At 46.1% G+C, this 144,179-nt stretch overlaps 3 protein-coding genes, 1 pseudogene and 2 gene segments (V, D, J or C); 4 read left to right on the top strand and 2 right to left on the bottom strand.

Annotated features, from left to right (window-relative positions):
* The first annotated feature begins 20,071 nt into the window (after positions 1–20,071).
* Positions 20,072–20,854, top strand: LOC144486935 (uncharacterized). The gene is made up of 2 exons (XM_078204950.1): positions 20,072–20,313; positions 20,398–20,854. The coding sequence occupies exons 1-2, from the start codon at positions 20,072–20,074 to the stop codon at positions 20,852–20,854; spliced, it is 699 nt and encodes a 232-aa protein (XP_078061076.1).
* A 2,900-nt stretch (positions 20,855–23,754) lies between these two features.
* Positions 23,755–47,733, bottom strand: LOC144486928 (Ig heavy chain C region, membrane-bound form-like). The segment is given in 7 exon segments: positions 23,755–24,236; positions 24,373–24,500; positions 28,191–28,520; positions 29,014–29,322; positions 30,240–30,551; positions 31,525–31,824; positions 47,525–47,733. Coding segments are annotated over 6 exon segments (1,299 nt in total).
* Positions 47,734–49,826: 2,093 nt separating this feature from the next.
* Positions 49,827–109,613, top strand: LOC144486934 (uncharacterized). The gene is made up of 6 exons (XM_078204949.1): positions 49,827–50,613; positions 55,629–55,692; positions 55,861–55,986; positions 108,576–108,787; positions 108,863–109,114; positions 109,199–109,613. The coding sequence occupies exons 1-6, from the start codon at positions 50,036–50,038 to the stop codon at positions 109,611–109,613; spliced, it is 1,647 nt and encodes a 548-aa protein (XP_078061075.1). The 5' UTR covers positions 49,827–50,035.
* LOC144486929 (uncharacterized) lies at positions 85,774–102,170 on the bottom strand. Of its 2 annotated transcripts, none has more exons than XM_078204947.1 (3): positions 101,237–102,170; positions 91,007–91,121; positions 85,774–87,393 (listed from the first exon to the last, which is right to left on the bottom strand). In XM_078204947.1, exon 3 carries the CDS (start codon positions 87,132–87,134, stop codon positions 86,742–86,744), a length of 393 nt encoding a protein of 130 aa, XP_078061073.1. In that variant the 5' UTR covers positions 87,135–87,393; positions 91,007–91,121; positions 101,237–102,170; the 3' UTR covers positions 85,774–86,741. The 2 variants fall into 2 exon arrangements, with proteins under 2 accessions (XP_078061073.1, XP_078061072.1); XM_078204946.1 differs by lacking the exon at positions 101,237–102,170 and adding an exon at positions 91,943–91,974 and having other exon boundaries at positions 85,931–87,393.
* Positions 109,614–117,046: 7,433 nt separating the features above from the next.
* Positions 117,047–121,636, top strand: LOC144486933 (T cell receptor alpha variable 10-like). The segment is given in 3 exon segments: positions 117,047–117,080; positions 117,242–117,528; positions 121,574–121,636. Coding segments are annotated over 3 exon segments (384 nt in total).
* A 331-nt stretch (positions 121,637–121,967) lies between these two features.
* LOC144486932 (T cell receptor alpha variable 38-1 pseudogene) lies at positions 121,968–122,505 on the top strand (annotated as a pseudogene).
* Positions 122,506–144,179: the final 21,674 nt, after the last annotated feature.

Genomic DNA, 144,179 nt, shown 5'->3' with positions numbered 1-144,179 from the left:
TTTCTCCTTTTACTGTTAATAGATGCTTTGCTTTTTTTATCCTTCTCTCTTACATTTTTAATCGTTAATAAACTTTCCGAATTCACCATTTAAAGCGTTATTTCTTGCCATTTGGTTAAGTCACTGGAACCTGGTGTGATTTACGATTAGGGAGGTTATTGGAAACAAGTGAACCCTATAAATCTTCATTTAAATAAATCAAAGTTTTTACAAATGGAATGCTATCCTTTATTACGAGGGAAATTGAACATCGGAAAGAGGATGTTATGCTTCAGTTATGATGTGGAGATGCTGACGTTGGACTGGGGTAAACACAGTAAGAAGTCTCACAACACCAGGTTAAAGTCCAACAAGTTTACTTGGCAGCAAAAGCCACGAGCTTTTGGAGTGCTGCTCCTTCATCAGGTGAGTGGGAGTTCTGTTCACAAACAGGGCATATAAAGACACAAACTCAATTTACAAAATAATGGTTGGAATGCGAGTCTTTACAGGTAATCAAGTCTTAAAGGTACAGACAATGTGAATGGAGAGAGGGCCAAGCACAGGTTAAAGAGGTGTGTATTGTCTCCAGCCAGGACAGTTAGTGAGATTTTGCAAGCCCAGGCAAGTCGTGGGGGTTACAGATAGTGTGACATAAACCCAAGATCTCGGTTGAGGCCATCCTCATGTGTGCGGAACTTGGCTATCAGTTTCTGCTCACGATTCTGCGTTGTCGTGTGTTGTGAAGGCCGCCTTGGAGAACGCTTACCCGAAGATCAGAGGCTGAATGCCCCTGACTGCTGAAGTGTTCCTCAAGTTAAGGGAACACTCCTGCCTGGTGATTGTCGAGCGGTGTTCATTCATTCGTTGTCGTAGCGTCTGCATGGTCTCCCTAATGTACCATGCCTTGGGACAGGAGCGGTGCCAGAGGACTGGAGGACAGCTGATATGGTACCACTCGTCAAGAAGGGAAGTAGGGAAAAAAACAACAAATTCCTGGCCAGTGAGTCTAACTTCAGCAATAGGGAAACGATTGGAAAAAGTTCTGGGGGACAGAATTAATTTCCACTTGGGGAGGTGAGGATTAATCAAGGATGGGCAGCATGGTTTTGGCAAAGAGAGATCATGCCTTACAAATCTGGTTGAATTTTTGAGGAGGTGACTCGGTGTGACTCGAGGGGAGTTAAGTTGATGTCGTCAACATGGACTTCATTAAGGCTTTTGACAAGGTCCCACATGGGAGGCTGACGGAGAAGGTAAAAGCCCATGGGATCCAGGGCAATTTGCCAAACTGGACCCAAAATTGTGTTTGTGACTGGATGCCTGTGTTTAGTGATGTTCTGCAGGGATTGGTGCTGCGTTGCTTGTAGTGTACGTTAATGACCTGGATATGAATATAGGAGGTATGATAAGTAAGTTTGCAGATGACACAAAAATTGTTGATGTGCTAAAAACCGAGGAGCAAAACCATAGATTACAGGACGATATCGACAGGGCGGCACAGAGGCACTGCTGCCTCACAGTGCCAGGGACCCAAGTTTGATTCCCGGCTTGCGTCACCCTCTGCGTGGAGTCTGCACGTTCTCCCCATGTCTGCGTGGGTTTCCTCCGGGTGCTCCGGTTTCCTCCCACAGTCCAAAAGATGTGTTGATTAGGTGCATTGGTCATGCTAAATTCTCCCTCAGTGTACCTAAACAGGCGCTGGAGTGTGGCGACTCAGGGATTTTCACAGTAACTTCACTGCAGTGTTAATGTAAGCCTACTTGTGACACTGGTAAATAAACCTTAAAACTTTAGTTAGATGGGCAGAACAGTGGCAAGTGGAATTCAACCCTGAAAAGTTTAGGTAATTTTTGGAGGACAAGCAAAGTAACGGAATGCACAATGAATGGTCAGATCTTAGGAAGTACAGAGGATCAGAGGGACCTTGGTGTGCATGTCCATAGATCTCTGAAGACAGTAGGACAGTTACATAAGGTGGTTCAGAAGGCACATGGGATACTTGCCTTTATTAACCAAGGCATTGAATATATGGCTGTAGAGATTCACATTCTAATCAGTATTCTGTAACTTAAGACTTCCCTGGATAGTCACATGAGCAGCCTGGGAATGGAGGGATACAAACGATTGGTCTAGTTGGCCCAAGGAGCGGCACAGGCTTGGAGGGCCGAAGGGCCTGTTTCCTGTGCTGTACTGTTCTTTGTTCTTTGATTTTGTGCCTCTGTATGCCCTGTTTCCACTCCATCTGACGAAGGAGCAGCGCTCCGAAAGCTTATGGTATTTGCTACCAAATAAACCTGTTGGACTTTAACCTGGTGTTGTGAGACTTCTTACTGTGTTCACCCCAGTCCAACACCGGCATCTCCACATCATGGCCCTGTTTGAGAGCAGATATCCACTCCATCTGACGAAGGAGCAGCACTCCGAAAGCTAATGGCATTTGCTACCAAATAAACCTGTTGGACTTTAACCTGGTGTTGTTAAAACTCTTACTGTGTTTACCCCAGTCCAACGCCGGCATCTCCACATCATTGAATATAAGGGCAGGGAGGTTATGATGGAGCTGTATAAAACACTGGATAGGCCACAGCTGGAGTACTGTGTGCAGTTCTGGTGGCCACACTATAGGAAGGATGTAATTGCACTGGAGAAGGTGCAGAGGAGATTCACCAGGGTGTTGGCTGGGCTGGAGTGTTTCAGCTATGAGGAGAGGCTGGATAGGCTGGTATTGTTTTTCTTGGAGCAGAGAAGGGTGAGGGGGACCTAATTGAGGTGTATAAAATTCTGAGGGGCACAGATAGGGGGCATAGGAAGGAACTTTTCTCTTTAGTCGAGGGGTCAATAATCAGGGGCCTGGATTTAATTTCAGGAGCAGGAGGTTTATAGGAGAAGTGAGGAGAAATCTTTTGACCCAGGGGGGGTGAGAATCTGGCACTCAGTGCCTGAAAGAGTAGTAGAGGTGGGAACCTTCACAACATTTAAGAAGAATTTAGTTAAGCTTTTGAAATGCCATGGCATACAAGGTTACGCACAAAGAGTGGAAAATGGGATTGGAATAGAACGGTCCTTGATGGCCTGTGCAAACATGATGGGCCGAAGGGCCTCTTTCCATGCTGCAAAACTCCACGTTAGCAGCAAGTTCAATATCATCATCAGTCACAACCCCCCTGTATCTTCACTAACAGAAACAATCCATTTAAAACATTTTTAGTCGAGGAATGTAGCTGTTAGGAATATTTCTGTTAGGCCGGCATCCTGCATGGAGATTTCCAGCTGTGTGTGTCCAGAACAGGAAGCAGTGAGCATGGATCTGTCAATCAGCCTCAATCAGCACCTTCAGGAGAATTGGAAGGGTGAATATTAGATACAGCAGAGTGAGAATGGAGGGAGAGTGAGTGGGATGGAGATTTACAGCTTTTGGAGAATGAGGGAGGAAAGAATGTTCCATAGAAACTAGAATTGTTCTGAATTTCTATCCTGTAATGACACTGATCACTTCTGTAAACTCCTTTTACAGGATATTGGAAGGGGAGGATTTACAGACAGAAATCTCAAACATAATGTCACATCAACATCTGACATCTTCACTCAATTCATCGGGATCTGAATATATCGATCTTTGATTCTCGAAGGAGAAATGTTTCCCTGTTCTGTCTGCTTCAAAAACTTTAATCATTTGTGTGACTGGAAAAGCACCAAGGCACTGATACACCCGACTGAGAGCATTCCAGTGCACTGAGAGTGGTAAGAGCTTTAACCAGTTACACTGTCTGAAAATACATCGCAGCATTCACAGCGGGGAGAGACTGTACCCGTGTTCTGTGTGAGATTTAACTGATTGTTTAACCTGGAGAGTCACAAGGACACCCGCACCATGGAGAAACCGTGGAAATGTGGGGACTGTGGGAAGGGATTCATATCCCCATCTCAGCTGGAAGCTCATCGGCGCAGTCACACTGGGGAGAGACCATTCACTTGCTGTGTCTGTGGCAAGGGATTCAGTCAGTTATCGAATCTGCGGACACACCAGCGAGTTCACACTGGGGAGAGGCCTTTCACCTGCTCTCACTGTGGGGAGGGATTCACTCGGTTATCCAGCCTGCAGACACATCAGCAAGTTCATTCTGGCGAGAGACCGTTCACCTGCTCTCAGTGTGGGAAGAGATTCACTCAGACATCCCACTTACGAAAACACCAGCGAGTTCACACTGGGGAGAGACCGTTCACCTGCTCTCAGTGTGGGGACGATTCACTCAGTCATCCGCCCTGCGGAGACACCAACGAGTTCACACTGGGGAGAAGCTGTTCAGTTGCTCTCAGTGTCTAAAGGGATTCACTCAATTATCTCACCTGCAGACACATCAGCAAGTTCACACTGGGGAGAGGCCGTTCACCTGCTCTCAGTGTGGAAAGGGGTTCACTCAGTCATCCACCCTGCGGAGACACCAGCGAGTTCACACTGGGCAGAGACCATTCACCTGCTCTCAGTGTGGGAAGAGTTTCAGAACTTCATCCGCCCTGCTGAGACACCAACCAATTCACAAGTGATTCCAGAGGTTGGATTCTGCTGACATTGTTTCTGCTTTCAATTACATCCAGGACTGCATTTTGTTCATTCTCACAGTTGGTCAATGGGGAGGGTCGGAGGGTTTCTTTCTGCTGGACTGGCCAGTCTCATGACTTTGCCTCCCGTGGGCTGAGTCTTGTTGCGAATACCTGGTTTCAAATTTCACACGGATCACACAGTGACAGGGTGTTAGGAAGTTAAGACATGTTCAGTCAGCATTTCTATTTGAAACACCGCCTAAATGCCAATCGAATTTCCTTTGCAATAGTTTGTTGTTTCCACTTCCTCCACGCTCGTAGGCAGCGAGTTCCAGAACATTACCATTCGCTGCATCAAAATATTCTTCCTCACATCCCCCCCCCCCTGCATCTCTGACCCAAAACCATAAATCTGTGTCCCCCTCGTCCTTGTCCCGTCAGCTAATGGGAACAGCTTTTCTTTGTCCAACTTATCTCAACCTGTCAGAATTTTGTCCACCTATATCAAATCTCCCCCTCAACCTCCTTTGCTCCATGGAGAACCCCAGCCTGACATTGACAATAAAGAACAAACTGGTGACAGTCTGGAATGTGTAGCTGGAAAACCCTCCCTAACAGCACTGTGGGTGTACTTACACCTCAGGCATTGTAGTAGTTCAGGAAGGCAGTGTTGGGGTTGACCATGGCTGAGGCAGCTACATACAGCCACATATTCTGTTATAATTGAAGGACTGCAGATTGAATGTGAGGCATTATGGAACTGGACTATCTTGACCACATTCCTGTGACTGCTCAGTTTCTGCAATCATGAACCATTAAAGCTGCTTAGCAGGGCCCCGATAGAGGACGTGGTGAGAATATTTACTCAGAATGAGTTAGAATTAAACTTATTCCAGAACACTGGCTGGTGTTCAGCAGCTGATATACCCGAATTTGTAAAAAGAGGGTCTGACCAATCAACAAACCACGGTAGGTAGTCGGTTAAGAAGTGAAGAAGCGTTCTCAGGCATTGTTTAAATTATTTTATCATAAATTTGTGATGAGAACTGTGAGGGACTTGTGACCCAATAGTCGGTGAGGTGAAGGTATACTCCAAGTAGCACTGGACTGAAAAGCAGACCTCTGAGAGTCGATTCTAATGGTTATAATCCTACCCAAGCATGGTCAGTGAAAAATCAGAGCTCAAGTGGGGACCGGACAGGTCTCTTACCTGCCATTTGGAAACTAAAAAGAAGAAACATATTGATAAAATAATTAGAGAATAGAGCCAACGTTTCAAGTCTGAATGACACTTCGTAAGAGCTCTTATGAAGGGACATCTAGACTCGAAATATTGGCTCTATTCTCTCTCCACAGATGCTATCAGACCCGCTGAGATTTTCCAGCATTTTCTGGGTTTTTTTTCAGATTCCAGCATCCACAGTATTTCACTTTTATGATAAAATGATTCGATCTGATTGGAATCCCCACGACCCTCCCGCATTGTTCTGACTCTACCAGCTGGGCTGTGGAATTAATTGGATAGATCTTCCAGAGAGCCAGCAGAGACATAATGGGCCAAATGATTTCTATTTATGCTGTATCATTCTCTAAAAGAGTGAATATTCAGTATCAGGGACAGAGAGAAGAACCAGTGACTGTGCGATTGAACCCAGCCAGAATCAGCACCATAAAGGGAGGAGTGAGAGGGAAACGGTGTAAAAGCTTTGAAACCATTACATGGTCCTGCAGCAGAACTTTGAGAAATGGAGCACAGCAATGTACCAATTCTCAATAATTCATTAATTTACCTCAAATGCTAACAATGTTATTTTTGAATTAACTGTATGTGGTTTCAATGGCGGTTATTACCCAGCATTCACTGCGGGTGTGAAAGTGCCCTATTCACTCCACAGGAGCCCAGTGCGCAGGCGCAGCGCTGTATCTGGGGCATGCGCAGTGCCACTTTGCTCGGAGCCCTGCGAGTGCTGGAGACGCTTATTTCAAGGGGTGAGAATCGGTAGGGCGGAGGGAGGAATGGAGCCGGGAGTCGGGGTGGGGAGGGAACAGAGGCTTCACAAACATCTGCTGCAGGCCGCAAGGCCTGAATTAGAGCCTTCTGGTCCCGGGTTTGCAGCTCCGGGGATTTTATCCGGGATCAGGCCCAGTGCCGTAGCCGCCATTTTTGTTTAGCGGGGAGCAGAGCGCATGCGCGGCCAGTGGGCGGAGCTTCAGGATTTGGGTGACCAGGAGAGACAATGTTTGAGTCATTGACTGACAGGCCGGGTTAATGGATACTGCCTTTCCCGGGGGAAGGTGCTGCAGGGGGAATGTGCGGCCATTGGAATAACAGAATAAAAACATGATCAAAATTAGGAGCAGGAGGAGGCATCTAGACCCATCGAGGCTGCTCCGCCATTCAGTAAACACATGACTTAACTCAATTTTCCTCCAGCCCCAACCTCTCTATCTCATCACTCCCTGGTCGGTAAAATGGTATATAACACAGTTTTGAATATACTCAATGAGCCGGCCTCTACTGTTCAATGAGGGAGAGAGTTTCACAGCTTACTGAACTTCTGAGAGAAGCAATTTATCCTCATCTCTGTCTTAGATCATTATTTTTAAATTGTTCTCGCAGTTCCAGATTCCCTGTTGAGGGGTAAACCCTTTCAGCGTTGACTCTGTCAAGCACCTTCAGAATCTCATATGTTTCAGTAAGATCACATCTCATTTATTTAAAATCCAATGAGCATAGATGCACCCTGCCTAACCTTTCCTCATAAAACAGACCCCTTCATGCCCAAAATCAGCGAGTGAACCTTGTCTGAATTGCTTCCAATGTAAGTATATTCCATCTTAAGTAATCTTATGCTAGAAAACAGGAGAGGAGAATGTTATGGATTTATATTCAGGACTGACAAATGACTGTTGGAGGTGACACAGTGGTTAGCACTTCTGTCTCATAGCGCCAGAGACCCGGTTCAATTCCAGCCTCGGGTGATTGTCTGTATGGAGTTTGCACATTCTCCCTCTGTCCATGTGGGTTTCCTCTGGGAGCTCTGGTTTCCTCCCACATTCCAAAGATGTGCAGGTTAGGTTGATCGATAGTGCTAAATTGTCCCTTTGTGTCCCAAGATGAGGGGGAAGGAAAGGGGAGGATTAGTGATGTACGTACATCAGGTTACAGGGATAGGGTCTGAGTAAAGGTGCTGTTAGAAACTTGGTGCAGACTCAATGGCCTAAAAGGCCTCCTTCTGCACTGCAGAAATTCTGTGATTTTGGAATCTCCTTGGTTCGAAGAAGAGGATTTTCAAGCAATCTCAAACCCCCAAAAAATGTGTATCTCTTAATTTCAAGCCACAATTAACACATGACTCTTGTAATCTCCTTTTGCAGGGAGTTAGAATATTTGAAGATTGCAATTCTTCTCTGATTCCAGTGCTTCTGACATCTTTCCAGCCGCAGGTTTCAAATTTGAAAACACTGAAATTGTTTCAGAGGTGAGTATTGTTGAACATTTACCTATAATTTTGAATTTTCCTGCTGTGCTCTGTTATCTGTACTCTGGTTCCACGTCTCTGGGGCTGGTGTGACTCCGTTACTGTGGATCTGAATCCATGTCCATCCATTGCTTTGTTTCACCTCTTCCCTCCCTGATCACCTCTCTGTCATTGTCAGTTCAGAGAAGGATCTGCAGGCTGATACCTGGGATGAAGGTGTTGTTTTGTGAGGAAAGTTTGGGACTGTACTGACTGGAGTTTAGAGGTGATCATAGTATTGACATCAGATTGTGAGGTAGTGATTAGTATCGATGAAGAGAGGATGTTTCCAATGTTGGGGATTCTAGAATTAGTGGGCAGATTGTCAAAATAAAGGGTCCCCCATTTCTGATGGCGAGGAGGAGAAATGTCTTCCCTCAGAGGGCCGTTAGTCTTTGCAATTCTCTTCCCCAGAGAGCAGTGGAAGCTGCATCATTAAATATACTCAAAACACAGAGATTTTTGATTGAAAAGGGAGTCAAGGGTGACAGGAAGAAAAGTGGAGTTCAGATCACAATCAGATCAGCCATGATCTTGATGGGGAGGTGATGGCCTTGTGGTATTATTGCTGGACTATTCATTCAGAAACTCAGCGAATGTTCTGGGGACCCGGGTTTGAATCCTGTCATAGAATCATAGAAATCCTACAGTACAGAAGGAGGCCATTCAGCCCATCGAGTCTGCACCGACAACAATCCCACCCCACAGCAGCTGGTGGAATTTGAATTCAATTAAAAATATCTGGAATTAAGAAATTACTGATGACCATGAAACCCTTGTCAATTGTCGGAAAAACCTATCTGGTTCACAAATGTCCTTTAGGGAATGAAATCTGCCATCCTTAACTGGTCTGGCCGACATGTGACTCCAAAGCCAGAACAATGTGGTTGACTTTCAACTGCCCTCCAAGGGCAACTAGGGATGGGTAATAATTGCTGGCCAGCCAGCAACATCCGTGTCCCATAAATGAATTTTAAAAATTCAATTGAACAGCTTGGTGAGCTGAAGTTCTAACTATTTCTTACGATCTGTCAGGAACATGAAATGGTGAGTGTCGATCAGCATTAATTAGCACCTTCAGGAGAATTGGGTGGGTGTATATTAAAGTTTATTTATTAGTCACAAGTAAGGTTTATATTAACACTGCAATGAAGTTACTGTGAAATTCCCCTAGTCATCTCACTCTGGCACCTGTTCGGGTCAATGCACCGAACCAACACGTCTTTCAGAATGTGGGAGGAAACCCACGCAGACACGGGGAGAATGTGCAAACTCCACACAGACAGTGACCCAAGCCGGAAATCGAACCCAGGTCCCTGGCGCTGTGAGGCAGCAGTGCCAACCACTGTGTCACCGTGCTGCAGAATGCTAAATGGAATGAGAGAGAGAGTGTATGTGTGAGGGGCGTGGGTGGAGATTTAAAGAATGTTCCAATTGTCTGTTTTGAATTTCTATCATGTGCTGACAGTGATGATTTTTGTAAACTCCTTTCAGTGGATATCGGAAGGAGAGGTTTGGAAAATGGAAATCTCAAAAGAGTCACTTGATTCATAAGGACGTGAAAATCATCAGCCTTTTTAACACCAGTGTGAGTGGAAAAGCACTGAGATTCTCACACCCGTATCAGAGTGTTCCAGTGCACTGATTGTGGAGAGACACAAGGACTCCGACACCATGGAGAAACCATGGAAATGTGGAGACTGTGGGAAGGGATTCAGAGCCCCATCTGAGGTGGAATCTCATCGACGCAGTCACACCGGGGAGAGACCGTTCATATGCTGCACTTGTGGGAAGGGATTCAATCATTCATCGAATCTGCTGAGACACCAGCGAATTCACACTGAGGAGAGGCTAGTCACCTGCTCACAGTGTGGGAAGGGATTTAGAGATTCATCCACGCTGCTGACACACCAAAAGGTTCACACTGGGGAGAAGCCATTCACCTGTTGTGTGTGTGGAAAAGGATTCAGAGATTCATACACTTTGCTGACACACCACCTAGTTCACACTGGGGAGAAGCCATTCACCTGCCCTGAGTGTGGAAAGGGATTTACTCAGTCATCTAACCTGCTGACACACCAGAGTTCACACCGGGGAGAGGCCATTCAATTGCTCAGTGTGTGGAAAAAGATTCACTCAGTCATCCGCTCTCCTGACACACCAGCGAATTCACACTGGAGAGAGGCCGTTCACCTGCTCTGTTTGTGGAAAGAGATTCACTCTGTCAGCCACCCTGATAGCACATCAGCGCATTCACACTGGGGAGAGGCCTTTCACCTGCTCCGTGTGTGGGAAGGGATTCACTCAATCATCAAATCTGCTGAAACACCAGCAAATTCACTTGGGCACGAGCCTTTCACCTGCTCTGAGTTTGGGAAGTGATTCAGTGATTCATCCAAGTTGCTGAGACACCAGAGAGTTTACAAGTGATAACAGGGGTCGAACTCTGTTGTACTGGCCGGTATAATATTGTAAAAGGTGGATCTTCATTTTAAAAATTCAAATTGTATAACCTGAAATGTGAGAAACTGCAGAGCTGGCAGAAATTGTTTAAACAAACAACTAATTTTAAAAAGCTACTGGACATCATAATCTGCCAAACTCCAGCTCAAGAATAAGGCTCATTATATAATCTGATCAAGATCAGCAAGAGAGAAAGCTGTTGTCTTCCACAATCTGTCTTTTTGAACCAGCCTATCTTGTATTAATGAAATGAATTAAAGATTACTGTACTAATTAGCAACAAATGATTGGTTCAGTCATGAGCTTTAATTGAGTTACAATTCATGAATCAGTCATTATAGCAAAAGACTGAGTTTTATTTACTGTAAAAATGAAAAACCTTAATAGCTATGCAAAGAATGTGCAATGAAGATAACTGGAGTGGCAGGAGAGATCTTCAAGCTTTGATTTGTCTCAAAATTTGAATTGTCCGATTGTATAGAATTGGATAAAGAGATGGTATGAAATACCTCTAAGAAAATGAGAGACAATGAAGTAATTAATTGGTGATCCAATTAATCTAGTCAGCAAATTGACCAAATGTCCTGTTACAACAGGTTCAACTCTAACGCGAGGTCACAGTCACTTTGGGGATAAAAGTAGAAATTCCAAAGGTTTTTTTTCCAGCCAACAGCTGAAGATTCCTGAGACAGAGTTCCAGGGAAATTATTGTCAAAGAAGAACACAGACTCCCAAGGCTGAATTCCACAAGAATTACTGTTAAAGAAGGAGCCAGACTTCTATGGACTTATCACCCAGACAGAGTTGTAAACATCATTGTCTTAAAGTAAATCTTTTTATTGCAATAAACTTCTTTTTGTATTTACCATCTGGAAAATTTTAATTTTGCCTTAATTTGGTTTTAACTGGTTAAAATTCTGTTCCAAACAAAGTGAATTAATGAAGTGGGAAGTTGGGGGTGAGTGGCTGTTATCAATTAAGTTGCAGATAACAAGATTAGGTGATATAAATCCTGAATTTAAAGTCTGAACTTATAAAACAGGAGCAGAAACAGACCATTCAGCCCCTCTAGCTCGCTCCTGATGTTCAATTAAGATCATGGCTGATCCATTTGTGTTTCGAATTCCACATTCCCAACTCCCACCTTTGATTCTCTTGCTGAACAAGAATCTGCCATCTCTGTCTTAAAAATATTCCATAAAAAAACATTTCCATTCACCCGAATAACCTTTTATTCCTTTTCCTAACAAAAATCTATCTACCTCTGCCTTAAATATTCAATGACATCGCCTGCATCACCTTCTGAGTTCCAAAATTGTGCAACCCTCGGATAAAAATTCTCATCTCTGTCCTAAAAAGGTGACCCATAATTTTAAAACAGTGCCCTCTAGTTCTGGGTCACCCACAGACGGAAACATCCTTTCTACATCCACCTTGTTAAGACCATTCATGATCTCACCTACTTCTATCAAGTCACCCCTCACTCTTCTAAACTCCAGTGGAAACACACCCAGTCTGTCTAGCCTTTCCTCATAAAGCAATCTGCTCATGCCAGGTATCAATCTAGTAAACATGCCCTCAACCACCTCCAAGCCAATTACATTCTTCCTTACATAGGGAGACCAAAACTGCATGCAATATTTGAAATGTGGTGTCATCAATGTCGTGTATAACTGAAGCATAACATCCTTACTTTAATGTTCAACAAAATAAAGAATAGCATTACCTTATCCTTTTTGATTACATTCTGTACCTCCATACTTATTGTAGCTCATACACAAGAACACCAAAATTCCTATGCACCTCAGAATTGTGCAACCATTTCCAGTTTGAGTAACACGGTGTTATTTTAATTCTTCCTGTCGAGATGAAGAACTTCACATTTTCCCACATTATATACTCCATCTGTCAGATATTTGCCCATTCACTCAACCTATTGATATCCTTTTGCAAACCCCTTATGTCTCCTTCATAACATAATTTCCTACCAATCTTTGTCCCACCTGCAAATTTAGCTACCATGCCTTTTCTCCCCTCATCCAAGTCATTGGGAGGATCTTCTCGTGGACCTGCTCTAGATCCTGGTTAAAGCAGTAATCTGTAGATCCAGGATGGGTGGGGCTGAAGGGGGAGGCGGCTGATCTTCTGTGGTCTGGTCTGTGCCCAGGTGGTCCTGGAGAGGGAGATTCTGTTGGGACTTTGTTGCTGATTTTGGTCTTTTAGTTTTATTGAATCACATGTTTGAGGAAACAGGTGGAAAGAATGTTCCAGAGAAACTGGAATTGTCTGTTCTGAATTTCTATCCTGCACTGATAGTGACACTGACACCGTCAACTCCTTTTACAAGGGATTTGAAGATGAGGATTTACTGATAGAAAGTACAAATCAAACATCACATCAAAATCTGATAGAGTCACTCAATTCATCAGGACCTGAATTTCACAGAAGCTTGGTACAGAAGGAGGCCATTTGGCCCACCATGTCTGCACCAGCTCTCCAAATGAGCATTATGGCTTTGTGCCATTCTCCTGCCTTTTCCCCATGCCCCATGTTAGTAAACTTCATCAGCTATCCAGCTCTTCACTCCCCCGAGAAATCAGATGAAGATTTTTGGAGTCTACAATTGGCCTTTATTCAAGTTATAACAGGGCAAACTGGTTTCCACACATGTGGCTACAGACTCCTAGAACAAAGGAATACAATAGAATACAATTATACCTTTAGGATCAACTACAGGTAATTAACATACACAGATTGAAATTTTACTCCAAACTAATAGTTCTGATTACTTCATTTGTTTCCCATAGTAGTGTTTAACCAATTACACCAACTCCACTTTTCCCTAATTACAATATCCAATCATCAATAGGGCACGTACACATAGCTACATTATCAATAAACATGTGTCTATGGTCCTTGATTGTCTGGCAACCTGAGTAGTGTGTTTTGATAGAAGTGTTATGACTTCTGTCAAAACACACTGCAGTCCTGGGCTGTTATTTGAAGTACAGCAGGTTTATTTGGTAGCAAATACCATTAGCTTTCGGAGCGCTGCTCCTTCGTCAGATGGAGTGGAAATCTGCTCTCAAACAGGGCACAGAGACACAAAATCAAGTTACAGAATACTGATTAGAATGCAACTCTCTACAGCCAACCAGGTCTTAAAGATACAGACAATGTGAGTGGAGGGAGCATTAAGCACAGGTTAAAGAGATGTGTATTGTCTCCAGACAGGACAGCCAGCAAGTCCAGGAGGCAAGCTGTGGGGGTTACTGATAGTGTGACACTATGTCACACTATCAGTATGTCACACTATGTCACATTATGTCACAGAAGAGTTAGAGTATGAGAGAGAGACAGCTAGAAATATACAGATGTATATATAGTAAGAGTTTATGTGGATATCTAAATTTTAAAAAAAGTTAAAAGTGAATGTTGATCTTATAGAAAGTGAGTCTGGGAATTATTAATGGAAAGTAAGGAGCTGGCAGATGAATTCAACGGGTACTTTGCATCAGTCTTCATTATAGTCGAGTACTCTACCCAATAGTATAGAAGATAGACGTAATATGCTATCAGGATGTGGAAGGGAGGGAGGAACTCAGGAAACTTACCGTTACTTATGAAATGGTACTGAGCAAATTGTTGAAGCTGTGGGCTGACAAATCCCTGGGTCCCGATGGACTTCATCCTTTGTCATTTTTTGCTGTTCTTTATATTCTGTCCAGTTTTCTGACCTGCCACCTGTCTTTGTGCAATTATTTACCTTTTTCTTTCAGTTTGATCCTGTCTTTAACTTTTTAGTGAACCATGGATGGTGGGTCCTCCCCTTGGAATTTGTCGTTCTCATTGGAATGCATCTGTCCTGGGTTTTCTGAAATATTCCTATCAATGTCTGCCACTGCATCTCTATTGACCTGTCCCTTAACCTCATTTGCCAGTTCACTTACGTTGAACACAGTTCGGTCCTGGATGTGATTAACAGAAAAATCCAAGCATTGTAGTTAGTTGTAAACTTGCTGGTGGCTCAGCATTGTGGATGATCGGCTGAATCTCTTCCTCGGAAGAGAATCTCAAACTCGGAGCAGTTGAATGGTCTCTCCCTAGTGTGAACCCACGGGTGTACAGTGAGTTGAGATGGTCCCCTGAACCCAGTCCCACAGTAAAAGCATCTAAATTATCTCAGTGTGAACTCACTGGTGTGTAATCAGCTGGGAAGACTGTGTGAATCCTTTCTCACACTCAGAGCAGGTGAAGAGCCTCTCCCCAGTATGAGTGCGGCAAACTCTGTTTCAAACACTGACGGGTAACTGAATCTCTCCCCACAGTCTCTACGTTCCATGGTTTCTCCCTAATGTGACTGTGGTTGTGCTGTTTTCTTCTGTGTTCAAAATTCTCTGCTTTTCACGTTATGATAAATTGTGTGGCTCCATCCAATCCTGACCTGATGTTTTGTGCGAGTTTCCTGGCCCCAAATCCTCCCCTTTTCAGACCAACTATATTAACTCCTGTAACAGAGCTGGAGTTATTTTTCAATTCAGTAGAAACAGATCCAAATGAACATGGTTCAGTCTGAATATGGTTAACAGCAAAATTCCAATGACAATAGTTACTTGTGGACTCGCTGGTGTCTCAGCAGTCTGGATGAGGTAATGAATCCCTTCCCACACTGGGAACAAGTGAACGGCCTCTCTCCAGTATGAACCCGTTCATGATTTATCAGCGTGGATGACTGCCTGAATCCCTTCCCACACACGGAGCAGGTGAACGGCCTCTCCCCAGTGTGAATTCGCTGGTGTTTCCGAAGGTGAGATGAGTGAGTAAATCCATTCCCACACTGAGAGCAGGTGAACGGCCTCTCCCCAGTGTGAACTCGCTGGTGTTTCAGCAGATTGGCTGAGTGAGTGAATCCCTTCCCACACTGAGAGCAGGTGAACGGCTTCTCCCCAGTGTGAATTCGCTCGTGTAATGCTAGTTTGGATGATTGATTGAATCCCTTCCCACACACAGAGCAGGTGAATGGCCTCTCCTCAGTGTGAACTCGCTGGTGTATTGCTAGGTTGGATGACTGATTGAATCCCTTCCCACACACAGAGCAGGTGAACGGCCTCTCTCCAGTGTGAATTCGTTGGTGTTTCAGCAGCTGGGATGAGGTAGCGAATCCCTTCCCACACCGGGAGCAGGTGAATGGCTTCTCCCCAGTGTGGCTGCGTCGATGAGTTTCCAGCTGTGATGGAAAATCAAATCCCTTCCCACAGTCCCCACATTTCCATGCCATCATCCGTTTGTGACTGCAATAACAGTCCAAAAGGCCCGATGAGTGATTGAAGTCTTGTCGACACACAGAACATGCGTACAGTGTCTCTCAACTCTGAACAGTGCAATTTTCTTCCATGTTCAAAATACTATGACATTCAGGTTCTCATAAATTGGTGCTGGCTCCATCAGATTCTGATGTGATATTAGGTTTCAGTTTCCCAGCTGCAAATCCTCCTCTTCTGAAAATCTGTGAACTTGATTTAAAACAGGAAAAAGGGAATGAGAGAGAACCCACAAAAAACAAATCCATCAGTGTGAGTGCAGGATAGAAATTCCCCCCATTCTCTCCTCCTGCTCCAGGGTCAGTAAAGTGAGTTAAAGATGATTCTCATTCACAAACCCATTGCTGCATTTCCTTCCTGAAGCCACATTTGTCCACTGGGTCCTGGCCCCGGGAGAAAGCGCTGCAGCTGCCGTTGTGTTGGGTGTTGAGGCGGTGCCGCTAGTTCCTTATTGGGGGTGTTGAAGCCTCCACTGGGTGTGTGGAGCCTCCCCTCCCACCCACTGCCCCTAACGCTGCCTCCGCTTATCCGCCTCCTTCCCGCCTGAAGATCAGACAAACAAGCGCCTGTCCCTGGACATGAGCCGCACTGCGCATGCCCAACGTCACAATGCCCAGGGACTGATTGACGGCAGCTTTGGACCAATAGTAAAAGGGGGCGGGGCTGGAGGACCGAGCGGGAGCGGCTGGTCGTCCAACTAATCAGAGTGAATGAGGGGGCGGGATCTGAAGCATGCGCAATGCGGGTAATGGCGGCGGACGGACGGTTTTAACTCGGATCCGAGATTAATACGAGGTCGAGAGCGGCGCGCAAAGAGCGATCAATCAGGTGGGTGAGTCGAGAGGCTTCGTAAACATGCTGTTCAAACCCAAACCCCGGAAAAGAAATTCCCCGTTCCCCCATTTGTACCAAAATGACCCGCAACTCGTTGTATTCGGCCTGGGTTAACTGTTCATTGATTTAAAACGTGCATTGGTGTGCATGTGGCGGCGCCATCTTTGTAAGGGGCAATGTGTAGCAGGGCGCAGGCGCAGCTGCCATGTTTGTAGGGGCAGCAGAGCGCAGGCGCGGCTATCTTTGGCGTCTGGGACAGGTGCGTGGCTGGCTGTCTGTCCATCCTTCGTTGCCCTGCAGGTGGTGGTGGTGGTGGTGAGCTGCCTTCCTGAACCCACTGCAGTCCATGTGGTGTAGGTACATCCACACTGCTGTTAGCGAGGAAATTCCAGCATTTTGACTCAGTGACCGTGAAAAAATGGTGATATATTTCCAAGTCAGGATGGTTAATGACTTGGAGGGGAGCTTGCAGCTGGTGGTGTTTCCATGTATCTGCTGTCCTGGTCCTAGATGGAAGTGGTCATGGGTTTGGAAGGTGCTGTCTAAGGATCTTTGGTGAATTGCTGTCGTTCATCTTGTGGATGGTACACACTGCTGCTACTGAGCATCGGTGATGGATGGAGTGGGTGTTTGTGGATGTGGTGCCAATCAAACAGGCTGATTGGCAGGCTGCTTTGTCCTGGATGGTGTCAAGCCTCATGAGTTTTGGAACTGCACCTATCCAGGCAAATGGAGACTATTCCATCACACTTCTGACTTGTGCCTTGTAGATGGTGGAAATGCTTTGGGGAATCAGGAGGTGAGTTACTCATTGCAGTGTTCCTAGCCTCTGACCTGCTCTTGTCGCCACTGTTGGCAGTGGGTGATTCAGTGACGGTAACAACATTGATTGTCAAGGGGCAGTGGTTAGATTATATCTTACTGCTGATGATCATTGCCTGGCATTTGTGTGGCGTGAATGTTAGTTGTCAGCCCAAGCCTGGATATTGTCCAGATCTTGTTGTATTTGAACATGGACTGACTCAGTATCTGAGGAGTCGCGAATGTTGCCTCTCCTCATTCATCCCTTTCTCCCAATACCGAGTTCCAGGCTGCAGTCTCCAGCTGCTCAATATGTGTGTCCTGTTTGGATGGGGGATATTTGTCAGTCTCAGAACTGGTTGTTGGATTGGAGAGAGGCAGCCAGGGAGAGATTTAAAAACAATGATCAGCATTTTAAAATTGAGGTGCTGCTGAACCAGGAGTCAGAGTGGGTCAGAGAGCAGAGGGGACGATAGGTGGGTCGGGCTTGGTGAGAGAGAGGACAGAAGCAGCAGAGTTTTAGATTATTTTATGAAGGGTAGAACTTGTAAAGCCAGCCTGGAGTGTGTTAAAATAATCAAATTTATATATAGTTTCAGAAGTAGATGAGCTAAGGCATGGATAAAGTCAGGCGATGTTACTGAGGTGGAAATAGTGATGGTGCAGATTAGTGATGATGCAGATATAAAGTCAGAAACTCATCTTCTGGCTTCAGGCTTTCCAATATTTAAGTGGAGGAAATTTCTGATCACCGAATACTGGATTTCAGACAAATCAGAATGTTGTACGAGCTGGAGAGGAACTTGGGGGTAATGGGTTTCACAACTGCTACCCTGTCCTTCTCATTGGTGGTGGGTGAGGGCTTTGAGAGACTCTGGGCCCGATTTTACCATTTTCATTCTAAGTGCTGAATCTGGGCGCAATTCAGATCCGACTTGGCAACCTGTTCTCAGAGGCCCCCTTACACACTCAGCCTGAAAAAAACCCACGAGTCTGAATCGCACTGTGGGCGGGGCTTATCGCGCCAGATTCGCTGCAGCTCCAATCGGAGCTTTGAACTGCGCATGCGCAGTGAGAGAAAAAAATTGAAAAACGCGCCCCTGTCACATCCCTCCTGGGCTGCAAAAAGCAGATAAAGCAGCCTGGAAGCGATGGCCTCCACAGACATCGCCCCACTCCCACAGCATAACTGTCCCCCTTATCCACCCAGCCCCCCCCACTACCCAGACTGATTGTGACCCTCTGCCTCCCTTCCATCCCCACTGATCGCCTGCAGAGTGACAGCGGTCCCCCCCTCCCCACCCCACCTCCCCACCCCACCTCTGGTGGGCCTCCCTCCACCCCAGAGAATGATCGGGCCTCCCTCCTCCCTCCACCCCCCCCCTCCCCCCCCATATCCCTCAAGACAACGATCGGGCCTCCCTCTCCACACCCCCCTTCCCCACCAGACAACAATCTGACCTCCTTTCCTCCCCCCCGCCCCCCCCCACCCCTCCCCCTCCCCTCCACCACCACCACCACGACCAGAGAATGATCTGGCCTCCCTTCCCCCCACCCACCTTCACCCCCACCTCCCCCCGCCCCCCCTCCAGACAACGATCTGTCCCTCCCCACCAGAGAATGATCTAGCCTCCCTCTCGTCCCCCCCCCCAACCCCCTTCCCAGAGAATGATCTGGCCCGCCTTCCTTCCCCCACCCCGCCATCGATCTGAGTCAGAGAGCCATTGGAAGCTCTGAATTTACCTCTTCAGAAGCTGGAGCGCCCAAAACAGACCTTTGCTGAGCACGTCTGTTTCGCGCCAAATCTGGACATGCAAACGTGACGGTAAAGGGCGAAATGCTGGTAAAGTTGGGGCGCAGCACATTAATTCAATTTAAATGCATGCAAATGCATTTAAATCACCGTTGTGCCCGTTTTGGGCGCAATTCAGATCGCAGCCATTTTTGGACCTTGGTAAAGTGGGCATCTGCGTGGACGCGAGCGCGGATCATGTTAATGGCCTCACGTCCGACTTTATCAAGTTTCCGTGCCCGTTTTCGGGCACGACGAAATGGTAAAATCAGTCTTGTAAATATCTAAAATCTGCCTCCTTCACCCAACTTCTCCCACTTCTCTGTCCTTGTCCTATAGAAGCCAGTTTCTTGTATTGACACAGATCAGGTTCCCTTCTTTGAAAGACATTAGTGAACCAGTCAGATTTTTAAGACAATCCAGTTTTCGTGGTCACTTTTTCCTTTACCCCACGCACTCTCTCTCCCTCAGCTCTCATAGAAGCCAGAGACATGTGTAGACCCAGACTGGATGGGCAGATTCCTTCCCTGAAGGACATTAGTGAACCAGTTGGGTTTTTATGACAATCGATCAGTTTTCTTGGTCTCTTTTCCCCAGTGCCAGCCCCACAAATTACCAGATTCATTCAGCTCAATTTCACAACCTGCCTTTGTGTTTGTGTGGGTTCTCTCTCACTCCCTTTTGCCTGTTTCAAATCAATTTCACAGGGACTGGAGTGGGACAATTTGCAGTCCGGGAACTGAAAACAAACATCATATCAGGAGCTGACGGAGTCACCCAATTTATCATAACCTGAATATCAGTGGATTTTGATCATGGAAGGAAAAAGCACCGTTCACAGTGGAGAGACACCATACACGTGTTCTGTGTGTGGACGAGGTTTCAGCCGATCAACTGGCCTGTCAAAACATAAGTGCAGTCACTCCATAGAGAAACTGTGGAAATGTGTGGACTGTGGGAAGGAATTTAATTACCCATCCCAGCTGGAAACTCATCAGCGCAGTCACACTGGGGAGAGGCCGTTCACCTGCTCTGAGTGTGGGAAGGGATTCACTCTGTCATCCCACCTACTTACTCATCAACGACTTCACACCGGGGAGAGACCTTTTAAATGCTCAGACTGTGGGAAATGTTATAAAAGTTCCTGGGAATTGATGTCCCATCAACATGTTCACACTGACGAGAGACCATACAGATGCTGTCACTGTGGGACTGGGTTCAGGCAATCGTATAACCGTACTGCACATCAGCGAATTCACACCGGGGAGAGGCCGTTCACCTGCTCTGAGTGTGGGAAGGGATTCACTCGGTCATCCCACCTGCTGAGACATCAACGTACTCACACTGGGGAGAGGCCATTCAACTGCTCCAAATGTGGGAAGGGATTCAGACAGTCATCTGAACTGTTGACACACGAACGCATTCACACGGGGGAGAGGCCACTTACGTGCTGTGTGCGTGGGAAGGGATTCATTCAATCATCCCATTTGCTGATACATCAGCGAGTTCACAGTGATAAAAAACCTTTTAAATGCTCAGACTGTGGGAAATGCTTCAAAATGTCCCATCCATGTGTTCATAGTGAGGCTGAGGGGTGACCTTATAGAGGTCAAAAAAATAATGAGGGGCATATACAAGGTAGATAGTCAATATCTTTTCCCACAGGTAGGGGAGTCTAAAACTAGAGGGCATAGGTTTAAGGTGGGAGGGGAGAGATACAAAAGTGTCCAGAGGAGCAATTATTTCGCACAGAGGGTGGTGAGTGACTGGAACAAGCTGCCAGAGGTAGTAGTAGAGGCGGGTACAATTTTATCTTTTAAAAAGCATTTAAATAGTTATATGGGTACGATGGGTATAGAGGGATATGGGCCAAATGCGGGCAATTGGGATTAGCTTAGGAGTTTAAAAAAAAATAAGGGCGGCATGGACAAGTTGGGCCGAAGGGCCTGTTTCCATGCTGTAAACCTCTATGACTCTATCTCCCTTTCCTCTCTAAAGTCCTTGAACGTTTTACCTTCCACATATTGTAAATTGTTTTACCTTTCTGACCTTGTATAGGAAAGTTTATTTTTATTCAGTATCTGTGGAATCTTGTGCCTTATTCACTTGTTACATATCTTGAATCTCCACCTTTATCTATTTTATACAAACTCACTCAAATCTAAAAGCAGTTTAGTGGGAATTGGGAAAACAGAAGGTGGGTTTCCTGGACAGGATGAGCTGCTAAGAGGAGATGGAGAGCGTCACAATCCCAGCTGGTGTTACTACTGGACAGGAAGGTTCCAGAATAAGACGCTGGCTCAATTGACCATAACATTTACCTTTTTGTTTTAGAAATGTGGATGAACAGAGTCACAGGATGGCCCATTAGCTTTTAACAAAAACATCTTTTAAACATGAAAAGATTGACAGTAACACAAGATTCCTTCATTCCGCCCACCTCCTGCTGCAGTGAACACACAGACACAGTGAGGGAGCTCCCTCTAGTGGCGATGGGTGGTAAATGGCCTCTGCCTGGGAGATCACTGAATCCTCAGACTACTGAAGGATCTTATTCAAACTTAGAAACGTTGGAGGATTGTGCTGCTGTATTTTTATTGTTCCTATTATTTTTATATTAACGCAGTCGAACCTATTTAGAGAATTGAAACCAATCTCAGAAACAGCTATAGGCGAACTCACAGATACACAAACACATTCACAGATATACACTCTCAGAGAGACACAGACAAACTCACACACACAGACATGTGGACAAAAAAACACTCTGACTTACACAAATATACACACACACTATCACACCCACTCTCACAAACACAGAGACAGATTGAGACCACGAAAGGTTGATGTCAATTTCAGTCCAAATAATTTGCTGGGCACTAAAATAATAACAGAAGCAAATCTGAGGCTCGGTGTGTGGGTTTTAATGTGAAATTAGAAAATGTATAAATTTATCCCATAGCTCCGTGTGGGAGTGGAATTGATGATTTGTCTGCTGTCTATCTCCCTGAATATTAAATTGGAGAGATTATAAAATTTGAATTGTAATATCTAATGGTATAAAGTGTCTGAAAGCAGGGTGGATGTGATAAAGGCTGGAATAATGACTGGGGGAATGAGGCTGAAAGTGCTGTGCAGAGTGAATGGTTCTTATTGTCGGGAGGGATGGATAGAGGGAGGGATGAATGAATGGCGGTGAATGCGAGAAGCTGAAGACCGCAAGAAACTACAAAAGTTTGTGAATGTAGCCCAATCCATCACTCAAACCATTGACTCTGTCTACACTTCCCGCTGCCTTGGCAAAGCAGCCAGCATAATTAAGGACTCCACGCACCCCAGACATTCTCTCTTCCACCTTCTTCCGTCGGGAAAAGGATACAAAAGTCTGAGGTCACATACCAACTGACTCAAAAACAGCTTCTTCTCTGCTGCTGTCAGACTTTTGAATGAACTTACCTTGCATTAAGTTGATCTTTGTCTACACCCTAGCTATGACTAACCCTACATTCTACACTCTCTCATTTCCTTCTCTATGAATGACATGCTTTGTCTGTATAGCGTGCAAGAAACAATACTTTTCATTGTATACTAATACATGTGACAATAATAAATCAAATCAAAAACATTTATATTTGAAGAGGTTCCCAGTCTGTGCAGCAGAACTGGGGAAGCCTTTGGGCAGAGACTGTGCTGCTGTTTACCCTTCTGATCGATGGTAGTCATGATGTGGAGATGCCGGCGTTGGACTGGGGTAAACACAGTAAGAAGTTTAACAACACCAGGTTAAAGTCTGTTGTTCTGTTTTTTGTTTTAAATAAATGTTCCGTCCTTACACAGAGATATCTGCCACGTGAGTTTTATATTGTCTGTAATTAAATTATATTGTTTTATATTGTCTGTAGTCAAATGATCCCATAGCACTCGCCTTAATTTGGAAATTTGTAATCTATTATGTGCTTATGTGAAATGCACCTCAGTCTCTTGGTTTCACCTCATGGTTTGCACCTCTGCTCTGTATGTGTTCTCTATCTAGCTTGTGGCATGTCTGCCTTGTAAGTATTTCATCGGACGAAATATAGAGAGATTCACACGCTGCAGCGACACTGATAGTTTTTTTAAGGGGCAGTGTAAAGGAAACTATCTTCTGCCACACACTGTCCTGCATCGGCCTCTGATGAAACAGAGCCTTTGCTTTTTAGAATTAACTGAAACTCGGTCAGTGACAGACCAGTTTATGAGTGAAATCACCGAGGTTCTCCTCATTCTTCACTCGCTCTGTCTCTGGATTTTATCATAAAAAGGCAGAGATGAAGGTGTCTTTATACGGATGGGCCACTGGGTGGCGCAGTGACTCTTTCACTGAACGGCCTTGAGTTCAAACACATCCCGCACAGAACTGGGGAACAGACATGTCTGGGAAAGAGGGGAAACCGTATAATATGGAATATGGGGCGGAGTTGATGGGCTTTGGAAAACGGAATTAAGCCAAGCTAGAGATGGTTAAATTTTCATTCAATATTTATTTTAAAAAGTCAGAATATTTTACAGCGACATTATTTTTTAAAGTTAGAAAAGTGAATTTAACGATCGAGCTTCACATTGAGAACACAACACATGCACAGGGAATCCGTCAATATTTGTACATCTGTTACATACACCAGAAAGAGAAAACAGGACCTTAATAGAAAGAGGAATTAACAAATATGGATAAGGAATGAGAAAAGTTTCTTATTTATACATGATATTTAAACTATGGGGAAATTGTTAACCACAATTACATTATAACAAAAAATGCCTCGTACTTTTCACTCTGAAAAAAATACCGTCTATGATTGTCTCAGTTACAGATTCAGAATGATAAACTGAGAGAATTTTACTGATAGAGTCACCAAGGGCAGATATTGTATTTGTGTCATACGGAGATCATAATAATCAGCTGAGGGAAATCTGCAGCATCCAAAATTCAACCCATCACTTGATCTGTAAAAGAAAGATACAATAATGAAGCAGATGTTTATGATGCGGGACATTAAAGTTAGAGTTTTTAATGGAACATTGAGAGATTTTTCAAATCCATTCTGTCAGTTTGATATGTGAGTGCATTCAATCATCTCACCTTCACCAGAGTGACTGCAGTGCTGTAGAAAATGCTCAGGAAGAACAGGACAATGAATGTGGAAGCCGTTGTCCAGATGTTACTGTTATCATCCTCATTGTCTTCAATCCAGATGCGGTCGGTTGAGTCTAGGGGATGGAGACCAGGATATGAAATTAGATTACTTTATTTATCCAGCTAATGTTATTGTTATTTTTCTTTTCCCAGTTCTCCTTTTTAAACTGATCATTTATTCTTGAACTTAATTTTCAATGTATACCTACTCTTAAGCTCAGGACACTCAGTAACCGATCTCCGTAACTATTTTCACACCTGATCTTTATTGACATTCCTTGGACAGTCCATGTCAGAAAGCACTGAAGATGTTTTCTTGAAAATCAGTTGATTTTTTGACAATTCGGAACTATCCCTTATTGAAGAGTATTATCACTGATATCGAGGAACGTTCACTGATCAATGATTGTTTTCACAGATGGTTACTGATCTGTAAACTGTGAATGTTGTTGGTTAAGAGTTGGGATGTAATTTCCGATCTGTGCTTCTTTATGGTGGAAATGTTTAGTAGATCGTGAGCTTAATTCAGTTTCTCAGCGTGTTTATCTGTTCATTGTACATTGGGAGAATAAATCTGTGGATATCTCCATTAAAATTCACGTTTAAATTGTACTTTCATCATTTGCCTACCGTTTGTATTGAAGATTTTGCATTTGTGTGCGTATGCATGAGCATCTCGTGCTCTGCATTAATCTTTGGCTCTGAGTTAATATGTGATTATGAGTGTTAATGTGCGCGTACATTTGCCTGTGATTGTTGATTTGTGTAGTTGTGTGTCTGCATCTGTGCGCATATTTTATTCTTTTGTCATTGTGTATATATGACTCTATTATTGTGTGAAGTCTATGAATATATATTAATGCCATTCTGCGTGCACATGTGTTTATGCCTATTGCTCTGTGTTAATTTCTGTCACTCTAGTAATGTTTGTTTCCCTTTCTGTGGAGTTGCCGGCGTTGGACTGGGGTCGGCACAGTAAGTAGTCTCACAACACCAGGTTAAAGTCCAACAGGTTTATTTGGTTGCACGAGCTTTCGGAGCGTTGCCCCATCATCAGGTGACTACTTACTGTTTCCCTTTCTGTGTGCGTCTGTTTCTCCATGTGTCTGTGTGCACGCCTGTTAACATGTCAGTGTATGTATACACGTGTTGACATTCTTTATAACGGTGCGTTGATGTATATTTGTGTTTCGATGTGTAGTAATGTGTGCTATGGTGTTCTGTTCTATGAGCATGTTAATGTTTGCGTCTACATGTTTGTGTGTAAATGTTTTGCTGTCTGTTCTTCTGTATGCAGTCTGGTGATTTGTTTATATGTATTTCCAAATATGTTTGTGAATGTGTATAACATTGTGTGTCTTTATATCTATATTCCTATCAGCGTGAACGTGTGCTAATATATGTATTTATTTGAGTCTAAGTATGTGCTTGTGTATTTATGTGGGTCTGCATGCGTGTGTATCTGTCTGTATTGTGTCTATGCATGTATGTGTTTGTGTTTGGGTCTGTACCTACTCACGTATGTGTATGTGTATGTACTTGTGTGTTTCATGTGTACATGTGTGCGTTTGTACATATTTGATTATGTGTGTGTATGTTGTTGTTTTAGTGTCTGTTTGTGCAAGAGCGCGTGTCTATGTGTTCGTATGTGAGTTTAGAAGGATGAGGGGTGATCTTATAGAGACATATAAGATAATGAAGGGGCTGGATAGGGTAGAGGTGGCGAGATTCTTTCCACTTAGAAGGGAAACCAGAACTACAGGGCACAGCCTCAAAATAAGGGGGGGCCGGTTCAGAACAGAGTTGAGGGGGAACTTCTTCTCTCAGAGGGTAGTGAATCTCTGGAATTCTCTGCCCATTGAAGTGGTGGAGGCTTCCTCGTTGAATATGCTTAAATCACGGGTAGATAGTTTTCTGATCGATAAGGGAATTAGGGGATATGGGGAGCAGGCGGGCAAGTGGAACTGATTCGCTTCAGATCAGCCATGATCTTGTTGAATGGCGGGGCAGGCTCGAAGGGCCAGATGGCCTACTCCTGCTCCTATTTCTTATGTTCTTATGTGTGTGTGTGTGTGTGTGTGCGTGTGTATGTGTGTGTGTGTGAGAGAGAAAGAGAGAGAGAGAATGGGTGTGTCCCTATGTATATTTGTGTACGGATGTGTTTGTGTCTGGGTGTATTTTTGTGTGGGTGTATTTGTGTAAGTGTGTATTTTTGTTTGTGCATGTTTTGCCCATGAGTGCATTTGTGTGTGCATTCTTGTTTCTCTGCATGTGTGTTCGTCTGTGCAAATATTGAGTGTACCTATGGTGTGTGAAAGTGTATCTGTTGTGTATTTGTGTGTTTCTGTGTCTGTATTTGAATGTGCCTGTCCCTATTTCTGTATATGTATGTGTGTGGGGGTATGTGCATGCGTTTGCGTGTGTATATTTACATGTGTCTTTCTGTATTTGTGTGCATATGTGTGAGTATGTGTATTTGTGTGTGTAGTTGTGCATTTGTGTCGATGTGTGTGTGTGTATGTGTGTGAGTGTGTGTGTGTGCGCTTATGTGTGTATTTATAATTGTGACAGTTTTGTGGAGTATTGTCAGTGTGTGTATTTTTTAGCTGTTGCTCCAAGTTTCACCGCAATCATTAACTGAAAATGATCCAAACAATACGAATAATGGAGCATATTTTCAATGTTTTGCTGTACGAATGTAGTTTATGTGAGTGGCACGGAGATATCAGGAGAACGAATGAAATCATTCATTGATGCATCTCGGAAACATCAGGGACAGAACAGTGAAAACCGGGGAAGATTCAATCATTTGTTTCAATTTGCATTATGGGAAATCAATGCCAGGACATGATTAACAGGAACAAGAGTGCAGAAACATTTTAAAATTATGTTGCATAAGTATATATGCATCACATTGATTAGGATAATGATACTTCAAACTCTGCAGCAAATAAGCCAGAAGCTAATTTGTACTGTTGGCAACTGGGTTCTTCTAGTAGAGAGCTGGTCCCTTCCAAACACGTTACTTGCGAAGAGGGAGGAGAGTGAGCTCATAATTTCCCTCTCTCTACCCGGTGAAGCAATGTGCCTGATGGTTCTAACCACTGACGAGGTGGAGGTGAGTGGATTAAATAATGACATGCCTCCTCTTTTCATTGAGGAAGTGATGGTACATGGGTTAGCTACTGCTCCTCCCCTCTCTTTGTTGGGTGAGTAGGAATCCGGTATGTTCACAATTTCACTCTCCCCTCTCTCTGATGGGGGGGATTGTTGCTCCATGTTTGTGTGTGACCCTCACTTCAGTTCCCAGTGGGTGTGGTGCAGCAGCTTAAAGCTGACATCAATGGTAAAGGCATGGACAATGAGAGAAGCAGGAACACCGAGATCTAAATTGTGTTTGTTTGTCAGAAATGTTGAAATTGTCGGATTTCTCCTCAGTGGGAGGAAAGTCGGTGAAGATATTTTGCAGAATACTGGAATGAATGTGCTCTACTCTGCCTCTAACCCAGGGTGTATCTGAGCTGGGTGCACTGGTTCAACAAGGCTTGAGCCCGAGACGTGGAAATACCTGACTCAAACCAAAGATACATAGTGGAAGTAAAATTGAAAACCAATCAATTAAGCTATTGGGTATTTCATTTATCGTTGGAGGAAAACGATTTTATTATTTTTATTGAAGTTTTTAATGTAACCGAGTGATTCTCATTGACATGAATTAACGGTGTCCATCAGTGCAAGGGAAATGTTCACAAAACTGGGTTTACCGCTGGATTTGTCAACTGTTCTGTTGATGATCTTCAAGGGGATGGCTTCATGTCCCACCACACAGGAGTAAGAAGCGCCGCTGGACCATTCCTCTGCTGCAATGGATAACAGGCTGTACATGAAGAAGGAGCTATTCCCGCTCTCCGCGACCACCTCGGTGTTCTTATAGTTCCCAGGATTCACCGGCTTGTCGTTGACGGTCCACTTGACGAAGATCTCTCGAGGGGAGAAACGTCTCACTAAGCAGCTGAGGGAGACGAATCTCTGAGCGGAGACTTCTTCTGCCGAGGGCAAGAGGACAGAGACGAACGGTTCCCGCGGATTTGGATCTGCAGAAAATGTACAATAAATGTCAATAAACTGGAGAATTCTGGAGACAATGAAACTGCTGGCTAGATATCAGAAAAATGTGCTTCGTTTCGATTTTCAATGTTTCCATTTTTGACTTCCAGTTTGGAGCAGAGGTGAACACAATTATTTTATCAAATAACTCAGGGGGCTGGACTGGGAAGTTTCAGAAATTTTACAGCACAGAATCAGGCTATTCGGCCCAACTGATCGGCTTTATTTTTGGTTTTCATGCTCCACATCAGGCTCCTCCCTCGTTATTCGATCTAAACCCAATAACATCGCCTTCAGTTCACTTTTCATTCATCAACACATCAAATTTCCCCGTAAAAATATCTACACCTCCCAGTTTTTAGTTAGTAGAGTTTCCACTCAGGGGACACCATTAATGCACTGAATACTGAATATTGACCAGTTCACTGACACTGGAAATAGACACAGTGACGCATTTATTGCTTCAATCTCTCAGCTCACCTGTTTCCTTGTGGATGGATTTTCTTAAAGGAGTCGGCAGATCCTGATGGCTCACCACGCAGTCAAACACAGCCGCACTCAGCCAGGCTTGTGTCGAGACGTTTAAGTTGCTGACCACGCTGTCAGGATCCGCTCCTGGCTTTTCGGCAATCTCTGATTTCAAATACTTCCTGTCTCGGATCCAGGACACATTGACTCCATAGGGAGCATGAGAAATGATGCAGGTTAAGGTCACGGTCGCCTCCAATAAGACCTGTTCTATTGGCGGGGGCTGTATCGTCACTGTGGTATCAGGGCACTGGGGAGTATCTGTGAATGAAAAATGAAAATCAACCCTAGTTCCCTCTTCAGAAGCAGGACAGCAGTCTTCAGCCTGAAGGAGACGAAGTTGCCTTCGATATATCAACCTCTAACTATCACCTTTCAGCCTCTATGGAGGATGGAAAACCAGCCTGCTCTGTGAAATTATTCTCTTTTTGTTCAAGTATTTTAGCAGCGGTATCATTCTCATGAATCAACATTGCAGTATTCCCCAACAAATATAGCATTCCTGAACTCAGGAACCAAGTACTGGCAGTTAGTTTATAAGTAGGGTGGATACACTTCCCAATATTTTACCCCTATGCTGTGACCTGTGAAACAGTCCGACACCTACTGTCTCTCCAAATCTTACCGGCTGTCTCAGGAAAAAGCTGACATCAAGACCACCTCGCTCACTATGTTACTTCAAAATGGAAGGGAACACTATTTCAAGGGGAGGCAGTGGCATGGTGGTGTTACCAATGGTCTTGTAACCCAGGGCACGACTCTGGGGACACAGATTAGAATCTCACCACTGCAGATGGTGAAATTTGAATTTAGTAAAAATCTATCATTAAAAGTCAAATGATCATCATGAAGCCGTTGTTGTAAAAACCCACCTGGTTCACGAATGCCGTTTAGAAAAGTAAATCTGTTGTCTTTATCTGGCCTGGCATGCATGTGACTCCAGATCCACAGTAACGTGGTTGACACTTAAGTGGCCTCCGGGATGGGCCACAAATGCACATCTCATGAAGGAATAACAAAAATTGATGTTGTGATGAAGTTCTGAATGGGGCACTGTCCCAATGCAGCAAACTACATGACAATAACTTAGAAGTTGTTCTATGCTTTGTATTAACTTTAATAGATCCCTAATTTCGATTAACAGCGGAATAATTTTTTTCTCGGTTTGAGTCTCTTACCCAGAGATCCGCTGATGTTCTGACTCTGAGTGAATCCTTGATGAGTGACCTGGCAGGTGTAGACCGCTTTGCTGAACCATTCCTGAGCGGAGACTGTCAACCGACTGCTGGTCGAGAAGTTCCCATTCACTTCACAGGCGGGAGAGGTGACAATTCCTGAATCCATGGGTTGTCCATTCTTCAGCCACTTCACCGTCATTGACTTTGGCTGGAAATCGATGATTGAACAGACGATGGTTGCAAATTTTCTGCTGGTGATTTCTTCACTGGAACTCACGGTGAGGATAACGGTTGGGGGGAGAACGGGTGGGCCTTCAACAAACAAATGTTCAGACGTTACTTGAAGATTCAATTGACACCAATTAAATTTAGTTCTTTTATTTTAGCACCATAGCTGCCGATTTGAGAATTATATCCATGGTTTGGTTGAATTGGCAGGGAAATGGCGAATGGAATTCAACCGTCAAAAGTGCCACACAATGCATTTGGGGAGGGAAAAAAAAGCAAGGCAATAAACTGGAATGTTAAAAGGGATTGAGGAAATGCAAGACCTTAGAGTGCACGTCCACAGGTCCTTGTAGATGGTAGGGCAGCTGGAAAAGTTGACCAAGAAAGCATATCGGATTAGTTCCTCTATTATTGTGAGATATTGAATACAAAAACAGTGATACAATGATGGAGCTGTATAAAACCGAGTTAGGCCACGTTTGGAGTTTGCTGTACAGTTCTGGTCACCACGTTGCAGGAATAACGTAATGACTCTGGAGAGAGATGAGGTTTACAAGAATGTTGCCAGGGACTGAAAATTGCAGCCATGAGGCGAGATTGGATAGGCAGGGTTTGTTCTCTTTAGGAAAAGAGGAGGCTGAGGCGTGACATAATTGTGGTTCACAGAATTATAAGGGACATAGGCTGAAATAATTCATTCCCCAAGTGGAGGGCTCAATTACCAGGGAGCATGGTCATTTAAAAGGTATCTGGGTCTGCATCTCAAGTGCTTTAACCTGCAATGCTACAGAGCAAGGGCTGGAAAATAGGCTTAACTTGTCTGGCTAGTTTATTTGTTCTCCCTTTTGGCCAGCACAGACATGATGGGTTAAATGGCCTCATTCTGCACAGTAACATTTCTGTTGTTCTTTGATTCTGAGCAACTTTTCAGTCAGTAGGCACTTACCTGGATTTTGCATAATTCATTTTTTTCAGAATGCTACAGATCAGTTATAATTAAGGCCTTATATAGTTCAATCGGCGAGTTCCTGTCTTGCCCAAGTTCCACAACACTTACATCGCATTACAATGCTCTTGACTGAGCCGCTGTGTCGAACCTCACAGTTGATTTTGCTGCACTCTCCCTCTGACTGGGTGATGGTTAACTGGCTGCTCAGGGTATAGGTTCCCTTCGCGTTTCTCACTGACGGGTAAGTCTTAAATCCAGAGGTGATCAGCTGCCCATTTTTCTTCCAGGTCAGTTTGGAGACATCTGGAGAGTAGTCCATCGCCACGCAGCCGTAGATGTTGGAGCCATCGGAGTTGTGTTGCTGACAGGAAGAACCGAGGATGTAGAGAGTGGGCGGAGACGGTGTCACTGGGAAAGAATAGTCGATTAAATAAGTTAGACTCTTACCTGCATTTATTAATTAATCAAACATATTTATACAAGTATGTTTCTATATTAGGTATAGCTCTTGGGGCTAAAGGGATCAGTGGATATGGGTAGTAGGCGGGGTCAGGATATTGATGAGCCGTGATCAAAGTGAATGGTAGAGCAGGGTCAAAAGGCCGAATGGCCTCCTCCTGCTTCTATTTTTTATGTTTCAACGTCACAATTTGACTAGAATAATAAACTTAAGTTAATATTTCCCGATTAAGACCTACGCACACCTTTGAGCTTCTGTTACTCCTATCATTTGGGAATCGCCATCTTTGTAGAAACTCACATCACTGTCTCCACCTCTATCAGATTGGAAAGACAAAAAACATTTTGATGTCATCGTAATGACATACCATTCATTGGAATAACAGAGAAGAGTAAAGATTTTCTCCATTATTTCAAGCACTACCTATTTCTCAAACGACAGCACTTTGTGATGAAGAAGTTGTCTCTTCATTCATAGAACATAGAACATAGAACATAGAACATTACAGCGCAGAACAGGCCCTTCGGCCCACGATGTTGCACCGACCAGTTAAAAAAAAAACTGTGACCCTCCAACCTAAACCAATTTCTTTTCGTCCATGAACCTATCTACGGATCTCTTAAACGCCCCCAAACTAGGCGCATTTACAACTGATGCTGGCAGGGCATTCCAATCCCTCACCACCCTCTGGGTAAAGAACCTACCCCTGACATCGGTTCTATAACTACCCCCCCTCAATTTAAAGCCATGCCCCCTCGTGCTGGATTTCTCCATCAGAGGAAAAAGGCTATCACTATCCACCCTATCTAAACCTCTAATCATCTTATATGTTTCAATAAGATCCCCTCTTAGCCGCCGCCTTTCCAGCGAAAACAATCCCAAATCCCTCAGCCTCTCCTCATAGGATCTCCCCTCCATACCAGGCAACATCCTGGTAAACCTCCTCTGCACCCTCTCCAAAGCCTCCACATCCTTCCTGTAATGTGGGGACCAGAACTGCACACAGTACTCCAAGTGCGGCCGCACCAGAGTTGTGTACAGTTGCAACATAACGCTACGACTCCTAAATTCAATCCCCCTACCAATAAACGCCAAGACACCATATGCCTTCTTAACAACCTTTTCTACTTGATTCCCAACTTTCAGGGATCTATGCACACATACACCTAGATCCCTCTGCTCCTCCACACTATTCAAAGTCCTCCCGTTAGCCCTATACTCAACACATCTGTTATTCCTACCAAAGTGAATTACCTCACACTTCTCCGCATTAAACTCCATCCGCCACCTCTCGGCCCAACTTTGCAACCTGTCTAAGTCTTCCTGCAAACTACGACACCCTTCCTCACTGTCTACCACACCACCGACTTTGGTGTCATCAGCAAATTTGCTAATCCACCCAACTATACCCTCATCCAGATCATTAATAAATATTACAAACAGCAGTGGCCCCTCACCTGATGAAAGAGCTCCAAAAGTTCGCAAGTCCAAATAAGCGTGTTGGACGTTAACCTGGTGTTGTCAGACTCCTTACTGAGCCCACCCCAGCCTAACGCCTGCATCTCCACATTGTAATTTTGGGATATTGCCTGTGTTCAAACTGACTGAATCCCCTTCCTCGCTCCAACTCACTGCCTCTCACTCCATAAAACGAAGATCAGTGACTTTCCTTCAGAAATACCTTCGGAATGAATACTTACTGAATGACCAGGAAACTCTGAATGTGATTACAAATTCAAATAATTGCAACATTGACTAATTGAAGGGCCGTACATTAATAGCAAGAGTTGGCCATTCGGACCCTGACGTCACCTCCGTTGTTCACTGAGATTACAGATGATCTGATTGTGGTGCTAGCTCTATTTTGCACCTCCTCACTCCGCCCGCCGATCACCCACTCTCTGCACATTTTCCCCGCCTCGCTGCCCTTTCCCCTGGCTCTCTGCCATTCCCTGTGGCTCCTTTCCCCTTACACCCTGCTCTCTGCGCTTCCACCTGGCTCTCGACACTTTCCTCCAGCTCTGTGCCCTCTCCCCCGGCTCTCTGCCCTTTCCCTCAGCTCCCTACCGTTTCCCCCAGCTCTCTGCCCTCTGTCCCTGCTCACTATTCTCTTTCCCCGTTCCCCCGGCTCTCTGCCCTTCCCCCCTGACTCTCTGTCTTTCCCCCTGACTCTCTGCCCTTTCCCCAGGGCTCTTTTGCACTTTTCGTCGGCTCTCTGTCCTTTCCCCGGCCTCCCTGCCCTTTATCCTGGCTCTCTCCTCTTTCCCTGATCTCTCTGCCATTTCCTCCATCTCGCTGCCTTTTCTCCTGTTTCTCTGCCCTTTCACCTGGCTCCCTGCCCTTTCCATTGGCGCTCTTTCCCATTTCTCCTGGCTCTCTGCCCTTTCTCCTGGCTCTCTGCCCTTTCCCCCGGCTCTCGGCCCTTTCCCCAGACTCTGTGCCCCCCCCCCCCCCCCCCAGCTCTCTGCCCTTTAGCACGCCTCCTGTTCTCCCCGGCTCTTTGCCATTGTCCTTGGCCCTGAGCCCCCAGGGATTCCCCCCAGCTCTCCACATTCCCAGGGCAGCTCCCACATTTGAACACCAAACTGCCGCTTGAGATCTTTCTTCTCTCTCGTTGCAGACCTCCACACACAGGTTTAGCGAGTGTGAGTGAGAGAATGTGAGTGCGTGAGGGTGAGTGATTGAAGGAGTGAAAGTGGATGAGTGATGGTGTGTGAGTGATGGAAGGTGGGTAAGTGAGGGTGAGTGATTGAGTGTGAGTGAGTAAGTGTGGGTGAGGGTGAGAGAACGTGAGTAAATGAGGGTGTGTGAAAGAGGGTGGGTGAGTGAAGGTGGCTGAATGTGTGAGTGAAGGTGGGTGAGTGAGTGTCGGTAAGTGAGAATGAATGAATGAGGGTGAGCGAGTGAGGATGCATGAAGGTTAGTGAAGGTGGGTGAGTGAGAGCGAGTGAATGAGGGTGAGGAGTGAATGTGACTTTGTAAGTGAGGGTGAGAGAGTGAGTGAGTCAGGGTGTGTTATTGAGGGTGGTGTGAGAGTGTGTGAGGGAGAATAAATGCGGATGGGTGGATGAGTGAGGGTGAGTGAGTGAAGGTGTTTGAGTGAGGATGAGTGATTGAGGATCTGTGAGTTAGGGTGGGTGACCTTGAGTGATGGTGAATATGTGAGGGTGTGTGAGTGAATGTAGGTGCGCGAGTCTCAGTGAGTTTGAATGGGTCAGGTGGCGTATGTGAGAGAGAGAGGGTGATTGAGCTTGAGTGTGTGGGGGTGCGTCTGGGTGAGTGAGGGTCGGTAAGTGGGGAGAGTGAGTGAGTGTGAGTGAGAGAGATTGAGACTGGATAAGTGAGGGAGGGTAAATGCGGTGAGTGAGTGAGAGTGATTGAGACTGGATGAGTGAAGGTGCGTAAGTGGGGTGAGTGAGGGTGAGTGAGAGTGAGTGAGACTGGATAAGTGAGGGTGGGTAAGTAGGGTGAGTGAGTGAGAGTGAGTGAGACTGGGTGAGTGAGGGTGGGTTAGTGGGATGAGTGAATGAAGGTGACTATGAGTGTTGGTGAGTGACTGAGGCTCTGAGTGAGTGACTGAGGGTTAGTGAGTGAGGTTGAGTGAGTGATAGCGCGTGATTGTGGGTGGCTGAGTGACAGTGAGTGAATGGGGATGAGTGAGTGAGGATGTGTGAGGGTGAGAGAGTGTGAGTGAGTGCTGGTGAGTGAATGAGGGTGTGAGTGTGAGTGAATGAGGGTGAGTGAGTGAATGCGAGTGAGTAAGTGGGGGGGCGGGGGGATGGTGGCACGGTGGCACAGTGATTAGCGCTGCTGCCTCAGAGTTGGATTCCCGACTTGTGTCACTGTCTGTGTGGAGTTTGCAAGTTCCCCCCATGTCTATTTGGGTTTCATTCGGGTGCTCCTGTTTCCTTCCACAGTCCAAAGATGTGCGGGTTCGGTGGATTAGCCGTGCTAAATTGCCCCTTAGTGTCAGGGTGACTAGTTAGGGTAAATACATGTGGTTATGGGGATCGGGATTGCTGTTGGTGCAGACTCGATGGGCTGAATGGCCTCCTTCTGCACTGTCGGATCCTATGATTCTATTCTATAATGTCAAGGACAGACACTCTGACGTATGTGAGATGGAAAGTGTGTGAGAGGGTGTTTGGGTGTGTGTGTGTGTGTGAGAGAGAGAGAGTGAATGTGTGGGAGGGTGCCTGTGTGTGATAGACTACGTTTGCACGTGTGTAAGACAGTGGGCTGTGCGTGCAAGAGGGGAGAGTGTGTGTGCGAGAAAGGGTGTGTGAGATAATGTGTGTGTGTGAGAGAGCATGTGTTTGAAGAGTTATTCTTTGTGTGTGATAGTGTGTCTCACCTTGAAAGTGTGTGTGTGGAGGGGCGGGGAGAATGTATGAGAGAGTACTTCTGTGTGTGATTGAGTGTGTGTTTATGTGAAAAGAAGTGTGTCTATATGAGATACAGGGTGTCTGTGAAAGAGAGTGCGTGTGCTTGAGAGGGAGGGTCTGTGTGTGGGAGAGAGTGTTGTGTTCATGTGAAAGACAGTGTGTGCGAGAGGGAGTGCCTATTTGAAAGCAAAATAGTAGGTTCATGAGTGTGTGAAAGTGTGCATGGGATTGCGTGTGAGTGAGAAAGATGTGTACAATGTGTGTGGGTGATAGAAGCAATATTTTTGAGTGTGTGTGTGAGCGTGTGTGTCTGTGACAGAGAGAAAGAGTTTTTGTGTGTGAGAGAGAGGCGTTGTGTGTGGTTTATGTGGGTGAGAGTGTGTCAGACACATGAGTGCTTTTGCACGTGTGTGAGACAGTGGTCTGTGTGTGCAAGAGGAGAGAGTGTGCGTGAGAGAATGGATATGTGATATCGCGAATGTGTGTGTGTGAGAGAGAGTGTGTGTTTGAAGAGATATTCTTTATGTGTGTGAGAGTGTCTCTGTTCTTCAAAGTGTGTGTGTGTGTGCGTGCGTGTGTGGAGGGGCGGGGAGAGTGTGAGCGAGAAAAAGTGTGAAAATTAGACAGAGTGGATGTGTGAGTGTGTGTGAGTGAAATAACGATTGAGAGAAAACGTGTCTGTGATAGGTGGAGTGTTTCAGAGAGATACATTGTGTATACATGTGTGTTCGTGTGTGAGAGACGGAGAGACTGTGGGCGTGTGAGAGAGAGAGTCTTTGTGAGAGACAGTGTTTGAGAGCAAGATTGTGCGTATGTGAGATAATGTGTAAGGGAGTAAGCGTGTGAAAGAGAGAGAAATATGTGCCTGCGTGAGAGAATGCGCGTGGAAGTGTTCGTATGAGAGAGGGAGCATGTGAATGAGTGTGAGACGAAGTGAGAGTACGGGAATGTGGGAGGGATAGTGCATGTGTGTGTGTGCGTGTGTGTTTCCTGGCCCCAACACAGTGACCACGCGCACAGAAACAGAACAGACATAAACGGTGCAACAATCGAGTGCCCAGCAGATAGATCTGTTCAATCTGTCAATTTCATTCAAACTGTTGGATTCTAATTGATCAATGGCCAACTTACAACAACAGAAAATTAATAACCTATTTTAAATTAAACTGATATTCATTTCAAAACTCCTTTCGACTGTTAATTATTCTCACTTCTCGAAAACTATGTAAAAATGTAATTTCGCCGAAAATGAGCAATCAAAAATAACAGATTCAGGACAGTTCAATGTCCCTAACAGAGATGCAGTGACACAGCAAGAAGTAACCAAATCAAGAAACATTTAGATTGAAAATCATTACCTGATTAGATCTAATTTCTTAATTAAATGTACTCAACAAATTAATCAAAGCAAAACACTTTATCGAGTGAGCACAGCTGAGTAAAGTAATGTTTTGTTTCTGAATTCATTTCCGATACAATTGAATATTCTCTAAAACGGATTGTATTTTGCACGCCTGTACAATATTCAAGGTAGTTTGTTTTGAATTAATCAGCAGCAATATTATATTTTAAGTTATTGTTAATTACTAGTTAGTTCTCCTGTCAGCTCATTTGTACTCTGTAATAAAATGGGTTTTCAATCATTCAAAATGTGCTTCTGCCTCCAACATTGTTAAATAATTAGGTTACAATTAAATCTTAGACAATGTTAAATATAATTTCAAATTACTGAACAGAAACATTCAGACATCTGTCATTCATTTACTTAAATCTAATCACATTGTAATATTTTACTTTTTCACTTTAACTACAAGTGTCTTATTATAACCTGCAAACGTGTTAAAATTGCATACTGCTGAATATGTATAGACTGTAACGGCCTGGCAGTTTGAAATCAATAATACTGCTTCCAAGATTTAGTAATTTAGAACATCCATATAACTTAATTACTGAACACATTGTTTAATTAAAGAAGATCTGAATTAAACAGTGCAAACACAAAGAGGACAATTGATTCAAATCCTCGGTAACACTAAAACATGATGCAGAATGTAAGTCCAGACTTTTTCTTCATTATAATATTTAATATGAATTAAACATAAGGTTCAGATAGAATCAATTCTTCTATTCTGTCATTTATTCTTCCCATAATTCTATCCTGTGTTCAGCAGTAATGGGAGACATTATGTTATTATCAAGTGCAGAGATAAGATTATTTTTATAGTATTTATAATAGTATAATATTTTTATTTAAATTAATCTTTTTGAATTTCAAGCATTAACTTATCCATCTCTAGCCAGTTTCTGTTGACACTTTACTACAATTCAAACACAATTATGTGAACAATTGCTTGAGTGTCAGCGAATTCCACCTATCAGAAAACTCTGTTCGCTCTGTCAAATTTATTCAAACTGTTTGATTCTAATTGATCTAAGGTCAAATTACAACTGCAAAAAAGTCAATAAAAAATTTAAATTAACCTGATGTTCATTTCAAAACTCCCTTCGCCTTTTAACTATCTCTCCCTGTCTGTCTCAAATAATGAAAACTGGGCAAAAATGTATTTTTTCTGAAAATGAGCACCTAAGATATAACAGATTCAGGGTAGTGTAATGTCCCTAACAGAGATACAGTGTCTCTGTAAGAATTGTAATTCATGATTTATTTTAATATGTAAGCACCAGTTAACATGAATAAAAGCCCAAACATCTAATTATTTTATTTTTCCGAAACCTTTTTCCTTTATCCCTGCAAGAATTTTCAAACGCAGTTTTATTTTCATTTAGCCAGAAAACGTGTAACCGCTCAGTATCACAGAGTTGAAACAATACAGAAACAATTGAGAAACACCAAACCATTTCACAAATTTTGAGATGAGATTAGTAATTAATTATCTCGGTATCCAATTACAAATTACTTGGAAGGAATAATCTGATTGCGACTGCACAGAAAGAAAATGTAATAATCGGATACATAAATTGCCAAAAAGCAACGTCTTTTTCTGCAAAACTCGTATTCCAGTGAATGCGAACTTAATCTGGGATATAACGACTAATGCAAAGTATCTTGTTGAATTGAGCGCTGCTATGGAAACAGCACGTTATCATTGAAATAGTTTCTGGAATTATCACAAAATATTTCCAGCCCAGAAACTTTTCTGGTCATTTTAATTGAACAGAACTATTAGAGGTGATTAATGAATAATGATATTAACATAAAAAAATCTTTGGTGAATATGGAGTTATATTACCGATCAATAATTGTTTGATTTATCTTAATTTCATGATCAAATTGGTTAATGAGAAGTTTGTGATTGCAGCAATGACTTAGTGTCCAAGTGAACTTTGTAAGTCATGATTTATTTTAATATTTAAACATTAGTTAAAATTTATAAAAATGTTGTGATATCTTGATTTCATTTTTATCCAAAACCTGCCTGTTTTCTACTACAAGGACTTTCAAACTCAGAGATTCTTTGCATTCAACCAGAAAACGTGTAACCGCTCAGTGCCGCCGAGTTTAAACAATGCAGAAACAATGCGGAAACACCAAATCACTTCGCAAATTTTAAACTATCATAGTGACCGAAGCACAGAATCTCCTGAACATAAACACTACAAAGCACATCACTGAGAGAATTATTCCGCTTCATGAAGAAGCAGCTCAATTATTCATTCAACATAATAAAATGTAACATTGCAAGAAAATCTCAATATCGAATCCAGCAAAACAGCTCGTCACCAAATGTATGAATTATGAAACAAAACAGAAATCTGGAATAATAGCAATAGCATTGTGAAGAGATAGAATATATCCAACACATTAATATGGAAACTTTACCACATTTTATTCATATTGGATGGTAAAAGCTGCAGCCATCACTGAGATTTAACATTGCAGGTTAACCAAATAGTGAATGCACTGACAAACTATATTCTGAACAAACTGCGTAAACTGTGATTTAGTTTTACCTGCAATTATCAATTATGGTTTTCAAAAATACCATTGGAATAAAACCTGCCTGATTTCAGCATATAATCATGCGTCAAGCAGTTTCAGACGCGAACACTGTTTGTATTCAATCACAAGGTGTGTAACAGCTCAGTGTCACCGAGTTTAAATAATGCAGAATCGCCAAACCATTTCAAAAATTTTACTTATTCAAAGTCACCCAGACCCACAATTTCCTCAACAGAAAAAAATATACATCACTGAACCCCGCATAATGCAGAAGCAGCTCAATTCTACAAACACTTTCAACAGAATCAAATGTAACATTGACAGCAAATCTCAAATTTAAATCCAGCCAATCCGCTCATCACCAAACTAATCAATGATTAAATTAACAGAAATATGTCAGAACCACGCCAGCATTGTGAGTAAGCGGAATATGGTCACTCAATTAATACAGAATCTTTAACACTTTTTTAAAATATTGGCTTAGATTTCAAATGCGTGTGCAGCAGATGGTACAACCCGCAGCCACTAGATGTCACCGAGTTTATACACTGCAGAAACGTCAAACTGTTTAACAGAAGTTAGACAGTAACTTTTAAAGTAACCCAGCCACACAATGTCCTCAGCAGATAAACACCAAAATACAACAACCAAGGATTGAATCCCCCAGCATCGCCTTGTCAATTAACAGTAGAATTTTATAACCCCCATTTTAAGCAGAATCACATGAAACATTGTTAAGATTTTTAGTACAGAATCCACCAAACCACATTTCAGTGAACGAATTAATTAATAAAATCGATAAGAAATATAAAACAAAAGTTCAAGTAAAACAGTTACTAAATAATTGCATGGTTCTTACCTGCAGTCACCTCCGCCGCCCGGCGGCAACAAGGCCCGCCAAGGTGTATCCGGGCGACAGGCGAGGAGGCGGTAGTGGAAGGTGTGCAGCAGCAGCCCGCACAGGAAACGCCTCCGCGCGGTAGAAAAAGGCACGGAGGGCATTTCCGCGAGGCGGCTCAGGCTGTGGGGGACCTCACCCGGGGAGGGGGCTGAGGCTTTGGGCCAATGTGGAATTCCGCCCGAACAGGGGAACGCTCGGGCGGGATCCCACCGCACGCCTGCGCCGTCTCAAGTTTGCGTGCAGTTTCAGGGCCGAGCACGACCGTCCTAAGGTCTAGGATGGCTTTGGCCGCGCGCCGGACGGAGCGCGCGGGGACTCATCCAGCCCGCTCCTCCGCCATCGAGCACGTCCCCGATTCTGGTCACCCCGGCGTCCACAGCCCCCCTCTCCGCCAGCCACCTGAAGTTATACGGCTGGAGGAGCGGATTCCTGAGCAGCGGCTCTCGCACGAGAGCCGCTACTCCTGACGGGGGAGAGCTGCGTCGCGAGGCGACCTTGTTCCAGACAGTGAGGAGGTCCTGGTAAAAGACGGGCAACTCCTGCAGGGCGGTCGAAGCACGCCCCAGTTCGATATGCAGGAGCTGCACGTCATAATTGAGGCCGTGCCACTGGCGGAAGAAATACGTCGCCATGGCACACCACTGTGGAGGGGGCTCAACGTAAAGGTACCTCTGCAGGGCCTGGAGGCGGAAGGTCGCTATCTGAGTGCGGAGGCACACCAGACCTTGTCCGCCCTCCTCAAGCGGGAGATACAGGACCGCAGCAGGGACCCAGTGCAGTCGATTGCCCCAGAAGAACCGCACGAGGGTTCTCTGGATATCGGTGACAAAGCCAGGGGGAGGGGTCAAAGGGACCAGCCGGTACCACAGCATGGAGGCGACCAGCTGGTTTATGACGCGAGCTCGCGCCCCGTAGGACAGCACTCGGAGCAGTCCTGTCCAGCGACTCAGGCGGGCGGAGACTTTGGCCTCCAGCTCCCGCCAGTTCGCCGGCCAGGATTCCTCGGCTGGGCAGAGATGGGCCCCCAAGTAGAGGAGGTCGGTCCTGCTCCAGGTGAAAGGCCTGAGCTCCTCCGGGAGGGGGTCCGTCTCCCAAGGACCGACAAGGAGTCCGGAGCACTTGGCCCAGTTGATCCTGGCGGAGGACGCGGCGGAGTACACCGCCTGGCATTCTCGCATCCTCCGCAGGTCAGCCGGGTCCGTGAACATGAGGAGCACGTCGTCGGCGTAAGCTGACAGGACCACCCCTACGTCCGGTCCGCGCAGGACCAAACCTGACAACCTCCTCCGCAAGAGGCGCAGGAATGGCTCCACGCATACGGAATACAGTTGGCCGGACAAGGGGCAGCCCTGCCGTACTCCTCTCCCGAAGCGAAGGGGCGCCGTCAGGGACCCGTTAACCTTAATCAGACACTCTGCGGCAGAGTACAGTAATCGGATCCGGGCGACAAAATGCGTCCCGAACCCGAATGCCCGCAGAGTCCCGAGTAAATACTCGTGCTCCACCCTGTCGAACGCCTTCTCCTGATCTAATGACAAGAAGGCGCCCGACAGACCAGCCCTCTGGGTGTGATGGATTAGGTCCCGGACCAGGTGGAGATTGTCATGTATGCAACGGCCCGGGACCGTGTAGGACTGGTCAGGGTGGATCAAGTGGTCCAGCACAGATCCAAGGCGTGAAGCCACAGCCCTGGCAAAGATTTTATAATCCGTGCTGAGGAGGGAGACCGGGCGCCAGTTCTTGAGCAGGTGGAGATCCCCCTTCTTGGGCAGCAGGGCAATGACGGCCCTGCGCCACGAAAGGGGCATCTCCCCGGTAGCGACGCTCTCCCCCAGGACCCCCGCGTAGTTGCTCCCCAGGACGTCCCAGAACGCCCTGAAGAACTCTACTGTCAGCCCGTCCAGCCCAGGGGCCTTGCCCCGGCTGAGGCCATTTAGGGCGCCGGTCAGCTCGGCCATGGTGGTAGGGGCCTCGAGCCTGCCGACGCCCTCCGGGCTGACCTGCGGCAGGTCCTCCCACAGAAGTCTGCGGGCATCCTCGCTGGACGGATCCGGAGAGAAGAGCGAGGTGTAATACTCCCGGGCAATGGCCCGGATGCCCTCCGGATCCGAGACGGGGGAACCGTCGTCGGCCAGCAGCGTAAGGAGCTGCTGACGGTTAGCCCGCCCTCTTTCCAGCGAGTAGAAGAAGGGGGAGCCGCGGTCCAGGTCCACCCGGAACTGGAGCCGCGACCTCACGTACGCGCCGCGAGACCTGGCAAGCTGCAGGTCCCGCAGCGCGTCCTTCTTCTCCCTGTACTCCGAACGCAGGGCCGGGTCCGCGTCAGGCCGACTGAGACGTGCCTCCAGGTCGAGCACCTCCTTCTCCAACTCCTCGAGCCTGGATTTCCGCCTCTTTGTCGACCCCCTCGCGTACCCCTGACAGAAGGTACGGACGTGAGTCTTGCCCACATCCCACCAGAGCCTCAAGGAGGGGAAGCCTCCCCGCTTCCTTCTCCAGCCGGCCCAGAATCGACGGAACGAGTCCAGGAAGCGCTCGTCCTCCAGCAGCGTGTTGTTAAAGTGCCAGTACGCGGACCCCCGCCGGATGCGAGACGGCGCAAAGTCCGCCCACACCAGGCTGTGGTCCGTGCTCGACACCGGCCGCATGGAGACCGAGGACACGCCGGACACGTGCGCCTTCGAAATGTAAAGGCGGTCGAGCCTGGACGCTCCGACTCCAGGCCTCACGAAAGTGAAGGCGCTGGAGCCAGGATGGAGATGTCTCCAGACGTCCACCAAGTCGTGGGACCCGATCAGGTCCCGCAACTTCACCACCGCCGGGGTGCGCAGCCAGGGGCTGGTGCGGTCCCGTGCCTCGAGGATGCAGTTGAAATCTCCCCCGAGGATAATGCATTCGCCCCCCGCGATGGTGTCGATGTGAGCGGACACTTTCTCGTAGAAAGTCGTTTGCTGCGGTCCGGCGGTCGGGGCGTAGACATTCAGCAAGTGAATGACCACGCCCCCCTCACGGACCGTCAAGTGCAGCAACCGGCCTGGCACCGGCTCCTTGACCCCCAAGATCTCCGGCTTATAACGCGGGGCCAACAAGATAGCCACCCCGCAAGAAGCGAGCGTGAGGTGGCTCATGTAGACCCCCCCTTGCCACTCCAGGAGCCATTGGGCTTCGTCTCCCGGAACGGTGTGGGTTTCCTGCAGGAAACACACCGCATACTTCCCGTCACAGAGGACCGAGAAGTTCTGGAACCTGCGGTGTGGCTCACTGCTGCCGTTGATGTTGAGGCTGGCTATGGTCACCTTCATGTCAGCAGCTTTGTGCCACCGTCACCACTTAACTAGGTGTGTGGGGGGGCGCTGGCGCAATTCTCACCAGTCCACCCCCCACCTTTTCGAGCCTGTGGAGGAACCGCAGTACCCAGCGCCGCTCTATTTTCTCCAGGCCCGCGGAGGCATGCGAGCATGCCTTCACGGACCGGACGAGCCGTGCCAGGTCCGGCCAGCGGCCGAGGGCTAGCCGGATTATGTCGGAGCGACCGGAATGGCTACGGATAAAGACCCTGAGGTCCTTGGAGGGGATGAGGGACGACTCGGTGGGGGGCACGAGGGAGTCCCCCGCCTCGCTCTGGGCAGACTCTGAAAGTGTCCCCGTGCCCTCCACCGAGCCGCTGACCTCCTCAGGGCGGTCGCCCCTCGACTCCGAGTCCCCCGCCGCAGGACGTACGGCGGGCGGCACGGAGCCACCAACTAGCCCTAGCCCCTCCCCGATCCCACCCCCAGGATCGGTGGAGGAGGGGTTCCCCCCGGGCTCACCTTTCCCGGATTGCGGGCCCCCGTGCGACGGCGGCCCAGCCGCCCCCCCCGCCCCAGACGCTTGGACACCCCCCAGGTCCGGTGTATCCTTCGGACTGAGGTTGGGGATGTCCAGCGTCCAAGGTCGGGACGGAGAGGACGAGTGGATCGTCTCTTCGCCGCCGCCGCACGAGGACATGAACATTGGAGTGTCGCCCCAGTCCCCCGACAGACTGAAGAAGAACTCCGGGTTGTAACCGGCCGGGTGGAACGGAGCCGTGGGGGCCCCGCTGCCACCCGGCCCCGGAGACTCCTCGCCGGGGGACTGAGGCAACACATGCTTGGATTTGCAGGGTGCCTTGCCCCCTTTTTTCGCGGGACAAGGCACAAAGACAGGTGGGGGCACGGCAGGAGATGACTCACAAGGGGGGAGGGGCACGCAGACCTCGAACTCTACGGTGCCCGAGGGGCCCCGCCTCTTTTTGTTAACCTGCCCTCGGGCAGGCGAGGCCCCTCGCCCTCCGCCCCTCTTCGCCTTGCCGCGCCCCCCCTGCTCTCCCGTCACTTCCCCCCGAGGTGGCGGCGTCGCCAGTTTTGCCGGCTCGGGGTCGCTTACCCCCCCATGCTCGGGCCCATGATCCCGGGCGCCGGACCCAGCACTAGGCCCCGGAGAGCCCACGGGCCCGGCAGATGGTGGTGGTGGTGGTGGTGGGGGGGGGGCGCAGGTGGAGACTGAGGCGGTCCCCGAGCCGGCTGCCGGGGTGGTTGGGGTGTTTTCCCTGGGGGCCGGGGTTCCGGTACCCCCCTTCTTTTTTGTAGGTCCCTTCTGGGCCTTTTGGCCGCGCGGGGGCTCCGCTCCCCCCCCGCCGGCAGCTGAGGTGGCAGCTGCTGCCGGCGTGGCCTCCCCTCGCGGGGGGGCAGATGGTACTCGCTTGGGGGGAGAGGGGGCTGCGGTGCCAGCTGCGGCCGCCTTGGGTTGGTGGTCGGCGGCCTTGGAGACGGGGCAGTTTTTCCTCACGTGCCCCGCCTCCTTACAGGCATGGCACCGCACACCGTCCGCGGACCAAAAGACCCGGTACGTGGTCCCCTCGTGGGGGACATTGAACCCTCCCTCCAGTTCCTCCTCCCGGGCCAGGCGGACAAAAACCTGGCGCCGGAAGGAGTATATGTGGCGGAGGGAGGGGTCCCGAAGGCCGAGCGGGATCGGCTGCACCCCGGACCTGACCTCCCCCAGTAGATGGAGGTGGGGGAGGAGGAGCTCACTCGGTAGGAAGGGCGGGACGTTCGATATTACTATCTTGTGGGCGGTGGCCTCCAATGGGTCCACCGCCAGGAACGTCCCGCCCACCGTGAGCCCCTTTTCCAGGGCGAGGCGAACCGCCCGCTCGGCCTTCAGGAAGAATACAGCCCGGCCGTACATCTTAGAGGCCGCGACAATGGCTGAGGGGCCGACAACCCCAGCCATTGCCTTGACGCAGGCCTCGATAGACATGTCGGGGTGGGCGTAGCACTTCACCCCGAGCTGCCGCGTGATTAAAGAGAATGGCGGCAGGGCCTTGGGAGCGGCGGGGGCTCTGGCAGCCGCCACGCCCGCATAGGTGGGCCGAGAAGGCCCTGCCACCGGCGACGCTGGTGATGTCGCCATAGTGATCAGGGGAAGTGCTACACCCACCCCGAGACTGCCCAGATGCACGGCAGGGCGTATGTGGGATGGGGAAGATAAGGCAGGGTGGGGTAGGCGGGGAAGGGTGTAGGTGCTCTCTCCCCGGAGCGAGAGAGGGAGAGAGGAGGTTGGAGGAGCAGGAGGGAGATGAGGCACAAGGCCGGTGCCCCAGTCAGGAGGGAAAAAGGGGAGGGGATGCCGGTCCCGGAGGCAGCAGTAGTGGGTAGGGGAATTAGGAAAAGGCCTTCACCCCCCCCCACTGCAGATGGAAAAGAGACAGTCCAAACGCCTTCGCCCCCCCCCCTCTCCTCCAGTCACTCCCTGTCCTCTCTTCCTCCCTCCCCCCGGGGAGAGCGCACCCTCCAGAGGCCGGATGGCAGGCAAGCAGGCAGTCAGGCAGTCCAGACGGCAGGTAGGCCAAACGGCAAGCAGGCAGGCAGGCAGTCCAGACGGCAGGCAGCCCAGACGGCAGGCAGGCAGGCAGTCCAGACGGCAGGCAGGTAAGCAGGCCAGACGGCAGACAGGCAGGTAAGCAGGCCAGACGGCAGGCAGGCAAGCAGGCCAGACGGCAGGCAGGTAAGCAGGCCAGACGGCAGGCAGGCAGGTAAGCAGGCCAGACGGCAGGTAAGCAGGCCAGACGGCAGGCAGGCAGGTGAGCAGGCCAGACGGCAGGCAGGCAGGTAAGCAGGCCAGACGGCAGGCAGGCAGGTAAGCAGGCCAGACGGCAGGCAGGCAGGTAAGCAGGCCAGACGGCAGGCAGGCAGGCAACAGGCAGGCCGGGCAAGGCAGGCAGCAGCTCACCTCCCTCCTTCCTCCCCGCAGGGAGCGAAAAACAAACAAACCCAACAAAACAAAAACAAAAACCGGGCGTCTCCGTGAGCACAAACGAGAGAGAAAAAAAATAAATAAATAAAGGTACTCACAAAAAAAAGAAAAGAAAACAAACCCACAGTTTCCGCCCGGCTCCGACCCGGGGCCCCCCGCTACTCGGGCGAACGTGAAACCACTTCACCCCGGAAACAAAGTGCAGGCGCTGCCCCAGAGGAGGCACGTTTCAGGCCGTCTGAAGCTCAATGTTCATTCAGAGAGAAGCAGCAGCAGCAGCTTTGCTGGGCAGGAATGAGCAGCTGAACAAGCTCATTGTGCAACTTCCGCATTCAGACCATGGGGAGCTCTGATTGGCTGGAGGATCAGAGTCCTTCCGGTCTTCTAGCCTTTTCCATTGGTCAGGACCTCAGCAAGAAAGTCAAGGAGGGGTGGGCGGCCCCGCACATGCGCAGTTTTCCTCTCCTTTAAACATGCGCAGTCCCCTGCCGGAGGGGGAGATCACCGATCAGCTTCTCGCTCTGGCCGGAGCCGTCAGCCAATTGCCTGGAAACCTTGGCTCGAGGAGGGGGAGGTGCAGGGGGAAGAATGGGTGGGGGCGGGGAACCCGGAGACGTCACCGCGGAGCAGAGTGATTGGCTGATCCAGGCAGCACTCCATTCGGACGTCACAATGCGGAAGTTGGCCAATGAGCTTCAGACTCAAACTTCCCCCTGTCGCCACCATCTGTGAGTAAAACACTTTCCTTTCTCCCCCTTTCCATTTCTTTTCTCATTCTGGGGGAAACTGGGGACTTGCAGCAACTGAAGGGCAAGGAATCCAGGGAGGCTGCAGATTCTGGAAAGGTTGGCCCAGGTTTCTCTCTCTCTCTCTTAAAGACATTGACATCCTTTGCTCCCTCAGCTTGACACGCTGATTTGTCTGGCTAAAAGGTCCCTTTCCTAATGTTCACAATTAAAGGACTGGTTTCCCCAGGAGATAGAAACTCGAAGCAGGAGTAGGCCATTCGGCCCTTTGCGTTTACTCCACCATTCATTATGATCATGGATGATCATCAAATTCAATATTCTGATCCCCCTCCCACCCCCCATATCCCTTGATCCCTTGAACCTCAAGAGCTCTATCTAATTTAATCTAGAAATCACACAGCGTTTTGGCCTCAACTACTTTCTGTGGTAGTGAATTCCGCACATTCACCACTCTCTGGGTGAAGACATTTCTTCTCACTTCATTTCTAAAAGGTTTACCCCTTATCTTCAAACTATGACCCCTAGTTCTGGACTCTCTCACCATCGGGAACATCAGGAGATGGCTGACATTTAAGGAGACAGTAAATATAGGACAGAGATACATCTAATGTTGTTACATGGTACAGATTAGATATACAATAGTGGTTCTGTGATAAAATACATTTATTATTTCTAGTCTTGTAACATACCACTGTAGCTACATTATAAATTTCTAGTCAGAGTCATTACCGCACAGGCGGAGTCCATTCAGTAACTCGAGTCCATGCCGACTCTCTGTAGGACAATATAGTCAATCCCACTCCTCCTCTATAACACTGTTTCCCTCCATGTTTATTTCCTTCAAATATCCAACCCAATTTATTTGAAATTATTTTTCTCCACTTCCACCACTGGTGTGATTTTCTGATTATGCCCATTCGCTGTCTAAATTAAGTTCTTCCTCACACACCCCCTACTCTATCTCTGATTAAAAGATACAGTACTTTCTATCAAACATTTTCTGTACAGCTAATTGTGCATCTGGAGAGATATATGTACATTTACTGAATTAAAATGTTTGGGTGTCTGACTCCAGAACCTTGTATCGATAGATCAGCACGACTCATTCATTAGAATTGGGAGGGTGAATATTGGATACAGCAGAATGAGAATGGAGGGAGAGTGTCTGAGATGGAGATTTTCAGATTTTGGGATTTTATTTATTTATTAGTGTCACAAGTAGGCTTACATTAACACTGCAATGAAGTTACTGTGAAAATCCCCTAGTTGCCACACTCGGGTAGACTGAGGGAGAATTTAGCATGGCCAATGCACCTAACCAGCACGTCTTTCGGACTGTGGCAGAAAACCTGAGCACCCGAAGTAAATCCACGCAGACACGGGGAGAACGTGCAGACTCCGGACAGACAGTGACCCAAGCTGGGAATCAAAGTCAGGTCCCTGGTGCTCTGAGAGAACAATGCTAACCACTGTGCCAAATGAGAGAGGAAAGAATGCTCCGTAGAAACTCGAATTATCTGTTTTGAATTTCTATCCTGTTCTGACAATGATGACTTTTGTAAACTCTTTTACAGGATATCAGAAGGTGAGGATTTACAGACAGAAATCTCGAACCAAACGTCACATCAACATCTGACAGTCACTCAATTCATTGGGAGCTGAATATCATCAGCTTTGAATCTTGAAGGAGAAATGTTTGTCTATTTTGTCTGCTACAGAAGATTTTAAACATCAGTGTGACTGGAAAAGCACCGAGACACATGCACATCTGAGTGAGAGTGTTTCAGCTTTAACTAGTTACACAGTTTTTCAAAACATTACCCTTTGGAACCGGGAAAGACGCTACATGTGTTCTGTGTGTGTGGACACCTCAGTTGATTCTTGAATATGGAGAGTCACAAGGACACCTGTACCATGGAGAAACCATGGAAATGTGCGGACTGTGGGAAGGGCTTCATTACTCCATCAAGCCTGGAAAGTCATCGACGCATTCACACCGGGGAGAGGCCGTTTGCTTGCTCTGACTGTGGGAAGGGATTCACTCAGTTATCCCACCTGCGGACACACCAGCGAGTTCACACAGGGGAGAGGCCTTTTATCTGCATTGACTGTGGGAAGGGATTCACTCAGTCATCCAACCTGCTCGGACACCAGCGAGTTCACACTGGAGAGAGGCCATTCATCTGCACTGAGTGTGGAAAGGGATTCAGAGATTCATCCACTCTGCAGAAACACCAGAGAGTTCACACTGGGGAAAGACCATTCACCTGCTCTGATTGTGGGAAGCGATTCCGAGATTCCTCCACCCTGGTGAGACACCATCAGTTTCATACCGGGGAGAAACCGTTCATCTGCTCTGACTGTGGGAAGGGATTCACTCAGTTATCCACCCTGCAGACACACCAGCGAGTTCACACTGGGGAGAGACCATTCACCTGCTCTCAGTGTGGGAAGGGATTCACTCGGTCAACATCCCTGCTGAGACACCAGCGGGTTCACAATTGCTGACACGGGTTGGATGCTGCTGTTAATCACATCCAGGACTGAACCATGTTCATTCTGACAGTTGGTGAAGTGGGAGGGTCGGAGGGTTTCTTTCTGCTGGACTGGCCCTTCTCCCAACTTTGCTTCCAATGCTGATACTCTTTGAGCCTGGGAGAGCACATTTCCACTGAAATGATCCACATAAGGCGATGAAGGATGTTTATGTTATCTGGTTGTAAATAATGTGTTTTCCCCCCCTACTACATGCAGGCCTAAAATAAATGCAGAAAGAACTGAAAAAATGCAGCTCATGGAAAAGAATATCCTGGAGCAAAAGAGAAAGGGAGAGGTAACGGTTGTTGTAAATAAATAAAGCATTGGTCCAGAGTAAGTTTAATGGCTGAATAAAGGACAGCCTTCCCTATATCTCTCCAGATAAGGCAATTGAAGCCTGATCCACACGCATGTGTATGGTCTCTCCCCGCTGTGAATGGTGCGATGTTTTTTCAGGATGGGTAACCAGTTAAAGCTCTTTCCATAGTCAGTGCACTGGAACACTCTCACTCAGGTGTGTTTGTATGTGTGTGTTGGTGTCTTTCCAGTCACACTGATGTTTCAAATCATTTGAAACCCCATTTGGAATATTGTGAGCAGTTTTGGTCCCCATATCTAAGGACGGATGTGCTGGCTTTGGAAAAGGTCCAGAGGAGGTTCACAAGAATGATCCCTGGAATGACGAGCTTAGAATAGAATAGAATAGAATCCCGAAAGTACAGAAAGAGGCCATTTGGCCCATCGAGTCTGCACCGACCACAATCCCACCCAGGCCCTTCCCCCATATCCCTACATATTTTACCCACTAATCCCTCTAACCTACACGTCCCGGGACACTAAGGGGCAATTTTTTAGCATGGCCAATCAACCTAACCCGCACATCTTTGGACTGTGGGAGGAAACCGGAGCACCCGGAGGAAACCCACACAGACACGAGGAGAATGTGCAAACTCCACACAGACAGTGACCCAAGCCGGGAATCGAACCCAATTCCCTGGAGCTGTGAAGCAGCAGTGCTAACCACTGTGCTACCGTGCCGCCCCAAAGCTTGTCCTATGAGGAACAGTTGAGGACTCTGGGTCTGTACTCGTTGGAGTTTAGAAGGATGAGCGGGGATCTTAATGAAAGTTACAGGATATTGCGAGGCCTGGATAGAGTGGACGTGGAGAGGATGTTTCCATTAGTAGGAAGAACTCGAACTAGAGGGCACAACCTCAGACGAAAGGGACAATCCTTCAAAACAGAGATGAGGAGGAATTTCATCAGCCAGAAAGTGGTGAATCTGTGGAACTCTTTGCCGCAGAAGGCTGTGGAGGCCAGGTCATTGAGTGTCTTTAAGACAGAGATAAATAGATTCTTGATTAATAAGGGGATCAGGGGTGATGGGAAAAAGGCAGGAGAATGGGGATGAGAAAAATATCAGCCATGATTGAATGGCGGAGCAGACTCGATGGGCCAAGTGGCCTAATTCTGCTCCTGTGTCTTATGGTCTAAACCGACAGAACAGAGAAACATTTCTCCTTCTAGATTCAAAGCCGATGATATTCTGGTCGCAAGGAATCAAGTGACTGTCAGATCTGTACGTGAAGTTGGAGATTTCTGTCTGTAAATCCTCGCCTTCTAATATCCTGTAAAAGGTGTTTACAACAGACATCACAGTCAGTACAAGATAGAAATTCAGAACAAACAATTTTAGTTTCGATGGAACATTATTTCCTCTCTTATTCCCCAAAAGCTGTAAATCTGAATCCTTTTTATTTATTAGTGGGAGAAGTTGGTTTACATTAGCATTGCAATGAAGTTACTGTGAAAGTCCCTGAGTTGTCACACTCCGGCACTTGTTTGGCCATGCCAAATTCTCCTTCAGTGTAACCAATGTGCCTAACCAACACGTCTTTCGGACTGTGGGAGGTGACCGGTGGAAATCCATGCAAGCACGGGGAAAACATGCAGAGTCCGCAGACTCAGTGATCCAAGCTGGGAATTGAACCCTGGTCCCTGGCGCTGTGAGGCAGCAGTGCTTTCCGCGGTGCTGCCCTTTACCCAATACTCCCTCCATTCTCATTCTGTTGTATCTAATATTCACCCTCCCAATTCTCCTGAAGGTGCTGATTGACAGATCCATGCTCACTGCTTCCTGCCCTGTTGTGAGACTTCTTACTGTGTCCTGCCTCATTATTTTGTAAATTGAGTTTGTGTCTTTGTGCCCTGTTTGTGAACTGAAATCCCACTAACCTGATGAATGAGCAGCACTTCGAAAGCTAGTGGCTTTTGCTACCAGGTAAACCTGTTAGACTTTAACCGAGTGTTGTGAAACTTCTTACTGTGTTTACCCCAGTCCAATGCCTCCACATCCTGCCTTCGACACACACAGCTGGAAATCTCCACGCAGGCTGCCAGACAGATATATGTCTATCTGACTGGACTAACAATGTGTGGAATGGACAGACTGGGGGAACAATGGGTGGGGGCGGGGCTCCCGGGTCCGTGCGCCTGAACCTGGAGACGTCACTGCGGAGCAGAGTGATTGCTATTGGGTGATTCAGGCAGGGCTCCATTGTGCCGTCACAATGACTCAGAGGGGCGTTCCCAGCACACACTGTCCCATTGGCAGCAATATCACTGGTTACAGAAGCAGCACACTGCGGATTGGACACCAGCTCAGCACGGCTGGCGGTCAAAGCCCCGCCCACCCTCACGTGGGCTCGGGTTCCGCCCCCTTATTGTCTACATGCGGCAGATTGACCAATGGTAACGCTTGGAGGACCGGATGGGCGATGGTCCTCCAGCCAATCAGAGTCCTGGCCCTGTGTCAATGGCCACGCGGAACTTCCTGTGGACATGAATGTGGGGGTTCGATCAGTAAGTTTGCTGATGGTCCAAAAATTGGTGATGTGGTAAATAGCGAGGAGGAAAGCCTTAGATTACAGGATGATGTGGGCGGGCTGGTTAGATGGGCAGAACAGTGGCAAATGTAATTTAACCCTGAAATGTCTGAGGTGATGCATTTTGGAAGGACTAACAAGGCAAGGGAACAGATAATGAACAATAGGACGCCAGGAGTACAGAAGACCAGAGGGACCTTGGGGTGCATGTCCATAGGACCCTGAACACAGCAGGACAGATTGATAAACTGGTTAAGAAGGGATATGGGATACTTGTCTTTTTTAGCCAAAGCATCAAATATACAGCAGGCAGGTTATGACTGAGTGTATAAAATGCTCGAGTACTGTCTGCAGTTTGGGTCGCCACACTTTAGGAAGGATGTGATTGCACTGGAGAAGGTGCAGAGGACATTCACCAGGATGCTGCCTGGGCTGGAACGTGTCAGTCATGAAGAGAGGCTGGTTAGGCTCGAATTGGTCTCTCTAAAGCAGAGAAGGCTGAGGGGGAGCCTGATTGAGATGTACAAAAATATGAACCCTCAGTTCACTGACCTTTAGTAGCTGGGTCAATATCCAGGGACATAGATTTAAGGTGAGGGGCAGGAAATTTAGAGGGGATTTGAGGGAAAAGATTTTCACCCAGAGGGTGGTGGGAATCGGGAACTCACTGCTTGAAAGGGTGGGAGAGGTGGGAACACTCAACATTAAGAAGCATTTAGATAAGTACTTGAAGACCCATAACATATAAGGCTGCTACTGACCAAGTGGTGAAAGGTGGGCTTAGAACAGATCGGTGCTTGAGAGCTGGCACAAATACGATGGGTCAAAGGGCCTCTTGCTGTGCTTTAAAACTCTGAGGATAGAATTATGACAGTGTGGTTACGTGATAAATATTGGATGGTTCTATAATAAAGTACATTTATTATTATTTCTTGTCTTGTAATATAGTACTGTAGCTATGTTATATATTTCCAGTCAGAGCCATTATAGCACAGGGGGAGTCCATTGGACAATTCGAGGCCCTGCTGACTCTCTGTCGAGCAATTCTGTCAGTCTGGAGAGGGTCCCATTCTGTAATCCTGCAGCACCCATCCAATCTCATTTAGAAATTACTGACCATCTCTGCTTGACTACCCTCAGAGGCAGCAAGTTCAGGAGCATGACTAATCACAACCCCCTGTATCTTAACCAACTTACAGGTTTAGGGGAATGAGTGGGGAAAGAATGTTCTATAGAAACTAGAATTATCTGTTCTGAATTTTGATCCTGTAGTGACTGTGATGTCTGCTGCAAACTCCGTTTATAGGATATCAGAAGGTTAGGATCCATTGACAGAATCCCAAACCATACGCCATGTCAAGATCTGACAGTCGCTCAATTCATCTGGACCTGAATACCATCGGCCTTTGCATCTAGAAGGAGAAATGTTTCTCTATTCTGTCTGCTTCAGAAGGCGTAAAACGTCAGTGTGACTGGAAAAGCAGCAACGCACACACACCCGAGTGAGAGTGTTCCAGTGCACTGACTGTGGAAAGAGCTTTAACCAGTTACACAGCCTGAAAATACATCACAGCTTTCACAGTGGGCAGAGACTGTACCTGTGTTCTGTGTGAGATTTAACTGATTGTTTAACCTGGAGAGTCACAAGGACACCCGCACCGTGGAGAAACCGTGGAAATGTGGGGACTGTGGGAAGGGATTCAGATTCCCATCTCGGCTGGAAATTCATCGACGTATTCACACTGAGGAGTGGCCATTCACCTGCTCTGTGTGTGGCATGGGATTCACTTATTTCTCCAAGCTGTTGAACCACAAAGTCACTCACACCAATGAGAGACCCTTTAAATGCTCCGACTGTGGGAGCAGCTTCAAAAGGTCGCAGGAACTGCTGAGACACAAGCGAATTCACACTGAGGAGAAACCGTTCAGCTGCTCTCACTGCTCAAAGAGATTTAGATCAACATCCAACCTGCAGGAACACCAGCGAGTTCACACCAGTGAGTTCACACCAGTGAGAGACCCTTTAAATGCTCTGACTGTGGGAGTGAATTCAAAAGGTCTCAGGATCTGAGGGACCACCAGCACATTCACACCGAGGAGAGACCGTTCAGCTGCTCTCACTGCACAAAGAGGTTTCGAACGTCATCCCACCTGCAGAGACACCAGCGAGTTCACACTGGGGAGAAACCATTCACCTGCTCTGTGTGTGGGAAAGGATTCACTGATTCATTCAACCTGCGGGAACACCAGCGAACTCACATTGGGGAGAGGCCATTTATCTGCTGTGTGTGTGGAAAGGGATTCACCCGGGCATCCAGCCTGCTGACACACCAGCGGGTTCACACCGGGGAGGGGCTGTTTACCTGCTCTCACTGTGGGAAGGGATTCACTCAGTTATCCAGACTGCAGGTACACGTTCGAGTTCACACTGGGGAGAGACCATTCACCTGCTCTGTATGTGGAAAGGGATTCACTCAGTCAACATCCCTGCAGAGACACCAGCGAATTCACAAGTGATGACAGGGGTTGGATTCTGCTGTTATTGCTGCTGTTAATCACATCCAGGACTGAACCATGTTCATTCTGACAGTGGGGGAAGTGGGAGGGTCGGAGGGTTTCTTTCTGCTGGACTGGCCGGTCTCACGACTTTGCTTCCAATGGGCTGATGCTCTTTGAGCCTGGGAGAGCACATTTCCACTGAAATGATCCACAAAAGCTGATGAAGGACATTTATTTTATCCTGGATAGTAAATAGTGTTTTTCCTACCACTACAGGTAGATCAAAAATAAATACAGAAAGAACTGGAAAAACACAGCCGGTCTGGCAGCATCTGTGGAGAGAGAAACAGAGTTAATGTTTCACGTCCAATGTAACTCTATCTCCGAACGAAAGAGAGGGAGAAATGTGATGGGTTTGATGCTGCTGAGAAAGGGGGGAGGGTCAGGTAGAACAAAAGGGAAAGTCAGGGATTGGTTAGAGGGCGGGTGAGATTAAATGACAAAAATATCCCGGAACCCAAGGCAAAGGGAGAGGTAATGGTTGTGGTAAAGAAACAAAGCATTGGTCCAGAGTAAGTGTTAATGGCAGAATAAAGGACAGCTCTGTCTGGAAGCAAAAAACATGAAAACAAGATACAGACTGGCACTCGGCAAAATACAACAAATCAAATTGGAGGAGAGAGTTCAGGGTGTGAAGTTGTTGAACTCAATGTTGAGTCCAGAAGGCTGTAAAGTGCCTCATCGGAAGATGAGGGGCTGTTTGTCCAGCTTGTGTTGGGCTTCTCCGGAACATTGCAGCAGGTCGAGGACAGAAATGTGAGCGTGAGAGCAAGGTGGTGAATTCTAATGGCAAGCAAGCGGAAGGTCAGGGTCATGCTTGTGGACTGAGCGGAGGTGTTCCACAAAGAGGGCAGGGAACAGGCTACAGATGAATTCAAGAGAAACCATTTGTGTCCAGAACATTGTGAAGATCCTTTTACTCTGGTTGTCTTTGATCCTCAAGTCATTTTCTGTTTGTTTTAACCATGTTCTGTTTCATTAATAGACTTTTATCAGTAAAAATATTTGATTTTTCTGGACTTTTCCTGATGAGATTGATGCACTTTAGGGAAAGTGGGTGAGAGGTGTGGGCAGGTTCTTTAACAGAAAGTGAGTCCCTCTAAGGTAATTGGCAAAGGAGCCAGAGGGGGAGATGAGATTTTATTTTTTGACACAGTGAGTTGTTCTGATCTGCCTGAAAGCAGATTCAATAGTTTCCAAAGGGTAAAGACTTGAGTGGGAAGAATTTGGGGAAAGAACAGTGCAGTTGGATGAATCAGAGAGTTCTTTCAAAGAGATAGCAGGAGGACGATGGGCTGAATGGACTCCTCCTGCAGCCTGTCAATCTCATCCAGCTTTTGTGCGTGTTAAAAGGGGCAGATTTCATTGCAGCCTCTTCCCTGTATATGTATTCAAAGAGACGAGTTTCTCTTTAGCTCTGAGTGACCGATATAACAATTGGTTGGAGGCCCATTTCTCACTCAGTCCTCCAGCACCTTCCTGTCTCTCGATTACTGCAACATACATTGCAGTTTTCCAACTGGGGCGCAGGCCTCATTATTCTCAGCTAAATTCAGCCCTCAGCTCCGTCGCCTGGCTGTCATTGACACAAGCAATAGAGAGACAGAAAGGTGCCCCAGGCTCAAATGGGAAGTCAAAACACAGGGCTTTGAATGAATTATTAGGATCTCTGTAATGATCAATAATTTAAAGAAATGAATTCTAAACTCAATGAGTAAATCAAAGAATCACATGACAAAACTTCAAGTTTTATGACTTCTACTCCAACAAACTGGAAGCAACAATGACTAAACACTTTTTTGTCGGGAACATAACCCTTAAACTGTAAAATTGAACTTTGTCCTTTTACTCTTAACACCATCAAATGTCGCACTCAATGGTTATATTTTATTCCATCTTGGAATGTTGACACTCAATTCTCCAAGAATGAGTCCAAGGTGATTTTTCACTCCCCAAGAGTTTATTTCCATTGTTTTCCTTTTCCAGTCGGGCAACCTTTTAATCCCAGAACTGTCCTTCACAGTGATGGTTCTCCTGGACATTTTCCCACTAACACAAGCAAGGCGAATCTTCCAGCCTTGTTTCACAATTCTCAGAAATCTGTGACCAACATTCGACATCGGAGCAGAAGTTGGCCATTTGGCCCTTTGAGTCTGCTCCAACATTTATTTACATCATGGCTGATCTGTTTGTGTTGTGTTGTGGGAAATTTACCACTTCGGAGTCAGACTTGGAGGTTCAACAAAACAGTTTTATTTCGGACAAAGCTTTGGGAGAAAGCACTGGTACTCCACAGTACTTGGCAGCGACCTTCTCAACTACACAATGGTAGTTGAGCATCTTTGTACCTTTTAGACAATAGACAGTACAGACATTAGCCGTTAACACATCGTTACAAGTTGGGTTGGCAGATACGGACATCGACAATTAACACATCGTTCCAAGCAGACAGGTACAGACATGGACAGTTAACACATCATTATACATAGAATGGATACATTTATGCAGTTATGTCCTCTATCAATGACTGGTTTTGATATATACATTTATGTATTTATGTCTCCATCAGTGGATGATCTCGTTACATTTATGTCCCCATCAGTGGCGGATCTTATTATCAAACTCATTGTTCTGGGTCTGCTCTTATCTCAAGTCTTAAAGTGCCCCAGGTCTGACCAGCTTCCTGCAGCAATTCAGATACTGCAGGTTTTAACTCTTTGTGTAACTGTCTGTGCCCAAAGCCAGTGCCTTTTAATGTCCCTTCCCAGAGTCCATTTTGTGTGCCAGGTAACCATTTTGTGTCCATCATTTTAATTTCACCAGAACAGTTGCGTTCCACATTCTCGTTCCACATCCGATATTTTTGATGCCCTTATCCAACAACAGTTGGTATGAAGGCAAAATTCTGCTGTTGTTGGAATCTGAAACAAAAACAGAAAATGCTGGACAATCTCAGCAAGTCTGAAATCATCTGTAAAGAGAGAATAGAGGCAACATTTTGAGTCAGGATTACTCTTTGTCAGAGGTGAAGACAAGGAAAATTGGACAAACTTTATCCTGTGAGGGTCAAGAATTGGGAAGCAATCTATTAAACCTCCTCTGAACCACTCTGAATGCATTTGTATCATTTCTTAAACAGGAGACAAAGCTGCACCCAGTGTTCAAGATGCAGTTTCAGCAACGCCCTGTATAACTGAAGCAGAACATCTTTACTGCTGTGGTCAATTTCTCTCATAATAAAGGATTGCATTCCATTTGTAAGAACTTTGATTTATTTGAACTAAGATTTATGGGGGTTCTCTTGTTTACAAAAACCTCCCTCATCGTAAATCACACCAGGTTCCAGTGTCTTAACCATGTGGCTAGACAGAACAATTTAAATGGTGAATTCAGAAAGTTAATTAACCATTAAAAATGTAACAAGTCAGAACGATAAAAGGCAAAGTATCGATTAACAGTTAATAGAGAAAGCTTAACATTAACAATTGAACAGACTTCTCTCCATCCCTCTCAGACCAGGACATGAAGTGATGGCTCTGAAAATGTGGATAACTTGTAAAACCAATAGCTCTCCACACCTCTCTGTAAACATCTCTCCCTCCACCTCTCTCTACCAAATTGCCTTCTCAAGACCACTTTCTTATACTTTAAAAATGTCAAAAGCCCATCTTAGCCAATTCCCATAAATCTTCAATTATAAACTAAAATAGACACGAGTTTTCAGATGATTTGAAAAGAAATGAACTGTCTGCTGAAAGGGTTAACTTTTCTACAGAACTTGAAGGGATGGGGAGTGAGCAGAAAAAAATTGGCCCACAATAATCCCACTTTACGCAAGTATAAAAATCAAAACAAACTCGATTGTAAACTTCAGCTCTTAATTTTTTTGTTATATTCCACAACCTAATTATTTTTATTTGATCAGTTTTGTTAGGGATGGGTAACTTCTGTTCTTTATTAACTGCTTCACTCATTTTGTTGATTCTCCATGAACTCGGAGAATCAGAACCCAGACTTTATCATCCTTATCCTTTTTCTCCCTTTGCCACCAATCACTCTGTTTTGAGGGAGGGTCGTGGGGATTCCAATCAGAATGAATCAATTTATCATAAAAGTGAAAAACTGCGGATTCTGGAATCTGAAACAAAAACAGAAAATGCTGGAAGATCTCAGCAGGTCTGACAGTATCTGTGGAGAGAGAATAGAACCAATGTTTCAAGTATGGATGACCCTTTATAAGAGCTGTTATGAAGTGTCATCCAGACTCGAAACGTTGGCTCTATTCTCTAATAATTTTATCGATAAGTTCCTTGTTCTTAGTTTCCAAATAGCAGGTAAGAGACCTGTCCGGTCCCCACTCGAGCTCTGATTTTTTCACTGGCCATGCTTGGGTCAGTTTATAACCATTAGAATCTACTCTCAGAGATCTGCTTTTCAGTCCAGTGCTATTTGGAGTATACCGTTACTGCACCGACTAACGGGTCACATGTCCCTCACAGTTCTTATCACAAATTTGGGATAAAATAATTTAAACAATGCCTGAGAACGCTTTTTAACTTCTTAACCAACTATCTGCCACTGTTTGTTGATTGGTCAGACCTCCTGTTCACAGATTCAGGTATCTCAGCCGCTGAACACCAGCCAGTCCTGGAATAAGTTTAATTCTAACTCATTCTGAGTAAATATTCTCACCAGGTCCTCTGTCGGGGCCCTGCTGAGCAGCTTTAATGGTCCGTGATTGCAGAAACTGAGCAGTCACAGGAATGTGGTCAAGATAGTCCAGTCCCATAATGCCTCACATTCAAGAACAAAGAACAATACAGCACAGGAACAGGCCCTTCGGCCCTCCAAGCCCGCGCCGCTCCCTGGTCCAAACTAGACCATCCTTTTGTATCCCTCCATTCCCACTCCGTTCATATGGCTGTCTAGATAAGTCTTAAACGTTCCCAGTGTGTCCGCCTCCACCACCTTGCCTGGCAGCGCATTCCAGGCCCCCACCACCCTATGTGTAAAATATGTCCTTCTGATATCTGTGTTAAACCTCACCCCCTTCACCTTGAACCTATGACCCCTCGTGAACGTCACCACCGACCTGGGGAAAAGCTTCCCACCGTTCACCCTATCTATGCCTTTCATAATTTTATACACCTCTATTAAGTCTCCCCTCATCCTCCGTCTTTCCAGGGAGAACAACCCCAGTTTACCCAATCTCTCCTCATAACTAAGCCCCTCCATACCAGGCAACATCCTGGTAAACCTCCTCTGTACTCTCTCCAAAGCCTCCATGTCCTTCTGCAGTCCTTCAATTATAACAGAATACGTGGCTGTATGTAGCTGCCTCGGCCGTGGTCAACCCCAACACTGCCTTCTTGAACTGTTACAATGTCTCAGGTGTCAGTACACCCACAGTGCTGTTAGGGAGGGAGAATGTAGGTGGATACCAGATTGATATATTCCATTCAACCACACCCAAGGTGAGTTATTCCAATCCCTTTATTGTCCAGGACAATATATTCACAATATCTTTAAAACAGATATGAAACATTCCCTTTTGGTTTCAGGTATTAACATATTTCTGTTAGTTTGTTCTTTATTGTCAATGTCAGGCTGGGGTTGTTTCCCTTGGAGCAAAGGAGGTTGAGGTGAGATTTGATAGAGGTGGACAAGATTCTGACAGGTTTAGATAAGGTGGACAAAGAAAAGCTGATCCCATTAGCTGATGGGACAAGTACGAGGGGGACACAGATTAAAAGTTTCAGGTCAGAGATGTAGGGAGGGATGTGAGGAAGAATATTTTGATGCAGTGAATGGTAATGACCTGGAACTCGCTGCCTACGAGGGTGGAGGAAGTGGAGACAATAAACAATTACAAAGGAAATTGGATGGGCATCTGGGGGAGATTCAAACAGAAATGCTGACTAAATATCTCTGAATTTCCTCACACCCTGTCACTCTGTGATCCTTGTGAAATTTAAAACAAGGTATTCGCAACAAGACTCAAAGAGCATCAGCTCACTGGAGGCAAAGTTGTGAGACCGGCCAGAAAGAAACCCTCCGACCCTCCCCATTGACTAACTGTGAGAATGAACAAAATGCAGTCCTGGATGTAACTGAGAGCAGAAACAATAACAGCAGAATCCAACCCCTGTGAACTTGTTGGTGCCTCAGCAGCTGTGATGAAATTCTGAACCCTTTTTATACACTGAGCAGGTGAACAGTTTCTCCCCAGTGTAACCTCACTGATGTCTCAGCAGGTGGGATAACTGAGTGAATTCCTTCCCACACTGAGAGCAGGTGAATGGTCTCTCCCCATGTGAATTTGCTGGTGTCTCTGCAGGTTGGACAACTGACTGAAACCCTTCCTACACTGAGAGCAGGTAAATGGCCTCTCCCCAGTGTGAACTTGCTGGTGTCTCTGCAGGTGGGATGACTGAGTGAATCTCTTCCCACACTGAGAGCAGGTGAACGGCCTCTCTCCAGTGTGAACTCGCTGGTGTTTCTGCTGGGTGGATAACTGACTGAAACCCTTCCCACACTGAGAGCAGGTAAATGGTCTCTCCCCAGTGTGAACTCGATGGTGTCTCCGCAGGTCGGATGACCGAATGAATCTCTTCCCACACTGAGAGCAGGTGAACAGCCTTTCCCCAGTGTGAACTCGCTGGTGTGTCCGCAGCTCGGATGACCGAGTGAATCTCTTCCCACACTGAGAGCAGGTGAACGGTCTCTCCCCAGTGTGAACTCGCTGGTGTCTCTGTAGGTCGGGTGACCGAGTGAATCCCTTCCCACACTGAGAGCAGGTGAATGGCCTCTCCCCGGTGTGAACGTGCTGATGTGTCCGCAGGTCGGATGACCGAGTGAATCTCTTCCCACAACGAGAGCAGATGAATGGCCTCTCCCCAGTATGAATTCGCATGTGTGTCCATAGATTGGATAACTGGTTGAATCCCTTCCTACACCGAGAGCAGATAAACAGCCTCTCCCCAGTGTGAATTCGCTGGTGTCTCTGCAAAGTGGATAACACAGTGAATCCCTTTCCACACTGAGAGCAGGTGAATGGTCTCTCTCCAGTGTGAACTCGCTTGTGTGACTGCAGGCTGGGCAACAGAGCGAATCCCTCCCCACACTGAGAGCAGATGAATGGCCTCTCTCCAGTGTGGCTGCGCCGATGAGCATCCAGCAGAGAGGGGGCTCTGTATCTCTTCCCACAGTCCGCACATTTCCATGGTTTCTCCATGGTGCAGGTGTCCTTGCCTCTCTCTTGGGTGGCCAATCAGTTGAAGCCTTGTCCACACACAGAACACGTGTACAGTGTCTCCCCGCTGTGAATGGTGTGATATTTATTCAGGCTGTGTAACTGGTTAAAGCTCTTTAGTCAGTGCACTGGAACACTCTCACTCGGGTGTGGCAGGGTGTTGCTGCTTTTCCACTCACTGATGGCCGAAGTCTTTTCAAATCCAAGTGGAAGCTTTAATCTGAAGCTCAGTGGCCAACTTCCGCATTGAGACGTCACAATGGAGCGCTGCCTGAGTCAGCCAATAGGAATTACTCGGCTCCGCAGTGACGTGTGGGGGTTCCATGGCGCAGGCCCGGCTCGCGGACCCGGGAGCCCCGCCCCCACCCATTGTTCCCCTCCCCCTGCACCTCCTCCACCCACGGTTTCCAGGCAACCGGCTGGCGGCTCCGGCCAGAGCGAGAAGCCGCTCGGTGATCTCCCCCTCCCCCCTCTCTCTGCGGCGGCTGCTGCTCCAAAAAGAGATCGAGAGCGGACCGCTGGCGGCAGCCGCACTGCGCCTGCTCCGGACAGCTCGGCTCAGCAGCGCTCTCTGCGCCTGCTCCGGACAGCTCGGCTCAGCAGCGCTCTCTGCGCCTGCTCCGGACAGCTCGGCTCAGCAGCGCTCTCTGCGCCTGCTCCGGACAGCTGGGCTCAGCAGCGCTCTCTGCGCCTGCGTGCTGGGCTGCCAGCTGAGGGAGTGGGGGAGGGGACTTTGCAAAATCTCTTCCCATCATTTTCTTCCCAGTCCCGCAGTTTGATTTGAAACAGAACAGCTTCTGTTTGTAGCTTCACCACAGACTCAAACTTCACACACAGACTCAAACTTCACACACAGACTCAAACTTCACCACAGACTCAAACTTCACACACAGACTCCAACCTCATCCTCTGGACAACATCCGTGAGGAAAACACTTTCTTTCTCCCCCTGGGAAATACAGAGACAGAGAAATTCTCTGGAACTGGAATTAGAGCCAAATATACTGAGGGGGAAATGTTTGTGATTTTGTGGAACCTGTTTTTATTGTCTGAGCTTTTTAAAGTGTAATTTATCTTGTCTATTCAAATACTGTTTCTTAATGCATGATTCAGTGATGTTAATTTTAGATTAATTTTTAAAGTAAAATTTTTTAAAAATGAAACATTGTCTTTGTTTATTCGATTGGGATTTGTGGGAATTTGTTTATTATAAGGTGACCATGAGGATCGTAACAACATTGATATGTCTGGTGTTGTTATATGGTGCATATGATGTGGAGATGCCGGTGTTGGACTGGGGTGGGCACAGTAAGAAGTCTCACTACACCTGGTTAAAGTCCAACGGGTTTATTTGGAATCATGAGCTTTCAGAGCGCTGCCCCTTCTCACCTGATGAAGGGGCAGCGCTCTGAAAGCTTGTGATTCCAAATAAACCTATTGGACTTTAACCTGGTGTTGTGAGACTTCTTACTATATGGTGCATAATGGGTATGTTATTTATGGATTTGTATTACAGTTGATGTTGTTTAATTCCAGAATAGTATTGTAACTACTCTGTATATTTTCCAGTCAAAGAGTCAGCAGAGCACAAGATAAATCAATTCAGCAGCTTGAGTCCGTGCCAAGTCTCTGTCGGGGAATCCACTCAGTTCCATTTTTCCTCGATATCCCTGTTCCCCAGTACGTTTCATTCCTTCAAGTGCCCGACCAATTTTATTTTGAAATCACTGGTCGTCTCCACTTCCACCACTCTCATCGTCAGTGAGTTCCAGAACATGATTGCTTGCTCCCTAAGTCAAGTTCTTCCACACCCATCTGTATCTCTAATCATGTAATAGAGTGCTGAATATTGCATACATTTTTAGTCCACTAAATATGCAATTTTTTTATCTGCTTAGACACAAGCCTGTGTGAAGATTTCAGGAATATGTGTCCTGTACATGAAACAGTCAGCACGGATCTGTCGATTAGGATGAATCAGCACCCTCAGGACAATGTCTATTTCAGGTCCAGCAAAGTGAGAATGGAGGGAGAGTGTTTGGGATGGAGATTTACAAATTTTCAAGAATGAGAGGAAAGAATGTTCCACAGAAACTAGAATTGTCTGTTCTGAGTTTTTATCCTGTACTGACAGCAATGATTTTTGTGAATTTCTTTCACAGGCTATTAGAAGGGGAGAATTTACAGACACAAATCTCAACAAACATGACGTTAGGATCTGACAGAGTCACCCAATTATTCAGGATCTGAATACCATCGGCATTTGAAACTAGAATGGGAAATGTTTGTTCCTTCAAACTGTTTAAACATCAGTGTGACTGGAAAATCACTGAGACACATCCACTCGAGTGAGAGTATTCCAGTGAACTGACTGTGGAAAGAGCTTTAACCAGTTACACAGCCTGGAAAAGATTGAAGGATTCACAGTGAGGAGAGACCATGTCTGTGTTATCTGTGAGGTCAAACCTTCATCTGAACCTGGAGATGTACAAAGACACTCAGACCATGGAAATGTAGGGACTGTGGGAAGGGATTCAATTGTCCCTCGAAGCTGGAAACCCTTCGATGCAGCCACACTGTGGAGACACCGTTCACCTGCTCTGAGTTTGGAAGGGGATTTCGTGATTCATCCACCCTGAGGAATCACCAGCGACTTCACATCAGGGAGAGGCCATTCACCTGCTCTGAGTGTGGGAAGAAATTCAGCGATTCGTCTGCCCTGCTGACACACCAGCGGGTTCACAATGGGGAGAGACCATTCACCTGTTGTGTGTGTGGAAAGGGATTCACTCAGTCATCTACCCTGCAGAACCACCAGCGATTTCACACGGGTGAGGGACTGTTCCCCTGCTCAGAGTGTGGGAAGGGATTCACTCACTCATCCCTCCCGCTGACACACCAACGCATTCACACTGGGCCGAGGCCATTCATCTGCTCCGAGTGTGGGAAGGGATTCACTCAATTATCTAGTCTGCTGAGACACAAACAAAGAATGAAGAACAAAGAACAGTACAGCACAGGAAACAGGCCCTTCGGCCCTCCAAGCCTGTGCCACTCCTTGGTCCAACTAGACCAATCGTTTGTATCCCTCCATTCCCAGGCTGCTCATGTGTCTATCCAGGTAAGTCTTAAACGATGTCAGCGTGCCTGCCTCCACCACCCTACTTGGCAACGCATTCCAGGCCCCCAGCACCCTCTGTGTAAAAAACATCCCTCTAATATCTGAGTTATACTTCGCCCCTCTCACCTTGAGCCCGTGACCCCTCGTGAACGTCACTTCTGATCTGGGAAAAAGCTTCCCACCGTTCATCCTATCTATCCCCTTCATAATCTTGTACACCTCTATTAGATCTCCCCTCATTCTCCGTCTTTCCAGGAAGAACAACCCCAGTTTCCCCAATCTCTCCTCCTCCAAAATTAAAAATAACAATTCCATTTCTACAAAGTCTCATCAAAAATGAAATCCATACATTTGGGTCCACGATGAATGCAGTTTTTATATGCTCTGCTCAGCATGATGTTGCTGTATACATCCATACCAGGCAACATCCTGGTAAACTTTCTCTGCACTCTCTCTAACGCCTCCATGTCCTTCTGGTAGTGCGGCGACCAGAACTGGACGCAGTACTCCAAATGTGGCCTAACCAGCGTTCTATACAGCTGCATCATCAGACTCCAGCTTTTATACTCTATACTCTGTCCTATAAAGGCAAGCATACCATATGCCTTCTTCACCACCTTCTCCACCTGTGTTGCCACCTTCAAGGATTTGTGGACTTGCACACTTAGGTCCCTCTGTGTTTCTATACTCCTGATGACTCTGCCATTTATTGTATAACTCCTCCCTACATTATTTCTTCCAAAATGCATCACTTCGCATTTATCCGGATTAAATTCCATCTGCCACCTCTCCGCCCAATTTTCCAGCCTATCTATATCCTGCTGTATTGCCCGACAATGCTCTTCGCTATCCGCAAGTCCAGCCATCTTCGTGTCATCCGCAAACTTGCTGATTACACCGTTACACCTTCTTCCAAATCATTTATATATATTACAAATAGCAGAGGTCCCAGTACAGAGCCCTGCGGAGCACCACTGGTCACAGACCTCCAGCCGGAAAAAGACCCTTCGACCACTACCCTCTGTCTCCTATGGCCAAGCCAGTTCTCCACCCATCTAGCCACTTCTCCTTGTATCCCATGAGCCTTAACCTTCTTAACCAACCTGCCATGTGGGACTTTGTCAAATGCCTTACTGAAATCCATATAGACGACATCCACGGCCCTTCCTTCATCAACCGTTTTTGTCACTTCCTCAAAAAACTCCACCAAATTTGTACGGCATGACCTCCCTCTTACAAAACCATGCTGTCTGTCACTAATGAGATTATTCCGTTCTAAATGCACATACATCCTGTCTCTAAGAATCCTCTCCAACAACTTCCCTACCACGGACGTCAAGCTCACCGGCCTATAATTTCCTGGGTTATCCCTGCTACCCTTCTTAAACAACGGGACCACATTCGCTATCCTCCAATCCTCAGGGACCTCACCCGTGTCCAAAGAAGCGACAAAGATTTCCGTCAGAGGCCCAGCAATTTCATCTCTCGTCTCCCTGAGCAGTCGAGGAGAGATGCCATCAGGCCCTGGGGCTTTGTCAGTTTTAATGTTCCCTAAAAAACCTAACACTTCCTCTCTTGTAATGGAGATTTTCTCTAACGGGTCAACACCTCCCTCCGAGATACTCCCGGTTAACACGCCCCACTCCTTCGTGAATACCGATGCAAAGTATTCATTTAGGATCTCCCCTATTCCCTTGGGTTCTAAGCATAATTCCCCTCCTTTGTCCCTGAGAGGTCCGATTTTCTCCCTGACAACTCTTTTGTTCCTAACGTATGAATAGAATGCCTTAGGATTCTCCTTGATCCTGCCTGCCAAGAACATCTCGTGACCTCTTTTTGCCCTTCTAACTCCCCGTTTGAGTTCTTTCCTACTCTCTCTGTCTTCCTCCAGAGCTCCATCTGTTTTCTTTTGCCTGGACTTAATGTACGCCTCCCTTTTCATTTTAATCAGATCCTCAATTTCCCTGGTTATCCAAGGCTCTCGAATCCTACCTTTCCTATCTTTCCTTTTTACAGGCACATGCCTATCCTGCAGCCTTCTCAAGAGTTCCTTAAAAGACTCCCACATGCCAGACGCGGACTTACCCTCGAACATCCTCTCCCAATCAACATCCACCAATTCCTGCCTAATCCGGCTATAGTTAGCCTTCCCCCAATTTAGCACCCTGCCCATAGGACAGCACTCATCCTTGTCCATTACTATCCTAAGGTTAACAGAGTTGTGGTCACTATTTGCCACATGTTCCCCTATCGAAACTTTGACGACCTGACCGGGCTTATTTCCCAGAACTAGGTCCAGTATAGCCCCCTCTCTAGTCGGGCTATCTCCATACTGTTTCAAAGAACCTTCCAGTACGCATTTTACAAATTCCTCCCCGTCCGGACTCCCAGCTCTAAGCACTTTCCAGTCTGTGCCAGGGAAATTAAAGTCCCCCACTACAACAACCCTATTTTTTCTGCACCTATCCAGAATCTCCTGACATATCCTTTCCTCCACTTCTCGTGGGCTGTTGGGTGGTCTGTAGTACACCCCCAGCATAGTGACTGCACCCTTCCTGTTTCTGAGTTCCACCCACAGCGACTCAGTACATGACCCCTCTAAGTTGTCTACCCTCTGCACCGCGGTAATATGCTCCTTAACTAATATCGCTACTCCCCCACCTTTTTTAGCCCCTCCTCTGTCTCGCCTAAAACACTTATACCCCGGAATATTCAGCTGCCAGTCCTGTCCTTTTAACCAAATTTCCGTCACCGCAACCACATCCAAATTCCGCATAAGCATTAAGGCCCTAAGTTCGTCTGTTTTACCCGTTACGCTCCTTGCATTGAAGCAGATGCACTCCAGACCTCCAGGCCCAGTCAGGTCATCCTCCTCCAGAGTGCTCCTCTTCTTAGCTAGCCTTGCCCTGGCCCCCAGCTCAACCCCAGGCTCAGTATTTACTGACCTACTGTTTTGTTCCCCACCCCCCTGCCACACTAGTTTAAATCCTGCCAAAACACTCTCGCAAAACTCCCAGCCAGGATATTTGCTCCCTTCCAGTTGAGGTGTAACCCATCCTTTCTGTACAGTTGCCATCCTGACTTGAAGATTTCCCAGTTATCTATGAATTTAAAACCCTCCCTCTTGCACCAGTCCTTTAGCCACGCGTTCACCTGTAGAATCTCCCTGTTCCGAGCCTCACTTGCACTATACACCGGGAGCAGTCCAGGGATTGCTACCCTGGAGGCCTTACTTTTTAGCCTAGCACCCAACTCCCTGAATTTCTCTCGTATGACCCCCCTGCTCTTCCTACCTACATCATTTTCACCAATGTGTACAATCACATCCGTTTGACTACCTTCCTTTTTGAATATGCTTCCTACCCTCTCGGAGACATCCAGTACCCCGGCACCAGGGAGGCAGACTACCATCCTGGATTCTCGTTCACTCCCACAGAAGCGCCTGTCCGCGCCTCTAACCATTGCGTCCCCCACAACTATTGCTCTCCTAAACCCCTTCTTTCCCTTCCGGACCCCTGAGCCTGTCTCCGTGGAGGCTATCTGGTCCTCGTGGCTTACCCCTGGAGGGTCATCCCCCTCCACAGAATCCAAAACAATATACCTATTTTGGAGGGGGACAACCACAGGGGATCCCTCCACAGACTGCTCACTCCCCTCCCTTATCCCATCTGTTGCCCATCCCTTTCTTTTATGGGAGACTGCCACTGGGGTACTTTCTGGCACATCACCCTTCTGACTATTACCCCTCCTAACTGTGACCCACGTGTCTTCCTTCCGAGACCCTGGTGTCACTACCTGACTATAACTTTTATCTATTAATCTCTCATTTTCCCTAACTAAACTGAGTTCATCGAGCCTCAGCTCCAGCTCCCTTACACGATCCTTCAGGAGTTGCAGTTCCACGCATCTGGCACAGATATGGACTTCCGGGAGGCAAGTTGTCTCCAGGAACTCCCACATCCCACACCGAATGCAGTATACTGGCCTCCCACTCATACCAGCCATGTCCTTTTTAGTTTTTGGGAGATAAAACAAAAAAGGGGGTGTAACAGAAGAAAAACAAACAACCTTCCTCGCCTTCACCGAAGCCCTGTGAGCCAAAGCCCTTACAGCTCACACTCTGCTCCCTGCTCACTCCAGTGCCCACTCCAGACGCTGCCCGCTCAAAAGTGCGGCCTGCTTTTAAACCCTCCAAAAAACCTTCCCAGGCTGTTCCTGGGCCTATTTCCTGTTTTGAAAAAAAAACCTCCGATTTTTTTCACAAAGTTAACTGAACAATAATTAAATAAATTAGTGCACAAACAAGCTCCCTTACCCTCAGCCTGCTCCTGTGGAACAATGAGGCTGAAACCTCCAAGTTAAGCACTTTTAAACCCTCCAAAACCTTCCCAAGCTGCTGCTGGGCCTATTTCCTGTTTTGAAAAAAAACCCTCCGATTTTTTTCTATCTAGATTTTTTCTATCTATGCCTTTCATAACTTTATACAACTCTATTAAGTCTCCCCTCATCCTCCGTCTTTCCAGGGAGAACAACCCCAGTTTCCCCAATCTCTCCTCATAACTAAGCCCCTCCATACCAGGTAACATCCTGGTAAACCTCCTCTGTACTCTCTCCAAAGCCTCCACATCCTTCTGGTAGTGTGGCGACAAGAACTGGACGCAGTATTCCAGATGCGGCCGAACCAACGTTCTATACATCTGCAACATCAGACCCCAACTTTTATACTCTATGCCCCGTCCTATAAAGGCAAGCATGCCATATGCCTTCTTCACCGCCTTCTCCACCTGTGACGTCACTTTCAAGGATCTGTGGACTTGCACACCCAGGTCCCTCTGCGTATCTACACCCTTTATGGTTCTGCCATTTATCGTATAGCTCCTCCCTACATTATTTCTACCAAAATGCATCACTTCGCATTGATCAGGATTGAACTCCATCTGCTATTTCTTTGCCCAAATTTCCAGCCTATCTATATCCTTCTGTAGCTTCTGACAATGCTCCTCACTATCTGCGAGTCCTGCCAATTTTGTGTCGTCTGCAAACTTACTGATCACCCCAGTTACACCTTCTTCCAGATCGTTTATATAAATCACAAACAGCAGAGGTCCCAATACAGAGCCCTGCGGAACACCACTAGTCACAGGCCTCCAGCCGGAAAAAGACCCTTCCACTACCACCCTCTGTCTTCTGTGACCAAGCCAGTTCTCCACCCATCTAGCCACCTCCCCCTTTATCCCATGAGATCCAACCTTTTTCACCAGCCAACCATGAGGGACTTTGTCAAACGCTTTACTAAAGTCCATATAGACGACATCCCTTCCCTCGTCAACCATTTTGGTCACTTCTTCAAAAAACTCCACCAGGTTAGTGAGGCATGACCTCCCTCTCACAAAACCATGCTGACTATCGTTAATGAGTTTATTCCTTTCTAAATGCGCATACATCCTATCTCTAAGAATCTTTTCCAACAACTTCCGACATGTTGTGCCGAGCTTTATCTGAAACCAATATCAAGCTATCCCACTCCCTATCATCCTGGTGTGCTCCATGTGCCTATCCAATAACCGCTTAAATGTTCCTAAAGTGTCTGACTCCACTATCACTGCAGGCAGTCCATTCCACACCCCAACCACTCTCTGCGTAAAGAACCTACCTCTGATATCCTTCCTATATCTCCCACCATGAACCCTATAGTTATGCCCCCTTGTAATAGCTCCATCCACCCGAGGAAATAGTCTTTGAATTTTTGTTTGTATTCATGGAACCTGTCTGAATATGTTCACTGAGTCCAGTCCTCAGCCCAGGTATCAATGCCGTTGAAAATAAGGAGCCGTTTTCTCTGTTGGAATGGCACGCAACAGCTCGGCTGTCTGCCCCTGAAATACACACGTTTACTGCGCGCATCACAGCAGAGTGGAACAGAGACCTTTCCTTTTCCAGATCTCTGAATGTGACGCAGTTGTTTGCCAAGTGGTCGCTATGATACCAGAAGACCATGAGACATAGGAGCAGAATTTTGCCACTCGGCCCATCGAGTCTGCTCCGCCATTTAATCATGGCTGAAATTTTTCTCATCCTCATTCTCCTGCCTTTTCCCCAAACCCCTGATCCCCTCATTAATCAAGAACATATCTATCCCTGCCTTAGTGACACTCAATGATCTGGCCTCCACACCTTTCTGCGGCCCAGAGTTCCACAGATTCACCACACTCTGGCTGAAGAAATTCCTCCTCATCTCTGTTTCAAATGATTGTCCCTTTAGCCTGAGGTTGTACCCTCTGGTCCTAGTTTTTCCTACTAGTGGAAACATCAACACTGCACTCAGCGCTGGAACACCTAGATAACAAGGACACCTCTGTCAGACTCCTATTTATTGACTACAGCTCAGTCTTCAACACTATTATTCCCACGAAACACATCCCCAAACTCCGTGGCCTGGGCCTCGGCACCTCGCTCTGTGATTGGATCCTGCACTTCCTAACTCACAGACCATAATCAGTAAGGATAGGCAACAACACTTCCTCCACGGTCATCCTCAACACCGGTGCCCCACAAGGCTGTGTTGTCAGCCCCTTACTATACTCCTTATGATACCAATGACTGTGTGGCCAAATTCCCCTCCAATTTGATTTTCAAGTTTGCTGACGACAGCACCGTAGTGGGTTGGATCTCAAACAATGATGAGACAGAGTACAGGAATGAGATAGAGAATCTGGTGAAATGGTGCGGCAACAATAATCTCTCCCTCAATGTCAACAAAACGAAGGAGATTGTCATCATCTTCAGGAAGTGTAAAGGAGAACATGCCCCTGCCTACATCATGATGTGGAGATGCCGGCGTTGGACTGGGGTGAACACAGTAAGAAGCCTCACAACACCAGGTTAAAGTCCAACAGGTTTATTTGGTATTTGCTTATGGTATTTGCTACCAAATAAACCTGTTGGAATTTAACCTGGCTTTGTGAGACTTTTTGCTGCCTACATCAACAGGAACGAAATAGAAAAGGTCGTGAGCTTCAAGTTTTTAGGTGTCCAGATCACCAACAACCTGTCCTGGTCCCCCCCATGCCGACACTATTGTTCAGAAAGAGCACCAATGCCTCTACTTTCTCAGAAGACTAAGGAAATTTGGATGTCAGCTATGCCTCTCACCAACTTTTACAGGTGCACCATAGCAAGCATTCTTTCTAGTTGTATCACAGCTTGGTATGGCTCCTGCTCTGCCCAAGACCGCAAGAAACTACAAAAAATCGTGAATGTAGCCCAATCCATCACGCAAACCAGCCTCCCATCATTGACTCTGTCTGCACTTCCCACTGCCTCGGCAAAGCAGCCAGCATACCTAAGGACCCCATGTACCCCGGACATTCTCTCTTCCACCTTCTTCCTTCAGGAAAAAGTGTCAAACGTTGAACGTCCTGTACCAACCGACTCAAGAACAGCTTCTTCCCTGCTGCTGTCAGACTTTTGAATGGACTTACCTTGCATTAAGTTGAACTTTCTCTGCACCCTAGCTATGACTGTAACACTACATTCTGCACTCTCTTGTTTTCCTTCTCCATGAATGGTGTGTTTTGTCTGTATAGCGCGCAAAAAACAATACTTTTCACTGTACGTTAATAGATGTGAGAATAATAAATCAAATCAAATCAAAATCAAAACGTCCTCTTCACGTCCACTCTATCCAGGCCTCGCAGTATCCTGCAGGTTTCCCCCTCTTCCTTCTAAACTCCAACGAGTACAGAGCCAGAGTCCTCACCCGTTCCTCATACGACAAGCTCTTCATTCTGGGGATCATTCCTGTGAACCTCCTCTGGACCCTTTCCAAGGCCAGCACATCCTTCCTTAGATACGAGGCCCAAAACTGCTCACAATACTCCAAATGGGGTATTATGCAGCCTCAGAAATACATCCCTGCTATTGTATTCTAGCCCTCTCGACATGAATGCTAGCATTGCATTTGCCTTCCTGACTGCCGACTAAATCTGCATGTTAACCTTGAGAGCAAGCACTCCCAAGCCCCTTTGTGTTTCTGATTTCCTAAGCATTTCCCCAGTTAGAACATAGTCTGTGCCTCCATTTCTCCTTCCAAAGTGCATAACCTCACACTTTTCCACATTATACTCCATCTGTCACTTCTTTGCCCACTCTCCTAACCTGTTCAGGTCCTTCTGAAGCCCCCTGCTTCCTCAATACTACCTGTCCCTCTGCATATCTTTGTATCATCTGCAAACTTAGCAACAGTGCCTTCAGTTCCTTCTTCCAAAACATTAATGTATATTGTGAAAAGTTGTGGTCCCAGCACCGACCCCTGAAGCACACCGCTAGTCACCGGCTGCCATCCTGAAAAGGACCCCTTTATCCCCACACTCTGCCTCCTGCCAATCAGCCAATCCTCTATCCATGCCAGGATCTTAAGCTTAGAACTATGTGCTCCTAACAGATTGAACAGTCTCCTATGCGGCACATTGCCAAAGGCCTTCTGGGAATCGAAATAAATCACGTCCACTGGTTCTCCTTTCTCTTACTTCCTTGTTATCTCCTCAAAGAATTGTAAGAGATTTGTCCGACATGACCACCCCTTGACCAAGCCATGCTGACTCAGTCCTATTTTATCATGCACTTCCAAGTATTCTGCAATCTCATCTTTCATAATTGACTCTATAATCTTGCCAATGACCGAAGTCAGGCTCACTGGCCTCTAATTTCACATTTCCTGCCTCCCGAACTTCTTAAACAGCGGTGTTACATTCGCTACTTTCCAGTCCTCTGTCATTCCTGAAAGATCACTGCCAATGCCTCCAAAATTTCCTCAGTTATCATTTTTAGAATCCTGGCGTGTAGTCCATCCAGTCCAGGTGATTTATCCACCTTTAGACCTTTCAGTTTCCCCAGAACCTTCTCCTTAGTGATGGCCACTGCAGTCACCTGTTCCCCCTGATTCTCCTGGAGCTCTGGCATCCCCCTGGTGTCTTCCACCTTGAGGACTGATGCAAAGTTACGATTCAGTTCATCTGCCATTTCTTTATTTCCTATTGTTACTTCTCCAGCCTCATTTTATCGTGATCCAATGTCTATTTTTGCCTCTCTCTTATCTTTTATGGATTGAAAAAAAACTCTTCCTGTCTTCTTTTATATTACTGGCTACCTTGCACTCTTATTTCATCTCCCCCCCCCCCCCCCCCCCCCCCGCCCGGCCCTATTGCTTTCAGAGTTGTACTCTGCTCGCATTTTAAAAAAATCCCAATCCTCCAGCTTCCCACTAATCCTCGCCACTTTGTATTCTTTTTCTTTTGCTTTTATGTTGTCCTTGACTTCCATCGTCAGCCGTGGATGCCTCGTCCTCCCCTTGGCATGTTTCCGCCTCCTTGGGATAGACTCGGTCGCGGGGACATTGAACAATGAAGGTCGGTGAATTGCCAAAGTGGGTTAGCGATCAACGCTGAACTTGAAATTACAACGAACATTTTGCTGTCTTTCTCTCTCTCTCTTTCTTTCTCTCCCACTCTCTCATTTACAGCATTAGATTAAGTCATAAGCGTCTAGACTTTCGACATTGACAGTGGAGAAATTGTCAGGAGGGAATGAATAAAGGAGAAGGAGATATGAGAGCCGAGAGGCAGCTTGAATGCTTGTTGGATGTGCTGGGAAGTATGTGCGCGATATGAGATGTGGGGAAGAGGTGAAGAGGTTCGCGCTCTCTTGTGGCCGTGGCTGACATGATTGTGCAAGTTGAAGATTTTAAAAGTGCAGTTTCTGCCGTGAGCAGCAGGGAGCAGTAAAAGTGAGGTGGATATTGAGGAGGCAAAGAATGGGGAGAGTGAGGAAAGTGGGGATTGGAGAATGGTGCGGGTGAGCGTGCAGTGCTGGTGGAGAGTTGGTTGGTCAAAGGTGTGTGTCCATGTTTTGGTTTACTTGCGTAGATTGATGTGGTGATGGCATTGGATGTGAGAGTGAATGAAAGGGGCAGCAGAGGGAGTGAGTGTGGAGGCAGGCAGAGAGGCATCGGGTTTGTCTGTATTGAGGGGAACGGCAAAATATTTTGTTTGCTGCGATTGAAGGTGTGGAGAAAAGGAAGCGTCTCGCTGTATTGGTCAGGCGGCACTGTTGTTTCTATTCACAGGTGCTATCCCACTGTCGAAGAGCACAGGGGATTTGACCTGCTCCGTTTCCGACCTGGGCTGGTTCGCCCCTCCTTAGCACACCTGGTGCTTCCAGAGTCCTTTTGGAACACCATGTGGATACTGATCTTAGTGTGGACACCCGATCGGCACAGAGAACAACAGCCCAGAACTCCCGACCTCAAGCAATCCAGCAGCCTCAGCCTCCCAGCAGCGGGATTACAGGTGCGCGCCACAGCACCCGGCAAACGCAATCCTTGATTCAGCCGCCTTCAGTTCAAACAGCAGCAAGAGCTCGAATGCAGACTGACTTCACTGCTTCACTGAATCAACTGACCATAATTTGAGGAAGCTTCAACTTTGTGTGCTCAAGTTAGTCTAATTGACCTCTTAAAATTTATTTGTGCGAATTTTTGTTTGTATTCATGGAACCTGTCTGAATATATTCACTCAGTCCCGTCCTCAGCCCAGGTATCAGTGCCGTTGAAAATAAGGAGCCGTTTTCTTTGTTGGAATGGCACGCAGCAGCTCGGTTGTCTGCCCCTGAAATACACACGTTTACTGCGCGCATCACAGCAGAGTGGAACAGAGACCTTTCCTTTTCCAGATCTCTGAATGTGAGGCAGTGTTTTGCCAAGTGGAAGCTATGTTACCAGAAGAACATGAGACATAGGAGCAGAATTTTGCCACTCGGCCCATCGAGTCTGCTCCGCCATTTAATCATGGCTGATATTTTTCTCATCCTCATTCTCCTGCCTTTTCCCCAAACCCCTGATCCCCTCATTAATCAAGAACCTATCTATCCCTGCCTTAATGACACTCAATGATCTGGCCTCCACACCTTTCTGCGGCCCAGAGTTCCACAGATTCACCACACTCTGGCTGAAGAAATTCCTCCTCATATCTGTTTCAAATGATTGTCCCTTTAGCCTGAGGTTGTGCCCTCTGGTCCTAGTTTTTCCTACTAGTGGAAACATCAACACTGCACTCAGCGCTGGAACACGTAGATAACAAGGACACCTCTGTCAGACTCCTATTTATTGACTACAGCTCAGTCTTCAACACTATTATTCCCACGAAACACATCCCCAAACTCCGTGGCCTGGGCCTCGGCACCTCGCTCTGTGATTGGATCCTGCACTACCTAACTCACAGACCATAATCAGTAAGGATAGGCAACAACACTTCCTCCACGGTCATCCTCAACACCGGTGCCCCACAAGGCTGTGTTGTCAGCCCCTTACTATACTCCTTATGATACCTATGACTGTACGGCCAAATTCCCCTCCAATTTGATTTTCAAGTTTGCTGACGACAGCACCATAGTGGGTTGGATCTCAAACAATGATGAGACAGAGTACAGGAATGAGATAGAGAATCTGGTGAAATGGTGCGGCAACAATAATCTCTCCCTCCATGTCAACAAAACGAAGGAGATTGTCATCAACTTCAGGAAGTGTAAAGGAGAACATGCCCCTGCCTACATCATGATGTGGAGATGCCGGCGTTGGACTGGGGTGAACACAGTAAGAAGCCTCACAACACCAGGTTAAAGTCCAACAGGTTTATTTGGTATTTGCTTATGGTATTTGCTACCAAATAAACCTGTTGGAATTTAACCTGGCTTTGTGAGACTTTTTACTGCCTACATCAACAGGAATGAAATAGAAAAGGTCGTGAGCTTCAAGTTTTTAGGTGTCCAGATCACCAACAACCTGTCCTGGTCCCCCCCATGCCGACACTATTGTTCAGAAAGAGCACCAATGCCTCTACTTTCTCAGAAGACTAAGGAAATTTGGATGTCAGCTAAGCCTCTCACCAACTTTTACAGGTGCACCATAGCAAGCATTCTTTCTAGTTGTATCACAGCTTGGTATGGCTCCTGCTCTGCCCAAGACCGCAAGAAACTACAAAAAATCGTGAATGTAGCCCAATCCATCACGCAAACCAGCCTCCCATCATTGACTCTGTCTGCACTTCCCACTGCCTCGGCAAAGCAGCCAGCATAACTAAGGACCCCATGTACCCCGGACATTCTCTCTTCCACCTTCTTCCTTCAGGAAAAAGTGTCAAACATTGAACGTCCTGTTCCAACCGACTCAAGAACAGCTTCTTCCCTGCTGCTGTCAGACTTTTGAATGGACTTACCTTGCATTAAGTTGAACTTTCTCTGCACCCTAGCTATGACTGTAACACTACATTCTGCACTCTCTTGTTTTCCTTCTCCATGAATGGTGTGTTTTGTCTGTATAGCGTGCAAAAAACAATACTTTTCACTGTACGTTAATAGATGTGAGAATAATAAATCAAATCAAATCAAAATCAAAACATCCTCTTCATGTCCACTCTATCCAGGCCTTGCAGTATCCTGCAGGTTTCCCCCTCTTCCTTCTAAACTCCAACGAGTACAGAGCCAGAGTCCTCACCCGTTCCTCATACGACAAGCTCTTCATTCTGGGGATCATTCTTGTGAACCTCCTCTGGACCCTTTCCAAGGCCAGCACATCCTTCCTTAGATACGGGGCCCAAAACTGCTCACAATACTCCAAATGGGGTATTATGCAGCCTCAGAAATACATCCCTGCTATTGTATTCTAGCCCTCTCGACATGAATGCTAGCATTGCATTTGCCTTCCTGACTGCCGACTAAATCTGCATGTTAACCTTGAGAACAAGCACTCCCAAGCCCCTTTGTGTTTCTGATTTCCTAAGCATTTCCCCAGTTAGAACATAGTCTGTGCCTCCATTCCTCCTTCCAAAGTGCATAACCTCACACTTTTCCACATTATACACCATCTGCCACTTCTTTGCCCACTCTTCTAACCTGTTCAGGTCCTTCTGAAGCCCCCTGCTTCCTCAATACTACCTGTCCCTCTGCATATCTTTGTATCATCTGCAAACTTAGCAACAGTGCCTTCAGTTCCTTCTTCCAAAACGTTAATGTATATTGTGAAAAGTTGTGGTCCCAGCACCGACCCCTGAAGCAAACCGCTAGTCAACGGCTGCCATCCTGAAAAGGACCCCTTTATCCCCACACTCTGCCTCCTGCCAATCAGCCAATCCTCTATCCATGCCAGGATCTTAAGCTTAGAACTATGTGCTCCTAACAGATTGAACAGTCTCCTATGCGGCACATTGCCAAAGGCCTTCTGGGAATCGAAATAAATCACGTCCACTGGTTCTCCTTCATCGAACTTCCTTGTCATCTCCTCACAGAATGCTAAGAGATTTGTCAGACATGGCCACCCCTTGACCAAGCCATGCTGACTCAGTCCTATTTTATCATGCACTTCCAAGTATTCTGCAATCTCATCTTTCATAATTGACTCTATAATCTTGCCAATGACTGAAGTCAGGCTCACTGGCCTCTAATTTCACATTTCCTGCCACCCTCCCTTCTTAAACAGCGGTGTTACATTCGCTACTTTCCAGTCCTCTGTGATTCCTGAAAGATCACTGCCAATGCCTCCACAATTTCCTCAGTTATCTCTCTTAGAATCCTGGCGTGTAGTCCATCCAGTCCAGGTGATTTATCCACCTTCAGACCTTTCAGTTTCCCCAGAACCTTCTCCTTAGTGATGGCCACTGCAGCCACCTGTTCCCCTTGATTCTCCTGGAGCTCTGGCATCCCCCTGGTGTCTTCCACCGTGAGGACTGATGCAAAGTAACGATTCAGTCCATCTGCCATTTCTTTGTTTCCTATTGTTACTTCTCCAGCCTCATTGTATCGTGATCCAATGTCTATTTTTGCCTCTCTCTTATCAATTATATATTGAAAAAAACTCTTCCTGTCTTCTTTTATATTACTGCCTACCTTGCAATCATATTTCATCTTTCCACCCCTTATTGCTTCTATAGTTGTCCTCTGCTCGCATTTTTAAAAATCCCAATCCTCCAGCTTCCCACTAATCCTCGCCACTTTGTATTCTTTTTCTTTTGCTTTTATCTTGTCCTTGACTTCCCTCGTCAGCCGTGGATGCCTCGGCCTCCCCTTGACATGTTTCCTCCTCCTTAGGATAGACTCAGTAGAGGGGACATTGAACAATGAAGGTCGGTGAATTGCCAAAGTGGGTTCGCGATCAACGCTGAAATTGAAATTACAATGAACATTTTGCTGTCTTTCTCTCTCTCCCTTTCTTTCTCTCCCACTCTCTCATTTACAGCATTAGATTAAGTCATGAGCGTCGAGGCTTTCGACGTTGACAGTGGAGGAATTGTCAGGAGGGAATGAAAAAAGGAGAAGGAGATATGAGAGCCGAGAGGCAGCTTGAATGCTTGTTGGATGTGCTGGGAAGTATGTGCGCGATATGAGATGTGAGGAAGAGGTGAAGAGTTTCGCGCTCTCTTGTGGCCGTGGCTGACATGATTTTGCAAGTTGAACATTTTAAAAGTGTAGTTTCTGCCGTGAGCAGCAGGGAGCGGTAAATGTGAGGTGGATATTGAGGAGGCAAAGAATGGGCAGTGAGTGAGGCAAGTGGGAATTGCAGAATGGTGCTTGTGAGCGTGCAGAGCTGGTGGAGAGTTGGTTGGTCAAAAGTGTGTGTACATGTTTTGGTTTACTTGCGTAGATTGATGTGGTGATAGCATTGGATGTGAGAGTGAATGAAAGGGGCAGCAGAGGGAGTGAGTGTGGAGGCAGCCAGAGAGGCATCGGGTTTGTCTGGGAATGGCAAAGAAGTTTGTTGGCTGTGATTGAAGGTGTGGAGAAAAGGATGCGTCTCGCTGTATTGGTCAGGCTGCACTGCTGTTTCTATTCACAGGTGCTATCCCACAACTGAAAAGCACCGGGGATTTGACCTGCTCCGTTCCCGACCTGGGCCGGTTCACCCCTCCTTAGCACACCTAGTGCTCCCAGAGTCCTCTTGGAAAACAAACGCGGATACTGATCTTAGTGTGGACACCCGATCGGCACAGAGAACAACAGCCCAGAACTCCCGACCTCAAGCAATCCAGCAGCCTCAGTCTCCCAGCAGCGGAATTAAAGGGGTGCGCTACAGCACTCGACCAGCACCATCCTTGATTCCGCTGCCTTCAGTTCAAACACAGTAAGAAGTTTAACAACACCAGGTTAAAGTCCAACAGGTTTATTTGGTAGCAAAAGCCACACAAGCTTTCGAGGCTCTGAGCCCCTTCTTCAGGTGAGTGGGAATTCTGTTCACAAACAGAACTTATAAGACACAGACTCAATTTACATGAATAATGGTTGGAATGCGAATACTTACAACTAATCCAGTCTTTAAGAAACAAAACAATGGGAGTGGAGAGAGCATCAAGACAGGCTAAAAAGATGTGTATTGTCTCCAGACAAGACAGCCAGTGAAACTCTGCAGGTCCACGCAACTGTGGGAGTTACAAATAGTGTGACATAAATTCTGATTCTAGGATCGCATGATAAAGACTCAGGAGGAAAAAAGCAGAAATATTTATGTGAAATAGTGTGACATAAACCCAATATCCCGGTTGAGGCCGTCCTTGTGTGTGTGGAACCTGGCTATCAGTTTCTGCTCCGCGACTCTGCGCTGTCGTGTGTCGCGAAGGCCGCCTTGGAGAACGCTTACCCGAATATCAGAGGCCGAATGCCCGTGACCGCTGAAGTGCTCCCCAACAGGGAGCACTTCAGCGGTCACGGGCATTCGGCCTCTGATATTCGGGTAAGCGTTCTCCAAGGCGGCCTTCGCGACACACGACAGCGCAGAGTCGCGGAGCAGAAACTGATAGCCAGGTTCCACACACACAAGGACGGCCTCAACCGGGATATTGGGTTTATGTCACACTATTTCACATAAATATTTCTGCTTTTTTCCTCCTGAGTCTTTATCATGCGATCCTAGAATCAGAATTTATGTCACACTATTTGTAACTCCCACAGTTGCGTGGACCTGCAGAGTTTCACTGGCTGTCTTGTCTGGAGACAATACACATCTTTTTAGCCTGTCTTGATGCTCTCTCCACTCCCATTGTTTTGTTTCTTAAAGACTGGATTAGTTGTAAGTATTCGCATTCCAACCATTATTCATGTAAATTGAGTCTGTGTCTTATAAGTTCTGTTTGTGAACAGAATTCCCACTCACCTGAAGAAGGGGCTCAGAGCCTCGAAAGCTTGTGTGGCTTTTGCTACCAAATAAACCTGTTGGACTTTAACCTGGTGTTGTTAAACTTCTTACTGTGTTTACCCCAGTCCAACGCCGGCATCTCCACTTCAGTTCAAACAGCAGGAGGGCTCCACTGCAGACATCACTGCAAATATCCTAGGCTGCTTCACTGACTCAACTGGTAATCATTTGAGGACGCTTCAACTTTGAATGCTCAAGTTAGTCGAATTGACAACATAAATTCATTTGTGCGAATTATTCTTTGTATCATGGAACCTGTCTGAATATGTTGACTCAGTCCAGTCCTCAGCCCAGATATCAGTGCCGTTGAAAATAAGGAGCCGTTTTCTCTGTTGGAATGGCACGCAGCAGCTCGGCTGTCTGCCCCTGAAATACGCACGGTTACTGCGCGCATCACAGCAGAGTGGAACAGAGACCTTTCCTTTTCCAGATCTCTGAATTTGACGCACTTTTTGCGAAGTGAAATCTATTAAGCGCAATGCTTGGTTTCTGCGCGTTCCCTCCGGTGCAGTCACCACCCCGAGTCTTATCTTTGAGAATAGACTCGGTCGAGGGGACATCGAACAATGGGGTGTCTGTGAATTGCCAATGTGGCTTGGCGATTAAACTGGAAATTACAATGAGCATTTTCCTGTCTCTCTTTCTCTCTCTCTCTTTCTTTCTCTCCCACTCTCTTATTTACAGCATTAGATCAAGTCCAAAGCCTCGAGACTTTCGATGTTGACAGTGGAGAATTTGCCAGAAGGGAATAAATAAACGAGAAGGAGTTATGAGAGCCGAGAGACAGATTGAATGTTTGGTGGTTGTGCTGGGAAGTGTGTGCGCGATATGAGTAGTGTGGAGGAGGTGAAGAGGTTCGCGCCCTCTTGTGGCCGTGGCTGACATGATTGTGCAAGTTGAAGATTTTAAAAGTGCAGTTCCTGCCGGGAGCAGCAGGGAGCAGTAAAGGTGAGGTGGATATTGAGGAGGCAAAGAATGGGGAGAGTGGTAAAAGTGGGAATTGCAGAATGGTGCGTGTGAGCGTGCAGGGCTGGTGGAGAGTTGGTTGGTCAAAAGTGTGTGTACTTGGTTTTGGTGTCCTTGCGTAGTTTGCTGTGGTGATAGCATTGGGTGTGAGAGTGAATGAAAGGGGCAGCAGAGGGAGTGAGTGTGGAGGCAGGCAGAGAGGCATCGGGTTTGTCTGCATTGATGGGAACGGCAAAACAGTTTGTTTGCTGCGATTGAAGGTGTGGAGAAAAGGAAGCGTCTCGCTGTATTGGTCAGGCTGCACTGCTGCTTCTATTCACAGGTGCTATCCCACTACTGAAGAGCACAGGGGATTTGACCTGCTCCGTTTCCGACCTGGGCCGGTTCACCCCTCCTTAGCACACCTGGTGCTCCCAGAGTCCTCTTGGAACACCATGCGGATACTGATCTTAGTGTGGACACCCGATCGGCACAGAGAACAACAGCCCAGAACTCCCGACCTCAAGCAATCCAGCAGCCTCAGCCTCCCAGCAGCGGGATTACAGGTGCGCGCCACAACACCCGGCAAACGCAATCCTTGATTCAGCCGCCTTCAGTTCAAACAGCAGCAAGAGCTCGAATGCAGACATCACTGCAAATATAATCGGCTGCTTCACTGACTCAACTGACCATAATTTGAGGAAGCTTCAACTTTGTGTGCTCAAGTTAGTCTAATTGACACCTTAAAATTCATTTGTGCAAATTTTTGTTTGTATTCATGGAACCTGTGTGAATATGTTCACTCAGTCCAGTCCTCAGCCCAGGTATCAGTGCCGTTGAAAATAAGGAGCCGTTTTCTCTGTTGGAATGGCACGCAGCAGCTCGGCTGTCTGCCCCTGAAATACGCGCGTTTACTGCGCGCATCACAGCAGAGTGGAACAGAGACCTTTCCTTTTCCAGATGTCTGAATGTGACGCAGTGTTTTGCCAAGTGGAAGCTATGATACCAGAAGACCATGAGACATAGAACATAGAAAAACTGCAGCACAAACAAGCCCTTCGGCCCTCAAGTTGCGCCGGTCATGTCCCTACCTACCTACGCCTATATATAGGCTTACCTATAACCCTCAACCCTATTAAGTCCCATGTAGTCATCCAGGAGTCTCTTAAAAGACCCTATCGAGTTTGCCTCCACCACCATTGATGGCAGCCGATTCCACTCACCCACCACCCTCCGAGTGAAAAACTTACCCCTGACATCTCCTATGTACCTACTACCCAGCACCTTAAACCTGTGTCCTCTCGTAGCAGCCATTTCAGCCCTGGGAAAAAGCCTCTGAGAATCCACCCGATCTGTACCTCTCAACATCTTGTACAGCTCTATCACGTCACCTCTCATCCTTCGTCTCTCCAAGGAGAAAAGACCGAGCTCCCTCAACCTATCCTCATAAGGCATGCCACCCAATCCAGGCAACATCCTTGTTAATCTTCTCTGCACCTTTTCAATAATTTCTACATCCTTTCTGTAATGAGGCGACCAGAACTCAGCACAGACCTCTCAGTGGGGTCTGTCGAGGGTCTTATAAAGCTGCATCATTATCTCCCGACTCCTGAACTCAATCCCTCGATTGATGAAGGCCAGCACACCATACACCTTCTTAACCACCTCCTCTACCTGCGAGGCCGATTTAAGAGTCCTATGGACCCGGACCCCAAGGTATTTCTGATCCTCTACACTGCTAAGAGTCTTACCCTTGATATTATACTCCTTCATCCCATTTGACCTGCCGAAATGTACCACTACACATTTATCCAGGTTCCAAAATGTCCCACTACACATTTATCCGGGTTGTACCACTACACATTTATCCGGGTTATCTGTGTTGTTTAAGTTTTTATGTAAACTTTTATCGTGCCTGTATAATATTTCACTACTTTGTTTAGGTTCCTTCACAATTGAATTTCATAATGGACACATCACTGTGAAGAGGTCAGTCAGAATTATCAGCAAGGATTAATCAGCACTTTCTCATTGGAGATGTTAATCAGTGGAATCTCTCACACACAGATTTGCAGAAAAGATTAATTAATTTAGGACTGAAGTAAAGTTCGTAATTTTATTGTTAACTTTATGAACAGGTTCTTGTTGAGGATTCTTGAATTAAGGAGAAAGATCACAGAAGGTGCTTTTGAAAAGGAACATTGCAGCTCCGAAAATCAGTGACATCTCCAGAATATTAAACCCCAGCCAGGGACGGCACGGTGGCACAGTGGTTAGTACTGCTGCCTCACAGCACCAGTGACCCAGGTTCGATTCCTGGCTTGGGTCATTGTGTGGAGTTTGCATGTTCTCCCCGTGATTTGTGGATTTCCTCCAGGTGCTCCTGTTTCCTCCCACAGTCTGAAAGATGTGCTGGTTAGGTGCACTGACCTGAACAGGCACCGGAGTTTGGTGAATCGGGGCATTTCTCAGTAACTTCATTGCAGTGTTAATCTAAGCCTTACTTGTGACTAATAATTTTTTTTAAAACTTTAAAGTTGTAGGGATGTTAACATCAGCAGAAACAAACCAGATATTGTCAGACTATCAATCCAGGCTGTGATTAAAAGCAGAATCCAATCCTTGCAGTCTATTATGAATTTGCTGGTGTCTCAGCAGGCTGGAGGACCTTGTGAATGCCTTTCCACACAAGGAGCAGGTGAAAGGCCTCTCCCCAGAGTGAGTGCGTTGGTGAGTCAGAAGGTTGGATGACTGCTTGAAACTCTTTCCACAGGTACTGCAGCTGAATGGATTCTCCTGAGTGTGAGTGCGGTGGTGGGACTGGAGGGTGAATAACCGAGTGAATCCCTTCCCACACACCGAGCAGGTGAATGGTCTCTCCCCGGTGTGAAGTCGCTGGTGTCTCACCAGATCGAATGACTGGGAGAATTTCTTCCCACACACGGAGCAGCTGAACGGTCTCTCCCCGGTGTGAGTGCGTTGGTGAGCAGTCAGGGTGGATGACTGTCCAAAACTCTTTCCACAGGAAATGCAGCTGAACGGTTTCTCCTCGGTGTGAATTCACTGATGTGTCCAAAGGCCGGATGACCGAGTGAATCTCTCACCGCACACAGGGCAGGTGAACGGCTTCACCCCAGTGTGAATCCGCTGGTGTGTAGCGAGGCTGGATGTGCTGTTGAACCTCTTCCCACAGTGAGTGCAGCTGAAGGGCCTCTCCTCAGTGTGAATTCTCTGGTGTAACATCAGGTAGGTTGTCTTGGTAAATCCCTTCCCACACACAGAACAGAGGAATGGCTTCTCCCCAGTGTGAATGCGTTGATGGATATCCAGCCGGAAAGAAGACTTGAATCCCTTCCCACAGTCCCCACATTTCCAAGGTTTCTCCATGGTCTGGGTCTCTTCCTGTCTCTCCAGCCTAGAGATCAGTTGAAGCCTCGTCCACATACAGAACATGTGTTTGCTCCCCACTGTGAATGGTGTGATGTTTTTTCAGGATGTAACTGGTTAAAGCTCTTTCCACAATCAGTTCACTGGAACACCTTCACTCGGGTGTGTGTGTGTCTTGGTGTTTCTCCAGTTGCACTGATGTTTAAGATCTTTTCCACAGATAAACATTTCTCCTTCCACATTGAAAGGTTGATGAATAGTTGAGTGACTCAAACCAAAATGTTCGTTTTGAGTTTTGCATCTACAAATCTTTCCCTTGTAAGATCTGTAAAAAGAGTTTACAAAATTAATCACGGTCAGTCCAGGATAGAAATTCATATCAGACAATTCTAATTTCTCTAGAACATTCTTTCCTCTCTTGTTGCCCCAAATCTGTAAATCCCCGTCTCACACACACTCCCTCCTCCCTGGGCCGAAATCCAAACCCATCTCACCATCCCCACCATTTCTGTCCTCCATTCCCTCCCTCCAGTCTGTCTGGCTTCAGTTCTCTTGCACCTCTGTGCAAAATCAAGAAGATTGTTTTCACCCCTGGTCACTGGGACCCTCAAGGCCCACCCACTCTCTGGTTCACTGATACTGTTGGCTGCAGAGACCAATCTGTGAGAGGCGGTTCTGTTTCAAGTGCCACATATGAAATGGTTCTCAGGTCTGGTTGTGGGTTGTTGTTTTCGGTGTTGGCTCTTTTTGCTGAGTCACTGGGATGATCATCCTCTATCCTGTGAATGTACCCAAGCTGGCAAAGTCACCTCCACTTGATGAGAACCCATATTCTTGGGAGACAATGAATTGTAGATTTTGCATCAAAGATTTTTGAGCAGTATACATATTACAGAGGAGGAGGTGCTGGAAGTCTTAAAGCGCATCAAGGTAGATAAATCCCCGGGACCTGATGAAGTGTATCCCAGGACTTTGTGGGAGGCTAGGGAGGAAATTGAGGGTCCCCTAACAGAGATATTTAAATCATCGATAGTCACAGGTGAGGTACCTGAAGATTGGAGGGTGACAAATGTTGTGCCTTTGTTTAAAAAGGGCTGCAGGGAAAAGCCTGGGAACTGCAGGCCAGTGAGCCTCACATCTGTGGTAGGTAAGTTGTTGGAAGGTATTTTGAGAGACAGGATCTACAGGCATTCAGAGACTCAAGGACTGATTAGGGACAGTCAGCATGGCTTTGTGAGTGGAAAATCATGTCTCACAAAGTTGATTGAGTTGTTTGAAGGTGTTTATGTTGTCTACATGGACTTTAGCAAGGCCTTTGACAAGGTACCGCATGGTAGGTTGTTGCATAAGGTTACGTCTCACGGGATCCAGGGTGAGGTAGCTCATTGGATACAAAATTGGCTTGATGACAGAAGACAGAGGTGGTTGTAGAGGGTTGTTTTTCAAACTGGAGACCTGTGACCAGCCTCAGGGATCAGTGCTGGGCCCACTGTTATTTGTCATTTATATTAATGATTTGGATGAAAATATAGGAGGCATGGTTAGTAAGTTTGCAGATGACACCAAGTTTGGTGGCATAGTGGACAGTGAAGAAGGTTATCTCGGATTGCAACGGGATCTTGATCGATTGGGCCAGTGGGCTGACGAATGGTAGATGGAGTTTAATTTAGATAAATGTGAAGCGATGCATTTTGATAGGTTGAACCAGGGCAGGACTTACTCAGTTAATGGCAGGGTGTTGGGGAGAGTGACAGAGAAAGAGATCTCGGGGTACATGTTCATAGCTCCTTGAAAGTGGAGTCACAGGTGGACAGAGTGGTGAAGAAGGCATTCAGCATGCTTGGTTTCATTGGTCAGAACATTGAATACAGGAGTCTTGTTGAAGTTGTACAAGACATTGGTAAGGCCACACTTGGAATACTATGTACAGTTCTGGTCACCCTGTTATAGAAAGGATATTATTAAACTAGAAAGAGTACAGAAAAGATTTACTAGGATGCTACCAGGACTTGATAGTTTGAGTTATAAGGAGAGGCTGGATAGACTGGGACTTTTTTCTCTGGAGTGTAGAAGGCTGAGGGGTGATCTTACAGACGTCTATAAAATAGAGGGGCACAGATCAGCTAGATAGTCTATTGCTTTTCCCAAAGGTAGGGGGGTCTAAAACTAGAGGGCATAGGTTTAAGGTGAGGGGGGAGAGATACAAAAGGGTCCAGAGGGGCAATTTTTTCACACACAGAGGGTGGTAAGTATCTGAAACAAGCTGCCAGAGGCAGTAGTAGAGGCGGGTACAATTTTGTCTTTTAAAAAGCGTTTAGACAGTTACATGGGTAAGAGGGTACAGAGGGATATGGGCCAAACGCGGACAGTTGGGACTAGCTTTGGGGTTTAAAAAAAAGGGTGGCATGTTGGGCCGAAGGGCCTGTTTCCATGCTGTAAACCTCTATGACACTATAACATTTTAAGACTTAGTTGGTAAATCAGCAGTGAACAGAGTTGTGAAGCGGTAGAAACAAGACATAACTTGTGGAAATAACAGTTAAAATACACCCAATAATTAGAGGCAGAGGGAATTAGACAATGGCAGGGAACTGATCAGGTAGGGTAGAGGTGAAACAGCGAAATGGATGGCTGGTTAAAAATTCATTCATGGATGTACAAAGCATGGTTAGTAAATTTGCAGACGATACTAAATTAGGAGCTGATAGCGAAGAAAGTTATCAAAAATTACATCTTGATCAGTTAGGGAAGTGGGCCGAGAATTGGCAGATGGATTTCAGTACAGCCAAGTGTGAGTGTTGCATTTTGGAAAGTCAAACCAGGGTAGGACTTATACAGTGAATGGTAAGGCCCTGAGGAGTGTTGAGGAACAGAGGAACCCAGGAGTACAAGTACATAGTTCGTTGAAAGTGATGTCACAGGCAGACAGAGTGGTGAAGAAGGCATTTAGCACACTGGCCTTCATCAGTCAGAGCACTGAGTATAGGAGTTGGGACATTATGTTATAGTTGTATAAGTCACTGGTGAGGCCGCACTTGGAGTATTGTGTGCAGTTTTTGTAACACTTTTATAGGAAAGACATTGATAAACTGGAAAGAGTGTAAAGAAGATTTATGAGGATGTTGCCGGGACTAATGGGCCTGAGTGATCGCGAGACGTTGGACAGGTAAGGGCTTTATTCCTTCGAATGTAGGAGAATGTGGGGTGACTATATTGAGGTGTATTAAATCATGGGGGGCATAGATAGGATGAACCCACATAGTCTTTTTGCCAGGGTAGGGCAATTGAAAACTAGAGGGCATGGGTTTAAGGTGAGAGGGGAAAGATTTAAAAGGGACCCAAGGGACAACTTCTTCACGCAGAGGATGGTGTGTGTATGGAATGAGCTGCCAGAGAAAGTGGTTGAGGCAGGTTTAATAGCAACATTTAAAAAGCATTTGGAGAAGTACATGGATTGGAAAGGATTAGAGGGAAATGGGTCAAACGCGGGCAATTGGAACTAGCTGGGAGGGCACCATGGTTGGCATGGATCAGTTGGGCTGAAGGGCCTGTTTCCATGCGTATTGTTCTATGACTCTATGTGCTGGCTGTGTCACCATCTATTGCCCATAACTCATTGCCCTTGAACGGAGTGGCTTGCATTGCTGGGGGATGTGGTAATTTCCTTCTTTAAAGGACATTATTAAATCAGATGGATTTTCATGACAATTGTCATCAATGGACTTCTAATTCTAGATTTTTACTGAATTCAAATTGCAACATCTGCAGTTGTGGGATTCGAACCCAGGGTTCACAGTGTATTGCCCTGGATCCCTGTACTACTAATCCAATGAAACTATCACTGCGCCATTGCCTCCCCATCCATGGTAAAGGAGTCAGCCTGAGATCCATAGAATCAGAAAATGCACTAAATTTAATTAATGCCCAGTAACACTCACCCCAAAATAATTTCACTGTTTTCACATTTTTAAATCTCCTGCTGGAGTCTGCAGCTGCAAAGATCTCAGAGAATTGGTGTCCGGGGGAAAATGTTGAAATCTTCAAATCTTCTCCCTGTAAATGACAGAAGTTATAGGTGTAATTCAAGGTGAGAAATTCAGGACAGACAAACATTTCTTTTGGTCTGAGTTTCTTGTGTGTAAATCCTCCCCTTCTAACCTCCTGTAAAAGGAGTTTCCAAGATCCATCAGCATCTGTCCAGAACAGAAATTCAAAACATTCACTCCTCCTACCTGGCACAGAATTACTTTAGCTGGGACAAAATTGCAGTGGGAACAGTTCAGAGAAGATTCAGTGGGTTGATTCCTGAAATGAGGAGTTTTATCTTTCAGGTTGAGCAGTTTGGGCCTGTACTCTTTGGAGGTTAGAAGACTGAGAAGTAATCTCATTGAAACATCTGGGAATTTAAGGGCGGCACGGTGGCTAGCACTGCTGCCTCACAGTGCCAGGGTCCCAGGTTCAATTCCGGCCTCGGGTCACTGTCTGGATGGAGTTTGCACATTCTCCCCATGTCTGCGTGGGTTTCCTCCGGGTGCTCCGGTTTCCTCCCAGTTCAAAGATGTGCGGGTCAGGTGGATTGGCCATGATAAATTGACCCGTGTCAGGGGGATTAGCGAGATAAATGCATGGGGTTGTGAGGATGGGGCCTGGGTGGGATTGTGATCGGTACAGACTCGATGCGCTCTCCGTCTCCGCTGAAACAAGATGGCGGGCGATAACCGGGGCCTGTTCCCGGGATAAAAGCCTGGGAGCTGTAAACCCGGGACCTGCAGGGTCTATTCGGGCCGTGCGGCCCACAGCAGATGTTTGTGAAGCCATAGCTCGCTCCCTACCCCGACCCCGACGACATTTCTCCCGCAGCCCCACCGACTCACCCGCTGAAAAAAGCGTCTCCCGCACTCGCATGGCTCCAAGCAAAGTGACACTGCGCATGCTCCAGATACAGCACTGCGCTTGCGTAATAGGCTCCTGTGGAATGAATAGGACACTCTCACACCCGCAGGGGCACCTGGGAATTAACGGCGTCATTGTCAAAGACAATAATAGAAAATTATCTTGTGCAATTAAGATCAATTAATTTTTTTAAATGCATTCCTCGGAATTTGTGCGCCGCCATTCTCTATTTCTAAAATTGATTTAAACCAGTGCTCTCCTGTGGGAATACCCCGAGTTTTTAAAACTTTCCCCACTGGTTTCCCTCTCTGCTCTCCTGAAGGTGCAGTAAGAAGTCTCGCAACACCAGGTTAAAGTCCAACAGGTTTATTTGGTAGAAAATACCATAAGCTTTCGGAGCACAGCTCCTTCGTCAGATGGAGTGGATATCTGTTCTCAAACAGTGCAAACAGACACAGAAATCAAATTACAGAATCATAGAAATCCTACAGTGCAGAAGGAGGCCATTCGGCCCATCGAGTCTGCACCGACCACAATCCCACCCAGGCCCTACCCCCACATATTTACCCGCTAATCCCTCTAACCTATGCATCCCAGGACTCTAAGGGACAATTTTTAACCTGGCCAATCAACCTAACCCGCACATCTTTGGACTGTGGGAGGAAACCGGAGCACCCGGAGGAAACCCACGCAGACACGAGGAGAATGTGCAAACTCCACACAGACAGTGACCCAAGCCAGGAATCGAACCCGGGACCCTGGAGCTGTGAAGCAGCAGTGCTAACCACTGTGCTACTGTGCCGCCCTATACTGATTAGAATGCAAATCTCTACAGCCAGCCAGGTCTTAAATGTACAGACAATGTGGGTGGAGGGAGCATGAAACACAGGTTAAAGAGATGTGTATTGTCTCCAGACAGAACAGCTAGTGAAATTCTGCAAGTCCAGGAGGCAAGCTGTGGGGGGTTACTGATAATGTGACATAAATCCAACATCCCGGTTTAGGCCGTCCTCATGTGTGCGGAACTTGGCTATCAGTTTCTGCTCAGCGACTCTGCGCTGTCGTGTGTCATGAAGGCCGCCTTGGAGAACGCTTACCTGAAGATCCAAGGCTGAATGCCCGTGACCGCTGAAGTGCTCCCCCACAGGAAGAGAACAGTCTCGCCTGGTGATTGTCGAGCGGTGTTCATTCATCCATTGTCGTAGCGTCTGCATGGTTTCCCCAATGTACCATGCCTCGGGACATTCTTTCTTGCAGCGTATCAGGTAGACAACGTTGGCCGAGTTGCAAGAGTAGGTACCGTGTACCTGGTAGATGGTGTTCTCACGTGAGATGATGGCATCCGTGTCGATGATCCGGCACGTCTTGCAGAGGTTGCTGTGGCAGGGTTGTGTGGTGTCCTGGTCACTGTTCTCCTGAAGGCTGGGTAGTTTGCTGCGGACAATGGTCTGTTTGAGGTTGCGTGGTTGTTTGAAGGCAAGAAGTGGGGGTGTGGGGATGGCCTTGGCGAGATGTTCGTCTTCATCAATGACATGTTGAAGGCTCCGGAGGAGATGCCGTAGCTTCTCCGCTCCGGGGAAGTACTGGACGACGAAGGGTACTCTGTCCACTGTGTCCCGTGTTTGTCTTCTGAGGAGGTCGGTGCGGTTTTTCGCTCTGGCGCATCGGAACTGTTGATTGATGAGTCGAGCGCCATATCCTGTTCTTATGAGGGCATCTTTCAGCGTCTGGAGGTGTCTGTTGCGATCCTCCTCATCCGAGCAGATCTGAAGGTGCTCATACTGGTTGGGTAAATCCCACAGAGATTGGTTTCTTTCACTTTCTTTTTCCTGATGCTGAATATTCTGTTTTATGGAATGATACATCACAGATGGAAACCATTTGGCTCATCCTGCCCAGTCGGGCTGTCTTTAAGATCGATCCAATTAATCTCACAGCCCTGCTGGCAGAGTGAGAACAATGTATATATACTGCAGCAATCTAGGAGATGAATGGAAAATGTTTTCTAGTTGCATACCTCTCAGACACACTCACCCCTAGAATGATAAATTGGCCTGTGTACTAAGCAGATATTAAGGTTCCACTTAAAATTAAAACAGAAGGTGCTGGAAAAATGCAGCAGTCGCCAGGGCCGAGTTGATGGTCAAAATGATGGTGCCGAGCTGCCGTTAGAAAATAACCAGCAATCCAACAAGCCACTCAAAATATTGAATCAAACAAAATTGATCAAAGATTGAGCCAAAGTATTCTGTTTTCCAACATGGTGCTATGATTTTTTGTGATGGTTTTAATGTTCTCACAATTACCTGGTGCAGAACGGGTTTATTTTATACTCACTCCAACCCATCGCTGTCCATGAACCACATTACCCCCACTCTGGTTCCCCATCCCATCAGAGACAACTCAGTCACTGACTGGAAATTAGGGCTTTTATTGAGAGCTCTGACAACCGAGAATGCACAGTAGGCAGAATCAACCCGAGCGAACAAACCCCAGACAGTGAACATTATCTCCCCCAGACCCGAATATAAAACAGTGAACATTCTCCCCCAGACCCGAATATAAAACAGTGAACATTATCCCCCCCAGACCCGAATATAAAACAGTGAACATTATCCCCCAGACCCGAATATAAAACAGTGAACATTATCCCCCCAGACCCGAATGTAAAACAGTGAACATTATCCCCCCCAGACCCGAATATAAAACAGTGAACATTATCCCCCCCAGACCCGAATATAAAACAGTGAACATTATCTCCCCCAGACCCGAATATAAAACAGTGAACATTATCCCCCCCAGACCCGAATATAAAACAGTGAACATTATCCCCCCCAGACCCGAATATAAAACAGTGAACATTATCCCCCCAGACCCGAATATAAAACAGTGAACATTATCCCCCCCCAGACCCAAATATAAAACAGTGAACATTATCTCCCAGACCCGAATATAAAGTAATGAACATTCTCCCCCCAGACCGGAATATAAAATAGTGAACATTATCCCCCAGTCCCGAATATAAAACACTGAACATTATCCCCCAGACCCAAATATAAAACAGTGGACATTGTCCCCCAGACCCAAATAAAAACAGTGAACATTATCCCCCCCAGACCCGAATATAAAACAGTGAACATTATCCCCCCCAGACCCGAATATAAAACAATGAACATTATCCCCCCCAGATCCGAATATAAAACAATGAACATTATCCCCCCCAGATCCGAATATAAAACAGTGAACATTATCCCCCCCAGACCCGAATATAAAACAGTGAACATTATCCCTCAGAACCGAATATAAAACAATGAACATTATCCCCCCCAGATCTGAATATAAAACAGCGAACATTATCCCCCAGACCCAAATATAAAACAGTGAACATTATCCCCCCCAGACCCGAATATAAAACAGTGAACATTATCCCCTCAGACCCGAATATAAAACAGTGAACATTATCCCCCCCAGACCCGAATATAAAGTAATGAACATTCTCCCCCCAGACCGGAATATAAAATAGTGAACATTATCCCCCAGTCCCGAATATAAAACACTGAACATTATCCCCCAGACCCAAATATAAAACAGTGGACATTGTCCACCAGACCCAAATAAAAACAGTGAAAATTATCCCCCCAGACCCGAATATAAAACAGTGAACATTATCCCCCCCAGACCCGAATATAAAACAATGAACATTATTCCCCCCAGACCCGAATATAAAACAGTGAACATTATCCTCCCCCCAGACCTGAATATAAAACAGTGAACATTATCCCCCCCAGACCCGAATATAAAACAGTGAACATTATCCCCCAGACCCGAATATAAAACAGTGAACATTATCCCCCAGACCCAAATATAAAACAGTGAACATTATCCCTCAGACACGAATATAAAACAGTGAACATTATCCCCTCAGACCCGAATATAAAACAGTGAACATTATCCCCCCAGACCCGAATATAAAACAGTGAACATTATCTCCCAGACCCGAATATAAAGTAATGAACATTCTTCCCCCAGACCGGAATATAAAATAGTGAACATTATCCCCCAGTCCCGAACGTAAAACACTGAACATTATCCCACAGACCCAAATATAAAACAGTGGACATTGTCCCCCAGACCCAAATAAAAACAGTGAACATTATCCCCCAGACGCAAATATAAAACAATGAACATTATCCCCCCAGACCCGAATATAAAACAGTGAACATTATTCCCCCTGACCCAAATATAAAACAATGAACATTATTCCCCCCAGACCCGAATATAAAACAGTGAACATTATCCCGCCCCAGACCCGAACATAAAACAGTGAACATTATCCCCTCAGACCCGAATATAAAACAGTGAACATTATCCCCCCCAGACCCGAATATAAAACAGTGAACATTATCTCCCAGACCCGAATATAAAGTAATGAACATTCTTCCCCCAGACCGGAATATAAAATAGTGAACATTATCCCCCAGTCCCGAATATAAAACACTGAACATTATCCCCCAGACCCAAATATAAAACAGTGGACATTGTCCCCCCCAGACCCGAATATAAAACAGTGAACATTATCCCCCCCAGACCCAAATAAAAACAGTGAACATTATCCCCCAGATGCAAATATAAAACAATGAACATTATCCCCCCAGACCCGAATATAAAACAGTGAACATTATTCCCCCTGACCCAAATATAAAACAATGAACATTATTCCCCCCAGACGCGAATATAAAACAGTGAACATTATCCCGCCCCAGACCCGAATATAAAACAGTGAACATTATCCCCCCCCCGACCCGAATATAAAACAGTGAACATTATCCCCCAGACCCGAATATAAAACAGTGAACATTATCCCCCCCGGACCCAAATATAAAACAGTGAAATTATCCCCCCCAGACCCGAATATAAAACAGTGAACATTATCCCCCCCAGACCCGAATATAAAACAGTGAACATTATCCCCCAGACCCCAATATAAAACAGTGAACATTATCCCTCCCAGATCCGAATATAAAACAATGAACATTATCCTCCCCAGACCCGAATATAAAACAATGAACATTATCCCCCCCCAGACCCGAATATAAAACAGTGAACATTATCGCCCCCAGACCCCAATATAAAACAGTGAACATTATCCCTCCCAGATCCGAATATAAAACAATGAACATTATCCCCCCCAGACCCGAATATAAAACAATGAACATTATCCCCCCCAGACCCGAATATAAAACAATGAACATTATCCCCCCCAGACCCGAATATAAAACAATGAACATTATCCCCCCAGACCCGAATATAAAACAGTGAACATTATCCCCCCCAGACCCAAATATAAAACAGTGAACATTATCCCTCAGACCCGAATATAAAACAATGAACATTATCCCCCCCAGATCCGAATATAAAACAGTGAACATTATCCCCCCCAGATCCGAATATAAAACAGTGAACATTATCCCCCAGACCGGAATATAAAACAGTGAACATTATCCCCCCCAGACCCGAATATAAAACAGTGAACATTATCCCCCCCAGACCCGAATATAAAACAGTGAACAATATCCCCCAGACCCAAATATAAAACAGTGAACATTATCCCCCCCAGACCCGAATATAAAACAATGAACATTATCCCCCCCAGACCCAAATATAAAACAGTGAACATTATCCCCCCCAGACCCAAATATAAAACAGTGAACATTATCCCTCAGACCCGAATGTAAAACAATGAACATTATCCCCCCCAGATCCGAATATAAAACAGTGAACATTATCCCCCCCAGACCCAAATATAAAACAGTGAACATTATCCCTCAGACCCGAATATAAAACAGCGAACATTATCCCCCCCAGATCCGAATATAAAACAGTGAATATTATCCGCCCCCAGACCCAAATATAAAACATTGAACATTATCCCCCCCAGACCCGAATATAAAACAGTGAACATTATCCCCCCCCCAGACCCGAATATAAAACAGTGAACATTATCCCCCAGATCCGAATATAAAACAGTGAACATTATCCCCCCCAGACCCGAATATAAAACAGTGAACATTATCCCCCCCAGACCCGAATATAAAACAGTGAACATTATGCCCCCCAGACCCGAATATAAAACAGTGAACATTATCCCCCAGACCCGAATATAAAACAGTGAACATTATCCCCCCCAGATCCGAATATAAAACAGTGAACATTATCCCCCCCAGACCCGAATATAAAACAGTGAACATTATCCCCCCCAGATCCGAATATAAAACAGTGAACATTATCCCCCCCAGACCCAAATATAAAACAGTGAACATTATCCCTCCCAGACCCGAATATAAAACAGTGAACATTATCCCCCCCAGATCCAAATATAAAACAGTGAATATTATCCCCCCCCAGACCCAAATATAAAACATTGAACATTATCCCCCCCCAGACCCGAATATAAAACAGTGAACATTAACCCCCCCAGACCCGAATATAAAACAGTGAACATTATCCTCCAGATCCGTATATGAAGCAGTGACCTGGGGGTTCTTGTGCATGAGACGCAAAAACCCAGTCTGCAGGTGAAACAGGTGATCAAGAAGGCAAATGGGATGTTGGCCTATATCGCAAGGGGGACAGAATATAAAAGCAGAGATGTCTTGCTGCATCTGTACAGGGCATTGGTGAGGCCGCAGCTGGAATACTGTGTGCAGTATTGGTCCCCTTATTAGCGGAAGGATATATTGACCTTGGAGGGAGTGCAGAGAAGGTTCACCAGGTTGATACCAGAGATGAGGGGTGTTGATTATGAGGAGAGACTGAGCAGACTGGGTTTGTACTCATTGGAATTTAGAAGGCTGAGGGGGGATCTTATAGAGACCTATAAGATAATGAAGGGGCTGGATAGGGTAGAGGTGGAGAGATTCTTTCCACTTAGAAAGGAAACTGGAACTAGAGGGCACAGCCTCAAAATAAAGGGGGGGTCAGTTTAGGACAGAGTTGAGGAGGAACTTCTTCTCTCAGAGGGTGGTGAATCTCTGGAATTCTCTGCCCACTGAAGTGGTGGAGGCTACCTCGTTGAATATGTTTAAATCACGGAGAGATGGATTCCTGATCGGTAAGGGAATTAGGGGTTATAGGGATCAGGCGGGTAAGTGGAACTAATCCACTTCAGATCAGCCATGATCTTATTGAATGGCGGGGCAGGCTTGAGGGGCTAGACGGCCTACTCCTGCTCCTATTTCTTATGTTCTTATGTAACATTCTCCCCCCAGACCCGAATATAAATCATGTGAACATTATCCCCCAGACCCAAATATAAAACAGTGAACATTATCCCCCAGACCCGAATATAAAACAGTGAACATCATCCCCCCCAGACCCGAATATAAAACAGTGAACATTATCCCCCCCAGACGCGAATATAAAACAGTGAACATTATCCCCCAGACCCGAATATAAAACAGTGAACATTATCCCCCCCAGACCCGAATATAAAACAGTGAACATTATCCCCCCCAGACCCGAATATAAAACACTGAACATTATTCCCCCCAGACCCGAATATAAAACAGTGAACATTATCACCCCCAGACCCGAATATAAAACAGTGAACATTATCCCCCCCAGACCCGAATATAAAACAGTGAACATTATCCCCCCCAGACCCGAATATAAAACAGTGAACATTATCCCCCAGACCCGAATATAAAGCAGTGAACATTATCCCCCCCAGACCCGAATATAAAACAGTGAACATTATCCCCCCCAGACCCGAATATAAAACAGTGAACATTATCCCCCAGACCCGAATATAAAACTGTGAATATTCTCCCCCAGACCCGAATATAAAACAGTGAACATTATCCCCCCCCAGACCCGAATATAAAACAGTGAACATTATCCCCCCCCAGACCCGAATATAAAACAGTGAACATTATCCCCCCCACACTTGAATACAAAATTGTCCTGATGGATTCAGACAGCATTATCACAATATTCCAAATGTGTTTTTTCCAGGAATAGATTCAGCGGCTGCATCACTGGAGGCCAGAGATACTCTCCTCAAACTCGGCTCATGTGAGGAATCCCTCCAATGAGGCTCAGGAATGCTACAACCAGAGTCACGTGACCACCAAGTGTGTAACTGAACAAACTACCGCAACGTTGAAGATGTGTTTCAGTGTGAAATGATTTGTTTAACCTGGTGCTTCAGATTTGAGAGAAATTTTCCCTTTCTGGGGTAATTTGACCTTGACCCAGGCACTTTTCAGATCTGAAAGTGATGGCCTTTAGCACAATCACAAGGCTGCACAATACAGAGGGAACACTAATCTGTTTCATTCTGCGGCTATGTCGTGGTTACACGAGTGATACTTTCCACTAATTAGCTGCCAGCACCAAAAAGGAATTCAGCCTCCCACACAACTGAGCAAGACTGGGTATGAATATCTTTATTTGGTAGCAAATACCATTAGCTTTCGGAGCGCTGCTCCTTCGTCAGATGGAGTGGAAATCTGCTCTCAAACAGGGCACAGAGACACAAAATCAAGTTACAGAATACTGATGAGAATGCGAATCTCTACTGCTAACCAGGTCTTAAAGATACAGACAATGTGAGTGGAGGGAGCCTTAAGCACAGGTTAAAGAGATGTGTATTGTCTCCAGACAGTAACCCTCACAGCTTGCCTCCTGGACTTGCAGAATCTCACTGGCTGTCCTGTCTGGAGACAATACACATCTCTTTAACCTGTGCTTAATGCTCCCTCCACTCACATTGTCTGTATCTTTAAGACCTGGTTGGCTGTAGAGATTCGCATTCTAATCAGTCTTCTGTAACTTGATTTTGTGTCTCTGTGCCGTTTCAGAGCAGATTTCCACTCCATCTGATAAAGGAGCAGCGCTCCGAAAGCTAACGGTATTTGCTACCAAATAAACCTGTTGGACTTTAACCTGGTGTTGTTAAAACTCTTACTGTGTTTACCCCAGTCCAACGCCGGCATCTCCACATTATGAATATCTTTGCCAGTGTAGTGCCGGGTACGAGGCTGGACATCCCAGTGAGTGGCTGATAGAACAAAACAGCATGTTCCTTGATTTGTCAGAATAAGTAGTGTTTTTTTTCAGCAGCCCACACTCACAAAACCAAAAATACAATGTTTACTGTGATTACAGATTGGGCAGCACTTGCTGAACAATCCTGAGTGTGCCAATAGCTACACTCATAATCAATTGAAGATAATCAGTCGAGTTCATAGTTATAGTTGTGAGAAGCAACTTACATTTATACGCAGCGATCCTTTCCCTGCAAACAAAAGGAGAATTTTCAAGTCTTGCACCTTTTTTGAATTTCCCAGAAGCTTGAGAAACCTACAGTCTTCTATTGATTTCTCCATGGTGATGCTTCAAGTCAATGAGACTCCACCAATTGCGATCATTTGAAATTTGGCATTCTTCTGTTTGTCCTGATGAGTGCATGATGAAGAGATTCAGCAACAGGTCTCTCTTTTCAGCAATATTCAAGTTCAGTTCTAACAAGTATCTGTGCATTGTTTTATGTTCCTTGATAATTAAATGTGATCGTGGAAGTGTCACTGTGAATAATGTGCAAGTTAGTAAGAATTGTCAGTATTTTCGAATTGGAAATCTTAATCAGTGGAACCTTTCAGACACTGAATTGTACAGTTTGCACCAAACATCAATTTAAGATTTCAGGAAAAGTTCATAAACTTATTATAAACAAGTTCCTGTTGAGAGTTCCTGAATTTAAAAAAATCACAGATGGTGCTTTTAAAAAGGGACACAGCAGCCCTGAAAATCAGTGACATCTCAGAATATTAAACTTCAGCCAGTTGTCGCGATTGTTAATGTCAGCAGAAACAAACCAAATATTGTCAGACTATCAATCCTGGATGTGATTAACAGCTGCAGTAACTGCAAAATCCTACTCCTGCAGGCAATTGTGAACTTGCAGATGTGTCAGCAAGTGGGATGACCGAGTGTATCCCTTCCCACACACAGAGCAGGTGAATGGCCTCTCCCCAGTGTGGATGAGCTCATGTAAATGCAGGCTGCCAGACTGAGTGAATCCCTTCCCACACATGGAGCAAGTGAATGGTCTCTCCCCAGTGTGAGTGCGTTGATGTGCAGTGAGGATTGATAACTGCCTGAAACTCTTTCCACAGTATGTGCAAATAAATGGTTTCTCCTCAGTGTGAATTCGCTGATGTGACAGGAGGCCGGGTGAATTGGTGAATTCCCTCCCACACGTGGAACAGGTGAACGGCCTTTCCCCAGTGTGAACTCGCTTGTGTGCACTGAGGTTGGATGAAGACCTGAACCTCTTTCCACAGGAAGTGCAGCTGAACGGTCTCTCCTCTGTGTGAACTCGCTGGTGTGACAGCAGGTTAGATGACAGAGTGAATCTCTTACCACACACAGAACAGGTGAATGGCTTCTCTCCTGTGTGAATTCGCTGGTGTGACCAAAGACCGGATGGCCCAGCAAAATCCTTCCCACATAAGGAGCAGGTGAACAATGTCTCCCCAGTGTGAACTCGCTGATGTGCACTGAGGTTGGATGAACATGAGAACCCCTTTCCACAGGTGGAGCAGCTGAACGGCCTCTCCTCAGTGTGAGTTCGCTGGTGTAACAGCAGGTGGGATGAGGTAGTGAATCGTTTCCCACACACAGAACAGATGAATGGCCTCTCTCCAGTGTGACTGTGTCTATGGTTTTCCAGCAAGTATGGATAATTGAATCCTTTACCACAATCATCACATTTCCATGGTTTCTTCATTTTCCCAGCCCCAATGTGACCGTGTCGATGGGTTTCCAACCGGGATGGATAATTGAATCCTTTACCACAATCCTCACATTTCCACGGTTTGTCCATGGTGCTGGTGTCCTTCTGTCTCTCCAGGTTGGATGATTAGTTGAAGCCTCATCCACATACACACCATGTGTATGGTTTCTCCCCACTGTGAATGGTGTGATGTTTTTCAGGCTGTGTTACTGGTTAAAGCTCGATTCACAGTCAGTTCACTGGAGTGTGTGTGTGTGTGTCTCAGTTCTTTTTCTGTCACATTGAATTTTGAAATTTTCTCCCACTGACAAAACAGGGAATGATTTCTCCCTCCACTGTCAAAAGCAATCATATTCAGGTCATGATGAATCGAATGGTTCTGTCAGACTTTGATCTGAAGTTTAGTTTGTTTCCTGTCTGTGAATCCTCCTCTTGTAGTTCCCTGCAAAAAGAGTTTTAAAAAATTACTTGAGAACAGACAATTTCAGTTTCCACGAAACATTTCTCCATCTTATTTATCTTGAGCTGTCATCCCCATCCCACACTCTCTCTTGTCCCTGAGCTGAAATCAAACTCATTGTCTCATCTCCACTCTGAGCCCAGCTCCCTCTCCCTCCAGCTGGATTCAGTCCTCCAGACCATGTACAGATTGAGAGTACAATCAAGGAGTCAATTATTTTCCTTCCAAGTCAGGGGACGTGCAGCCCCACTGACTCTGTTGTTACCACAATAGTCACATGTGCTCTGCTCACCAATGAAACACCACGGTGACCATTAACATGGGCCTGTTCCTCGGAAAGGCTCCATTTTATTTGTGCCACAACAGCAGGGGAATTACCTCCTGCACAGGCACAAAGGTATCATCAGTCACAGAAAATAATTGCAGCTGGTGTCTCAAACCTCATTTTACCATTTGCTCCCAGACATTCTCAATTCAATTTTGAAATGCAAACTGAAATCTGGCATCATGTGGTAAATTAAAACACATTTTAATGGTCATTTTCAGAATGACTATTCCCGAGAATTAATTCCCAAGTCAGTAAATTAAAATTCTCATCAGCAATGTTGGCGGCACAGTGGTTAGCACTGCTACCTCACAGCTCGATTTCCAGCTTGGGTCACTGTCCGTGTGGAGTCTGCCCGTTCTCCCCATGTCTGCCTGGGTTTTCTCCAGATGCTCCGGTTTCTTCCCATCGTCCAAAGAGATACTAGTTAGGTGCATTGGCTATGCTAAATTGCCCCTTAGTGTCCTGGGATGAGTATGTTAGAGGGATTAGCAGGTTACATATGTGGGGTTACCGGAATAGGGCCTAGGTGGGATTGTTGCCAGTGCAGACTCGATGGGCCGAATAACCTCCTTCAGCACTGTAGAGATTCTATGAAATACATTGGGAGAATTGCTATTTTAATGGGTATTTTCTCTCCTGGTCACTGCAGGGAGCTGCAGCTTTTTACTGGGGCTGTTGGGGCCTCCAGCGGGTGTTTATGAATCCTCCCCGCCCACCTGGCCCTGTTCCTGGGAGGGAGGGAGAAGCCCCGCAGCTGCAAACCAGGGAGCTGACAATGATTCTGAAGGGTTTGCGGATCCACAAAGTGTTTCCAAATCCTCCCAGCCACCGCCTAACGCTGACTCCGCTTCTCCGGGACAAACAAGCGCCAAGAACAGCAATGACAATGCGCATGCTCCACATCACAATGCCCGGGGACTGATTGACGGCAGCTCCGGACCAATAGGAAGAGGGGGCGGGACTGGCAGGTCCTCCAACCAATCGGCGTGAACGAGGGGCGGGACTGGAGGACCGAGCGAGAGCGGCAGGTCCTCCAACCAATCGGAGTGAATGAGGGGCGGGGCCTGAAGCATGCGCAGTGCGGGTAATGGCGACGGACAGACGGACGGTTTTAACTTGGAAGCGAGATCAATACGAGGTAGAGGGCGGCGCACGGGGAATGATAAATGTGGCGGGTGGGTGGAGAGACTTTGTAAACATGTTGTTCAAACCCAAACCCCGGAAATGAACTTCCCGGTCCCCCCCTTTGTACCAAATGGAGCGGCAGCTTGTAGTGTTAGACCCGGGCTGACTGCCGCCATTGAGGCTGCATGTGGGAGGCCGGGAGGGATTGTGATCGGAGAGGGAAGCCCTGACGTCACAATGGAATGGGTGAGAGTGTGACGTCACAATGGAATGGGTGGGAGTGTGACATCACAATGGAATGGGTGAGAGTGTGACGTCACAATGGAATGGTTGAGAGTGTGACGTCACAATGGAATGGGTGAGAGTGTGACGTCACAATGGAATGGGTGAGGGTTCCAGATGAGCTGAGACTGGGCTGGAGTCGGGCGATGGCACTGACATGTGGCCCGGTGGCACAGTGGTTAGTGCAGCTGCCTAACAGCGCCAGGGACCCGGGTTCAATTCCAGCCTCGGGTCGCTGTCTGTGCAGAGTTTCTACATTCTCCCCGTGTCTGTGTGGGTTTTCTCCGGGTGTTCCGGTTTCCTTCCACAGTCCAAAGATGTGCTGGTTAGACGGATTGGCCATGATAAATTGCCACTTGGTATCAGGGGGATTAACAGGTAAATATGTGGATAGGGCCTGGATGGGATTGTTGTCGGTGCAGGCTCGATGGGCTGAATGGCCTCCTTCGACACTGTATTTTATTATTCATTATTGTTAATTAATTACTATTAATGCTTCTATGAATGAAGGTGGTCTTGATGATGATGTGGACATGTGGCTGGAAGCTCATCTTGGGATGAACTATTTCACCCTGGTTGTGAACAGCCGGGTTCAGCCTCAGACAGTTGCCAGGAGGAGAGATAAAGTTGTTGGTGAGGGAGTGGAGTTTGTAGTGGGGACTGAACACAATGGGTTCAGTCTTCCCAGTATTTAAATGAAATAAATTTCTGTTCTTTCAGTACTGGATGTCAGACAAGTCAGGATGGTGTGTGAGTTGGAGAGGAACTTGGAGCTGATGGTGTTCACAGGGTTTGGAAATTCTGTCAAAGTTCCTGTTGAGTTGTAGATGTATAAAATCTCTCTCCTCACCTCCGGCCTCTCCTACTTCTCTCTGTTTCCACTCAGAGTGTGGAGATGCCGGCGTTGGACTGGGGTAAGCACAGTAAGAAGTCTCACAACACCAGGTTAAAGTCCAACAGGTTTATTTGGGAGCACAAGCCACAAGCTTTTGGAGCGCTGCCCCTTCATCAGGTGAGTGGGAGTCGTGTTCCCAAACAGGGCATATAAAGACACAAACTCAATTTACAAGATAATGGTTGGAATGTGAGTCTTTACAGGTAATCAAGTCTTAAAGGTACAGACAATGTGAGTGGAGAGAGGATTAAGCACAGATTAAAGAGGTGTGTTTTGCAAGCATGTGGAGATGCAAGCGTTGGACTGAGGTAAACACAGTAAGTAGTCGAACAACACCAGGTTAAAGTCCAACAGGTATATTTGGTAGCAAACGCCACTAGCTTTCGGAGCGCTGCTCCTTCGTCAGATGAAGGACAGTTGGTGAGATTTTGCAAGCCCAGGCAAGTTGTGGGGGTTACAGATAGTGTGACATGAACCCAAGATCCCGGTTGAGGCCGTCCTCATGTGTGATTGACAGATCCATGCTCACTGCTTCCTGCCCTGGACGCAGAGTGCTGAAAATACTGCGGGTGCTGGAATCTGAAACAGAAACAGAAAATGCTAGAAATCTTGGCATCTGTGGAGAGAGAATAGAGTTAATACTTCCAGTCTGGATGATCACAGATGCTGCCAGACCTGCTGAGGTTTTCCAGCACTTCCTGTTTTTGATTAACTGAAGGTTCAGCAGGGAAAGAAGCAGCGAACTGAACACACTGAACCCAGGGGGAAGGGGTGACCCAGGATAAGGGACAAGCGCTGCTCAGTGAGGCTCTGCAAAGTCCAGCAACCCGTCCACATTGAGAGCTTAGAGCGCCATGGGGGAGGGGAAGGAGAAACTATTTGGGGCACAGCAGGAGGTCACCCCTCCCCACACTCTGTGGTTCCACATCCCTCCCACACCTGGACAGGGTTGGCTCGAAGTGCAGGAAGCTGCAAGCTGAGAGACTGAGCTGTGAACTGGGCCGGGTTGGGGGTTTGAGTGACAGTCCTGGGGCTATTTCAGGACAGGAACAGCCACAGATTCCCCCTTTTTCCTGGGACGTTTCAGTGGAGCTGTGTTGGTGAGTGTTTGTAATCTCTGTCTCACTGTCTCGGTAATGGGGGTGGGTTGTAGATTGCTGTGAGTGTTAGACTAAATAACCTCTCCTCATGCTGCCAGTTCCAGTCTGCAGACTCCATTTCTCAGTCCAGTTTGCTGCTCTGTCTCTGTCTCTCTGTACTTTGCTGCAGTGCTCCACATTCTGAGCAACATCCAGCCCATTGTTATCACCCGAAATTTGCTGCAAACTCCCTTCACTGTGGCACAGTGATTCACACTGCTGCCTCACAGCGCCAGGGTTCGACTCCAGCCATGGGTGTGTGACTGTGTGGAGTTTGCACAGTAAGAAGTCTTACAATATCAGGTTAAAGTCCAATAAGTTATTTGGAATCAATGCAAATTACTGCGGATGCTGGAATCTGAAACCAAAAGAGAAAATGCTGGAAAATCTCAGCAGGTCTGGCAGCATCTGTGAGGAGAGAAAATAACTGACATTTTGAGTCCAGATGACCGTTTGTCGAAGCTGCTCCTTCATCAGCTCTCCAAAAGCTCGTGGTTCCAAATAACCTGGTGTTGTGAGACTTCTTACTGTGCCCACCCCAGTCCAACATCTTCACCTCAGGTGTGGAGTTTGCACAATCTCCCCCTGTCTGTGTGCATTTCCTCTGGGTGCTCTGGTTTCCTCTCACTGCCCAAAGGTGTGCAGGTTCGGTGAATTGACCATGTTAAATTTGTCCCTTAGCGTCCCAAGATGTATAGGGTCTAATTTGATTTATTATTGTTGCGTGTTCTGGGATACAGTGAAAATTATTTCTTGCGTGTTATACAGAAAAAAAAATCATAACTTGGTAAAGTACAGAGGGGGGAAGGAAAAGAGTCGGGTACAGAATATATTGTTGTGGTTGCAGGCAGGGTGAAGAAAAAGTTCAGGATGGGGATTAGCAGAGTAAGTGCGTGGGGTTACTGGGACAGGAGGTGAGCCTGGGAAAGATGCTCTGAGTCAGTCGAGACTCGATGGGTAAAATGGCCTCTTTCTGCACTGTAAGGATTCGATGATTAGTGAATTGCGGTGAGCAACTTTTGAATAGAGGGGTTTCTGGGGTGCAGAGCATTGTGGGAAATGTGACCGCCATTAGTCAGTGCCTGACTCTAGATGTTTCATTATAGACTGAGGGCAAGTCAGCAACCTGAGCCCTCAATAATGTTTGTAACTCTCACAGGCTGCCCAGTCTGCTGAATATCTTGATGATCCTCAGTTCCTGGCCTCCTGCGTGTTTTATTTTTATTGTTGCTTCGGTCTGGACTCTGTTCATCACCTGTCTCTATGGGTTTTCTCTCAATCCCCTTTTTTCTGTTTTGAATCAGTTTCACAGGGACTAGAAGGGGACGATTTGCAGTCAGGAAACTGAAAGTAAATATCATATCAGGAACTGCCAGAGTCGCCCAATTTATCATAACTGAATATCAGTGGATTTTGAACATGGAAGGAAAAAGCACTATTCCCAGTGGGGAGAATCCGTACACGGGTTCTGTGTGTGGACGAGGCTTCAGCCGATCCTCTGGCCTGTCAAAACGTAAGTGCAGTCACTCCATGGAAAAACTGTGTAAATGTGTGGACTGTGGGAAGGAATTTAATTCCCCATCCCAGCTGGAAACTCATCGGCGCAGTCACACTGGGGAGAGGCCGTTCACCTGCTCTGAGTGTGGGAAGGGATTCACTCAGTCATCCCACCTATTTACTCATCAGCGAGTTCACACTGATGAGAGACCTTTCCAATGCTCAGACTGTGGGAAGTGCTTCAAAAGTTCTTGGGAACTGATGTCCCATCAACGTGTTCACACTGATGAGAGACCATTCAGGTGCTCCCACTGTGGGATTGGGTTCCAGCATTCACATAACCTCACTGTACACCAGCGAGTTCACACTGGGGAGAGACCATTCACCTGCTCCGCGTGTGGAAAGGGATTCACTCGGTCATCCCAACTATTGACACACCAGCGAGTTCACACTGGGGAGAGACCTTTTAAATGCTCTGACTGTGAGAAGTGCTATAAAAGTTCTGATGAACTGATGTCCCATCAACATGTTCACACTGATGAGAGACCATTCAGGTGCTCTCACTGCGGGGCTGGGTTCAAGCGATCATATGATCTCATTCTACACCAGCGCATCCACACTGGGGAAAGGCCATTCACCTGCTCCGAGTGTGGAAAGGGATTCACTCGGTCATCCCGCCTGCTGCAACACCAGCGAGTTCACACTGGGGAGAGGCCATTCACCTGCTCCTACTGTGGGAAGGGATTCACTCGGTCATCCCACCTATTGACACACCAGCGAGTTCACACCGGGGAGAGACCTTTTAAATGCTCTGACTGTGAGAAGTGCTATAAAAGTTCTGGTGAACTGACTTCCCATCAACGTGTTCACACTGATGAGAGACCGTTCAGGTGCTCTCACTGTGGGACTGGGTTCAGGCGATCATATGATCTCATTCTACACCAGCGCACCCACACTGGGGAAAAGCCATTCACCTGCTCTGAATGTGGGAAGGGATTCATTCAGTCCTCCACCCTGCTGAGACACAAGCGAGCTCACACTGGGGAGAGGCCATTCAGCTGCTCTGAGAGTGGGAAGAGATTCACTCGGTCATCCTACCTGCTTAGACACCAAAGAATTCACGAGTAACCACAGTGATTGGAATCTGCTGCTAATCCTATCCAGGACTGTAATATGTTCATTGCGTTTGTTTTTGTTGATGTTAATGAACTCCAGCCAGTTATACGGTTTAATATTCTGAATAAAAGTCAAATAAATTATCTTTGTGTTCAGTACTGTGAATCTTTTTAATATCATCAGCACAACTGAATTCCTTTTGAGTTGCTCTCCCATTGTCCCTCTCCCATCTTCACCTCCCCGCAAGTGCTCATTGGGAATAAAACTCACAATCTTCTTTGTCACTAAGTTTGAGACAATCCAATCAGCTGCCTCTCCTGCTTCCCTCCTTCCGCTAACCCACTGGAACAAACCTCCTCTAACGCTGCCCTTTATCTGAGCTCTGAACTCTCATCTTTCTGCAGTTTCTCTCCTACCTCCCCTCATGTCCTCTTAGAGCTCATCTTGCCCATGAGACCCATCTCTTGATCCCTCAATCCTTTTCCCAATGTCCTACTGACAGCACAACTTCTCCATATCAGCTGATATTGCCAATATCTTCCTCTCCTTCAAATCCGATATCATCACCCACTTCTCATTAAAATATCTTTGACACATGCCCTTGTGAACTACCATCCCACCTCCCTTTCCTCTCGAAAGTCCTTGAATGTTTTACCTTCCACATATTGTAACTTGTTTTCCCTTTATCATTGTGTATAGTAAAGTTTATTTTGTTTGTGCAGAATCTGTGGAATCTTTTGCCTTTATTCACTTGTTAAGTGTCTTGAATCTCCACCTTTGTCAATTTTATACAAACTCACCCAAATCTAAAAACTATTTTGTGGGAATTGGGGGAATAGAACAGAAGATGGGTTTCTGCTGCTAAGTTACAATCCCAGCTGATGTTACTTCTGGACTTCTGGACAGGAAGGTCCCAGAATAAAATCCTGGCTCAATTGACCATCACTTTTACCTTTTTGTTTTAGAAATGTTTAATGATGGATTCCAGCAATTTCCCAACTACGGATGTTAAGCTAACCGGGCTGTAGTTACCCGCCTTTTGTCTACCTCCTTTTTTAAACAGTGGCATCACATTAGCTGTTTTCCAATCAGCCGGCACTTCCCCAGAGTCCAGTGAATTTTGATAAATTACAACCAACGCATCTGCTATTACTTCTGCCATTTCTATCCGGACCCTGGGATGCATTCCATCCGGGCCCGGGGACTTGTCTACCTTTAGTCCCATTAGCCAACCAAGCACTACCTCTTTAGTAATAGTAATCGTTTTAAGGACCTCACCCCCTATAGTCCCACAACCGTCAATTTTCGGTAAGCTATTTGTGTCCTCTACCGTGAAGACCGACACAAAAACTTGTTTAAGGCCTTGGCCATTTCCTCGTTTCCCATTATTAAATCCTCCTTCTCGTCTTCTAAGGGTCCAACATTTACTTTAGCTACTCTTTTCCTTTTTATACATTTGTAAAAACTTTTGCCATCAGTTTTTATATTTTGTGCTAGTTTAGTTTCATAATCTATCTTTCCTTTCTTTCTCGCTTTCTTAGTAGTTCTTTGTTGTTTTTTAAAGCTTTCCCAACCTTCTAATCCCCCACTAGTTTTGGCCACTCTGTACGCATCGGTTTTTAATTTAATACTCTCCTTTATTTCCTTAGTTATCCACGGCTGGTTATCCCTTTTCTTACATTCCTTCTTTAACATAGAAACATAGAAAACTACAGCACAAAACAGGCCCTTCGGCCCCACAAGTTGTGCCGAACATATCCCTACCTTTTAGGCCTACCTATAACCCTCCATCCTATTAAGTCCCATGTACTCATCCAAGAGTCTCTTAAAAGACCCTACTGACTTTGCCTCCACCACCACTGATGGCAGCCAATTCCATTCGCCCACCACCCTCCATGTGATAAACTTCCCCCTAACATCTCCCCTGCACCTACACCCCAGCACCTTAAACCTATGTCCTCTCGTAGCAGCCATTTCCATCCTGGGAAAAAGCCTCTGAGAGTCCACCCGATCTATGCCTCTCAACATCTTATATACCTCTATTAGGTCTCCCCTCATCCTACGTTTCTCCAAGGAGAAAAGACCGAGCTCCCTCAGCCTATCCTCATAAGGCATGCCACTCAATCCAGGCAACATCCCTGTAAATCGCCTCTGCACCCTTTCAATCTTTTCCACATCCTTCCTGTAATGAGGCGACCAGAACTGAGCACAGTACTCCAAGTGGGGTCTGACGAGGGTCTTCTATAGCTGCATCATTATCCCCGGACTCCTAAACTCAATCCCTCGATTGATAAAGGCCAGCACACCATACGCCTTCTTAACCACCTCCTCCACCTGTGGGGCCGATTTTAGAGCCCTATGGACCCGGACCCCAAGGTCCTTCTGATCCTCTACAGTACTAAGAGTCTTTCCCTTTATATTGTACTCCTTCATCCCATTTGACCTGCCAAAATGGACCACTACGCATTTATCTGGGTTGAAGTCCATCTGCCACTTCTTCGCCCAGACTTGCATCCTATCTATGTCCCTCTGTAACTTCTGACATCCCTCCAGACTATCCACAACCCCACCAACCTTCGTGTCGTCGGCAAACTTACCAACCCATCCCTCCATTTCCTCATCCAGGTCATTTATGAAAATGACAAACAGCAATGGTCCCAGAACAGATCCCTGGGGCACACCACTGGTGACCGATCTCCATTTAGAAAAAGACCCATCAATACACACTTTCTGCCTCCTTTGGGCAAGCCAGTTCTGGATCCACAGGGCAGCAGCCCCTTGGATCCCATGCCCTCTCACTTTTTCGAGAAGCCTTGCATGGGGGACCTGATCGAACGCCTTGCTAAAATCCATATAAAGCACATCTACCGCTTTCCCTTCGTCACTGTGTTTAGTCACATTTTCGAAGAACTCCACCAGGCTTGTAAGGCACGATCTGCCTGTGACAAAGCCATGCTGAGTATTCTTGAGCATACTAAACCTCTCTAAATGCTCATAAATCTTGTCCCTCAGGATCTTCTCCATCAGCTTACCAACCACTGAGGTTAGACTCACCGGTCGGTAATTACCTGGGCTATCCCTATTCCCCTTCTTGAAAATAGGAACCACATCCGCAATCCTCCAATCCTCCGGCACCTCTCCTGTCTCCATCGACGATGCAAAGATCATTGCCAGAGGCTCTGCAATCTCTTCCCTCGCCTCCCACAGTAACCTGGGGTACATTCCATCCGGACCCGGCGACTTATCTATCTTGATGCCATTCAACGATTCCAACCTCTTTGTTAAAGTCCACATACTCAATCTTTTCAGTCCACCGCAAGCCCACAGTACATCCACCCATGTCCTTCTCCTCTGTGAAAACCGAGGCAAAATACTCATTAAGCACCTCTGCCATTTCTACTGGTTCCGTACTGATTTTCCCGCCTTCACCTTTTATAGGCCCTATTCCTTCACGTCTCATCCTTTTACTCTTCACATATTTATAAAACGCCTTAGGGTTTTCCTTAATTCTACTTGCCAAGGCTTTCTCGTGACCCCTTCTGGCTCTCCAAATTTCCTTCTTTAGTCCCTTCCTACAAGCCCTATACTCTTCTAAATCCCTATCTTCGCCAAGCTCTCTAAGCCTTTTATACACTTCCTTTCTTCTCGACTAGGTCCCACATAGCTTTCGTGCACCACGGTTCCTTTAACCTACCAACTCCTCCCTGCCTGCTCGGAACATTGTCCTGTAGAACCCTAGACAGACATTCCTTGAAAAACTGCCACCTCTCTTCAGTAGATTTCCCCGAGAATCCCTCCTTCCAATTTACTCCTCTAATTTGCTGCCTTATGTCTTCATATTTCCCCTTTATCACAGGAATATATTTTTGCTGAGTACTGAGAAAAATCTCCTTAAAAATCCACCACTGTTGCTCAGCTGTCCTACCAACTAGTCTACATTAGCCAATTCTGCCCTCATCCTATTGTACTCCCCTGTGTTCAAGCAGAGGACACTGGTTTGGGACCCTATTTTCTCTCCCTCCATTTGTATTAGAAATTCAACCATATTGTGATCACTCATTCCAAGATCCCTCACAAGAAGATCATTAATTTTACCTGTCTCATTACACAGGACCAGATCCAAGATGGCTTGCTCCCTCGTAGGTTCTGTAACATACTGTTCGAGGAAACTATCCCGACAGCATTCTCAGAACTCTTTCTCAAGTCCACCGTGTCCGACTTGAGTCAACCAATCAATATGCAGGTTAAAATCCCCCATGATTATTGCTGTTCCGTTTTTGCACGCACCCATTATTTGCTTGTTTATAGCCCGACCCACCTCAAAGTTATTATTTGGGGGCCTATAGACCACGCCCACCGGTGACTTTCTCCCCTTACTATTCCTTATCTCCATCCACAACGATTCCACATTCTGCTCCTTAGAGCCTATATCGTCTGTCACTACCGCCCTGATGTTATCTTTAATTAACAGAGCTACCCCACCTCCTTTTCCTTCCTGTCTATCCTTCCGAAATGTCTGATACCCCTGGATATTCAGTTCCCAGTCCTGGTCACCCTGCAACCACGTTTCTGTAATGGCCACTAGATCATACCCATTTGTACTGATTTGTGCCATCAACTCATTCACTTTGTTTCGAATGCTACGTGCATTCAGGTAAAGTGTCTTTATGCTAGCCTTTATATGGACCCGATTTGTTAGTGCATTCTTTTGATTGCATGCTCTGTCCCTACCTGTCTCAAACTGGTTATCCTTCCCCAGACCATCTCCTTGCACTGCGTTAACCACCTCTCTTCTTGTGTTTGTCACCTTTTTTACTCTGCCTGAGCCCTTTACTCCTTTAACTAGGTGAATGTCCTCATCATTAACCTGCACTCGTACCCTCTCCTTTACCTTTGATTTTATAATTCCCCATGCCCCTGAACCCTCCCTCCCTCACCCCCCCCCCCCCCCCCCCCACCTCACTCTTCAGTTTAAAGCCCTATTTACAGCCTTGGTTATACTATTCGCCAGGACTCTGGTCCCAGCACGATTCAGACGAAGACCATCCCATCTGAACAGGTCCCATCTTCCCCAATACTGGTGCCAATATCCCATGAATTCAAACCCATTCCTCCCACACCAATCTTTGAGCCACTCATTTACCTCCTTAATCTTATTGATCCTACGCCAATTTGCTTGTGGCTCAGGTAGTAATCCAGAGATTACCACCTTGTTGGTTCTGCTTTTTAATTTGGCTCCTAGCTTTTCATACTCCCTCTGCAGAACCTCTGTTCCTGTTCTGCCTATGTCGTTGGCACCTACGTGGACCACTACAACTGGATTCTTACCCTCCCACTCCAAGTTCCTCTGCAGCCCAGATGAGATATCCTGGACCCGAGCACCAGGCAGGCAACACAACCTTTGGTATTCTCGATCTTGGTCACAGAGAACAGTGTCAATATCCCTAACTACACTATCCCCAATTACCACTACATTTCTTTTTTCTTCTTCCACCTGAACGGCTCCCTGTACCACGGTGCCGTGGGCAGTTTGCTCATCCTCCTTGCAGTCCCCGTTCCCATCCACACTGGGAGTAAGAATTTCAAACCTGTTGTACAGATTCAGGGACTGAGGCTCTTGCAACTCTACCTTCTGGATCCCACTTCCTGCCTCGCTCGCAGCCACACCCTCTTGTCCCTGACCCCCGGCTGAATTAGTTAGTCTAAAGGGTGTGACTGCCTCCTGAAACACAGCGTCCAGGTAACTCTCCCCCTCCCGATATGTCGCAGTGTCTGAAGCTCAGACTCCAGCTCATCGACCCTGAGCCGGAGTACCTCAAGCAACCAACACTTACTGCAGACATGCTCACTGGGAACCACAGTGGGGTCCACCAGCTCCCACATCATGCAGAAACAACACATTATTTCCCAAGAGGAAGTAAAGTTTTGCCCCCTCTCGTCGGGAATGAGAAATTCCTCCTGAATACACTCAACAAATTTCGCTCCATCCAACCGTCTAATACAATGGCTGTCCCAGTCAACCTCTCACACAGTTTCACCTCAAATGCCCAAAGCGAAAATCATGCCCCTAGACCAACGAGTCTACGCAACCGGCGCTTTCACCGAAATATAACTGGTTTGCTTGTATCCAAAGCAGCTCAGAAATCCTTGGTAAAGGCCCGAAATTGTTGAACAAACGCAGCATGTTAGTATTTTGCTAACTCGACTGTTTGGAACTGGGCGCTGTCGTGTATAAAATACAGATGTTACCCGCTACACTACACAAAGAATGTCGAGTGCCAAACTGAATGAACGTGAATATTTTCTTATGAGTCCACCTCCTCCAAAGACAACCTTTTTCCAGATATGGGTCACTGAGATTCTGTCACTCGGCCGCTGTCCTCAGCAGTAAAGACAGAAGGAGAAGCGGTGACTTTACAATATTAAATTATACAATTATATAAATCGCGGCATATATTAAATTTATAATATTAAATTTTACTCTCTGAAAAGAGGAAAATTCTAAACATATCAACTGAGTCGCCTTTGTACCTTCTTGTTTGTAAGCAAAATAAACCAAATTAGTCTGTTGATCCCTGGCACTATTCTGATTTATAACCATAAGCCTTTAAGACGATAAGATATAGGAATAGCATTAGACCATTCGACCCATCAAGTCTGCTCCGCCATTCAATTGTGGCTGCTCAGTTTCTCATCCCCATTCTCCCGCCTTTTCCCGGAAACTTTGATCCCCTTACAAATCAAAAACATATCTACTCAATGACCTGACCTCCACACCCTTCTGTGGCAATGAATTCCATCGATTCACCACCCACTGGCTGAAGAAATTCCTCCTCATCTCTACTTTAAAGGATCGTCCCTTTACTCTGAGGCTGTGCCCTTGGATCCTCGTCTCTCTGACTTACACGGAAATATCTCCCCCAGCACCGCACTTTTCCCAAAGTCTTGGTATGCTCTGGACTTCGGTGTACCCGGGATTTGAACAGAGAATTCCAGGAATGATGCCCGCATCATTTTACGATGTAAGTAGGAAACGTAACAAGGACTTTCTACAGAGCACCAATTCGGATTCCTGGGCAGCATTTGTGCCTTGGTATGTGTTGGAGTAAACCCTTGAAATCGACTCAACAGCCAAATGCGAACTTGCATTAAACAACATTTGTCAGCAGAGGGCGCCAATTTCAAGCCCGGTTTTGGAATGGGGAGGGATGCTGGGGGGAGGGGGGTGTTACAATCTCACGTGACATTATCACTGGAGCCTGTATGGATGGTAGGCTGCTGAGGTCACAATAGACTCCACTTCCCCTCCCCACAATTACACCCACACAGACAAACTGACTCACACTCACACACACTGCAATCAACGGAGCAGAGTCTGGGTTCCCGCTCTCTTTCTCACTCTCTGACTCCTCCATTCTCATTCACTGAAATAAATCCAGTCGGACATGTTTCTGATCGTTCTGGCGGCGCTCTTGCACAGTAAGTACCGGACAACGTTCATCAAACCACGGAAACATATTTATACACAAAGATGCCAATTTAATTAACCATCAAAAATATCCATGTGAGGTGTAGATGGGAGGTTCCACAAACTATAAATTTACATGAACTCTTGATATTTAATTCCTCTACCTTTACAGGTGGACTGTGCGCAGATCCAGTAACTCAGTCACCGGTGACAATAATCGCATCAGAAGGGGATTCGGTGCAGTTGGATTGTAACTATACAGACAAGGAGATGAGCGACATGCAATGGTATCAGCAGAAACCGGCACAGCCACCGAGATGGATTATTACCAATGCATTCGTAGTGGAGGAAAATGAAGTTTCAGGACGATATCTGGCGGCTACTGACAAGTCCACACAGAGCGGCTCCCTCAATATAAGCGCCCTCAGTTTGGAGGACGGGGCGGTCTATTACTGTGCAGTGAGGCACAGCGTTAGATTACAGCTAAACCCCGTACAAAAACCTCAGCGGGTATTTACAACTCCATGAAGATGTTTTGATCACGTGTTCACGAAGGCGGCGATTCTATTTACCAGACAATTTGACCTTGTTCAAATCATCATAGAAGCACTTTGGTAAATCTCGAGACTAAACCCCATGCCGCGATTTATATAGTAAGCAGATACCAGGAGTATCGAGCTATCAGTTGAAGGATGCGCTCAGAAGTGGAGGCAATAGAGCAGAAAATTACCGGCTGTTCATCCAGAATTGTTAACTCAGATGAGCCCACGGACACAGACTCCTCGGCATTCGTTCCTATAACTAAATTCAGAATGGATCAAAGTCTGCTGAAGTTCATAACAAATGAAATGCACAATAACCGCCACATAGACTCACTTAGCAACACGACTATTATTATACATCCGGGACAGAGACTCACCTCGCAGCACGAAGATAGTCTATTCCCGCAGCTGACATTGGTGTATTGTGTGGTGGTGAACTGCCTTCTTGTGGTCCCTGATGTGCAGGTACACACACTGTGCTGTTAGTGAGGGAGTTCCAGTGATTTGGCACAGTGACCGTGAAGGAACAACGATATGTTTCCATGTAGGGATGTAGAATAACTTGGAAGGGAACCTCGAGGTTGTGGTGTTCCCATGTGCCCGCTGCTCTTCTTCTCCTAGATGGCAGTGCTCGTGTGTTTGGATTGTGCTGCCCAAAAAAAAAACCTTGGTGAGTTGCTGCAGTGTACCCTGCAGATGGTGCACACGGCTGTCACTGTTCGTCTGTGATGGCAGGAATGAATGTTCATGGAATGGGTAGCAATCAAGCCGGCTGATTTGTCCTGCATTCTGTCGAGCCTCTTGAGTGTGGTTGCAGCTACACTCATCCAAGCAAGTAGAGGGTATTCCATCTCACTCCTGACTTGTACCTTGTAGATGGTGGACAGGCTTTGGGGAGTCAGGAGGTGAGTTACTCGCCGCAGGATTCCTAACCTTTGATCAGCTCTGGTAGCCACTGTATTTATGTTCCTGGGTCCAGTTCAGTTTTCTGTCAACTCCCAGGATGTTGATGGGGTGGGGGTTTAATGTCTATTAAGTCCCATCTTATGTGTACCCATATACAGATGGGTACACATAAGATGGTTGCCTGGCACGCAAACAGTCACCCGGGAAAGAGACATTAAAGTCAAATCGGTTCTATAGTGTCGTCCCTCTATTCTGGGGTTGTGTGCCGTGTAAACCCTTTCAGTATTCCTGATGGCAGGTGATGGGAACGGAACAGATGCCTGGTCAACAATACTGCAGAGGTCAATGGCAATCCGCTGGAATAATTTGAAATAAACAGTCACAGAATGATAAGGACATTCATGGTCACCAATGCCCTCTTAGGGCATGGTAACTGGAAGAGCAGGAGGTGGATGGTACAAGAGGCCTAGAGAGTGGACTCTATAAATCATTGCATTCCAATGTCTCTGGGCAGACTGGGCAACAATGTTTGCACAACGTTTCTCATCAATAAACAAATCTGCTTAAAAATAACGGCGTCCACAGTTCCTTATTTGTTAACCAACAAAACCACAATCCTACACTAGAAGTTGATGCACGTACTTTACATTGTGATTATATTAATCCGTCAAGCCTGCTTCGACAGCACCTTGCGAATCCAGAATCTCTTCCATCTAGAAGGATAAGAGGAACAGCTGCATGAGAACACCCCTTCAAGCCGCACACCATCCTCATTTTGAACCATATCATAGAATCATAGAAACGCTACAGTGCAGAAAGAGGCCAGTTGGCCCATCGAGTCTGCACCGACCACAATCGCACCAAAGCCCAACCCCATTTCCCTGCTAATTTTACCCGCTAATCCCTCTAACCTACGCATCTCAGGACACTAAGGGGCAATGTTAGCATGGCCAATCAACCTAACCCACACATCTTTGGACTGTGGGAGGAAACCCACGCAGACACGAGGAGAATGTGCAAACTCCACACAGACAGTGACCCGAGCTGGGAATCGAACCCAGGTCCCTGAAGCTGTGAAGCAGCAGTGCTAACCACTGTGCTCTCCATAACGCCGCACCCTTGCGTCAGAATCCTGGAATTGGTTTTCGGTTTAAGATTACGGGCAGAGGACAACAATTCAGAAAAGTATGAAAGGAGAATTGAAGGAAAGTGAGACATTACGAGTGCGAAATACAAAGTCAAAAGCTGTGAGAAAGACAGAAAGGAAGAGATTCAGAAATGACCCTGAATGCATTGTTCTTTCAAGTTACTCATATTTCACTCACGTCTATTTATATAGTTGCATTGTTTGAAAACATGTCCCTCAGTAAAAGCCCGCTGGAGACGGCCCATCGTCAACCTTGCACTTGCGGACAGCGTCACGTAACCTGAGTCACCGCCAGAGGGCGCAGTCGTCACATATTTCTCCCAACTTGAAATGATGGCGACAAAACCTCTGGCACCATTCGCATATCGCTGCTATTGGCAGTAACCACGCAGTCCCATTTTTCTGCTCTCACCTCATGTATCCTGTATTAGTAAATGGGCGACACGGTGGCACAATGGCTGGCATTCCTGCCTCATAGCAAAGGGGGCCCAGGTTCAATTCCGGCCTTGGGTAACTGTCTGTGTGGGGTTTTCACCTTCTCCCCGTCTCTGCGTGCGTTTCCTCCCACAGTCCAAAAATGTGCAGGTTAGGTGGAATAGTCATGTCCCTTAGTGTTAGGGGGATTAGGAGATTAACACGTGGGGTTACGGGGATAGGGCCTTGGTGTGACTGTTGTCGGTGCAAGCTTAATGGGCTGAATGGCCTCCTTCGGCACTGTAGGGATTCTATGAAGAGATTTCTGTTGATTTACTTGTTTGGCACTGGTTGTATCAGAAATGCGGGTGGATCTATGAGCGTTGTGGGGGCGTGAATCTGTGTTTCCACTCCAGGAGAATATTTCCTGAGCTGCAACGTTACTGATTCGGGAGAAGGACCTCTGCTCGTCAATATATCACTTTTTCACTTAGCGTTTCCTTCCCAATTAAAAGTAAAGAATATGCTGTTCTCCTGACTGCTGTAATTTAGGTATTACTATTAATCAAATGATGACTACTCTTTTTAAAGAAAAATATTGATTGGGTGTCGGTCACAAGTCCAAGATTTTGTCGATCACTAATTGTCCTCGAAACGGGCTGGGCTATTTGAGAGTTAGTTATGTGACTACAGTTGTTCTGTAGTCACACACAGACCAGGCTAGGCTAGGAAGGCAGATTTCCTTCCACAAAGTGCATTAGTGAACCAGGTGGATTTGCAGTGATCGCGTTCGGAACAATCATTGCGAGTAGCTTTCAATATCAATTAATCACATTTAAATTTAACCAGCTGCTGGGGTAGAATTTTGACTACTTTTCTCGTAAATCGAATTTAAATGTAACCAGTTGATATGATGGGATTGAACTACTTTTCCCAAAGCATCATTCTGGGTTCGTGAATTGCTTTTCCAGTGACCCCATGTTGACAATGATTAAAAAGAAAAAGCGGAAGTTCTTGAAGTTGACACTTCCCAGTATATTATATGAGATGGGGCCACAACTACCAAGTGCAACTTGTTGTCCCTGAATGGACCTTTGAAGAAAAGGCAATGTCATAATTAGCTGCACTATAACAATTTGGTATCCTAACCCTGCTGATTTCAGGCATGGTCAAGTTTCAGTACAACATCCACAGTACACTTTTTACATTATCTCAGGAACAATAAACAGGCAACTAGAGCTCACTGATCGACTTCCCTGTTCCTTTAGTAAAACAACGAAGATTGCAAAGTATCTCACAGCCCATCCGCTGATATCTGAACATTCGAACACAAAAATTAGGCTGCCTGCAATCTGCTCTACCATTCAGTCAGATTACAGTTCATCTGATCTTCCGTTTAAATCCACTTTGCTGCCTTGATCTTCTTGAACCGTGGCATAAATTTTAGTTAAAATGTTGGTTTCGCTCAGCTTAAAAATTATTCTGTGGCCCTCAGCCTCCACCGTTCTCTGGACTCTCACTGGAGTCTCAGGCACTAATGCTCGGATGCGAAAGCTAAGAAAATGTGCACAGAACATTGATTGGAAATCCACCAAATCAATCAACACTCCTTGCTCCTCCGTTCTAATAGCAAAATGAAGTTTTTTTTTCTTGACATCCCGTTTCCAAAGCGGAACAATTCGCCCAACAGGGACACCGAATGTAGTACAGGTTGGAGAGCTTCCATTCACTAACAGTCATCTGAGCAATTATCAATCTCACGGAGCCACTGGCGAGACACGGAACTGACGCGTGAGCATTCTGAGACACGTCATCAGATTATTAAGGGTGGGGATTAGAATGGGTGTCTTCAAATATCCGATTCCGCCTTCACAGAGCGGACAGAGACAATGAAGATACTCATCATTTGGATTGTGTGGGGGGCATTTCTAACAGGTATTTCTGGGCATCACGTTAGTTTTCTCATTTCCAAAACTTGGGTTGAATCTTACTGTTGATTACACATCACTCTTTTCTTTATCTATTTGAACATATTTTCCAGGTCTGACCCATGGAGATTCTGTCACTCAGCCGCTGTCCTCAGATGTTAAGACAGAAGGAGACGCGGTGACATTAAACTGCAACTATGATACTGCAGAAACCTACTATATTTTATACTGGTATCGACAGCATCCAGACTCCCAGCCCGAGTACATTCTGAGAAAGAACTCGGGGGGTGATGAAGATCAAGCAGATTTTGCTAAAATCCGTTTCTCGACTGACCTCCAAACCTCGAAGAAATCCATCAGTTTGACTATCTCGGATCTGCAGTTGTCTGACGCGGCCGTGTATTACTGCGCTTTCAGCCTCACAGTGATGGAAAGCAGCCTGACTCCTGTACAAAAACTGTCTCAGCAGGATAAGTCAGAGCTCCTCGCTGCTGTATAGAACTTCTGGCAGATGCAGCCACAATGAGCAGCGGCGCTGTCAGCCGCTCAAACACAAACCGACAGGAAACCATATTCACCTCGGATCAACTGTCACCCAACTGTTTCCAGGAGAGGCCGAGAAAACAAACTGCAGAACCGTTTTAGGCCGACAAGTCCATCACATAATGAATGTGTCAATTAAATCGTCCCTTCTGCTGCTAATCAACTCTGTATTCCTCTAAAATCAGACCTGGGTGATAAAATCCCAAACATCCGTCAAACCTGGCCGTGAAGCGCCACACACACAGCAGACGGACAGTTCTCCATGTTTGTGTGACGTCCTCTGATCCCGAAGTCCCTATTTGTCCTTTCCTTATTTTTCCATGCCTGCTTACCATACTGAACACCACTCGCTCCATCTCCCTTTTCAGTTTCTGGGGGCCTTTGAGGGTGAGCTGTTCATAGCGTTTATTTGATCACTATTGCTACATTCCAGACAGCTTCCACACCCTGAACACATTTCATAAAGTTGCGACTTTGATTTCTCAAATAAATCCGAAGTTCAGAGCAGCCAGTTTCCACATCTCCCTGACTGTCTCCACCTAATACCAGGGTAGCATTAAACTTCTTACCATATCCGCATTGTTCATCTGTTTCTCGCTGCTCCTCGTTTCTGTAAATCAGATGAGTATTCGAATACTGTTCGGAAAAGATTGTGAAATTCAATTGAATGATCAAAGTCAATGAGTTCTGAAATCTGTTCATTTTTCATAAACTGTTTCTGACCCAACAACACACTCTGATCAAAAGAACCCAGAGAACTGGTCTCGGGCCAAAGGCTCCAGAAATCTAAAAGGGGAGATGAACAAGAGTTGTTTAGTGTTACAGACAGGCGTGGAAACAGCTTCAAAACACTAATTGAACGAAATAGATCAAATAGATTTCCGAAGGCGAGTTTTATTATGAACGCGCCTTAAAATCAACGAATACAATTTCGCAAGTGTTCCTCACTTCTTATGTGGGGTTATATTTTGTTCTTTTCTGTGACTCTCACTGGGTTTAATTCTTGTCCCTATTGATCGGTGTGACAGCGCCATCTTCTGGCCACCAACTGGAACTCCCATTCTGGGGGGTTTCGTACTGGATCCGCTCTATCTCTGTATCAGTGTGTGCTCCATCGCACGGAAATACACGGCAGTATCCGACAGAAGAGCCCCCGCGAGATATAAAGGAACTGTTTCATTTCCCTTCTGCAAATCTGCAGAAAACCTCCGTTTGGGGACCTTTCGTAACCCCCTAAGCTATATTTCTTCAGCAAATGTCTCGGAGCTTCCCCGGAATACTACATGTACCAGGGTAGAGTTGGGGTAGTGTAAGTTATCAAGTAACGGCAGTCCAGTCCACACTGTCCTTCCCGAATTGTTAATTCGAAATGAGCCTGGAACACTGAAGTTTTGCCACTCATTCCTGTCACACAAATACAGATTGGCTCAAAAGTCAGGGTTTAAAAATAACCACTGGATGACATGGTTACCATTTAATAATGGACCCGCCGGGCAGCAAGATCATTATAATCAGTAAGGAACATGGAGAACACATGGTTTCCCTGTATACATCTCGATGCAAAGTAACAAAATGCTCTAATTCTGCTGATGATTCCAACCTAGGTTTATTTTTTGAGGAACTGAGGGGCATTTCCCAGAGACAGGATTGGCTACGCTGCCGGAACTGATGGATATTCCCCGCCAATAAATGAGAGCTGTAAAGAATCGCATTTTCTGGTTCCTTCTGTGTCTTATGCGACTTTCCTCATAACTCTGTCTCATTGCTTCCGTCTCTCTGTTCTACCAACCTCTCATTTTTTGTAAACCTCCTTATCGCTATCAAATGACTGGAAATTAATTCAAATAATTCAAGGGGTGACAACTGATTTTGACAAACTCGACAAACAAAGCTACCCGAAACGTGACTTACCGTCGTTGCGGAGTTTTCACATTGCTACCTGAAAATCAATGTGCCCTTTCTATTTGTCTCATTTAATGAATCCGTCATTAGTAGAGACCATGAGATTGGCGGTGTAAAGAAGAAGTAGAAAGCTAAAGTTGGCGACATACATTTAAGGTCACGTGTGTTCTCTGCTCTTGGATTGTTTGGAAATGGATAATGTTCACCAGATTTAAGCAGTGATCCTTCCTTGTTGATCAGCCCCACAACTCGCCATCAGCAATTACTGAAACGATTCATTCCGCTGCTGTCTGCACCCGGGCAAAGACGGTGAAAGCAAAAGTAGTGGACCAGACCTTGGCTTCATTTCGCGTTTTATCGACAGTCATCCAATGGAGCAGCACCACCTTATCCTCACTGCTCACTTCCGCACAGCGAAGTGTGTAAACCACCAAGGGAATCCTGCAACTCCATAATATTTGCAGATCGTGCGATGGGCCATTCACCCCATCGTGCGTGCTTGGCTGTCATTAATTGGTACAGTGGTGTCACAGTGGTTAGCACTGCTGCCTCATAATTCCAGGGATCCGGGTTCAGTTCCAGGCTACGTGGAGTTCGCAGATGCTCCCAGTGTCTGTGTGGGGTGCCCCTTTGCCTCCACAGTTCAATGATGCGCAGGTTAGATGCATTTAGCATGCCAACTTGTCAAAAAATTGTGGGTTAGAATAAATAGCCACGATAAATCTGTGGGGTTACGGTGATGGAGCAGGAGAGGACCAGGAAAATATACTCTGTCGGAGAGTCACTGCAGACTCGAAGGGTCTGATGGCCTCCTTTTGCACTGTATGGATTCGAAGACAATTATTGATCTTTTCATCAACTGCATTCCCTAAACTCCATATTCCTTATGCAAACGTAATTGGAGCAGCGCTGGTAAGCTTACTTCCAGCAATGTAGCTCAAACATACGTGAGAGTTTCTTTATTGAATTTTCAGTCATCTACCTGAATCACTCAAACATTCTGGTTCACTGCGTACCATTCAGGATACCTGTCACTGAATCAAGTGGTTAGCTGATTTCCGTCAGACACTTACTCAGCTCGAACCTCTTAATGAGGAAGTATGATCTGTATTGCTGAACGTTCCCCTCCAGTTACTTCTCGGATCTGATCTGCTTTCTTCCCGACTACAAGATACAATAGCAAATCTTCCCTTGTTGGTGTTTTTTCCAACATTTCGGATTATATAAGCATCTAAAACCAATCGTAGAAGCTATTCGGTTACCTCCTTTACCGACTTCTTGCATAGAATTAATACGAGACAATATACATCTCCATTACTATTGTTGCATAATTTGTCTGCATATTTCTTCCACTATCTGCCTTCCCAGTACAGAGACATGGTGAGGGACACAATAAGTTCAGATATAGGGTTGTCGAGGTGAAGACCTATAGAGTGACACGAAATTATACAGAGTCAAAAAGATACTGAGAAAGAAACTCCTGATATTGAGTTTGATGTAACGGTTAAAACTGCACTCAGTGTAAACGTTTGCATCCCATCTTCTGATTCTGATTCGCACGCTGTCTCTCAAAGGCAATAAAGAAAGACTTCCATTTATATACCGCCGTTCATGACATCAGGACTTCACAAAGAGCTTTACACCCAAAGAAGTCTTCGAATTTTCATCACTGCCTTAATATAGGAGGCGTGGCAGTTAATAGGCGCGCTTCAAACTCCACAAAGAACAAAGTGATAACCAGGTCATCGATTTTAGTGATATAGATTGGAGGGCTGATGGAAAGTGACATCTGTCAGAAAACCTGTCATTCTGTCATCTAAGTTGCCATTTCCGCTCATCGGTCGCGCAGATATACATTCAAGTTCTCATTTCAGGTTTTGGCTCATTTAGTTCCACTGTTGAGGTGGAGGGCGGGTGATGCAGGCTTTATCAACCTATTACTAAGGGTCCGAAGCTGTGTTGCTGCTGTGTTCTGTATTCTGATATTATGCATCATTTTCTCTTTTTGACATCGATATTCATTCTTCTCATTCAGGCCAGTGAGGAAATGGAGGCAGTGTTTCAGGATCCACCGAGTATCAGAGTGAGTTACGGAGACAGTGTGAAGCTAAACTGCAATTATTCGACATCACATACTTCTACTGCTTTCTTCTGGTATATTCAGCACCCAGAGAAACACCCTCAATATCTTTTGGAGAAAAGGAGTACTGGAAAAAATGTGACTGCCTTTGGGAAGCGGCTGCTTTATGCTACTTTAGATAACACAGCAAGAACTGTTCCTTTAAGCATTCACTCTGCGCAGTTCTCTGACAGTGCGATGTATTACTGTGTACTGGGACACACAGCGTTACCAGGTCAGTCGAGACCCGTACAGAAAATGTTCCTTCTTTCTAATATGACGTTTTGACTCCACACAAGGTTGTGATATTTTGCAACTGCCGCAGCAATGTGATGTACATTCTATTAACTACATTCAACAGTTAAATTTGTCTGTATGTGGTTCACTATCTCGTCGGTTGAGCTTTCTCCACCTGCTCAGGTTCTTTTCGCAAATCTCTTTATGTGGTTCCCGCATGCCTGACTGTGAGGTTTGTCATTCTCTCTCTCTCGCTCGCTCCCACATTCTCAGTTTTCTTTTCTCACATTCCCGTTTTTATCGCCCCATCAGACGCATTGCACTCGGTCTCATCTCCCGTTGATATGCAATGGTATTAATTATCTCCGAGTATTATCATCCTCTGGGTTGGCATTGAACAGAAACTGAGCTGGATTATTGTGTGTTTGTGTGCGTGCGCGTGTGCGTCCGTGTGTGTGTGTGTGTGTGTCTGTCTGTCTGTCTGTCTGTGCGTGTGTGTCCCTATTTCTCTTTCTATTCTTTCTGTCTATCGTTTTCTATAGTTCTGCCTCTCTATTTTCACTGTTGTTCTCTCAGCTGGACTTATGTCGTGCTCAACGGTTTGCAACTGTAACAAAATTAATTTTCTCTTAACCACACCCACTGATCCAATACATTAGTGCCTAACGGTATTAGATTGCAGTTTACTGGATCAATATTTCTCCTCAATTCGGTGACACGATTTCTCAACCAGTTTTTATTTTATATTGTCCCACAACCGTTCTATTGGTAACATCAATTTCTGACACTATGATCAGTGTTGCTGAGATTTTCTACTTCATCCACCTCCTTCCACATGGAATACAATCACAGAATCATTGCAGCACATCCAAGCTTTCGGCCCTTCCATTCCAGGCTAGCTCCTTGCAATAACAATTTTCCTATATTCACTAGCCTACAGTTCCTAATAACTGTGGAATTTCATTTCATTCAGCTGTTAATGCTATTGCTCTTTGAAAACCATGTGCTCATCGGTCTTTGCCACCAATTAATTTAACTGTAGACTTAAATCTACCATCCTGCCTGCGCCCCGTATCCTTTGACTCCGTTGTAGATCAGAAACATGTCCAATTCAGCATTCGATCTTTGGAAGGCCACAAAAAAACATCTGAGAGAAGAAATTCCTCCTAATCTCTGCTAAGTTGGAGGCCTCTTATTTTGAAATTGTTCCACGAGTTCCCCTTTCTCCAATCTCCACATCTATGTTGTCAAACACGCTGAGAAAAAGTTATGTTTCCAAATGATCGTCTCTCATTGATCGATATTCAAGTGTATGCCGGCACTTCTAACTAAACATATTGCCATAATTCAAACATTTGTTCCCTGGAAATAACGTAATGAATCTTCCCCGAACAGCTTCCATACACGTATAACCCTCCTTAAATCAGGACACGAACATTGTGTTGAGCTATGATTTCACCAACACTCTGTATAGTCAGAACATTTTGTTTGCCTTCCTAAATATGTACCGTATCTGCAATGCTAATGTGTTGTGATTTATGTACGTATGTACCTCGGTAACGTGCAGTCTGTAGTCCCTCCCAAAATAGTCTTATTTTCTATTCAAACCAGTAATCTGAACAATTTCATTTTTGCCCCATTTGCCTCAGGGACAAATGTCAATGTAACCTAATTTTTGGTGATAAACAATAGTTGCTGCCCCAAAGTTTAGTGCTAGCATCACTGTTCTGCACTATATATGTTCCGTGTTCTTGTCATATTGATTGAAATTTCTAAATATTTCGAATTGTGTCACAGATTGAGAATTGTATCTTTCAGCTGCAAACGGACCGGGGCAGGCTAGCAGAATTGGTAAATGAGTGAAAGCTGGAATTTAAGGTGATACATCTTGACAAAAAGCGTTAACGAGGGCTGATATATGTCAATGCATGGAAGGGGTTCCAATGAAGGAGGTTGCTTTGCCCGAGATCATGCCACGTGCCTTCTTTGTTATTCCAAATGTCGTCCTCAGTTGACTGTGTGAATTCGTTTTCTGCTTTGTCCACTATCCAGGAGCGGAACTCCCTCTGCACATTCATTTTGTTTTACTTTTATGCCTTTGTTCCATTTCCTAAAGGATAAACCCTTCAGATTGGCACAAGGGGTTTCAACACGAGGAGCCAGGAAACAAACCAGAACGCAAGGACGACTTGTTAAGAACTGGGAAAAATTTAGATTCGGAATAAACTTATTAAAACAAATGAAAATTGGGTAATATAAATTTTAAAAAGGAAATTTATGAGGACAGCTGAAAGAAGGGGGTACTGATAAGTGAATTAACATGCCAGTCCGAAAAGCAAGGGTCCACATATATGATTGGGGTGATACAATCAGGTGTGGAAGAGGTAACTTCAATGTGATCGTTCAGGGAATTGGAACTTATATGCTCTAGATGCTCATACAGTTGGATAATATTGGTTGCTGTTTGGCAATAAGGGGCATGTCAGATTTCAGGAAAAGTTGGTTGTTGGGAAAAAAGGGGTTACTTCATGTTAACGTCCGTATTTATAGCCATTAGTGTAGTTACGTGCACTGTATTTGTGTTTTATCGTCATGCTTGTCATGCGCTTTTCTTTTTATGTTAATACATGTTCTTTATTAAATGATCGCAACAAGATTTGACTGTTCCTCCCGGGTTTGCATACCGTACTAAATGGACACCAAATTGAAATATAAACCATTAAGCACCAGTGTACCAAGTTACACCTCTAGGTTCTGGGATACCCTCGTATTTAACATTAGCAGGGTACATAACAGATGTGTATTAGAGGCAGACAATGTGTGAGAATTGCGAAGATGACGAAGCCACTTGGTTGAAAACTTGAAGATCCTGAGGGCTGTGACCGGCTGCTTTTCTTCCTGATGGCCTTAATGTGTGGAATGTTTTCTCAAAGAAAGAGTACCTGCATTTAAACTAGTTCAATGATTCATGCAAGGACAAATCATCAAACAATGTTTCTCACTGATTTATTTTAGCACTTCACTTCTGACCTACGAGGTCACTTGATACTATCCTTTTTGTATCCGGAGGCAGGAACTGCGAGAGGGACGGGGTGAAAATTGAATAGTATGGGTATATAGTGTCTGGATTCAGATCATGAGAAGTTCTCAGTGACATGTTTCAACTCCTGTTTGAAGTTGACAGCGTGAATACTCAGAAGCTATTTCTCCATCCAGATAGTGTGAAGGATAAGAGTTTCAGATTAACGAAGAACGACTGGGATGATGAGAAAAAGCTGCGCTCCAATTGTTGATAATTTTGGATTTCACTATGTGATCGCTGTGGTTTTTCAATCGTTGAACATGGTCAGGATTGATGTTGATGGATTTCGGGGCACTGAATGGCTTAAGGGATAAAGGTACAGAGCAGATTTATTGTTTCATGAAAAAGATTGGTCCCAAACATGTTAAATGTCAGTACTGATTGGAGGAGCCGAGTGGCTTCTCTTCTCCCGATTCTTATTTTCTTAAGAGGAAATCTCTAAGGAAGGATGAAGACAGAATGGAAGGGACAGGTTACGTTAGCCTGGTGATCAGAAAGCAGCTGCCTTCTTTATATGTGATACAACTTTCTTCAATTGCCACCTCAGTGGAATAAAAGGGAAACTCGTGGTAGTTTTCTTACAGAGCTGCCGAAGACCAATTTCACCTCACAAGTCAAGGCGAAAAATTCTGTGATGAAAATATACATTTCGATTTGTAATTTAAACCAAACCTTTTGGATTTTCTACTTTACTATGCTTACAACGAGACTGCCAATATATTTTGCTGCATGTTTCAATTCTCCTCGGAATTTCCTCTGCGTCACTGCATAAATACACGTGTTAGTGCAACAGCTCAGCAGCTGCAGCATGTTTCCACTTTCTTGGCGAATGAATTTTGGGTCATTGAAATTGGATCCTCCGAAATATGCTTCATTTGTAATTTTCACATAGAGGAAATCCACAACGTATGTCATCCACAACAGAATGAAACTTCCCGAGATGGCGAAGAGTAAAACAACAGATTTCTTCCTGTTCTTCATTTCTGGATCACTCTGATTATCTGCACTGCTGTGAGCCCGGAGTCGACGGCGGGATCTACTGGCCGCCAGGATGTGTCTGACGGTCAGTGCATTAAACAACAAAATCAGAAGGAATGGCAGAATGGGATTTAATATACGTGCAAACCAATCATAGGCTGTCCATGAGAAGGAAGTGTAGAAAGCTGACTTTATATTACAAAACCATGGCACATTGTTCATTATATAGAGCGGTTCATACATAAAATACCAGGGAATGCTTTTTAAACAACTCAGCAAACAGACCATTCCAATCACCACAGCTGCTGTTTTCTCGGTGCAATAGTTTGCTTGTAGTGTCTGGCAGCAAATTGCTACATAACGATCAAAGGTGAAAACGACGGTTAACCAGACAGAACTCTCCGTGGCTGCATAGATTATCACAGTACTCAGAGTACAGGCTGGAGTCAACGACATAAAACTTACTGGAAAATAAATGCCAATAATCCGGTTGAATATCACAGCGGTGACAACGACAAGGAGATCCGTCACTGCCATGGAAACCAGATATCGAGTGATGCATTTGGAGAGACCACACCTTCCTCGGGAGAGGATCACAATCGCCATCAAGTTAACTGAGAGCAAAAGCAAAATTAAAGTTGTAAATTTATTCAACAAATTCCAAGCACACGCATGGGTGCTGCGGGGTTTTTTGTGACACTTTTGCTGGTTTATCTTCGTTATGGAAGACAGCTATTCTTGGCTTTTCAAGGTTAATTATATTTCAAAAAGAGCTACAAGGGCAGACTCCATTTATGTCGCAAATTTAACGCAAAGGGTGTCTCAAGTCGCTTCACAGGAAAGCAATGCAGCAAAATTTGACACCTAATAACATGAGGCGATATTAAGTTAAATGCTGAATAACTTGACAATGAGATACACTTAAGGAAACTATATAATGAGCAGAGTGAGGAAGAATGGCAATGGCAGCAATTGCAATGTTTGGGACCGAAAGGCTGTAGATCTCCGGGTTGCATGTAAAATTCGGCATTCAAGCTTTGGACCATGTAACAGATAAGCAGAATATCCTGTAAATACGCTTGACATATTAGTTACACCTGTGTGGTTAAAATGTATAATGTGATAAGGATTTGGTTTGGCTTGTTAGGATTCCACGGGAATATATTCAGTAAGTATGATGTGTCAAATTAACACAATTTAAGGAGCATCAGATGTGTTTTAATCAGAAATCCCGCTTGCTGGGAAAATACATTTCCAATCTGTTGAGCAATGACACTAATTGTTCCGTAATGAGAAGTGAAAAAAAGGATATATATTGTCTGGAGTTTCGAAGAGTAAAGGCGATCTTGTTGAAACAAACAAACTTCTCGAAAGGCTTGACAGAGTGAATACTGGAAGGTTGTGCCCGCTGATTTTGGAATCATGCCCAAAGATTGTATTGCTGGAAATGTTTTCTCACGTTTCCCCCTGTAGCTGAATGCCCAGGAACTATAGGTTACAAAGATATGAAAAATCTTGCCTCGGTATATGCATGCTGGCAAGAACAGCCACAGAGTATTGAATGTGTCAGAGACTTAATGAGTAAGGCTTACGTTTAAGTAAAATACATATTTCAGTGATGAAAAGACAGGCTACCACTGAGCAATAATGTTTTAGAAGAAACCTGGAAACAATTATGTCATGTTCTTTATTACCATAATGAGCGCTAACTTCATAAATTAATGATGCGTCAAGTTAATGATTTAGTACCACGACTTACCTGGAACTCCAATGGCAGCAAGAATTGGATAGTAAATGGCATAAACTACACCAGATATTCGCCCGTGCATTCTGTATGAGAAAAGATGACAGTTAAACACAAAGATTCTCTGTTACAAAGTCACAGGCACCCACATTAATACTGTTGGAAATCTACAGGGACGCAATTAATTTCCAACATTATTTACACTTACTTGAACAAACAGATTCAGCACTCATTTTCCATGTTCATTCTGGGAGGGGTTAGCATATTGCGATATTCCAGGGAGGGGACGATCTAGTCTTTATGTCTCCTGCCGCCTGGGTAATTTTGAGTTGAATTACTTAATACTTGGGCAAAAGTAACGGATGCTTATCATGTGAAATGTTCATTATAATGATACAGCTAAAAAATATTACAGCCACGAGGCAGCAGGCAGCATAGCTCAGTGACATTAGAACAGATGAAAATCGGAATGATAGTAAGATTTAAAAAACTACTGAAGCTGGAATCTGGAACAAAAACAGAAAATGCTGAAAAATCCCAGCAGGTCTGACAGCATCTGTGGAGCGAAGCGGTCTGACAAAGGGTCATTCAGACTCGAAACGTTGGTTCTATTTTCTCTCTGCAGATGCTGTCAGACCTGCTGAGATTTTCCAGCATTTTCTGTTTTTGTATCGAATTGACAGTGACAGTCACATGTTATCGAATGGCCTCATATAACAGAAGTAGGAGTCCCATGCAACATATAAGTTCCTCACAAAATGTAAGTCATTCCCAGACAGTACAAACGATGCCGACAGACTCCACCGACCATCACGTCACAATAGCATGCATTCTCACAAACACATTCACACAGCACCGGAAACATCATGAAACTGCCCAATGCCACCACGTGGGAGCTGTCAAAAAATCCGACAGAAGAACATATGGAAATTAATAGATATGTTGATAACAATCCCAGCCCTCTTGACTATTCCAGTCGTTTCTTTCCATGTTTATTTTTCTCTGGACCCCATTTCTATTGTGCTAGCTAGATTCTCCTTGTTTTTTGGTGGTTCTAAAGCTCTGGTTATTTATTTCGTAGTCGTTATGTCATTCATGAATTCACTAGGCTCTCTCTATAATATTGCTTCATCATGGTCCCCTGTTTGATTAGGATACAGGGATAAACAAAATCGAAATCGTCTCTCCCGTCGCGGTATTACGTTACATAATAGCATGCACCCCTCAGAAAGCATTCATTTTGCTTTGCATGTCGATTGTTTGAAATCAGTTTTAATGGACCCTAACATTCATTCCCTCCACCACCAATGCAGCCGTCTGCATTACATACACGATGCACTGCAGGAACTCACCAAGCCTCGTTAAGCGGTACATTTCAAGCACACAACAGCTGAAACCGAGGAGGACACATCGGAACACTATCACTTTCCAGACTTGGAAATGTACTCGATTCCTTCACTGTCCCCTGGAAAATATTCTGGAATTCCCTCCCTAGCAGCGCTGTGGGTTTACGTACACCGCAGCGACTGCAACCTTTCAAGAAGGCGGTTCACCACCACGTTATCAAGGGCAATTAGAGATTGGTAATGTCTACTGGAATAGGCCCGTGAGCCTCACATCTGTCGTGGGTAAGTTGTTGGAAGGTATTTTGAGAGACAGAATCCACAGGAATTTAGAGACGCAATGACTGATTAGGGAGAGTCAGCATGACTTTGTGAGGGGAAAATCATGTCTCATAAATTTGATTGAGTTTTTTGAAGAGGTAACCAAGAAGGTAGATGAGGGCAGTGCAGTCGACGTTGTCTACACGGATTTCAGCAAGGCCTTTCACAAAGTACCGCATGGTCGGTTGTTGCATGAGGTTAAATCTCACGGGATCCAGGGTGAGGTATCGAAATGGATACAAAATTGACTTCTTGATGGAAGCCAGAGGTTGGTTGTAGAGGGTTGTTTTTCAAACTGGAGGCCTGTGACCAGCAGTGTGCCTCAGGGATCAGTGCTGGGTCCACTGTTATTTGTCATTTATATTAATGATTTGGATGAGAATATAGGAGGCATGGTTACTAAGTTTGCAGATGACAGTAAGATTGGTGGCATAGTGGACAGTGAAGAAAGTTATCTTCAATTGCAACGGGATCTTGATTGGGCCACTGGGCTGCCGAATGGCAGATGGAGTTTAATTTAGACAAAGGCGAGGTGATGTATTTTGGTAGTTTGAACCAGGGCAGGACTTACTCAGTTAATGGTAGGGCGTTGGGAAGCGTTACAGAACAAAGTGGACTCAAGTGGAGTCTCAAGTGGTCCACCTGAGACTCCACTTGCAAGTGGAGTCTCAGGTGGACAGAGTGGTGAAAAAGGCATTCGGCATGCTTGGATTCATCGGTCAGAACATTGAATACAGGAGTTGGGACGTCTTGTTGAAGTTGTACAAGACATTGGTGAGGCCACACTTGGAATACTGTGTGCAATTTTAGTAACCCTATTATAGAAAGGATATTATTAAACGAGAAAGAGTGCAGAAAAGATTTACTAGGATGCTACCGCGACTTGATGGATTGAGTTATAAGGAGAGGCTGGATAGACTGGTACTTTTTTCTCTGGAGCCTATGAGGCTGAGGGGTGATCTTATGGAGGTCTTTAAAATAATGAGGGGCATAGACCAGCTAGATAGTCAATATCTTTTCCCAGACTTGCAGAGTCTAAAACTAGAGGGCATAGGTTTAAGGTGAGAGGGGACAGACACAAAAGTGTCCAGAGTGGCCTTTTCTTCACACAGAGGGTGGTGAGGTAGTAGTGGAGGCGGGTACAATTTTGTCTTTTAAAAAGCATTTAGATAGTTACATGGGTACGATGAGTATAGAGGGATAAGGGCCAAATGCGGGCAATTGGGATTCGCTTAGTGGTTTAAAAAAAAAAGGGCGGCATGGACAAGTTGGGCCGAAGGGCCTGTTTCCATGCTGTAAACCTCTATGACTCTATGACTCTACTGGCATCGCCAGCGAAGCCCACATCCATTGAATCAATAACAATAAATAATCTATTCGAAACCAAGTCGAGCATGCCACCCACAACTGTCGATCACCTGCTGAAATTCTGGATTCTCGCTGCCGGGAGTTTCGACTGAAAATTCACAGCTCAGTTCCCCATTTAAATACTGGAGTTTCATTTTAAACTGTGGGCGTGGCCGAATTCACCGATGTTCGGGTCTGAAAGACTTCAGTGCAGCTCTGAGAGCCAGTCTCCCAGAGCAGTCCAGCTCTGTCGTCTCAGCTCCCTGGCATATAAACCGTCAGCTCCAGACAGCAGAACGATGGGAATCCTTGTTTTCACCCTGTGTGCCTGTTTACCCTGATGAGTACCGATCAAACTAACCCACATTGTGTGGATTGAATATAAAGCTGCCTCGTGTCCATCTCAATTACAGACACTGTCTCGGATTTTAGCCCCTTTGTTTGGTTCGGCTCTGATGGTCCATTAAACTCTCTGTGTTTAATTTCCAGGATCTTTCAATCAGCCAGTGACACAGAGCCTGGCAGCGTTGACCAGGAAGGAGTGTCAGTCTCTTACCATCACCTGTGTTTTCTGTGAAGTTCATGATTTAGAAAATGGTCATTTTTTCAGACAAATCCAGACCGGGATGGAGCAGGAGCGGGTCACCAGCGGAGGGAGATTTATTGTATTGGTGAATAAAGCAGAAAAGACATTTTCACTGGAAATTCGGGATGTGAAAGTTGAAGACAGTGCCACCTATTACTGTAACGTTCAGCACTGGTACTACTCACATAGGACACCGCATTCGGAGAGAGTTCGACAAAAACCTCAGGATAATCAAAACAGTAATTCCCAGCAATTCCCATGTTCGGTAACTTGACTTGTCGGTTTGATGTTATTCCCAGTTCAATCTAGTTTAATTTCATTTTAATTTCCACCTATCAGTTATAATTCTTCCAGGTTTTTCGCCATTAATAAGAATCTTGCATCTCTGCTCCTGTTCCTGGGATATTTTACCAGGAACTCAGAGAGTCACAAGGAAAAGTTTGATCCAATGAGGTTTTTTTTAAACAACCAATGTTCATTATGGATTCAAATCCCCTGAATAATCGAGAAACACTGATTGCTCGGTAATGGCTGCTCGGCAGTTTGAGGTGTCAGTCATTCTTGTGCTGGGCTGACTGAGAGCGCTGACACTGTGGGGAGAATGGAGATTGCAGATGGGTCTGGGGCGGTGGTGACTGTCACAGCCGGTAGGTGACTCCTAATCCTATTGTGTTGCAGCCTGTTTAGGTTAGTGTTCACCGTCAGTTTAAATTCGTTATCAGCATCACTTCAATTCTCTGCTTCTAAAGCAGGGTGCTTTCCAGTGGAAGATTTTCAATTGCAGATTTAGACTTGGGAGCAGATTAAGAAACCGAAGAGTCTCACAACTCGAAGAGTCAGGCTATGAGACCAGATTGAAGCAATGTGAGAACCTGAAGGACAGGTATCCCACAGGGAAGGAGGTTCAGCTCACTCGATCTGGACTATTATTGGTTTAAGGAACAGTAAAAAGTCTCACAACGCTAGATTAAAGGCCAACGGGTTTATTTGGAATCACGAGCTTTCGGAGCGCTGCTCCTTTCTCAGGTGAGTGGAGAGTTGGGTTCACAACACGGCATATATAGACAGAAACACAATTGCAAGACAATGGTTGGAATGCAAGTCTTTACAGGTAATCAAGTCTTTACAGGCGCAGAGAACGCGAGTGGAGAGAAGAATAATCACAGGTTAAAGAGGTGCGAATTGTCTCAAGCCAGGACAGATGGTAGGACTTTGCAAGCCCAGGGAAAATGATGGAGGTTACATGTATTGTGACATGAACCTAAGATCCCGGCTGAGGCCGTCCTCAAAGATTCGCATTCCAACCATTACCTTGGAATTGCGTCTATGTGTATATGTGCCGTGTTTGCAAACCCAACTCTCCACTCACCTGAGGAAGTAGCTGCACTCCGAAAGCTCGTGATTCCAAATAAGGCTGTTGGACTTTAACCTGGTGTTGTGCGACTTCTTACCGTGCCCACCCCATTCCAACGCCGGCATCTCCAAATCATGGTTTAAGGAAGGCATCGGTTAATCCTCACAACTGCCTGCACTCTCACTCTCCTAACTGGTTTCAGTGAGCGCCCATTAGGGGAGGCCGTGACCAAGAGGAATTATCACTGGACAATGAATTCAAAAACACAGCTAAAGTTCTGGGAACCCGCCAGGGCAGATGGTGGAATTTCAATTCAATAAACATATCTGGAATTATGAATCTACTGATGACCATGAAACCATTGACGATTGTCAGAAACCCCCATCTGGTTCACTAATGTCCTTCAGGGAAGGAAATCTGCCGTCTTTACCTGTCTGGCCTACATGTGACTGTAGAGTCACACCAATGTGTCTGACTCTCAACTGCCTCTGGGTCACTGGCGACGGGCAGCGTCGACACCCAGTTCTCATCAACGAATAAGAAGCAACTTGTGGACACACCGAACCCTGCTCCCCGCTCCCCGCTGGGAGGAAGCGGAGCCACTGAGCACAGGATTTCTCTCTGCTCCAGGAAATGTCAATGAGCTACCGGGAGAAGCAATCCAAAATTGCAGCGGCAGATCCAATACCTGCAGTGACAGGAAAACAGGAACATGACACAAATAGCTTCAAGAGCTAATTTTATAGTTGTAGGTGACATTTCATGCGCAATCAGTGACTAAAAATAATTACATCCCATCTGATTTTTATTTCCTTCCTCTTAACAATTATTTTGGCAGAATTCCAAAACGTTAGAATTGCATTCTCTTCCACATATTGATCGCTGATGGTGGACAATTCTGTTTGCATTATGTTTTTTGTCGATTTCAAAAACATGCGATTGTGCTCACTGAAGCACAATGAATCCCTCAAGAATTGGGTTGTGTCGCGGCTGAGGGTGCTGAACCGTTCCAAAGATTTTATTTTTGAGTACTAATGGAATCAATGGATTTGGAAATAGGACGCACAGTTAGCATTAAGGTAGATGAACAGATCTGAACATTCCTGAATTGTACAGTGGGTCCCCAAGGTGGATTGGTCTACCATGTTTCTAAATTTTATGTATCTTATTATCTGCATGAATTTCTTACACTCAGAGAATATAAATAATCAATCATGTGTATGGATATCGAAAGTTTGCAAAAGCTTTGACTTTCGGCTCTCGAAGGCCGGTAAGACATGAAAAACGGCATTGAAACACCGAACATTATGTTGTAGTTTCAAGGAGTTCCATGTGCAGAAACTGGTCCTTCGGTGGGAGAGCTGTTTCTTTCTTTAAATCATTCGTGTGACATGGCGTCGCTGGTTGGCCATCATTTATTGTGCATTCCTGGTCGCCCTTCAAATCAATGGCTGGCTGGGCCATATTTAAGGACAGTTGAGAGTCAATCACATTGCTGTGGCTTTTTCTAAACATCGGAAATGGTTTCACGGTCAGCAGCAGATACTTAACTTCAGATTTTTAAAATTGAAGTCAAATTCCACCAACTGCCGAGGCAGGATTCGAACCAGGGCCCCCAAAAGAACTGGATATTTATATATGAAATATGAAATGTCTATCAGAAGAGATAGACATGTTTAGAATATGTTTAAATCACGGGTAGATAGTTTTCTGATCGATAAGGGAATTAGGGAATATGGGGAGCAGGCGGGTAAGTGGAACTGATTCGCTTCAGATCAGCCATGATCTTATTGAATGGCGGGGCAGGCTCGAAGGGCCAGATGGCCTACTCCTGCTCCTATTTCTTATGTTCTTATGTTCTTATGATAGAAACATTCGGGTATATTTACACGGAGACACATCAGAATGTGAAACTCGCTCTTTGGAGAAACGGCGTGATGCATTTATGGCACAGCTTGGGAGAGAGGAATAAAAAGACACACAGCTCAGGATGTAAATGGTTATTTCGGGTTCGAGAGGTGAACGGGCGTCCGAGGACAATCTTCGACCAGCTGGACTGAGTGGCCTATTCGTGTAAAGTGGAAAGTGTAGAATGTTAAACTCAGAGACTATTGTGTTCGGAAAGAACAGGGAACAATCAGCCAATGGACTAAAAGGATTGAAATTCTCACATACCCTGAAGGCAGTTCCCAGTGAGTAACAGTGAAACCACTGCGGAAACTGAACAGACTGAACCAACCGACAACTGAGAGAAATTAGGGCAAGTTTTCATGACGGTTAGAAACCGCCATGAACAGACAGAAAACAACTCAGATGTAGAAATAAAATGAAATCAACTTGCAAATATTTCTAATGGAAGTAAAACGGTAGAATTGATGGACGGAAACAGACAAAGAGCCCAACGGCAGACAGGAGTTACCTTGTAGTGTTGAACTGCGGCCAAAGGTCGATTTTTGACCCACAGATTTACATTGTCATTTCGGATTAATAGGTGCGGACGAAAATCTCTATTCTGTGCTGAACCTTGAGATTTACAGGTTCACAAGACTGCCCGATTTTCTTTCGGGCAATCAAATCTAGACAGCAATTAATTCATTGAAAAGAAGAGTGAACTTTACGATTTAGTTTTCTGGTTCGCACTTCACCAATATATTTATTAGCAGATATTTAATAAAAATAGAATCATACTCCGCAAAAAAAACACAATTCTGTCAGTAATTTGAAGGTTCTGCCAATGTACCTATTCGCTCTTCTTTGGTCCCCACTGGAATCCTGTCCTGTCCCAGAAGTTTCTCCCCCTCAATTACCGTTTGAAAGTTAATGCTAAGTCTGCTCCCAGCATCAGCCCTTCCGCATGCCATTCAGGTGACTGCAATTCTCTGTGCAAAAAAGGTCTGAAGATCTGCCACGCTTGTTTATTTCCAATTCAAATTCACAGAATCCCAACAGGGCAGAAAGAGGTCATTCGGCCTATCGAGTCTGCACCGACCACGTCCCACCCAGTCCCAGGCTCTATCCCCATAACCCCACATATTTGCCTTTCTAATCTCCCTCTGGCACGAGGGTCAATGTCGATCAACGTAATCTGCACATTTTTGGACTGGGGGAGGAAGCCAGAGCACCCGGAGGAAACCCAAACGGTCACGGGGAGAACAGGCAAACAGTGACCCGAGCGTGAAATTGAACCTGGGTCCCTGGCGCTGTGAGGCAACATTGGCAACTGTGTCACTGCGCCGACCCCAAATTCAATTAAACAAATTGCTGCAACAGACAGGTATTAACCCGATTGACAAGTTTCCAGGATAAACGGCGACGAAACAAACAATTCATTTTATTTCTACACTGCAGATTCCAGCTCACCTGTGTCACCAAGTTCCCTTCTACAAACATCTGCTGCCGGCGACACGGTTCTGTTAAGCTATGAATATTCAGGTCTCTGTCAGGACACAGTACACTGGTACCGTCAGACCCGAGGACAGACTCCGAAGTGCCTGCTTCAGACACACACTTCAGGAGACGAGAATAAAGCAACGCTGTCGCGGGGAGAATTTCTGCTTCTATCGAATCTTCAGTCAAAATCAGCCGGTTAAAGATCTCCAAACTTCAACTGAGCGGACTCCGCTGTTTATTACTGTGAAATGAGTTGGCGCACAGCATAGTGTCACAGAACACGGAGACAGCTGTACAAAAACCTGAACATGGTTCAGAGGAATTCATCAGGCGAATGAGGCTGCGGGAGTTCTTCCACAAACCCCAAGAGGCCAACAGCGAACACAATGAGACAGCTAATGAACCGGAACAGCAGACAGAGAGACCCGCAGTGCAACCGAAGAGGGAAGAGTCGAATTGGACTCCTCCGGAAGGCCGCTGCCCTCGACTTGACATGTATGCCCAAGCCATCAGGAGGTGCGTCAACACCAAATTCATCAGCCGCACTCACAAGACAGCACCGAACATCACCCAAGCACAACGCAACGCCATCCACGCTCTCAAGACCAACCGCAACATTGTCATCAAACCAGCAGACAAAGGAGGGGCCATCGTCCTACTGAACAGAACGGATTACTGCAAAGAAGTGTACCGACAACTGAACAACGAGGAACACTACAGAGAGTTACCCACAGATCCGACCAAAGAACACACCCGTCAACTCAGCACTCTGATCAAAACCTTTGATCCGGACCTTCAGAACACCCTCCGTGCTCTCACCCCACGTACTCCACGCGTTGGAGATCTCTACTGCCTCCCAAAAATACACAAGGCAAACACACCCGGCCGTCCCATCGTTTCAGGAAACGGAACCCTGTGCGAGAACCTCTCCGGCTATGTCGAGGGCATCTTGAAACCCATTGTACAAAGAACCCCCAGCTTTTGTCGCGACACTACGGACTTCCTACAGAAACTCAACACACATGGAGCAGTTGAACCAGGAGCGCTCCTCGTCACAATGGATGTCTCGGCACTCTACACCAGCATCCCCCACGATGATGGCATTGCTGCAACGGCCTCAGTGCTCAATGCCGTCAACTGCCAGTTTCCAGATGCAATTTTACAACGCATCCGCTTCATCCTGGATCACAATATCTTCACCTTCAACAACCAGTCCTTCATCCAGACACACGGAACAGCCATGGGGACAAAATTCGCACCTCAATATGCCAACATCTTCATGCACAGGTTCGAACAAGACTTCTTCACCGCACAGGACCTTCAACCGATGCTCTACACTAGATACATCGATGACATTTTCTTCCTTTGGAGTCATGGTGAGCAATCACTGAAACAACTATATGATGACATCAACAAGTTCCATCCCACCATCAGACTCACCATGGACTACTCTCCGGAATCGGTTGCATTCTTGGACACACGCATCTCCATTAAGGACGGTCACCTCAGCACCTCACTGTACCGCAAGCCCACGGATAACCTCATGATGCTCCACTTCTCCAGCTTCCACCCTAAACACGTAAAAGAAGCCATCCCCTACGGACAAGCCCTCCGAATACACAGGATCTGCTCGGATGAGGAGGATCGCAACAGACACCTTCAGACGCTGAAAGATGCCCTCATAAGAACAGGATATGGTGCTCGACTCATCGATCAACAGTTCTGACGCGCCACAGCGAAAAACCGCACCGACCTCCTCAGAAGACAAACATGGGACACGGTGGACAGAGTACCCTTCCTCGTCCAGTACTTCCCCGGAGCGGAGAAGCTACGGCAACTCCTCCGGAGCCTTCAACATGTCATTGATGAAGACGAACATCTCGCCAAGGCCATCCCCACACCCCCACTTCTTGCCTTCAAACAACCACGCAACCTCAAACAGACCATTGTCCGCAGCAAACTACCCAGGCTTCAGGAGAACAGTGACCACGACACCATACAACCCTGCCACAGCAACCTCTGCAAGACGTGCCGGATCATCAACACGGATGCCATCATCTCATGTGAGAACACCATCTACCAGGTACACGGTACCTACTCTTGCAACTCGGCCAACGTTGTCTACCTGATACGCTGCAAGAAAGGATGTCCCAAGGCATGGTACATTGGGGAAACCATGCAGACGCTACGACAACGGATGAATGAACACCGCTCGACAATCACCAGGCAAGACTGTTCTCTTCCTGTGGGGGAGCACTTCAGCAGTCACGGGCATTCAGCCTTGGATCTTCAGGTAAGCGTTCTCCAAGGCGGCCTTCACGACACACGACAGCGCAGAGTCACTGAGCAGAAACTGATAGCCAAGTTCCGCACACATGAGGACGGTCTAAACCGGGATGTTGGATTTATGTCACATTATCAGTAACCCCCACAGCTTGCCTCCTGGACTTGCACAATTTCACAAGCTGTACTGTCTGGAGACTATACACATCTCTTTAACCTGTGTTGAATGCTCCCTCCACCCACATTGTCTGTACATTTAAGACCTGGCTGGCTGTAGAGATTTGCATTCTAATCAGTATTCTGTAATTTGATTTCTGTGTCTGTGCCCTCTTTGAGAACAGAGACCACTCCATCTGACGAAGGAGCATTGCTCCGAAAGCTTATGGTATTTGCTACCAAATAAACCTGTTGGACTTTAACCTGGTGTTGTGAGACTTCTTACGATGATTACAGACACAGTGATTTGGTAGACGGAAAAAGCTTTACAAAAACCTGAACATGGTGATGATTACAGACAGAGTGATTTGGTACACGGAAACAGCTTTCCAGAAACCTGAACATGGTGAGAATTACAGACATTGTGATGAAGAACACGGAGAGAACTGTACAAAGACCTGAATATGGTGAAGTTTACAGGCACAGTGATTTCGAACACGGAAACAGCTAGACGGAGACCTGAACATTGTGAGGATTACAGACATAGTGATACAGAACACGGAGAGCTGAACAAAAGCCTGAAGATGAATTACAGATTCTTGTAGTCCTCACCATGTCCATGTTTTTGCACAACTCTCTCCTTGTTCTTTATCACTGTGTCTGAAATCCTCACCATGTTCAGGTTTCTGTCCAGCTCTCTCCGTGTTCTGTCTCACTGTGTCTGTAAGCCTCACCATGTTCAAGTTTCTGTACGGCTCTCTCCGTCTTCTGCATCACTGTGTCTGTAA

This window comes from Mustelus asterias, unplaced genomic scaffold (assembly GCF_964213995.1).
Source record: "Mustelus asterias unplaced genomic scaffold, sMusAst1.hap1.1 HAP1_SCAFFOLD_525, whole genome shotgun sequence".
In the NCBI taxonomy this organism is placed as follows: Eukaryota; Metazoa; Chordata; class Chondrichthyes; order Carcharhiniformes; family Triakidae; genus Mustelus; species Mustelus asterias.
Note: the sequence above shows the minus strand (reverse complement) of the source record. Positions and strands in the feature narration are given on the sequence as shown.

Coding starts and splice junctions, on each gene's coding strand:
- LOC144486934 (XM_078204949.1), top strand. CDS start 50,036: ATGGAGAGTCACAAGGACACCTGTACCATGGAGAAACCATGGAAATGT. Junction 50,614..55,628: donor TGTGGGAAGGGATTCACTCG/GTCAACATCCCT, acceptor TGAATTCAAAAG/GTCTCAGGATCTGAGGGACC. Junction 109,115..109,198: donor CGCATCCACACTGGGGAAAG/GCCATTCACCTG, acceptor CACTGGGGAGAG/GCCATTCACCTGCTCCTACT.
- LOC144486935 (XM_078204950.1), top strand. CDS start 20,072: ATGGAAGGAAAAAGCACCGTTCACAGTGGAGAGACACCATACACGTGT. Junction 20,314..20,397: donor TGTGGGAAGGGATTCACTCT/GTCATCCCACCT, acceptor ATGTTATAAAAG/TTCCTGGGAATTGATGTCCC.
- LOC144486929 (XM_078204947.1), bottom strand. CDS start 87,134: ATGTTCTGTATGTGGACGAGGCTTCAACTGATCTCTAGGCTGGAGAGA.